This window comes from Mixophyes fleayi, chromosome 1 (genome assembly GCF_038048845.1).
Source record: "Mixophyes fleayi isolate aMixFle1 chromosome 1, aMixFle1.hap1, whole genome shotgun sequence".
Classification (NCBI taxonomy): Eukaryota; Metazoa; Chordata; class Amphibia; order Anura; family Limnodynastidae; genus Mixophyes; species Mixophyes fleayi.
In genome coordinates, this window is record NC_134402.1 from 101,066,285 (window position 1) to 101,202,840 (window position 136,556).

The 136,556-nt window shown below is 40.4% G+C and overlaps 1 protein-coding gene and 1 long non-coding RNA gene across 5 annotated transcripts; one reads left to right on the forward strand and one right to left on the reverse strand.

The window, feature by feature from the left end:
* Positions 1-5,318: 5,318 nt before the first annotated feature.
* LOC142140709 (uncharacterized) lies at positions 5,319-18,304 on the forward strand. Of its 2 annotated transcripts, XR_012688557.1 has the most exons (4): positions 5,319-5,573; positions 14,778-14,890; positions 15,794-15,866; positions 16,938-18,304. It is a non-coding gene; the product is annotated as an uncharacterized LOC142140709 (long non-coding RNA). The 2 variants fall into 2 exon arrangements; XR_012688556.1 differs by lacking the exon at positions 16,938-18,304 and having other exon boundaries at positions 15,794-15,868.
* A 1,700-nt stretch (positions 18,305-20,004) lies between these two features.
* On the reverse strand, positions 20,005-116,244 carry TMEM131L (transmembrane 131 like). 3 transcript variants are annotated; one of them, XM_075198542.1, is made up of 35 exons: positions 116,034-116,244; positions 115,356-115,426; positions 104,303-104,346; positions 78,521-78,583; positions 75,971-76,094; positions 71,022-71,138; positions 70,193-70,303; positions 67,188-67,265; positions 66,943-67,093; positions 66,764-66,819; positions 59,037-59,142; positions 58,683-58,785; positions 57,429-57,579; positions 56,235-56,405; positions 54,945-55,014; positions 54,212-54,332; positions 53,998-54,133; positions 53,691-53,800; positions 53,472-53,544; positions 52,705-52,829; positions 52,277-52,419; positions 50,918-51,104; positions 50,311-50,496; positions 49,890-50,039; positions 39,512-40,143; positions 37,910-38,025; positions 35,374-35,498; positions 34,304-34,461; positions 31,925-32,107; positions 31,411-31,489; positions 26,319-26,401; positions 25,891-26,011; positions 25,399-25,487; positions 22,234-22,403; positions 20,005-20,950 (listed from the first exon to the last, which is right to left on the reverse strand). In XM_075198542.1, exons 1-35 carry the CDS (start codon positions 116,149-116,151, stop codon positions 20,678-20,680), a joined length of 4,794 nt encoding a protein of 1,597 aa, XP_075054643.1. In that variant the 5' UTR covers positions 116,152-116,244; the 3' UTR covers positions 20,005-20,677. The 3 variants fall into 3 exon arrangements, with proteins under 3 accessions (XP_075054643.1, XP_075054633.1, XP_075054652.1); XM_075198532.1 differs by having other exon boundaries at positions 52,705-52,832; positions 116,034-116,243; XM_075198551.1 differs by lacking the exon at positions 116,034-116,244 and adding an exon at positions 115,876-115,994 and having other exon boundaries at positions 52,705-52,832.
* Between the last annotated feature and the right edge of the window lie 20,312 nt (positions 116,245-136,556).

Below are 136,556 nucleotides of genomic sequence, written 5' to 3' on the forward strand. Positions count from 1 at the left end.
CCTGAGTATCGAATATCAGACCCAGAAACCGTATTCGTTGAGCAGGGATTAATGAAGATTTCGGAATGTTTAACACCCAGCCTTGGCTCTGAAGAAACTTCATAGCTATCTCAATGTGTTGAGAGAGGATCGCTGCTGACGAGGCCTTCAAGAGAAGGTCATCCAGATAGGGAATTATTGTTATCCCCTTCTGACGCAAAAGACCCGCCATGATGGCCATCACCTTGGTAAAAACACTGGGTGCAGTAGCTAGACCGAAAGGGAGAGCTCTGAACTGAAAATGATCCTCTCCTACTGCAAAATGTAACAGGGACTGGTGTCCCTCCCATATCGGGACATGCAGGTAAGCATCCTTGATGTCTATGGAAGCCAGAAATTCCCCCTTTTCTATCCCTGCAATCACTGAGCGCAGGTGCTCCATACAGAGTTTCCGAATCCTCAGTTTGTTTAACAACTGAAGATTCAGAATGGGCCTGAATGAGGTGTCTGGCTTCAGAAAAAGGAAAAGGTTTGAATAAAAACCTCGCCCCCTTTCTCGGGGAGGTACCCATACAATAACCTGAGCTCCCAGAAGTCTTTGTATGGACTCCTTCAGCGCTTTGCGCCTGAGAGGACAGAGAGGAAAAGGGGAAACAAAAAATCTGTGAGAGGGAGGGATGAGCTAGGTCTATGACATAGCCTCGGGAGGCAACTCCTCGAATCCAGAGATCTGTTGTGGATGCCCACCATTGATCCCTGAACTGAAGACGACGTGCTCCCACCTGAATTTCCCCCCGAGGAGAATAGTCAAGTGGCCAATTTGTCCGCAGGGCGCGCACCTCGCTTAGTTGCACCACTACCCCCTCGTCCCCTGCTGGACGTTCCTCTAGAAGCCATGTATTGGCCCCTTGACGGGGTACCCCCACCTCGGGCAAAGCTCCGAAATCTGCCCTGTCGGGGTTTGTTGCCTACTGTAGTTAGAGCAGTGCTCTTTCCCCCCGTGGTCTCACGAATAACCCTTTCAAGCTCAGCTCCAAACAGGGTTATTCCATCAAAGGGTAGATTTTCTAACCCTCTCTTAGAGGTCAGCATCCACAGACCATGATCTTAACCAGAGACTTTGACAGAAACAGCATCCATGGCTGCATTTGCTACATACTCCGGTGTCTCTAGCACATGATCTGCTAAAGTCACAAGTTCTGAGCGAGGAGAACTATCCTCTAAACCCCTAATCAGCTGCTCGATCCAAAGCTGCACGGCCTTGTTAGCCCAGGCCACAGCCATATTTGGTCTGAACAGACTACCAATAGCTATGTATGCTGACCGGAGAGCTAATTCACACTTCTTATCCATCTGATCCTTAAGAGCTATACGCTCTTGACTAAGAATGGCCGAAGATGATGCTAGACGTGCCACAGGAGTGTCCACCCTAGGCAATGACTCCCATCTAACAGCATCCTCAGGAGGCAGGGGGTAAAGGGATTTAAATTTCCCTGGCATCATAAATTGTCTATTCGGTTACTGCTAAGCTTCAGAAACTATCTCTAACATCTCAGGAGAATGGGGAAAAGTCGTAAACTGCGCCTTGGTCCTTTTAAACAGGGAAACCCCTGTGGAAGCCGTGGGCTCAGGATCAGCAAACCCCAAGGTATGCCTGATGCCTAAAATGAGACTATCCACACTCTGAGAATAGGATAAATCAGAGTTATGGTGACCTTCTCCCTCTAGGCCTAAAACTAACTCTCCTTCCTCCGCCGAGGAAGGGTCAGATTCCATATCATTATCCTGAACCGAATCAGGGGTAATTATTTTACCCCTGTGAGGAATAGCTAATCTATTCTTCCTAGCTGACTCATTTGAGTGTGAGGCTGTTTTCTCGTCAGACTGACTGTTTGTAAGCGTGAGTGGGGTAGATTTTTCACCTACCTCTGCAACCCGTAGCATGACACTAGTTAGCCTCTCCACAGCCATTGAGAAGGATCGAAGCCAAGGTGGTTCTTCCACTGCTGCGGACGCCTCCTGGGCTGAAGTGTTCCACACCTGAGCGTCAGCAGTACAAGCTGCGCAAAGGGCGTCCCGGGCCGTCTGTCCCACAGAAAGTTTTGTCTTACATTTAGCACAGGTAAAATACGTCACAGAAGTTAGTGTTACCCTTGCTTTTTGACCCCTTCTCAGTCATTGTCTCTCTCAAACCATACAAGCTAATAAAACCTTGTATTTTAAGAAAAAAAATAGACAAGTGGTGTAAAATATAGACAACAGGAACTACCAAGCCCCTTGTAGTCTTATACACTGAAAGCACCTCTTCCAAGTACCAAATACAGCGCTGTCTGTGAAAAAATATAATGTCATATAAATCACTTTCATACATAAGCAACCCCCTTCAATAGGCAAATAAACTTATAACAAGCCTGCATAATTTGCTTTTTCCTTTTTAGCCGGCATCTTTGGTTCCCAGGAGAGGAGAGGCAGAGCGGAAGAGCAGAGCAGCGCTGTCACAGAGTCTCCACGTGTCTTTCAGCGCCAGTAAGTGCTTGGTAGGAAAGAAACACTTGGAACTCCTCCCCCTTCCTGTAGAGATGCCCGCCTCCTAGGTCTAAAGTAGAGATGGTCACTGACCCCCGTGTTTTGGTTTTGGATTCGGTTTTGGATCTGGATTACCGTTGTGTTTTGGTTTTGGTTTTGCAAAACCGCCATTGCGTGTTTTGGTTTTGGTTTTGTTTGGTTTTGTTTTGCAATTTGTTATAAAAATTACATTTATTGGTGCTAAAATAACATAATTTAGATATTATTTTGTAGCTACATTATTATTAACCTCAGTAACACTAATTTCCAGTCATTTTTTATTCAGTTTTGAACACCTCCTATGTCACAATATGATTTTCATACACTTGAAAAGAAAAATTGCTGCAGTTCTTGCCAGTGATAACAAAAAGGCCATTGTCATGCCTGGGCATAAGACCAAAAATCCACCTCTTAAGTGTGGAATTATTTTTACACGAATCCTGGCAAGAGTTGTCTATCCATTTGTAGCATTTTGAAAGCCACACTCAGTAGAGGTAGGGACCTTAACCATCTGGGATCCTCATCCATGTTTCGTCATTTTTCAGCGAGTTATTGGAAAACTGTTGGGAAAATCAGAAACTTCGGTTAAAAAAAAAATAACAACAAGCATTCCAGCATAATCTACCTCCCTTTTCTCATCTACATCCCAGCACCTGCAATCTTCCCCCCCAACAATTGGCAGTTAAACAATCCTCTGCAAAAGGAAGCAAGAATGAAACCTGTCACCCAGTCGCAAAGCGGATCACAGACGCCCTGGGTACTATGCTAGTGTTAGATCTGCGTCCAATGTCCACTATTAATACAGTTGGTTTAAGACATTTAATTGAGGTGTTCTGTCCCTGTTAGCAAATGTCATCACTATACCATTTTACTAGAAAAGCTTATTCTGTCCTGTACCGGAAAGTTCCTAAAAATGTCATTATTGGGTGACAAAATGGTATTCTACCCACTGTACACTTAACCACAGATATGTGTACAAGCGTAACTGGGCAAACAAAAGATTATATGACTGTGAAAGCCCACTGGGTTGGTCTTTCGCCTTCCCCAGCATGGACAGCAGCAGCATGTACCCAGGTACATCACATTTTTGAGAAGTAGGCTACTCTGTGTATCAGCAGGTTCACTAAGAGGCATACAGCTGACAAACTGTTCCAAAAACTAAGGGATGTCATTGAAAGATGGCTAATATTGCTTGGAGTCTCCTGAGGATATGTAATTTCTGATTACGACCCCAATATTGGTCCAGCATTACAGCGGGGTTGAATGCCATCACATTTCCTGTTTTGCACACACTATCAACTTGGTGTTACAGAACTTTTGAAAAATGACATGCAGGAGATGCTGTTTGTGTCCATAAACATTTAGGGTCAATTTGTGGTTTCTTCAACAGCATGTAGGAGAATGCAGCAGCTGCAAGAAGACTAGCATTTGAGGGGAATATACTTTAGTCCAGCGAAGTAGTTACCTGTGAAGAAAGTGCAGACACGGTTAGCTTGAGTCAAGTGATTACCTTAATAATACATTTTGAAAAGGTGCTACAGAAAATTATAGTGTGCAATAAAACAAAGTAAATGTGCTAACTATATTTTAATTGTAGATTAAATACTTTATTTTCTTTGCAAGGATCCCAGACTTATCAACATCTTGTTGGGAAGTCTTCTCCTTCAGTTTCTCTGGCAACTGCTTGTTGTAAAAGAAATTGCTTTCCCAAGACACCCAGTGGTGATGCAGATGAGTCCGCTCAACATTTTGATATTTACTGTGCTGTAAAAGAATTGCCCAAAAATCGTGACAGCTCTGCCCTAAAATCAACTAGTCATTCCCTTTGGAAGGCCATTATCAGCAATTACATCATACTACACAGACTTCTATGATATTGGGATGAATTAGTATTGTTGGAGGAAGATTATCACTAAACCCTGCCACCTCTCCAGTTTTGCAGTGAGCTATGGTACAATAAAATGTAACTGCAGATTTAGACCAAGACTGTCAGCCCTATTATTTCTATTTCAGCAATTACAATTAGCAATGGAGCAATGGAGCTCTTCTCTTTGGGTGTTACCTATATAACGCAGCACAATTTGCCTGCAAATTCTACAGACAAGCCTGCTTGTCTTCCTCTCCATCAATGACTCTTAGCAATTGAGCACTCGTCTTTGGGTGTATATTACACCCAAACATTATTAGTGAAAATTATGAAAAATACAGTTTAATCCCTGATAGGCCCTCCACCATCCTTTGCATGACAGATATGACTTTTGACAGCCAGAAATATTAATGCACAATTAGGGAGGACACCCCAAAAGCACTGAGGAGTGCTAAAAATTATTTAGTAGATACTGCTGACAGATATGACTTTTGACAGCCAGAAATATTTATGCACAATTATGGGGGACACCCCAAAAGCGCTGGGGAGTGCCAAATATTAAGAAAAAATAATAAACCTCTATCCTCCTCTCTGCACTAGCGATTTTGGTTAGAGCAATTGCAAGAACAATATTGTATTCTCTGTCCCTGCTCTAATTAGCCTATGACTACACCCTGCTCTCTCCCTCTGTCAAATGGCGATGGATTGCTGTGGAGGCGTGTATTTATAAAGTTGAAGTATCGCGAGAACCGAGCCCCGAGATCCGACGACGTCACGATGACGTTCGGCCTCGATTTGGATTCGGAACGGGCGGGAGAGTACCGAGCTGCTCAGCTCGGTACTCGGATACCCAAAGTTCGGGTGGGTTCGGTTCTCGGAGAACCGGACCCGCCCATCTCTAGTCTAAACAGACCACTATGTATTGCCGGCGCACGCTGAATTTAATGTGCCCAGAACGTGCGCCAGTCTCCGCAGATCCACTCACCTCCAAATAGTGTGAGCGCTGCTAATGTCCCCCTACTATGCTCGTTGTCAGGGGTTGCGCGAGCGGGGACCTGCCGGCAAGAGTGTCAGCAAGGAAGGAGAGGCTGAAGTAGCTTCACTCCCCCACCGCGAAAGGAGCTGAGGCTGCAGTGTCCGCGGACCTCTGATCCAAAACCAGGTACCCGGGTCACTGTTTCACTTAATTATTCCTTCAGCTTTTCTCCTTTTTTTTAATACTATTTTAAAGTAGGGCTGCCGGCAGAGGTGCCAAATAAGTGAGCCGGGCTTCACCTACCTTGTGCGGGACCCAGAGTAAGCAGAGCTAAGTCTTACTCACTCCCCTGGGTCTTAGTTCGAGCCCCGCATGCACCATAAAAGGAATAAAAATAAAAACATGAAATTAATCTAAACTAACTGAGTGAAGGCAGGAGCCTTTACTCTAGTGACCATTGCTCCCAGTCACTAAGATAAAACTAAGTTCACAGGAGAGGAGGGGTTAAGTAGGGAAGGAGCGTAGTGATCTACTAGCAGTTAAAGTGACAAGACTCCTAGACCCACTACTACACCCCGATGTCTAGCAGTGTCCCCCAATGGCAGAAAAGAGAAATATGGATTTGTTGTATAGTAATGTTACAAATTCAGATTACCATATATTATAGAAGTCATTTGTTTTAACACTTTACTGTTGCCTATTACGCATTAATAATGGCAACAATTACTTATCTTAACGGGGTCTGCTTTTTTTAGTTACATCACATTGTCCTGGGTATAGACATATAGGCCAATATATCGGTCATATCACTTATATATATCAGATATAATCCTAATCTGCTTTAAGGTTAGATTGCAAGCAGGGCTGCCAAGAGGAATTCAGGGCCCTGGCACAACAAATTCATGGGGCCCCCCTTATAGTCAAGCATGCAAAAAAAAAATTGCGACGCCTCCCGGCGGCGCAAAATTTTCAAGGGGTGTGGTCATGCATTTGGGGGCGTGGCAAAGGCGCCATTGGGGCGTGGCTAACATCAAAATCCCTAGGCTCTCAATTCGATGGATCGTCACATATAACCAAACACTCCTGACTTTCAGGACATCTAGCACCACAAGTGTAGTATAGAAAGAATGCAGTGTGTACACAGAGAGTTCAGTCTTGGCCTGCACCTTACATTGGGCACAACACTCACCAAAAATTTACATTGTCCCTACTAGAATCACAACATTTCACACACTGTGCTGCTCTCTCCTACCTGTTCTTCTCACTTTCTCCACCTGTGGCTTTCTCCACCTGTGGCTGCTGGTTTCTCTAGTTGCGGCTTGTCCGGATCCTGGAATGTTGGAGGACCTATTTGGAAAACAAAATGGCTACATTTAGAAAATTACAGCCAGCCCCGGTGGTAAATCAATAGCACCCACGATAAATAATTAAGCCTTCCTCCAGCCCCAACATTAAAATAATAGTATTCACATTTAATAAATAAACCTATTCCCTTCCTGCAAACAGCAATACCTATTTCCCACAATAATCACTGCCATTTAATAACTCAGTCACATTTAATAAATAGACCTCATTCTCCCTAAACTCACCCCCATATTCAATAGCCCCCAAACCACCCCATCTTAAATTAATAGTCCCCACTATTAAATTGCCCCACCATCACCCTACAAACAAAATAGCGCCCATTAGCCACCACCTACCTCACACACACTACATTGCAACAAGCCCCCTGTGCCATGACACACACACAATACTGTGCCCCTTCATCACAACTACACTGCGCCCTCCATGCTGCTTTCCCCCCTTCTTTTTCACTCTGTGCCTTTTTTTTTTTTAATTAGTGCTTCTCTCCTTTTTTTTTTCTTAATTAGTGCTTCTCTCCCCTTTTTTCCTTAATTAGTGCTTCTCTCCCCCTTTTTTTTTTTAATTAGTGCTTCTCTCCATTTTTTTTTTTTTAATTAGTGCTTCTCTCCCCTTTTTTTTTCACTCTCAGCCTCTCTCCGGTTTTTTTTATTCCCTCTTCTTTATAGTACTGTCCCTTTCTGTTTCCCTCCCCATGCCTCTCCGTTTCTTTACTTACCTTTTCTTAGCTTCTTTCTTTTCTTCTCTTCTGTCTTGGTCTTGTCTGGCACTCCTCACTGACTGTCAGGTGTGACTTGATGACGTCACGCCCGGCAGTCAAGGTGAATGGAGCAGAGAATAGAGGAGGGACGCGGCGCCTATCACGTGAGTATGATTCTTTTTTTCTTTTTTTTTTGCCCAAGCTCCCCCCACCGACAGACCGAATGCCCCCCCCCCCCCCCTCGGAAAAAAATAAATCAAAAATAAATAATCACAAAATAGAAAGGAGAAAAAAAAAAAGCAAGCCCGAGCCTGGGTAAAATGTACCCCCGCCCCCCTCTCAGCAGCCCTGATTGCAAGTAATCATTGTAATGACAAGTGATTAACATGCCGTTCATATAATTTGTATAGTGGTATAATTAACTTGGTAGTTTACCAGCTACATTTGTTTTTTGATAGCGGATAACAGTGTAAAAACAGGCTCTACCACTACAACTGATGAGGCTTGTCATTTTCCCATCAATATTAATTGGGATTAAAGAATGTTAATTGCAGTTACATAAGGACATCCAATTATATAATTAATCAATTTGGTTTCCATTTACTAACATTCCCTTAGACCAGTTTTTGGTATATCATATGGATTGCAATGAATGTTTCTACTGTTTTGTTTTAATTTTTTTCATAAATTAGTAATGAATCCTTCATTGTATTATTTGTTTTAATTGTCTGTGGCCTACTTATATAGATACTGCTAGTAACTGGCACTTGTCAATGCTCTTCGGAGCTGACTAGTAATAATTAAATGTATCCTTTATAAGGGAAGCCATGGGGCCTTGTTTACTCAAGTTTTTTGCCTGAGGAAAAGTTTTGTGACTTTGAAGCGCTTCACAGAATGCATGTTGGCTCAGGTTCTGTATTTCTGCTCAGTTCAGGGCTGCCAAAATTCCCAATGTAATTTATTTTCTGCTAGATGGTATTAGCAACCAGAAATTCCTGATACTACGGATGCAATGATCTGGTCTATTGATGTTTTTCTATCACCCTTTTTGAGATAAAACTGTTACTTTGACCCAACACATGTGGCAATATTAGTGCAATGTTTGTTTAAAACAACCAAACCTAATTACTCCATGTGTGGAGAAGTTCAACGTTTCAGTATTAAATAATGGGATACATAGGAGACTGTACCATTCTTACAATAGAAATAGGGAGACATTCAAAACTGGATGGAGCGTGTTCTGTTGAGAAGATGGAGCATTAATCATTCCGTTCTCACTCAACCTTCCCTGATACAAGTCCACCACACGTCAGTGGTTGCCAGCATAGGCCTATTCACAGCACATTCCATTAGGGTGTACACCCAGCAAAATCTAGAGAGCAAAAGGGTTATACTTATCATGCCACACAGTAGTGCCTCCAGTTCATATTATGCTACACAGTAATACCACCAATTTATTTTATGCTACACAGTACTGCTACCAATTTCATAAATACAAGCATTATTAATAAACACATATTAATAAATCATACGTATGCAGCTCTATTTTCCTATATGTGACTCACCTCTGGTATCTGCACTCCGAGTTAAGACTTCTTCAGTTCTGCAAAGGAACACAGGAGGATGTCCTGCAGCTGGGCATACATAGCAGCTCCATTTTGGTCATCTAGTATGGTTTAGCGGTGTTTTGACAAAAGTGCTGTAGTAAAAAGACTGTGTATGTGCCCCCACTTTTATGCGGCTGTGCATTAGGGTGGTCCTGGGTACACCCAGCACGCCTATGGTTGCCAGATTCCCTGATTTGTCAGAGAAAACTGTGCTCCCGTTTGTAGCGTGGTAAGGGAATTAGGCATTCTAACATTTTCCATGACAATTCGTCCAGTAGGTACATTATTCCATTAACGCTAATATTTAATCATGCTCGACATATGCCCATTTGTTACATGACAAGTGAAACAAGAATATGAAAGCAAAGCCTTATGTAATAATAACATCAGATCATTATTATCATTTAGTAAGTGCTCTTTTTAAATGAGAATTCACATTTGTCACTCCTAACAACTGTTTCAATAATCTCAGCTAATTTACAGTGTTTGGAGAAACAATGTTCCTTATTTGTATACAGGGCGTTGTTTCTTACCACTTTTAAACCAGTACACAGAAAGATGGGTTGGTTTCCTGTACATCTGCTCTTTTCAGATATTTCAACTGTGAAATGATTTTGCAAAATTCAATTTGTAATTCACAATTGTAAACGTTGTATTGTACTGTTGTACTGCTATAGAACACAACTCATAAATCACAGTTTTATGCTACAGTGTAAGTGTAATTTGCATTGCGTACTTTACTTAGTAGTCAACTGCAGGCAAATTGTGTACATTTTCATTATGTATGCTTTAAGCATGTCATATACAATGGAATAAGAACTCCAATGATATTACATATTGATCAGTAGTGGATTTCTTATGAAGTCCTTTCTAAATTTACCTTATTGACAGAAATAATTTCATAGGGAACCAAGTTCTCCCATGGTACATTTTGGGTAATTTCTGAACATGCAAAATGTTGCCATTTTGTTACATTATAGGTCTACTTGCATGTGAAGGACATGGATCTATAATCCAAGATAGTGGGGCTAACAGTTGATGCAACTTCTGATCGGGTCCCTAAGTAAATGTAAGCTGGGCACACTCATACAGCGTGTATTACCTCTACATAGGGATGAGAGATTTAAAGTAGTCATAGATAATTAAGGCAGGTGTAGGGTCACATTTACTGGTGAATTCACTGGTTAGGTTGTGGCTACAGATTCTCTTTTCGCCATGAGGAAGACTAGTTTTTTATGGCTGCTTAAGACGTTTGGGTAATCGAAAGTCACTCTATACTTTAAATGGGACTATTCTGGTCCCAACCAGACACATACGTGATGCACAAATACCCATGTAACAAACACATACTAACACGAAGTGGCACATGTAATAAAGACTCATCTCCCCTAATACTTGTGATTCATTTAAAACATAATTGAGTCTGGAATTAGTTTTCTTTAGAAAATGTATGAAAATTTTGAGTTAATGAAAACTGATCTTAAAGTGATTGTACGCAGAATTTTTTTCAGCCATGTGTATTTCCAGCTATACTCACAATCCCACAACAATAGATACAAAAGTTATTAAGTAACTAACTATATTTTACTACAGCTTCTACAATTTTCTCATGGTCTTTTTTTATGGGAGATGTCTTTTCAGTGTTTGCGATGGTTGTCATAATATAATCCTGTCCATCACACAGATTCAGTTCCTATTGGAGGTATGAATTCTCGTTGCGGGTGCAAGGACACATGACCTCAGAAAGGAGGAAACGCAAACAGTGAGAGTTGGTCTGATCCGTGTCTGGACTCATGTAATGTTTTTTGCAGGCTGAGCCCTGAAAAGGAAGATCACTATGTATGACCTTAAGATATTGTTCTCAAGCCCTGGTTCCAGGTTTATAATGTCTTCCAACAGTCTTGTTCCTGTATTTATAGGGGTATGGTAAATTTTCAGAAAGTTAACCTAACTAAAGTTCCAACTATGGAGCATTTACATGTTCAAAGGACACAGGGCACATTTTCACAATCGTGATCACTGACATATTAGTCCTAAACTCATCAACTGTGGTGTTTAAATACTTCCAGGGGCAAAACGCAATAATCTCTCACAACTCCCTCCCCTCCAGTGTGCCATATAGAGTAGACAAAGACTACAGACATGTAGTCACCACAAATCAAACAATAGCTTCCGTGACATGACAATATAGCCATTACAGTTCAGCACACATTTATGGTGGTGTTGATGTTATGTTGTGCCGAGGAGGGTTAAGGAGACGTTCAGCTATCTAATATATAAATGCTTAGTGGCATCTGTCTGTCTGTGTGTGTGGAAAAAAAAACAACAAGTTGCAGCGCCACCTGCTGGGCAGAGTTATACACTGACCTACTAAATTCTTCGTGTGTGTGGGAAAAAAAATTCAAAAAGGGCTGAAATTTGGTAGGGCTCAAACTCATTTTCGTGAGGTAATTTTACCTCATAAACACACATGTGTAGAGGCGTGCGTTAGTGTGTGTGTGGAAAAAACTATTTTCTCAGAAAGGGCTCATCCAATTGACCTGAAATTTGGTATACTGACATTATTTGGCAAAAAAATTAGAATAGTCAAGTCAGTTAACTTCCATCATCCACCCTTCCCCCCGTGGGAGAGGTAGTAAAGGCTAAATTTACGAGTTGAGGGGTCAAACTCATTTTCGTGAGGTAATTTTACCTCATGAACACACATTAAAAAGGGCGCTTGCGTCGGGAAGTAACGATCTTCCCCTGAGGAGGCCTGGGCTAGGCCCAAATGCATGACAAGAACCTTTGTAACACCTTAAGTAGCTTGATTTGACTAGAATGCATGAGTATCATGCACGGGTTAACTTGTATTTAATACATATCTTACAATTGATATGATTTCAAAGTCACTGTATTACAGTGTTTTATACCAGTTAAAAAACAGCACTTAACGTTAACAGACTCTTAGGATCAATGGGTTGAAAAAGACAAACGCACATCAAGTGCAAGCTTATTTTTATATGGACTAGCTGTATTGATTCAATGGAAAGCAAAACAAAATCCCACCTGTTTATCCTCGTTGTGGGGAACAATTGCTTTGTGTCCTGTCAGTGGCATATGGATTATTCCCCAAACTGATACCGCAGAAATAAATTACATTAATCTTAATTGGAAATATCATTTTGTGCAAGAAAGGCATGCAATCCATTTTGGAATCCAGGTCAGAAAGATAAAGGAAGGTATCAACCCTAGTAGAACAAGTCAGACACAGGATCAACTAGACATAGCCATACGAAAACGGAAATCATCAGGCCATAGGCTAAAGCAAGCACTGAGATTAATCAGAGCTGGACATCGGGACAGAAACCTACAGGGTATGAAAATGTATTATATACCCCCAGAGGATGCTGGGAAGTCATTGTAACTACACTAATAAGGCCAGAGAAGACAGTCACAGGATGGAGACAATACACACAAGAGAATGGCTAGCTATACCTCTGCACCTGCTCCGAAAGCCTAAGGAAGGAATTCCCAATTCATCCTCAAATAGCCCCAAACAGCTCATGTTGTGTGAGGTCTTTCTGTGAGAACAGGGGCTATAATTGCCTGTGCAAGTAGATTCTCACCTGTGTATGATTAAAGAAAGCCTTGAGTCTCACATAGAACCTTCCAAGTGTATTTGGTATGCCAACTCTGTTTAGCATTAGATAAGCACAGATATCAATTTTTGTTTAGTAAAAGCATTTAAGCTATTGCTAGAACCCAGTGTTACTGACTGAACATTATTTTTTAAATAATCTTATGTCGATTGTGACTTTTATTTGCCTGCCAGAGCTTTTAAAGTGATTGGTGGATTAAGCCAAACTTAATTCTACAGCACAATTTTCTGTGTATAGATCTAAGGCGGTTGAGTGACATAATGATTGCTTGGAAAAGACTGTCTCCAATGGAAAACTTATTTATTTTTGCTTTGTATCTTGTCAATGCTTTGTTACCATTAAATAAGTTGTATTACCAATGTTTATAAAGACTCTGGTAAATATTTGGTAACTAGAACAATTTGGAATGATTCTTCACAAATACGGGTTTCCTTTAGCTGGTAAATTTTCACTATCACTGCATTGACTTGCAGAGATTTTATAATTCTGATTTTAACCGGGGATTCATAAACCTATTTACTTTCAAGCGTCAATTTGAAAACCGTACCTCATGAGGCCCCATCATATTGCACTGCATCAGTATCAACAGTAACACTATTGTTATTTATTTTCAACTACCTAAGTAAATTTTATATTGTTTTTTTCATCAATACATATAGGGCCTGAGTCATTAAGGAGAGCAAAGCATAAAAAAGGAGTATCATTTGCACCTGGGCAAAACCATGTTGCATTGGAGGGGGAGGTAAATTTAAAATGTGGGTACAGATTTATAGTTGGAGTAGGGCATGTCCTAGATCAACATTAAATTTCAGTGTAATAATAAAGTTAAGCATTTGTGTGTTAGATGAAAAAACAGCCAGTATTTAACTTATCCGCAAAATAATAAACTAATTTGCACCCCTTGCATTGAAACATGGTTTGTCCCAGAGAACATTTACTCCTTTTTTGCCTTAATGACTCAGGCCCATAGGGACTACTTTTGTACCAAGTATCTTAAAAACAAAGGCAATTAAACAGGGAATAAAAGGTGGAACACTTAAAACATTTTTTTCTTTTGTAATTCTTTCCTTAGCTACTTTCACACAAGTAATTAAAAAAATGAAAAGTAAAGCCATAGGTAGGCGATCCATTTCCTTTGTGACATTTGAATGTTGTATAAAGGTGATAATGGAGGAACCCTTCTAACCACAGGGCTGTGTGCAGAGCATTATTTGAAGACCGAAGAACGGACTGCAGGACTCTTCTTACAATTACTGCAAATTAATCTTCAACGTAGAGAAAAAAAAAAAGTAAAACAAAATAAATCAACCAATTGGTGATCTCTCCTTTCATGGTACTCAGGCGGAAGGAACATCAGTGGAAGAGAACACAATATATATTAACTTTTCTCGACAGACCCAAAGAGTTCATAAAACATGGTCATTGCATGTAGAAAGCAATTCCAGATGGCTGCAATTTAGATGAGCTCTGTCTCCCACATAATCATCTGCTCACACACATAAAATCAGTTAAGGTTTTGTGAAGGCAGTAATAACATTACAACATGGCACAGAGTAGTGTCATTACACCAAGGACCAGATTGTTTAGAAGATCTAATACTATCTCAGCTGCTAGACCCAGAGGAGCAGATTAAATTAGCTTTCCCGTCTGTGATTACACGCGGCTGCATGATACCGCAACATCGTAGATTTCTGTGCACACACCATAGGGTTGCAAACGGAAATCTGCGATGTTGTGGTACCATAATGTCACAATACACGTGCAGCCGCATGTAATCACGGACAAGCTAATTGAATATTGAATTCACCTGCCATTGTTATGAACGGGCATTGCCATCTTGGTTCCATCGTTGGTGATCTCTACATCAAGGGTACACAAGTCCTCTGTTTCCAGCAGCAAGCAGGATACTAAAGTGAGGCACCAGGCTAGTCACAGATCTGCCAGGTTGGCAGTTAATCACAAGAGTGCCTAGGCAGCACAAAAGTCTTCTCCACAAGCACAAGAGGATGGAGGATCAGTTATGATAAATGAAAGCAGCTGACTAGTTTAAGGTTTCTACAGTGATTGGTTCTTGTTTCAGGTCTCCACCTTCCGCTGTATCTCCTCTTTTCAGCCAAGACCCACCACGCGGTGCCGCACAGAAATGACCTTCATCAAGGACTGCTTTAATAATGGTGCCTGATAATGCTGCCGGTGAGGAACAGAACTTTTTGTTAGAATGCACACGATATACTTCTATGATTAGTATGCACATCGGATTGAAAGCAAGGGGAATACTGAGACTTGTCAGCAGGGTAAGAGTGGATAACATCCAGGAAGTATGAATATGCTGTTATGTAAGAATCTGACAATCTCAATTAGTTTTTCCCTTTCATTGGACCAGTCTTAAAGATTAGTGGCCACTTCAACTATGTACTGAGTTACCTCCTGTACTGACAATCGCTCTTCTTTTGCTACTGGGACTTAACAGGTAACAGTCTGAAACAAGATGTCAAATTTGTTTCAATTTTGTAATAAATTTACTTTTATGAATGAATAACAAAGTATTTTATAATAAAAAAAGAAGAAAAAAAAAGATCTTGAGTGGAGCTGGGAGATCTTAAGTAAATAATAGGCGATTGGGTGGTGTACTATTTTCTTGCGCCAAGGTTACGTGTATATTCTACAAGGATAATAAGACATATAGGGTAGGTCACCCTTTCTCGAGCAGGCACCAGATAAGAGAATACCCAATATTGTACAAAGGCGATAAAGTGTTTTACTTGGCGTGATTGGTAATGCACATGAAGGGTGTATTATGTATAATACACTATGTCTCTTTACTGCAAAACTGGAACAATGCTTAGAATAAATGTTTATCTTTTTTGAAGGTCAGAATTTACTATATAATACCCCCTTCTATGGAGAGAGCCAAACTATAGCCAGATTCTGACTATATGTAGGTGGCATGACTGCCATATGCAGAACATGGATCCTTACCAAAGTATTACTATTGGTAAGATGCATTTTTAAAGTGGACAACCCCTTTAAAACAAACAGAATTACTTTTTACATCAAGACTTAATTAGTTAATAGAGTCCTACTTTTATTTTACAGGTAGGACTGTTTTTTTGAAGAAAAAAAAAAAGAAGCAAAAACCAAGGGATCATAATGAAGTTGCATATTAATTGTGAGAACAAATCAGAATATTTTATTTTAATGTCTGTATTAAAGACAGTAGTAGTTCAAGAAGTATATTAAGAAAATGGTCAACTGGGTAAATGTAGTAGATTTCATAATTTTGTCCTAAGCTATACTGAAAAGCACAAATTTAACTACATATCTAACAAAGTATTATAGGCATACCGAGTAGGGATGTGCACTGGCCACTTTTCGCCTTTTGGGTTCTGATTACCTTCAGGTTTTGGGTTCTAATGGGTTTTGTCAAAACACCCCCCTCAAGTTTTGGGTTCTGATTTTTTTTTTTAAAAAAAGCATAAAAACTGCTAAAATCCAGATTTTTGGGTTTTTTCACTCCTACGCTATTATTAACCTCAATAACATTAATTTCCACTCATTTCCAGTCTATTCTGAACACCTCACAATATTGTTTTTAGGCAAAAAGGTTGCACCGAGGTAGCTGGATGACTAAGCTAAGCGACACAAGTGGGCGGCACAAACACGTGGCCCATCTAGGAGTGGCACTGCAGTGGCAGACAGGATGGCAGTTTGAAAAACTAGGCCCCATAGAGCACATAATGCCAAAAAAAGAGGTGCAAGATGGAATTGTCCTTGGGCCCTCCCACCCATCCTTATGTTGGGGAAATAGGACATGCACACTTTAACAAACCAATCATTTCAGCGACAGGGCCTACCAAACTACTGTGCCTGAAATGATTGGTTCGTTTGGGCCCCCACACAAAAAAAGCAATTCATCTCTCCCTGTACAAATTAGTGGCACTATATAAATAGCTGCTGCTGCTGATGATGATGAAGTGTATTATAGAAGAAACAACTAACCATACACATACTAAAGGTCTCAGGGGTAAATGCTTTTCTCCATCTGCTCCCAGCAACAAAGCAGGGGCTGAGGTGCCAATGTATTTTGTGCAAATTTAACCTCTCTGAAATTCAATAAGAGAGCACCTTTATCTTGTCATACCATGATCTCTTATGAAATACGTTTAGTTGTCCTGTATTGCAAGTGAGGTTTAGTTGTGTTTACGTTCCGATTATTTCTGGTATTTGTGATGTACAATAGTTAACTAACGCTCTGGAATATCCTTGTGTGGAAGAGGTAGAAAAATACAGAGAGAGACAGACATACAGAGGCGGGGTCGAAACGCGTCAGCTAACACAGATCCGCCCACTTGACAAGCGGTGTTACACGAGCCGGAGGAGAGTGATCGAGCTAGCGGTGTTTGCCCGGGATGTTTACTAACTACACGCTGACTTCTCACTTATGTCCGGTACGAGTCCATCGATTGTTTTAAGCTGGGATTTTGTATGAAGGAAATGTTTTTATGTTGTAATTTTATATGTTGTGGAATAAATCCTGAGGATAATACGCCAGGTTCTCGTTCTGCTTTTCTCCCTTTTTATATGTTATGATCGGGAAATCATTGGAGAGAATAGCTTGGTGTGATACTTATATCGATATCTACAAGTTAACTCATTTCCCATTACGTAAGAGCTCCAGTTCTGTTTACCTAACACGTGTGGTGGTGATTAGAGTAATCAATAGTCTACACACGGTGTATTTTGGTAGTTCTGGACATAGGAGTTCAATAAATAGTTGATTTGAAGTTTAATTATTGACCAACTTTATCTATCTTTTCAATTTTCCATCTATCTACTGATGTGGATATACCGCAAAAGACAGGAAGGTCTCGCTACACGATATCTGTTTTGACGAACTCCATTTGAGAATATTTGACTATTGGACATATGAGAAGTGTCTTTGTCTGAGGACAATCGTGGACTATATCTATGCTGGACTTGCTGTATGCGCCTTATGTACCTTTATTTGTATAAACTGTTTGATTGAATGTGGTGGCATTCCTTGAGGTAATTAGGCAGCTGAAGCCGGGAGCGCTGGTTTGGATCACTGTTTTTGAATACAGTGTGTTCTGCAAACACATTAACTTGAAGGCAGAAGCAAATGGTCCTTTCTCACTAGGGCCAGATGGAATTGGGAAGGTTGAGCATTTATCCACCTCTTTCTTTGCCAAGTAGAACATTGTGTTTTAGAACATTGTGTTTCTAGACACATGCTTTGTGGTCAGCTCTGCCAGTACAACATTCTTCTGCAACACCAGCCAGTACATGAGTGCAAGGGTCCATCTGCCACTACTGAAAGAGTTAGGAAAAATAGCCTCCCCCACCCGCCGGCAGCAGCCTCTTCTGTATTTTAGACTATTTTCAGATACTGATGCCTTCTGCCCTTGACATATGCCACTGGCCTTCCGAACCCTTCCCAACATGATGCCAGTGTGCAGACTTTTCAAAGTGTTGAATACTTTTAACACTTCATTTTCCACAAAGCCCTTCTGATACCAAATAATATTCTGTATTTCTAAAATATAATACGCTATGTATTTATTACATCTGTATGAAATAATAACATAAAATGACTGCTTGCTATTTTAATTTTGCACTAAAATGTCTTATTAAACAAGCCTGCTATTTTTTTCCCACTGCAAAAACTTAGAAAATAAGAGAAACAAAGTAATATATTAATATTGGCTTCAGTTAATGCAAAATATTCATTTTAATGTTTTTTACTTTATCATTATGTTTTTTTTGTTTTTTTTAGTGAATTTAAGATGATCGAGGGAGTACTTATATGTATTTTTTTTTCCTAGACACCTTCTTCATTCCAATATATAATAGCGTAATTATTCTATAGAAATCAAAATTGCCCCATATTTTGTTAAGCAGAGGAAGCTAGCATGTTATTGGTTGTTGCTTCCCACTGTGTGACTCAGGAATGTACCCCAAAAGACAACAGGGGGTGACAGATACAAATAGGACAGACATGCTTCAGTATGCTAGCATTTGAGTTCTTACCTCTCCAATGCCCGAGTGAATAATATGAATCCGGACCTCGCGAGATCCGACGGCGGGATGATGACATTTTGCCTCGTTCTGAGTTTTGCGTCGGGCGGGAATCCCCGAACAGTGCTCGGATCGGCACTGTTCGGATTTCGGAAATCCAAGCCCGCTCATCCCTTATACCAAGTACTGCAAATCCCAGATTTTCAATGTACTATTCTGCAGACTCCAGCACATGGGTAGGGACAAACGAGGTAAAATATTACAGAGAGGGCTCAGATTTATTCATTGGCCAAATTTAGCCACAAAGGCCTGCATCTCGATGGCATTTTCTACAGTACAAGCAGAAATCTTGCTACAAGTATACTTTTTTGTATGTGCTTCTGGCAAGAACATTTTAATGGAAATATATTGAAAAAAAGTGTAACCATCATTTATAAAGCCTATAATATGGTTCTGTAACCCATAACAAATAATCCGATATTTTCTTTAATTGTGAAAACTGTACCACAAAATCTGATTGGCGACAATGTATTTATTACAGCACATCTACCAGATAAAAATGCCCCTGTATGAGTGACAGTACATTTCATGCACTGTCATTTAGACAGAATGTCATTTTGTAGACCACCTTACAATCCTAACTAGGATTTGCTGCAACAGTGAGAATGACAGTCAAGATCTGAAAATGTCCTATACAGTGTTGTCCCACAATTCATTACCGTCTATGGGGAGAATTCAATTCTAATGAAAAATCCACGCGAAATGCCTCCACGAGACACCTCGCACAGATTTTTTTTTTTTTTTTTTCCCAGAAATAAAACTTATTTTGGTTTGTGATCCAAGCGGTGCAAGCAAAAATGAGTGCTATTTTAGTAGCCATAAAAAGGCACAGTCGCAATGTTCAGAGGAACATCGCGGCCAACTGAATCTGCCGCTATGCGTTTCAAATATGGCATCAAATAATTTACACACTTTGTCAAGTCTGACTTTTTTTTTACTACTTATCTTATTGCAATGGTGCGATTTTCATATATTATATAATTTAATTTTGTAAACCAAACAAATCTAGTAACGCCATTAGATTATTTAATAAAAGAATTGTGCAGAAACCTCTTTAGTGTTTCCATATCAGATTTTGTTTTGCCGATATAGCAGTAGGACGTATTGGAAGAAATATTCCACATACACTCGGAGAACTTGAGAGATATAAAATTGTGACTGTATATCAAGACCAGATTCACTTTTGATAATAGGAATTATTACAGAAAGAATCAGGAGTGTAATAAAAACTTTAACATAACTCCAATACACAATACAAAACAATTGAGTGCATATACAATATAGTTGTAGAGGTATTAAAAAATTGTCCCAATCAGGCAGCTGATGCTGCAAACCCAGAACCATAAGGCAGCAGTTGTTTCTTTGACAGCAATTCCTCTTCGAGAGCTGTAATCTCCAGGGATAGGACGACAAAGGAGAAAGTTTAGGGGCATAGGCTGGCATGTGTGTGCCACTGCAGGTGGCGCACAGGCTGGCATGTGCGCACACATGCTGGTGTGGCACAGGCTGTGTGTATGAGCATGCTGAGGGGGGCATAGGCTGTGTGATGTAGAATATTTGGGGTAATTACATGATAGCCATTGTATGATGCTGTGTTACCTGTAACATGCATCACTACCATCCCTAAAAAATTCTGAGTGATTCACAAATTCATTATAAAATAGCTGCTCCTCACATTTGGAGAAACTGATCTGCACACATGTAAATGACAACCAGGAAACAGTCCAAAGTCAGATAAAAGAGAAAAAAAAAAAAAAAGAGAATATTTATTATCCATATAAAAAGTGCCAAAATATTCACCAACATCGTATTCTATTCCAACTTGCTCATTCCTGGACAATAAACCGCAATAACTAACCACATTGTCTTGCACGAGTATACTGTTCATATGTTTCCACAATATCCAGAGTCCCTTGAAACTGGAAAAGTGGGATTCCTGTTAGCAGTTGTCCAAATGTCCAGATTCATGTACGTATGGAAAGGATTGAACCTTGAAGAGTATTCCTGCTTGCACATCATGGAGGGACTTCCAATGTGATCGGAATGGGGAGTAGATCCGCTGACAGGACAGTAACCAAACACATCATTCTGCGGTGCCCAGATAGAACCAAACAGTCCTGACATGGGGGATAAACTTCTAGTACTGGAGAGGTAAGGCTGCAATGAACACAATCACCACATAAATGACAGAAAACATTGACATCCAATACTCGCAGCTCTAGAAAGAGGAGCATTGGAAGGCTGGTGCTGGCTTTGTAAACTAGTCAATAAAAACATCTCTACAGTACAACTCTTACTTATAACAACATTTGGATACTGATTTATGGCCATTGTTAACACAAGATTGAGTAATAGCTCTTGAAGTATCAAATTAAAAACAAAGGAAATAATAAAGAACTTGTGCAGTTCACAGGGGCCTGTGAGCTGATTAGTACTCAAAGTTCCCAGGTGACACTGGAGATTAATTTGGGTCATGCCAACGGTGTTTATTGAAAGCTGCTACTACTGGTTTTTATCATGGTGAATCGTGGCTTATACTAACAAATTACAGATATTGCCTAGTAGAGACTTTTGTACTAGAATCCTCATGGACCCCCTTCTAGCGAGCCTTCCCGTCTAGCGAGCCCTTCCCCCCCCCTCTAGCGAGCCCTTCCTGTCTGCCCTGAAGCCACTTGAAGGTCACAATTCATGGAAAAATAGACTAACTGACACACATGCTCCCTGTGGACACCAGTTTAATAAATGTTCCTCATACATTTGAGCAATACCTACATTTCTTTTGCACTGTAGTTTCTTATAGTAGCAATCCCATAAAAAAAAATATTAGTTTTGTGTTTGTTTTAAACATAAATCACTGTAGTGGGCAGTAGTACATTAGTAAATACCAACATTCTTCTATTTTTTTTTTCTCTTCAGGCTGCTATTAATGATTTCAGATCCTGGCCTGTCATTGCAACCACAGTCACATGGTAGATGATGGTATATTGAGCAGAGGGGTTTTGGATGGCCCCTCCTAGTTCTGTCTGCACTGTACCATCCTCCCTCTCTCCCCTGATCACATGACATCCTGAGCGCTGTAAGCCTCTGTAGCAGGCTGTCTGCCATTTTTGTTTGCACTTCAGAGAGATTTTGAAAAGGAGATAATGATTTGTAGGACAGCTAAGAAAATTTACTATCTGAAGCATGCTTAAAAAGGTACTTAAATTGCTATTAAAAATAACTTTTTTTGGGGATTGCTGCGTTATCCTACGAATAAAATCTATTTGTTAGCAATATAAGTAACAAATTTATTTTGTAATTTTCCCTTCATATGTTATTCTTCTACATGCCTGGATTTTATATTATACACATATATATAAATTTAAGAAATTTCACTGTGAAAAACAATTTATATGCTCAATTTATCTTACTCTTCTTCAATATTCAAAACATTTACTCACAGAATTACTGACATAACCAGCTGGTTCCCAGGAACTTGGCATGGTAGGAGCTGGCGGAGGGGGTGGTGGTGGTGCTGGAGGGTTCATCTCCCAAGTAGACTGACATTGGTCAACGAAAGGCGGATTTTGTACTTCAGAACATGAGAAACCATTGTGGAAGTTCATGTTTTCTGCAATAAAGGAGAACATGAGTGTTTCTACAGATACATTTTTTTTTTCCCATTTTCAATCACTGACTATTCAATGTAAACACTGAGCTCTAGTCATTGGTTAGCTTAGGAGTTAATTAAAGGTCAGTAGACACTTCACATCTACAGACCCAGCACCCATAAGGCCTCTGCTGCAGCACACAGACTCCTTCTCAAACTGTAGATGTGACGGTGGGGAGGTGAGCATACGCTTTGTGGAACCCACTGCGGAACAGGAGCAACTTCAGCCAGCGGTGCAAATGCATGCATTCCCATAGGGACTTTCACAATGTTGAGGGGTAATTTTAGCAGCATTTTTAGCACTACTTAAAGTTGCAATCCCATTAAAAAAGAGTGCAATTTTTATTTTATTTTTTTAAAACATAAATCACTCTTTTACCTGAAAGACAACACTTTGTGCTGTTCCATTTTTCCATGTTTTTTCCTTAAAGCAGTTATTAGTGATTTACAGTTTGCTAGGGGTCGTACAATTACAATGGCACATGACATTTCACTGGTGAGGCTTTGGAATACCTCCTCTTCTAAGGATGTATATTCATAGCACAATCCCTCCACCCTTCATCTGCCATTATGTAACCACTGACTCAGAAACTAAACTATACTCTCCTGGTGAATGAGCTGGAGAGCTAAGAATCAAAGGAGATCCAGATGATACTTTGTCTTGCAATCCTATACATGTCCACCATAAAGTGATTTAGCAAAGGGAAGACTGAGTAATAGGAGGAATTCATGGAAAATGAATCATGTTACAAAACATACAACCCTCGCAGTTTAGCATATAAGCAACAAAGGCGGCATACATGCCATACATCCCACATGTGGGACTAGACCTATAGGCAGCTAAGGACACTTAAAACACAGTAAAAAATTAAATAAAATTGGTTTACAGCAGAGTCACATGAAACATGCTGCTGTCCAGTGCTTTAAATGTTTGATAGGAAACGTTTTCAGCTGTCCCTAAGAGGCATTATTTAGACTGCTTTTTTTTGTAAAAGGTTGGGCATATAATGCATTTTGTTTGAGTGTATCACTTTAGGCTATAAAGAGCTTTGGCGGTGCTTCCACACTGCATTTTAAATGCTGCCTTAAATATACACATGGCACCTCCCATAACAGTACAAGAAAAAGTGTGTCTTGAATAGTAAAGTTGTTAAAGTCAAAAAGACAAAATAATCAAAGTTCAGTAATGGAGAACTCTGGAAAATAACGCGTTTAGGGCACTAAGACAATAAAAATGATTTTGAGTCATAATAGGCTATTAAAAGTATAATAAAAGTATAAAACGATAACAAGCAATGAAGAATTGCATGATAAAGCAATAAAATTAAACTAAACTAAGACTAGATAATCTCCATACAAAGATTATATTGTAGTACAGCATCAGATGTGCAGTTACAAGGATAATAAAGACTTTTATGACATGGATCTATGGGCCAATCATCTTTTGAAAGTGGGACACACCAGAAGTAAGGCATACTGAAATTTTTTCTGTGACGGAGGTGATATTTGCTCATTTTATGGCCCTCAAAAATGAAAACAAATTGAAGTGTCACTCAAGACATAATGGCGGCTAGGGAATTGGGGCATTATGATTCAGGTCTGTCATGTTTGTTTGCAGGTCACAAGTGTATACACTATTTATACTACAAACAGGACTAAGAAATCTAAGAAAAACTATCACAATATAGAATACATTAATGTACTAAAGATTCAATTCTTTATGATACATACTACAATCTTACGGCAATGTATTGCTGACCGTCATCGGTGTGATAGGGAAGAAGGACAGCAAGGTTTATATTTTATCAAACATGTCAACATCAGATGAATAAGAGGTTTGATAGACTTCCTTAACCATTAATTCTTAACGTAAACTATTAACGAGAGTAGTATGAAGTAGAGTAGTGTAGTGATTCTCTACAAATGGATGTTATTGTCTAGTACCTTTAATAAAAAAAAACAAAAAAGGACCCCATCTACAGTAGTCCTTAAGTAATGCCATGGATATCACGCCTCACTAAAAAGCTTGGTCATTTTATTTTCAGCCAGCGCAGGGTACTAATGAGTGACAAGATTGACAAGCAATTAAGAGGCATCCCATTGGTATACGCTCATGAGGTAAAGGAAGAATACAGGAGGAGCATCACTGCTGGGTGCGATTTAAGAATAAAACATTACTTAAAATTAGATCGCACTTTTTACAGCTTAAAAGCTGTGATTTACAGAAAAGTGGAAGCAGAAAGATATAAACCTGCAATTACTCCCCTTCTGCATTTCTGCATATGGAGGCTAATTCAGATTTCAGCAAATGGTTATGTAAAACACCAACCAAGCCAATCCCAGACAAAACTAAGAACCTGTTTTACAACAGATTATCGCCTTACTTTTACTTTGTTACAACATAACCAACATGCTCTCAAACAAAGTCTCAGGATCCGACGGCAGAATAAAACTAAACCACATGAAAGACATCTGGCAAATCGCTGTAGTGGAATATATTCTGCAAGCTTAGTTCTGCTTCTTAAATGAGGAAGACGTCAGTTTCATTTCTCTATTCCAGCACTTCTTAAATGACACTTGTTGTTATTAATAAACTGTTTTTTTGTTGTGCTATTAGCTGGTCTGTATGATACAGAGCTTATACACACCCTTATATACTATAGTTTTCTAGGGCAAGATTGCACAGAAGCTAACAGTTTGCTTTTCTATCTTAATCAGAATGGATGTACTTTTTTTTATTTATTTTTATATTTTTTATTTTTACACAAGGCATTTATTGCAATGCAATTACTAAGATTAAAATGTGTATGGAAATATATACATTTGCATGTGTTGTTTTGCATATATTAACACTAAACGCACTTTAAAAAAAAAATAGCAAGCAATACATTTACACTTGTAATCATTAACACCCTGCAATCTATTCCAGTATACTCCATGACCTTATCGTTTTTACCTTCAGTATAAGAGTTAAAGTCATTTAACTCCAGTGAACCATACATGCCAGAGAACTGCCCGTCACATGTTGAATTCCAATTGATGTAGCTGGAACAAAAAACACAATAGAAACATCCTTTACATACAAAGCCACTTGTACACTATCTACATTCAAAAACATAAACCACAACACATCTATCTGGTATTTTTATACTGCTGTTTGGAGTGTGAGTATATATGAAACCTTTCTTTTTTTTTAAAACTTTTCCATAGTACTTGTCCTTAAAGTTATAACGCAACACAGATTTGATGCCTAAAGCCACAATTTCAGTGTATGTGCAACGTTGGGTGTGGGGTATCCTCAGCGGTTTACAAACAAATACATATTTCACAAGGTACCTCTTTCTTTGGCCTTCGATGCTTATCTGTATTACATTGATTCAAAAGTTCCAACTGCGTAAAGACGACTATTGTCGGGAGTGAACTGGACAAGAGTGAACACAACACATACCTATTCTGCACAGGTGGGGGATCCTGCGTTACACAGGTCACTGTGTTCTCAAGATTATAGTTGAGATCATTTGTTAAACACACAGGCTGGGCCGGCCATACATCTTCCTGTGGATATAGACCTAAAGAAACATTGTTAATTAACAGTCAGTGTCAGCGCAACATGACAAGCCAGGAATCAGTAATAAGCTTACAACACTTTGCAGTATATCATATATAGGCCTGCTTTATTTCCATATGAATTAGCACTATTATGCAAGTAATAGGCATGTCTGACAATTTCCCATACCAAAGTAAAATATAAATTCCAGTGATTTTGATATCTGGTTCAAAATGATTAGAATATTCTGAACTTTATACAAATAAAACAAGGTATCTTACGTTTTTAATTACATTTGCACGGCTACTTGTACAGCTCAGCAGTTTTACCTTTGTTTTTTTCAGCATCTGATATCTCTGAAAAAGGTGAAGAAAAGATGTCTGGGTAATGGCAGATGGAGTTTGTATCTGAACTGCAATGAGAAACATATTAAACTGGCAGGCAGCCCTTCAGTACATGTGCTTTTTAGGTCCAAAGAAACGGACACAAGACGTTTGTGATCTTCATTTAAAATGGACAACTAAAATACAGATGGTTTTCCAATTCAAAAGGTTCAGAAAAAGCTGTAAATATTAGGGGATAATCTTCCCCACGCACAATAGAGGTCTATAAGGAAACTGCAGGGAAACACCCAGATGCAGTTGGATGTGTTTTCATTAGTCACTATGTAAATCACAGCCAAACCTATAATATTTAAATGCTGCATTGTTACTGAACATAACGCTGCACAGCCTTTGGAGTAGAGTTCAAAAACTAGTAAATTAAAGGGGATGTGCCCCCAAGAAAGGCTCCAAAACCATTGACACCCATGCACAATTCTTTAATTAGCAAAGACTTATGCGAGGTACAATAAAATGGCACTTTGACATATACCCCAGCAAGACAGAGTAGACCCCAGCAACACCTAGTTCAAGGCTATATATAAAAGGGATGACTCCACTCAAAAATACTTAAAGTACACTGACATCTCCATTTTGCTATTCTTAAAATAATTCTGTTTCTAAGCAGAATCTAACAAGACCCAAATCAAGGCAATATATAAGGGATAATACTTCATTCAAAATGCACTGTCTCACTTTAGTCTCAACAGCAAATAATACTGTGACTCTTACCATTATCTATATGGTGCCTTGATGTCAATTCGCTGCTGTGTTTATATCAAGGTAATGAACTATTTAGTTAAATAGGGATCAAGCAGTAACTGTGGAGCATCTGGGGAAAAAATTGCACACTTCTTTCCAGAAGTTCTGAATAAAAAGAGAGTTCTGTATAAAAGGGAAGTCCCAGTAAATGTGTTCAAATGTTCCTCTTTGGCCACATTTTCATTAATACAGCATCACGTTTCCAATGGGGAGAGGACTGGGAAATCTGATTTGGATTGTAATGAAAATGTTCCAGCTGAATGAAGCAGAATCTCAGGAATGTTATACCGAGCGCAAATCTCCTCGAAACTATGACTCATTTAATAGGTTTGGTGTTGTATACGATACACCCTTTAGATGTTCTGGCACAAAATAAATGATAAGACTTGGTGGAAATAGACAATGGGGTCATAGAAGATGGAGAACAAGATAGATCATGAAAGATATACCTTTAAGATTTCTGAATTCAAAGGGTGTTTTTCTATACTCGCTTCTTTCAGCTCAGCCTTTCAGTGTTTACTCAGTGTCTGGGGGAGAGTGCCAATATGTGGCATCGTTACATTGGGCCAGAATATTAGCATCTTAGAATATTTATCTACTGGTGACCTAACTAACAAAACACACACTGCCAAAGACTGGGTAATGATGGTTTGGTTAGTGTGTGTTTTGTTAGTTTTCTAATCAAAGCTAAAAATCTGAATTTTAATTGTGACATTTTAAATTAGTGAAATAAAAAGTGCGTGAAAAAGGTATAACATTATGGGTAAACATACATTTTTGCAGCTGCAATTCAGCCTAATATAACTTCCTTTTTTTCTACACTTTTAACTCAGCAAAGGTTGCTAAGCTCTTTATTATTTTGGAAGTCAAAGGAGGTCAGGGGGGATAGGCCATAGATCTTACTGGATGGTTTTCTGGTAGGTTTCATATGCAAGGACTTGGGTCAGCATTTCTGTTGCCTTAGGAATGCAGCTTGTGGCCATTTATAAAGGCAGCACAGCCTCAAGCTGTACACCTGTGCATTCCTGAACCAGCATCTGCTTGCCCTCTAATCTCTTCCTACCCCTGGGCTTCCTGCATTGTATGGACCCAATAACTGGGCATAGCACAGTCCTGGCAGAATGCAAGTAGCTTCCTCTGAAATTGCCCTGACACGGTACACAGTAATATACCCGAGGAGCAGAGGAAGGGCACAGAGGTCCCTTCTGAATGACGCATATATGCAGCCAGTGCCTGCTCCAGGTCAGTGCTCCCACCTACCTTGGGCTTTCCCTATCCTAACTCCATTTTTCCCTCCAGATTGGTGTCACCATCTGTTTGTGTCTACAACTGTCTGCCCACCAGTGTGGCCGTCTGTTTCTCTTTCTGTATGTCTACACCTCTCTCTGTCCCCTTATATGCTTCAGGGCACGGAAACATATTGGGAGACATTGGTACACATACAGAATTAAAGAGACAGACTGAAAAACAGCGTGGTGCAAATTAACTGTGGTTTCCAAGTTCACTACTAAGTACTCCCCGTCGCCTCTGCCCCTGGAGTTTTAATAGGAGGATTATTGGATGCTATTTACACACTGCAACTTGCCATCTATTACTCTGCTTATCATTTCTGGAATTAAAAAATAAAGGGCCTTGTATCAGATTGCTCATAGTACTATTGGATGATTATTGTTGATATACATTTACATTTCATCAAAACTATGCAATTGTGACCCACATATATAACAGAAAACAGCTTTTTTTTTGCAGAACATTTATAAAAGCTACATAGCTTTCATTGTTTCTTGCAGCTATTTTATATATATATATTTATATAAAATCATGTCCGATATGTGTTTTTGTTAAATAAATTACATGTCATATTAGCATTGTGTTGGTTTTTATATGTATTCTTTGACCAATTACAGCACTGCATTTTGTCTAGTTTAGTTTACAAAGACTGAGAAAGAAAGGCACAGACACACAATAGAGACAGATGCACAAACACGAGAAAGGGGGGCACATTCATTTTTGAGGGGGGGGGGGGGGCTTGACACCCTGGACTGATCGGGCCATCTCTTGCCTAAAAGAGGCAGCCCAGCAGTGAAGAGGCAACGACAGGCAGCCTGACAGCCACTCGTAATCAGTCCGATGCATTCAAATTTGCTCCACACGGTCTCTGTGTAACGGCCGGGAGCACTTAATGAGGAAACACTCATCTCACTCCACTTTCTCAGGAGTAGGGGGAATGCTGAACTATGGGTAACGGATACAGAGAAGCATCAATATAAGAGGTAGGCATGATACAGCATTAATTCACAGCATAATATGGGTGAAGTTAATACAGGGGCCATATGGTCAAGAAAATATGTTTGCATCTGTCCCTCTCCTGCCCTGGATGGCGCTCACTTGTATGTTCTCTTTTTTGTATGGTAGTTATAATACTCCACCCACTGGTGTGCAACTACTACTTGCATTAGCTCCACCTGCCGTTGTTGTGTTTCCACCTACGACTGGATATTGCATTTTCTCCACTTTCCACCAATGTAGTTAGGGCGTATGTGCTAACCCTGCCGCCTACTTTGTGTTGTACTGACCCCTCTTATGGTGGTCGCAAGGACGCTCCCTTTACTGCACAGTGGTCGCAAGGATGCTCCCTTTACTGCACAGTGGTCGGAAGGATGTATTCTGTATTGTATATCTATATTTTATTTTTAATTTTTTTATTTAGTAGCACATACCCACAAGCATAGCCCAGACTAATCCGAATCCAAAGACAATAAAAATTAAGGCAATACATAGGGGATGCAACAAATGTAGTTAATTAGCAAATAACTATTGTAGACTCTAAAATGCTGATTTGTATCACTTGGCAACATATACTCCAGCATAGCCCTGACCAAGGCAATGTATATAGTAGAACCCCAAGACCACCCAAATGCACGCTGACAATTCTTTGATTAAAAAATAATTTTACAGGACACACTAACAATGGTACTGTGTGTAACTTCATGAAATATGACATAATCCCCAGCACACCTATGACCAAGCAGAATCCAAATATATCCAAATCAAGACTGCTGAGCGCATCATATTATATTTAGTGCTAGTACAGTCTACAAGCTTGTTTTGCTTTTGACAATAAAAGTTGGAACCAGTATAATTTTTAATTCCAGTTGAAATAAAGGTATGAAATACTCAATAATATATCATTGCTCGTCTTCTCTCAGGCATGCTCCCGGGTAGATCTGAACATCTAGGTATTCATAGGGTGGAACGTCGGACCTCTATTTAGATTGGTAGCCTGCATGCTTATTTTACAGTAATTTCAAGGAGGATGAATTTTTGAAAAATCATTTCCAGGTAGTATAACCCTATTAATATTTCCTGTCTGAAAACGGAGTCTGTGGGTGAATCTGTATAACTCCACAGAGAGAGGACAGTAGACCATACCAAATTAGGGAGGTTGGCAGGATAAATATGTGCTGCACATGACAATATGTGGGAAAAGGGGATTACCATCAATTAATTAAGTTCCACTTCTAAAGTGTTCCATGAAGCTGGAGGAAAATTTCTACATCAAATCCCTCTACAGCTATCCTATAAAAAGTCTTCCCTAAGAGGCAGGAATGCTAGTGTCCGATAAACAGAAAATCACAGTAAATTTAACCATAAACAGGACAGGGGACGCCGACACAGTAACTTCCAGAACCCATCTGTTCCCGACTGCTGAACATGACGTCACTTGAAAACGCGACTGCAGTTAGAGCGCCAATGCACAGACCCGGCTTACTATAATTTCATGTACTACTTACATGACATTTACAAACATCTCATGTACTACTTACATGAGATGATAGTAAGCCGGGTCCGTGCATTGGCGCTTTATCGGCAGTTGCGTTTTCAAGTGACGTCATGTTCAGCATTCGGAAACAGATGGGGTCGGGAGGTCACTGTGTCAGTGTAGTGGTAAGTCGCTGTTTCTGTTCTGTCGGGGTGTCAGTGTTCGCATTTTAAATGCGGGTGTACTCAATGTCTGTGTACTCCGTATCGGAAAATCGTATCACACCCATGCTCTTTCTTCAATCATAACCACCTGCTTACTAGTCTAGTGGACATCACCTCTGACAGAAAAAGATTCTTGCACAAAGAAATAATAAAAAACACAAAAATAGGAAAGTCTGCAAAGATAAAACTTTGTTCTTACTTCCTAATAGGTGCAAGTAATTCTTTTGAAACAACTAGAGTAATCAATCACCACAGCTGCACTGCTGAATAGTTAGGTGAAAACCAGCCTTACCTTGTATTACAAATGCTGTGAGACAGATTTAAAGCAATTGGATTCTCCGCAGGGAAACTATTGTGCGACATATTTTCTCCTAAAAGAAAGAAAAGTATGTGTAGATTATGATCATTATTATTGAGCATATAGTCATTTACGACCACTATTTGCAATAATCCACAAACACCTGAACATGGCAGGAATACACTAAACTACTTATTAGCTCACCCTCAATCAACCAGACATAGCGGACTATGGACGGTGAGTATCACTATTAAGTCACTCAAACCTCTCCACAAGTTCAAATAGTCATTGAGGAAAGTCCATAGAGCATTGCTCAGCCAGATTACCAATATGTAATTTAACCATGAATGTAAAACTAATTCGGGCATAGTTGGTTAATCACTTGGCCTGCCGAATGGCCATATATGAAGGGCCCAGTATTGTTAAATACAGGCACAAAACATTGATCAAGTTTTGCTTACTTTTACCATCATCAATCCATTTCCACAAGATAGATCTGATTACTTACTAGGCAGATACTGAAGGCGGTTAGGATGCGCATTTTTCTTGTCTCCATCAGAACTGCTAGTGCTGCTCCAGCTCCCCCAGCTGCCACGACTAGCCCGCACACTACCACGGCAGCTTCCACACTCCGAACTGGAGTCAGAAGAAAACTTGTCCACAGATTTCTTTTTTACAATCTGATTGCATTCTGTAACAAGATAAATCATCAGATACTGAGGGGGAGCACAGGATACATTCTTCTATCACCATATTTCTAAGTATTTGTCCTTTTAGTACAGAGTCATTAAACTCACAAATCAGATCTTAGTTTGTTGGTTGGTGCCTATTAAATAACACAATCACCTTAATGCTACCTTTTAAATGTACTCCAAAATTACGGTGCACTTAATTCACAGACATATGTAGCAGTTTATGCTTTATGAAGGGTTTTCCCATTTATAAAACTTGGTGACAAGATTTGAGTACAAGTAGATTTAGAGTCTGGTTTAAGTTTGTAAGTGTTAAGATTAGGGTGAACAATAGATTTAGAAATCTATTAGAAAACATGTTACATAATCTTTTCTATAGCTTCTCCCAATGGGGCTCTATTGTAATAGTGGATCTAGGTAAAAGTCTCTAGCTCACTTATTAAAACTGCCCATCCTGGAAATAACAAGCATATCGTCAGTATATGTGGCACTGAAAGAACTTATTATAATTTATTTATATAGCACCAACATATTCCATAGCGCTTTACAATTGGGGACAAACACAGTAAACTAAAAAACAAACTGGGTAAAACAGACAAAGAGGTGAGAAGTCCCTGCTCGTAAGCTTAAAATTTATGGGACAATGGGAGTTTGATACATGAGGTTAAGTCTACATTTTGCATTTCGGCCCAGCCAGGCTGCAAAGTTAAAAGTGACTCATAAGCCAAATGATCCCGTCACACAACAATGTTGGTCAGGGGGTAGTGGTCTTGTGTGAAATTGTGTTAACAGATGGTAAGAGAGTAATGTAGTGAGGTTAAGAGGGTGGTTGAGGAATATTATAAGCTTGTCTGAAGAGGTGGGTTTTCAGAGAACGTTTGATAGTTTGTAGACCAGTGGAGAGTGTTATTGTGCGAGGGAGAGGATTCCATAGAGTGGGTGCAGCCCGAAAAAAGTCCTGTAACCGGGAATGGGAGGATGTAGTGAGGGTGGATGAGAGATGCAGATCTTGTGCAGAACGGAGTTGCCGAGTTGGGAGATATTTTGAGACAAGAGAGATGTATGTTGGTGCAGCTTTGTTGATGACCTTGTAGGTTAGTAAAAGTATTTTAGATTGGATTCTGTAGAAAAAAGGGCAACCGGTGTAGAGACATATAGAGTGGTTCAACAGAGGAATAATGGTTTGCCGCTGCGTGCAAAATAGATTGTAGGGGTTTGAGTCTGTTTTGGGGAAGACCAGTAAGGAGGGAATTGCAATAGTCAACTTACTGTCACAGGATCACCAGGGGGATTGGGGTGATCTTAATACCATAATCCTGTCATGCTAGAAACATATATTTCTAATATTTGTATGGAATTCAGTATTGTTATGCATTCAATTTTCACATGTTAAAGCAGAGTATATTGTTGGACTGAAACTCCAAAGGAAGTGACCTAAACATATGGTTGCAGCGACTATTTGCAGACACATGAGTTGTACAAGGTGGTAAAACCAAGGCGAAAAACAAAGCCATTAGCTGTATCCTTATGAAAAATGATAGGCTCCATTACAAATGTACAAGTCACAAATACTGCTCAGCATGTTCTAACAGCTGGATAATTCAGCATAATTTATAAACGATGCAACCCACAGGATGAGCTTCACCAGGTAATCAGGAATATACTACTCAGTGCTACAAAACTTCAATCAGCTCTATTTAAAAGACAACTATGGGAGTTACTAGGGAACTAAAGAACCATAACTTAGCATACCTTAAAAACATACTTGCCAACTTCAGCAAGTTGGCTTCCGGGAGCCTGCCGGTGGAGGTGGGCGTGACGGGGTGGGGCTTCAAAAGTTGCATCATTTTGGTCCCACCTTGTGACGTAATGCCGCAAACGGCATTTGACAGTAGGGGACGGGGCCAAACGCCGGTGAATCGCGGTGTTTTGGACCTAATTCTGGCCACTTCACTAGGAAGTGGGCAGAATTCTACCAGATGCGGGAGATTGCCACACTCTCCCGGGAGTCCGTGAGACTCTCGCAAAATGTGGGAGTCTCCCGGACATTCCGTGAGAGTTGGCAAGTATGCTTAAAAATTTAAATATTTGAATTAAGGGTGGACATACTTCAGCTTTGCTACAAGAACCATTTTCTCTATTACATTTCATGTGCAGCAAAAGATGTAAAACAACCACATTAACATATAAAATACCTCTATCCCCACGTGGCGGTATTCTCACGGTTTTCTGTTCCCCTCTACAAACATCCCCATTTGTTAAAGGATTCCAGAGTTTTCCCCTGTTTGGAGCTCTTAATGTCGGTCTGTCCCCATCCGGGTAATTATGTTTCAAGGCATTTTGTTCTGTAACTCTGTATAGAATTAGAGATAAAAACAACATTTGAATGATACTAACCTTATAGAAGAGATATATATGTTTATTTCTGCCTTCTTAAATTTGAAACACACATTTTCATTGCAGGGAGGAAAGACGATATTTAACCGAGGGTGCTGAATCATACCAACTAAAACTGCTGCATCTTGCAGTTTGCTTTGTACATAACATGGATCAAGTGAAGATTATGTCCCCCTGCCAGAGCTCAGAGAAAGATTAGATTTGTGTCAAGTGGAGATTATGTCCCAGGGGAACATAATCTTCACTTGATCCAATAAAGTAATGACAAAACACTTAAGATATGGTGTGACTACACTACATGGCCAAACGTATGGGTACACCCCTTCTAATTAGTGCGTTTGTCCATTTCAGCCATTGCCAACAGGTGCATAAACGGATGCATACAGCTATGCATCTCCATAGACACACATTTGTAGTACAAGAGCTCAGTGACTTTCAATGTGGCACATGTCTAACAAATGGCAAATCACAATGAATAGGAGAGCAGTATATGTAGAAAACCATCTAAAATTAAGTTTGTTACCCAAATTAGGTTTGAGGCAGGTAGAGCACAGTACAAATTTATACTGAAGTCAGACTGTTCTTTTCAATTTTACAATAACTGTTACAGCTACAGTTTGGCAGTTTAACATGTTTGTGCAACAAATTAAAAAAAAACAAAAGAAAAACGAAAATCTGCCCAGAAATATTCCAATAATATCAATCACAAACAAAATCACTGTAGAAAATAAACTAAGTACACTATTTCTAAGGACACACATTAAGTTGCACATGAGATTATTTAAGGATCATAAAATATATAATTATTCAGCGTGCACTTCAGCTTATGATCTGAGCGAGTATCTACGGGAAGTGACAAGATGGGCACCTCGCAGGAAAGACGCTGTTCTTCTTATTTTTCCTGACGCAACCTCTATTTTTACTCCAATTTAAATTTGGGAAAATTCCATCTCTCTTCTCTACTGGGCTCTTTCTCCGAAACAGCTCGTCGCGCTAGAAGACACAAATAAATAAATAATGGTCCAATCAATTATTCATCAGTAAATCAGTACAACAGAAACAGTTTAATTACAGCAAGATGGAAATTGTGGAAAGAGGGGATACGAAAATATAAATCACATTCATACACCTAATGATTTCAATGTTTAAATCTATTGGTTTTTAAATACAGATACCGCTGAAACTTTTATTACAGGGAGAAAAAAAACACTCTGTACTATAGAGGGCAGTAGTAGAGAACATTACTTTCATAGCTTGTTATCGCAATTACTTATATTTTAGACAATATACATTTTACAGATCACTGTTTCATTAAACATGTGCACTCTACATTTCATACTACCTCATGAAAACGTGACCTATGTCAACACTATTCTACTTCAATCTATAAGTGTCATTACTTTGTATGCCGGCTCCTTATTTCTCAACCATGCCGTTTAATTACAGAGAAATACACCCGGGAGCTAGTGTACAGATCAGTGGCGGGGAAAGTGGAAAGAATACATTGTGCTTTAGAGACAATGGGATGTCTGGAGGAAGTAGGATGCTGATGAGGATTCAGGGATTTGCATGTGTCTTTAATTGAATGGATGTATGAATGTTAAAAAGATGAAAGGGCTCAGTTGACAATATATAAAGGTGCAAAATTTGCACTCAACCACAGCACAGAGTGTGCATAACTGTAAGACAGACAAGCGTGGGTGTATAAATATTTCAGTTAGCACAGGTGAATGAAGCACTGTAAAAACATTTGCTGATGCATGTCACACACAAGAAATGTCTTGACGAACCCCATCATACTAATCCCCATCTTGACAAGTTTACTGAACTTTTAAATATTACTCTTCAGTACTACTTATTACTCTTACTGCATAAAGTTAATAATTTAGAAAACTATCTCAAGCAATTCAGGTTCTGATAACATTTAAATCTGTATCGCTAAAATGTTATTGTCCATTAATTTTATGTAGCCTCTTGCATGTAAGAGCTCAGTGGATCCTAAATGGTAAAATGCAAACGTAAAAAAAAAAATATACTGCTAACATCTGTACTTAGACTGCCATCTGCAGGTCAAATGTGGGCACAGCATTCTTCAAAAGTCCAACCTGACAACATTAATAGTCAAGAAATACACATTGTATCTCCTTCAGAACAAGGGAGGCAGACTTTAAAATTTCCATTATGAAGTAACATTTCCACAGTGAATTTACAAAGTACTGTTAAACGATACTTACAGATTTTTCTAAAATAAAAATACTTTAGAATAATAATGAATTATCCACTAAATTTATCGAATATATATTTTGTAGCTTTCCAGTGCCTGACTATCTGCTATCAAATTATCCTATTTTATAATAATTCCAAAACCTCTTATCCCTACACACAAACACACAGGGCTTTTGACAGCAAAATGTTTGTTTTTGACTATATATTTCCTAGACCTCTTTATCTGGGGCTGGTAAATGCTGTCACACATGTACATTCCTGTACAGTCACATCTAAAGTTCCACTTTGAAGTCCAATTTGCCAATGTGCTGCCCAAGTGTGTGGCCAAGTCATACACAAAGCCATCTGCCTGTGTATAGACAACTGTAATGTAACTCTTCCTTATGCTGCTGATATTTGCTGTATACCACCAGGACACAGCAACCAGACTTTATAGCAGTTTAAAAAACCCAACATCTACATTTTTGGTTACAGCACAAAAATATAAATGCTACAGTTTAATTCTGTTTTGAATATAGTAACTAGTCAACTATCTGATGTGTTGAAAACACCAGTGTAATTTTATATGACGAAGGAAGATCCACTTTAAAGAGAAATCAGAGTTTCTAAACTTTATTCCATATATTGTGTTTGGAAACACTATGAAAAGAGCCATAAATGATTACTCTGTGCTGTGTTGAACATTAAATGTTGGGAAGGGCTACGTGCTGGCCTAGCCCACTCCACCTCAAGCCTGCCCATGCCAGATTTCATTATGCAGAAATACACTCTAATGCTCCAACTGGCTACAGTCTATTCTAGCCCTGTCCACATTGTTTCTTGTCCATCCACGCCTGCACAGTTTTAAAGAATTAATGCAATAAGTGTTCTAATCTTAGCCAAACAAGCCGAAAAAGAAAATGAAATAAATATTACTTCTATATTAGGTATGTTTTACAATAGAAACCTCACATAAATATCCTTCAATTAAGAATTAAATTATGTTTAATTTAAATCAGTACAGAACAAGACTGTGTCCACATACTATCAAATTTGTAGTTTCGTTAAACGTTCTTGAAATAAAAGCGCAGTGAGACCTTGCAGTACAGGTTCTAACCTGTAAGAAAGAAATTATGTACAGCAAATCACAAATGTTCTATGCAAAGCATTTTTGAAGATAAATCCAGTGGACCACTGACCTTCTCTCTGGTGGAGTGTTGAACAGTCTTCTCTGCAGGAACAGCTCTGTTCGCTGCCTTTTTGGAAGTTTCTAAACTTTCTTTGTGTGCTGTTTGGGAAACCTGATGCCTATTCCCTGGAAATAGTCAAAACAGGGGTTAATGTCACAAACATACAGAAACAGAAGCAAAAGGTGACTAATACTGAAAAGATTTAATTTTTGTTTAAGCTTTAGAAATAAGTTAAGCCATTTTACCATGTGTACAGTTGTAAAACAAACCCTACTAGTGGAAGAACTTGCAATATTCTGAAGTGATGCAATACAATAATATAAACACGGAGGTAATTAATGGCCATCTGATTTCACTGCAGATCCTCAGTAACTTCATTATCCACAACAATCTACAACACACTTTTTGTAAATGCCAGTGCATTGTAATCACCAATGCTTTTGACCATGACATTATGAAAAAATAAAACTATATTAAGAATCACTTTTAATCAGATATACTTATGCTTAAGGGAAAGATTATCTGGATGTAACATAGTGCTCCGGTGTCCTCCAACACTCCAAAAACATACTAGTAGGTTAATTGGCTGCTATCAAATTGACTCTAGTCTGTGTGTATGTTAGGGAATTTAGACTGTAAGCCCCAATGGGGCAGGGACTGATGTGAATGAGCTCTCTGTACAGCGCTGCGGAATCAATGGCGCTATATAAATAAATGGTGATGATGACTGCTACGTACCAGTAACTGTTCCCTCCCCCCTTATACCCCATTCATACTGCACCAAAATCCCGGGTTTTTGCCGGGGCGAGGTCAAACGACCCGGGTCTTGGTGCAGTATGAATGGTACAAGTCAAAAATCACGGTCTAAAAACCCGGGTCTTCAACCCGGGATTTATCGAGGGATAATTCCCGGGTTGCCTGCACTATGAATGGTTCAACCCAGGTTGCACAGAAAACAAGCTGATTGGCTGTCTGCCTGTCTCTGGAGGATGATGTCATCGGTGGGAGCCCATGATGAAAAGTAATGTGGTAAACAATCACCACCCACTTTTGCATCATCTTTATGCGTCAAAAAACCAGTCACCTTTCAACGACATCACCATTTTTCAGCCAATGAAAACTGCTCTGGTGATGACTCCCACAAATTGCCAGGGCACAGACTTGTGCAGTATGAATGGGATCAACCCAGGAAATTCCCGGGTCCGAGGTGCAGTATGAATGGTGTTTCTGAGCTGGGACGCTCCGAGCCCCGGCAAAAACCCGGCTTGAAAATCCCGGGATATTGCCGGGGCGGCAGTATGAAAGCGGTATTACTCTCTGGCTAATAATGCAAAGTAGGTTGTTAGCAGACGAGTGAAGCATCCCTCCCTCCCCCCGTTTTACCATAGGGCAGGTTCGTACATTCCCCTGTATAATAATCCAGGAACTGCCCAAGGGCAGCATGGTCTCTTGACACTGCATATAACAACATGTCCAATAAAGTGCCTACAGCATTCCACAGGATCATTATCAAGCATCATGGGCCTTATGGGGCCACACATGCAGTATATCACTGAGTATGAGGCTAGAGTAATTGTGTTTTCTACTTTGAAGCAAAGAAAATCTCTTTACCCTCCATCTTTCTGAAACCAGTCTGTGATTCAGTCTGCAGCTGAAGCAGACTCCTGGACATGTGATCTTCAGGTACTTTAGTGGGCGTAGACAAACCACAAAAGTTCTGCTGCTTGGACTCAGATATGTTTCCTGAGGAAGTTTTAAAATTCGTTTCCATAGGAAACATACAAATTATTGGCTCCTCCGCCAAAGTGCTTTCACTTGCAGTCCTTTGTGGGAGAAGTAATGTTTGCAGTGCAGATTCCTCTTTAGCCTGAGCATTGTCTGGCCTTGTTAAGTGCTTTTGGTTACCCCCTTCTGTGTTGTCTATTGAATTAAAGTCTGTCCACTTTTCGGCCAGAATTTCACTACAAGCAGAGTCCTTTGGCAATGGCGGCTGCATGTCAGAGCTGAGCGGTTGGCTTGAGTCACAGGCTGACACACTGCTGGCTGCTGATGCATTGCTGGCCTTCTGTTTTATGCTGTAGTACACAGAGCACTTGTGCTTCTTCTGAGAGTGGCTGTAGGTGGCTGGGGCCCTCTTGGATGCATTCTGACTGCGGACGGGTGCAGCAGCAACAGCCAGGTAGCCCTTTCCTTTCCCCCTATCTGGCGGACTGCAAGAGTCTGTAAAACTTTTACAGCTGCCCCTGCAATGTGAAAATACGAACGTCAATGTCCATTTAGAAAGGCAGAAAATAGGAAGCAATTAACAAAAATAAGCCAGTTATGCTTACTTACCTAATTTGTAGAACTTAAAAAACAAACCTATGTAACTATGTTACAAGCAAACTACCTTTTTTTTTTTTTTTTTAAAGAATTTTATGTACATTTTCAAATACAGTACAAAAAGTGAAACAATTTTCAAAGACCAATATAATAGGCAATGTGCAGAACAAAGCAGAACAAACAGAAGACACAAAGCGAGACTCGACAGTGTAAACAATGCAACAAAGTAAACATCCATCACTTAAAATATCCACCAATGGTAAAATCATACAAAGCATACATAACTGAATAGAAGGAAAAAGAAGGGCACAACAATGTATGTTTGGAGGGGGGTGGCGAGAGGGGAGAAAGGAAAGGAAGAAAATTGGGGAGAGGGTAATTGAGATCAAATGCGGCTAACACGGGAAAAAAAATATAGTTATAGCAACAACAACAATCGGATAAGTGGCTAAGACAAAAGGAAGAGATCTGAATGGTCTGGAGAAGGGTCGCTTGAGGTAGGGCTGTTATATATGAATTAGTAACAGCAAATTTGGAATTCAAGTATGCAGAAATTTACTCCATAGACGCCAAATATCATATCTTATTAAGAAGCTGTTGCCTGGAGGGAGAACACTTTCACTGTATAGTGACCAAGCACATGGCTGCATTGAGAATTTGCATGGAGAGTGTTTATCCAGCCCCTCCAGTGGAGAGCCAAGAAGGGAAGGATCATGGGCATTTAAAAGTCATGGCTTTAGTAAGGTTGGTAATAAGGTTGGTCACATCACCCCAGAACGGAGTCAACTTTGGGCAGAACCATCAAGTGTGGAGAAAAAGAGGATTTATGTACTTACGTTAAATCCGTTTCTCTGATTCCGTCTGGGGGACACTGCTTTACCATGGGTTGTGGAGGGGAGCTGGGAGTTGGCACCTAACTAGTTAACTTTAGTGCTGCTGATAGACCCCTCCCCTCTACAATCCCCCTGCCTCTTCCTGTACAATCCAGTTAATTTTAAAAAGCCCCAGGAGAAAAAAGGGCAGTCAAACAAGAGCACACAGAAGAATAACAGAAGGGAGGGATCGCAGTGTCCCCCAGACGGAATCAGAGAAACGGATTTAACGTAAGTACATAAATCCTCTTTTCTCTTTCATCCAGTCTGGGGGACACTGCTTTACCATGGGGATGTTCTAAAGCAGCCCCTAAAGGGTGGGACAACTCTGAAAATCCCGCTCGTAAAGCATTACGAGCGAAATTTGCATCGGCTGATGCAAAGACATTAAATTGATAAAATTTTGTAAACGTATGGACAGAGGACCAAGTGGCTGCCCTGCAAAGCTGGTCCGCAGAAGCACCATTCCTTGCTGCCCACGACGCCCCTACCGATCTGGTGGAATGGGCTGTGATTCTCTCCGGCACAGGACGGCTAGCCTTTATATAAGCCTGTCTGATGGTAGACGTAATCCATCTTGCAATGGACTGTTTTGAGGCTGGCCAGCCTCTTTTATTAGCGTCATAAAGGACAAATAGAGAGTCAGTCCGTCTAATCTGGGAAGTTCTCTTAACATAAATGCGGAGAGCCCTAACCACATCTAACTTTTCCATCGATAGCTGATCTGCATGGAAAGAAGATGAGAAAACCGGAACTACAATTTCCTGGTTGAGGTGAAAAGCCGACACTACTTTTGGTACGAAAGGAGGGAGAGTTCTTAACACCGCTCTGTCCTCGTGGAAAACCAAATATGGTTCCCTACAGGACAGAGCTCCTAATTCGGAAACTCTACGAGCCGAAGAGATAGCCAAAAGAAAGAGGACCTTCCAGGTCAACCACTTTAAGTCTGCCTTGCTCAAAGGTTCAAAGGGGGGGGCTTTGAGCATATCCAGCACCATGTTGGGATCCCATGGAGCTGTAGGAGGGACATAGGGAGGTTGGATATGTAAAACTCCCTGGAAAAAAGTCCTTATGTCTGGCAATTCGGCTAATTTCTTATGAAAAAATACCGAAAGTGACGAAACCTGGACCATTAGGGAACCTAACCTAAGGCCTGCTTCCAGGCCATTTTGAAGGAAGGCTAATAGACGGGAAAGCTGAAAGGAGGACGAGTGTCACGTCCTATTTTCGCACCATCTAATGTAGGCCTTCCAAATCCGGTGATAGATACGAGAAGAAACTGGTTTCCTGGCTCGCATCAGGGTCTGAATTACACTGGGTGAAAAACCTCTAGCCTTCCAGAGGCTGGCTTCAACAGCCATGCCGTTAAATTGAGCTGAGGTACATTCTGGAAATGGAATGGACCTTGCAGAAGCAGGTCGTTTCGATACGGAAGGCGGAACCCCGGCCCTTCCGCCATAGATATGATGTCTGCGTACCACACTTGGCGCGGCCAAGAGGGAGCGACTAAAATTACTGGCAGAAGGCCCTGCCGAACTCGTCTGAGTACTCGAGGAAGCATGGGAATTGGGGGAAACAGGTATCCCAACCTGAACTCCCATGACATCGTCAAAACATCCACTGCCGCCGCTAAGGGATCCCTTCCCCTTGCGCAAAACCTGTGGACCTTCCTGTTGTGTCTGGAGGCCATGAGGTCTATGTCCGGAAGACCCCACCTGAGAACCAGAGACTGGAAGACTTCTGGGTGTAGAGACCACTCCCCCGGCATCATCTGGTTTCGACTTAGATAGTCCGCCTCCCAGTTTTCTATTCCTGGAATGAAAACCGCCGATATTGCTGGGACATATTGCTCTGCCCAAACAAATATCTGGGCTGCAATCTCCATAGCCGCTGCACTCCTGGTTCCTCCTTGTCTGTTGACATATGCCACGGCCGTGGCATTGTCGGACTGAAGAAAAGACTGGGCTCCCCGGAGAGCCAAGAGAATGGCCTTCAATTCCAAAACATTTATCGCTAGAGTTGATTCTTGAGGCGACCAAATTCCTTGGAGGCGGAGGTGAAAGATTACCGCCCCCCAACCCTTCAGGCTGGCGTCTGTCGTGGCTATGATCCATGACCATTGTGCGAAGGACTTTCCCACGCTCAAGTTGTTCAGACACATCCACCACTGAAGAGATTCTCTCGCTTCCTGGGATAGAGAGATCTTTTGACTTTTCAGGAGTAGGTGTGATCCTGACCACTTCGATAGCAGATCCCATTGGAAACATCGAGAATGGGCTCGACCGAAGGGAATGGTTTCGAAGGAGGCCACCATCTTTCTGAGTAGCCTCATGCACAAGTGCATTGAGGGGCTGGGGGAAGATAAGACCTGGGAGGTAACCGACTGAATAGAGGAGATTTTCTCTACTGGAAGAAACACTCTTTGCTTTCTTGTGTCCATGATGAGTCCCAGGAATACCATGCGCTGACACGGGATCAACTGGGATTTTTTTTTTAATTTATCAGCCAACCGTGGCCCTCTAGAACTGCCTGGGTGAGGGACAGGTGATAACTCAGGCAAGCTTCTGAGGAAGCCTTGATGAGTAGGTCGTCCAAATAAGGAACGACCTGAACTCCCTGCAGGTGAAGACATGCTGCCATAACTGACATAATCTTCGGGAAGACCCTTGGCGCAGTTGAGAGGTCAAAGGGGAGGGCCCGAAACTGATAACGAACAGACCCTACCGAGAATCTGAGAAGAGACTGGTGGTGGATCCAGATGGGAATGTGGAGATAAGCGTCCTTTATATCTATGGATGCCATGAACTGATCTACCTGTAGGTTATTATTGACCTCAGAGATTCCATCCGAAATTTGTCCACCCTTAAGTGAACATTGAGGCCCTTTAAGTTTAGGATGGGCCGAAAGGAGCCGTCCGGCTTCTTGACTAGGAACAGGTTTGAATAAAAACCCCTTCCTTTCTATCCATCTGGCACTCTGCAGATGACCTGCTGGAGTAAAAGGGAAGCGACACAATCCTGTATAGCTTGTCTTTTTAAAGGATCCTGAGGTAGCGGGGTTTGGAAGAAACGCTGTGGAGCCGGGCCAAATAGGTCTATTCTGTACCCCTCTGAAATGATTTTCCGAATCCAAGGATCTTGGGAAGACGCTGTCCACTGTTTTTGAAACAGGGACAGACGTCCTCCCACTGGCGGCCCCTGTAGTATAGGTTGGTCGTCAGGACGCAGGCTTTTCCTGGGTCTTAGCGGCCTGGCGCTTAGAAGCAAACGAGGATCTTCCTCTGGAGGAGGAGCCTCGGGAATTAGATTGCCTTCCTCTGAAGGACTGACCCCTCTGGAAGGAGGTCCCACGAAAGGGCTGCCGGAAGGAGCTATTTCTCTGAGCGCGGCTTCTGTTAGCATATACTGGCAAAGAACTGCTTTTGCCCCCCGTAGCCTGGGAAATGAGGGTATCCAATTCCGGGCCGAATAAGCCCGCTGCAGAAAAGGGGATGGTTTCAACGGACTGCTTTGACTCCGCATCACCTTCCCAGGATTTCAGCCATAGTGTTCTCCTTGCTGAAATGGAGGCCGCCTGAATGGCAGAGGAAACAGCCGCTGAATTCTGGGCCGCCTCATAGATATACCCCGAAGCTTCCTTTAAATGCAAAGCAAGGGGAAGGAGCTCGGAGTCCTGTAAAGCTTCTGCCAGCTGGTCTGCCCATGCTTCCATGGCTTTTGCTACCCAGGCTGAAGCAAATGTGGGTCTCAAGCCAGAACCCGCAGCCGCAAATATTGATTTGAGCTGGGATTCTACCTTACGGTCATTGGCGTCTGGAAGAGACGCAGAACCCGGGGCTGGGAGTAGAGTATGTTTAGCCAGGCGAGCAATAGGAATGTCTACCCTGGGAATACTCTCCCAGCGAGTCGCCTCTTCCTCCTGAAGAGGATACAGAGAGGCAAACCTTTTGGGAATGAAAAAACTTTTCTCAGGTTGTTTCCAAGCCCCTTCAGCAATTTCTCTGAGTTCTGCAGAAGGAGGGAAACGGTTGGTTTTTCTTTTGGCCTTTTTGAACAGACTTCTGTCCCTGGGGGAAACCTCCTCCGGCTCTGGGAAGTCCAGCGCCTGTCTAACCGCTAAAACCAAATCAGTAACAAATTGGTTTCTAGGGTACACTTCCTGCTCTGAGGAATGACTATGGTCAGCATCCGAATAGATTTCCCCCTCTTCCTCAGACTCTTCCTCCGAATCTGAAAGGACCACAAGGGGATTTACAGCTCTAAGCCTCCTTCTCTTAGCAGGCGGGGTATTAGAGGAATCTAGCAACAGGTTAAGCTTGTTTATTCCTTTCAAAAAGGCTGTAGACCAAGCCGGGTCTATATTAGCAGGGGCTGGTTCAGCCTGTAATGTGGAAGGTCCCGGCAAACTCGATCCGCTGGCATCAGAGGAAGCCTGGGGGTCTGACTGCGTATTAGTATTGCTAGCCACCGAAGTTGCCACAGTTGATAGCAACTGATTTGATTGAAAAACCATTTGGGCTAGGGAGGTAACCGACTGTGTTAGGGAGGTTACCCAGGCCGGTTCCTCAGATGAAGGGGCTGTAACCTGCTGGCTCTGCACAGAGGGAGCCCCTGCTTCACATGCAGCGCAGAGCGCCAAAGGGTCCTTCTGCCCACACGGTAATTTTACATGACATTTAGAACATGTGAAATATTTTGCCATAGTGCCCTTTGCCTTATCTGTCATTTTATATAAAGGAAGGCACACCAATCACACAAAATCAATCTAGCTGAATATACAGATAGAGATAATGGAAGAGAGAGAGAGAGAGAGAAAATAAATTTAAAGGAACAGAGTAAATCACAAGTAATCAACTAATGACTTTGAAAAGTTGTACTTGAATATTTTAAACAGCATAAATATCTTTTGGCTAGCAGGAGACTATAATGTAAACCTGCTAAGCCAGAAATAAACAACAAATATGTGTTTAAATAAGCTTGTACTTAGCCCAAGGGCCACCGAAAAAGGGAGAAGTCCAACAGCAGTCTGTGCTCTCCCTCAGCTCTGTTCCTCTTCCCGGGCTTCTGCTTTGGCGCCAGAACCTTGGGAAAGACCATCTCTCTTTCTCTGTAAGGAGGGGGGGAACTCTATGTTTTAGCTCCCCCCTCTTCCCTGATGCCGCTGTTCCTGCTTGATATTCCATAGGAAAAAATGGCTTTTGGTGGCAGATTTGTGGAGACCTCTATTCGATCCTCTTCCCAGGACAGAGGTCTCCGCAGCGGTACTTTTCCGACGCCCCCCCTCCTATGTATGAGGGGGGAATCTTGGTATCGCCTCCTCCTCCTTCTCCTCAGCGCTTTAGACCACTTTCCTCAATTCCAAAATGGCCGCCGGCGTCATCGTTATCCGATAACCGCTCTATGCCTGTAATGGCAGCGCCGGTTATCGGGGAGGCTGTAGGAGTGCAGCGGTCTCTGAGACCGCTTGTCACTCCTAAATCAGGCACCTGTAACCATCTCCTCTAGTGCCTGCGCTGCTCTGCTGTGAGTGTGTTCTCTATATTAGAACACACTCCAGCGCTGCCACCTGTGTAAAAAAAAAAGAAAACATAAAAGAACAAATAAAATGTATTAAAATTACACTAAGCACTAAAAAACTTGCCCAAACTCCAGGGCACCTAAAAAAAACTGGATTGTACAGGAAGAGGCAGGGGTATTGTAGAGGGGAGGGGTCTATCAGCAGCACTAAAGTTAACTAGTTAGGTGCCAACTCCCAGCTCCCCTCCACAACCCATGGTAAAGCAGTGTCCCCCAGACTGGATGAAAGAGAAAGATTCCACCCCCTGCAACCTCCCCAGCATTGCTCAGAGCTTGTACCATAAATCTGTTTCAACCATATTGGAACAGGTACCACCTAAAGTATACTTTATAGGAATTCTCATTTATAGGGAAGAGATTGAGGCTTTAGAACCTTTCCTTCACTATAGTCCAGGTGTCCTCTTTTGATGGTCTGCCCAGATCGATTTCTCAATTATGTTCCTGTTTATTGGTATCAGGTTGTTTAGCAATAACAAGTAGGCTGTAAAGAATGGATATAATGCCTTATGGAAGAGAATTATGCACTTAGGAAGATTCGAGCAGAACCAAAAATCTAGTAATATCAGGTTTAGGGAGAGAGACAACAAAGTTTTTAACTTGTAGGTATGCAAATGGGATGATAGATGATGTGACTGGATGGGCTTATTTGCGAGACATTGACCTGGGGAACAGGGACGTAAAGGGGGAAGGAGCTGAGGTGATCTTGAAATAAAACATACCTGTTACATAGGGGATTATTGTAAAAGGTAGTGGCCGGGTGAGACTTCACCAGGAAAGGACTACCATCAGCTGAAGTACCCAGTGCAGACACCAAAGAGGGCACTTTACAGAAGGGGGATTCCAGGCCTACCCCCCTCAGACCACTGCTGTCTGCAAGCCAGGCACAGTTCTGGCTCAGGTGAGTTGCAAGATAGTAGAGATAGCTGTCTGGAAAACCACTTACACCATCTAAGGTGGCCCTACTCAAAGTACAAAAACTAGGTATGCGGGGGCTGATTTATCTACACAAATTGGGAGAACCGGTGGTGTAATTGTGTCAGAATCAATCTGGGAACCTTAACTGGAGGGGGTCTGGGGAGGTAGAGCAGACAAGGTAGGACATTTATCTGGAGTGTTACAATTCTACCCAACCATGAAATAATTACTTTTTGCAATCTGACCAGAATATTGTCTATATAAACAGTTTCATATGTCAACTTGATCTAAATCCGCAGGTATCTGATTTTGGAACGCTGCCAGGAAAAATTATAATTGTTTTTTCAAGAGTGCTAAAGCAGGAGGTGATATGTGAATAGCAAGGGATTCTGTCTTAGCCATATCAGGCAATAAAGTTAAACTTTTCTATGTGGTAAGAAATAGATTTGGGAGGGATGTATGGGGGGGGGGGGGAGAGACAATTTGAGAAGTATGTTGTCGGCGAATAAACTCACCCTATATACCTCAATCTCAACTATAACACTTTTGATGTCTGACAAAATGCTTATTCTCGCTACCAAGGAGTCAATAACTAGAGTAAATATTAGCGGTGACAAGGGACACCCCTGCTGCGTGCCATTAGTGATGAGAAGAGAGAGTGACAATATCCCCCTTTACAGATACCCCTGGCAACAGCCGTGAATACAAAGTCTGAATCCCCTGAAGAAAGTCCCCACCATGCAGGGTTTCTACCATAATCAACCAGCTAATCTGGTGGAATGCTTTCTCTGTGTCCAGAGAAAGCACCAGGACCAGGGCCTTTCTAGAATTTATACAATGGATGAGGCAAGACTACCAGAAATAAAGCCTATCTGATCCAAGCAGAGTGTACTCTTAAGAAGAACCAGTTATGATATAAAACACTGGCACTAAAGAGATATGTAAATTGAAGTTAGAATTGGAGAACACATCAAGGATATTAAAACTACAAATCGTGCTTTCAATCCAGGACGCAGAGCATTTTGATAAATTCATAAATAAAATTAAAAAAAAATAGTACGACATATAAAGTTAGAGGGATCTATGGGCTGTCAAAAACAGAAGTGGATGAACATCTATTTTAAACTTTTACAAATAGGCTGTAAAGAATGGAAAGAATTCCATTTGTGAGAGGATTATGCACGATGGTAAACTCGATCAGGGTCAGAGATCCAGTCATATTTAATACACTAGATCCACATAATAAAGTTAAACATATGTTTGTTGTACATCCACAGGAAATTCATTCCTTCCCTTTTTGTTTGCCCTATACAAAGATACATTGTGTGAAAGGTAAGGCATGGTTAACTTATACCCAAGTCTAAAAATGCTGAGATTTCTATACCGCCCTCTAAGTAAATAATATTTTTATCTTCTGCAAAAAATGATTAGAAAAGGGCAAAATTATTGAGGAAAAAATAATGTGCACTATAACCACGTATGGATATTATATCCAATATGCAGAGAGTCTTGGGTCAATAATCTGTGTAGTATTTATTCATCCAGGTATGTGTGGAAACCAGAGTGTTGAGTGAAGGGTGTAAGATGGGAGATAAAATTGAGACGCAGTTGTGTACCCCTGGTAATGAGCTCGATATGCTGCAGCCCGTGGATAGATACAAACAAAAGTGCAGCCATTTACCAAACGTGTAAGAGAATTATGTCTCTAATAAACAGGTGAGGAGAATTGAGCAGTACAAGGAGAGGAGTGCTAAGGCTCTTCAGGTTTGGGGTATATTACCCAGGAAAACAAAAGACTGATAATATATTATTTGCCTAGAACTAGGCTTGTATGCATAAATGATTAATAACGTAGCAATTGCTATACTAACGGCTCTTAACACAGTGGGCTCATTATGTATCTTGATATTACATTTGGGGACTTATTTTATAGCAGTGGTGGATTTGTTTTTCGAGTTTATTCTTCATCATGAAAGAAAGTTTATATTTCTCATTAATAAAACATTTGTTGATTAATGTGTATTAATACAGAAAGAGAATGCAGCCAAACATGTTAGCTTTTTGTACAGTAGAATATTAACCACACATTTATAATCCGAACAGTGCCATGTTGACATTAGCTGAACAGAAATAATTAAAAAAGATATTTCTTGTACTTGACAATGGCCTTGTTCAGGAATGTAACACACGTAGAAGAGAGCAAAGACTAGCGTTTAAATAAAGAAAAACATTGTGTACCAGAGACAGGAAAGTTCTACTAGGTGAGGTCAGTCTCTGAGTACAAAGAATTTGTTTCACACATACCTGTAGGACTCAGAGGTGATCGTGTCCACTGGATTAGAGATTTGCTGGGAGGATGAACTAGTGCTGTTTCTATGTCTCAACTTTAAAAAATCTGTAAGAATATACTGGGCTTGCTGGATGGCTATTAAAACGACACCAACAAGAGACAAACTGCAAAACAGAAACAAATAATCACTTACAATACAATAATGCTTACAGTAGTAATGCACCACAAGTTATGTTATGTTAGCATGGGGGCATGTTATGAATAATAGTGCACAGAAGAAAGTTGTAATTTGCGCTAAGATACAGTATAATGAGCCAAATGCATGGTCTGATTAATAAGTTGTTGCTGTAAATGCCTCAACATTTTTTAAGCTATATATTTTCTATAATTATAGTCCTATAAAAGAATGGGGATTTAACAATATTTGCATCTAACCTCACAAACAGTACAGTAAGTTTCCAGAATGACTCTTCCCAGCTGGGGCCTGGGACTCCATCCGCACACAAAGGTAACAAGTGGTGAGGAAGAGTCACGTTAAGGGTGAAACGGAACTCCAGATTGGAAGCACTCACGAGAGACAGCTCACGTATTACCCAGGATGACGTGAAGTCTGGAATGAACCTGTGCAGTAAGAGAAGCACACAGGGACATAAGTACTCTCCACCAGTAACTAATCAGGCATTTTATTCTTTGCATTTGCCTGTACATCTATTGCTATGAGGGACACCTGCTATGCCAAGTCAACTAGTATTATTTTACTGTATTAATTAACGCTAGATAATAAAGCTAGAAAATGTATCAAGAAAATAGAACAATGACAACTGTATTCTACATTAGTGGAATCATTAACAATACTAATGGCATTTGATAAATCGGAGTGGTTACTTGGCAGCTCAGAGCATTGTACTTTACTGGTACTTGGCATCTCATGTTTATGTAACTGCAGCAGAATTCCCACCCTCTGCGTCTTCCAGAGCTTATCACTTTCTGATGCAGGTTTACACATCTAACAATGCTGAATAAGGTCATGGTTAATACTTACACAATACTGATTTCCCTTGAAGTATTCTGGCTTAGAGAAAACGTATCACATTCTAGGACTTCAAACCCAAAACCTTGGCAATTGTATCCATTGATTTTCATAGACACGATTGTTACGGGCAGAGAACCAATATTTTCAACTTTAAAGACTTTGGTGATGGACAGGACTTGTTTGCTTTCCTTTAGCTCTGTACAGAAACAAAACAAGAAACAGGGCCATCAAATAACTTAATAGTAAATACAAATGTAGGCTGCATGCAAAAGGCAATTAAAGTATTCAAAAAACAAGTCGTATGTATGTACATGAATGTTGAAAGGTGCATTTGACACTAGGATCTACTAACATCAATTTGACAGAAGTCTCACATCAATACTCTGTGCTGTTGGGAGACGCTGCTCCTTCCACTATATAATTCAGTATGTTACGTCCTGTTCGCCGCTATACCCCTCCTCACATAATGATTCTCCTCTGCCGTATATGCTGCCCTCACTAACAGACAAATGAGTGAAGAAGTCACCGACTCCCTCCCACAAGATTAACTAGATCAACACTGGCTGCTGATAATCCATTCGGCTAGATCTTATTCTGGCTCCCTCACCCCACATTAAAAACAGAACACATTTGGATGAACAATAGATTATTTATCATACATTTTATTTATTAAAAATGTGCTGTAACCTACAGCAACTAATCAGATTGTAGGTGACATTTCTTGAATGCAGTTTAGAAAATAAAAACCAAATGGTATGATTTACTATTATGCACATTTGTGCACAGTCCCATTGTCTGGCTATTACTGGACCCGTTCCTTCAATATTGTTACCACCATGATCAAACCACTACCTCATGTATCTTAAACTTTCACAAACACATTTATGAACATCATTTGTAATTTTTAGACATAACAGTCATTTAGGTTTAATGGTCCTTTTTCCATGCAAAGCATACTATAATTTTTTTTATAAAACAAAAAAGTTGTGTATCTTTATAGAGATCAAGTAATGACAAAAAAAACCTAAAATATTTAAATCTTCAATACAAGGAGTTGATCATTCATCAAAATACAAACAGTGGAGACAACCATTTTGATAAAGATATTCCCATACTATTGTTTGAGAAATAACTTTTTTCTTAAGTTCACAAAAATGGCGTACTAATTACAATGTAGAATGAGAATAATGTAATGCAAATACCATATCAGTTGCAGGGAACATAATTCCAAAGATGTATACCAGTGTCACTTAAATATGGTCAACAAACAGCCATTTCTTATTGAAGCTATGCAAATGCCAGATGACTTTCAGATGAAGTGTCAAATATTGTGTCCAAGACTCAAACAAATTCAACAGCATCACTCACGCTGTCTACAGTCCATCAGGGTGGACTCTGGAACTTTGAACCTCAAAGATCCCCCAATTCCAGGCAGCCTCCCTCCGACGCGCAACATTTCTCTGGCTCCAAGACCCTCCACCGTGATCATGTCTAGAACAGTCAAATTATTCCTGTCAAGAAAGTTATGTTTATTAAAGAGGCGAGGCGAGAGGAAAGCAATAAATGATATTATGTATCAATAATAAAACACGTCAAAGCGCGTTTCTATACTCAGTCAGACAAACATGAAATCCCTTCCACATACAACAAATCTGTATGTTTCACGTATGTCCAATCGGCTGCGTTGCATCACCTTGCAGAAATTCCCAATGTTTCCCTGACATATACTGTACAATCTTCAGTCTATATAAAGCTCTCACTTGTTCTTTTTAGAGTGTTTATAATTGTTTACTTACCTGATTATTATAAGTGAGCTAACTTTTCTGTAATCTAGAGGCGTAAAGATTACACCAACTTGGTGACATTCCCAAGGCTGTAACTGCAATTCAAGCACTTCACGGCTGCATTCGTCATCTTCGTCCTGCTGCAAATACACAAAAGAGCACAATCTATTATATAAAACCTCTAGTAACAGGGATTCTAGTAACAGGAAAAGAGGTTTTAAGAAAGTTTCTGCTCAGAGAAACCAGCTTTCTTTCAGAAAAGAAAATGGACATTAATTGGGTAACATTCATGAAGATATAAACATGTAAAAGAGGTGAGGTTTCCATAGTAACGATTAAAGACTTGGAGCCAAATGTTTAGTACACATTTTGCCATTACATAACAGTACCCTGGGTTTTGATTAAGTGTGACATTCAGAATATGTAAATGGCCATTCCATATTACTTTGACTGCTGACAGCCATTGTACAGTCGGAGCCAAGACTAAACAGAAGATTGTGCCTACTGAAAAGGAGCCAGAAGGAAACACATGTAATTTCAGCTATCTTAAAAAAAAAAATATATGAAATTTTATTTAATGAAAACATTTGGTGGAAAGGCTGCTTGTCCCACATCTGACATTACTTAACAATAAATAGCAAGGACTTCGATGGCTGGTGGCATATCACATTACATGGCTTTGAATTGTGTAACATTGACGGTACAAAACAACATGTGTGGCATGCAACATCAAAAAGCTCAATGTCTATCAATCAACTTTACAAAAGGTGATAACTTACCCCTGTGTCACATTCCCTTTGGAGTCTGAACTCAACAGTTGTGAAGTCAACCCCCTGCTCATTTAAACCGTACCTAAACGCCAACAAAAAGTTATTTCAACGACGTAACACGACAATTAAAGTTTTATAATGCTACGATGCCAAACTAGGTGCTACAGTGAAAGCTAATTGCTTTAGCATGCCATTGTTACGAGTGGTCAGAATATAGAGCACTCCTACCATTTGCTGAGAAGGCTCAGAGCAGCTTGTGGATTAGGATAATGAGAGAGAGGAAGGAGTTGCACCATCACAGGAAAGGGAGAGGGGTTCTTCAGTGTAACATATTTCACCTGAAACAAAAACAAAGGATAAGGACCATACTGTTGTAATGCCTTTACGACAGACAGTCTACTTTTAAAATCTGAAGCTCACATCTCAGCTGCACAGTACACTATTCAAATTCTTCCAAGTGAAAACGGAGATCAACAAACTGGACCTAGTCCAGCAGTAGATGATGGAAAGAAATATCAAAGTACAGTCTAATTACCGAGCTTTTACTTAGTGCAGTTGCAGTGAAGTTCACCACAAGATCAGGCTCAGCAATTAGCTGGGGCAGGAAGACAAGACGTCGGTCCACATCCCTCTTCTGTTGTGTAGTGCTGGCGTTCTCAGAACTCTTCCTCCTGGAGAAACACTTTGGTACTTAAACACGTAATCATGTACGATGTGAACTTACACAGAGCACAGCATCAGACACCTACCTACAAGTTTCCCCATCCTGCATCTTCTGGTACTTCTCATAGAGATCAGTTCCTAACACGTAGTCTATACTCCAAGCCGACATCCCCAAAGACAGGCTATGCTGCCAGCGCATACTTTCTTCTAGGGAAACAAGTCACAATGTGGAGGTCGATTTAGGATTTGCTTCCAGCTATTTTTTTTTTCATCAGTTTCAAATCACTCTTTATTCATTTCTGTGAGCTACACATAGTGAGTATAGCAGACTTGTTAATTTATCAAACTACAAGGATTTGGGACCCTCCATCATTTGTTGACCTACCTGCCAACAATTACCATAATGTGTTAGTTTAAACGTATTTACCCATTTCCAAGACTACCTGCAGGGAGTGGTATTCTGAAAGTACACGAGACTCAGTAACTGTGATACTAACATGCATAGCTCCAAACAGGAAATGCTGGCAGATAAGCTTAAATATAAAAACCTAATACCACATTGCCTACCTGGCTGTCTGGTCAGGCCAGGCTGCTCCTCTAGACACAAACAACCTACACCCCTCTTTACCCTAATACGTTTTGGATCAAAAATAAATAAATCTATAAGTAATTTACACAGTTATACTCATGAAAGTTTGCTGGATGCAACTAAAAAAATAACTTGAGAAACCTTTAAAACATTCAAATGGTACATTTACACTGGATATACTGACAAGTTAGTTTAGTTCACTGGCTAAGAAACATAACAAAGATATTTACCATAGGACAAGCGCCTGATGATGGGGTGAATTCCACAATGTGCATAAGTCTTAATTTGTTGGCTCCCAGACTGAAATTGACGATTAAAGATAACCCATTAAAAAACATTTTAAACCGCACAAAGAACTTGAACATTAATTTTAGGCAAGACAAATGTTAACCCAAATATAATTCAAAACTATTTCATCGTATGAACGTTAATACAATACCATGGTGGTATATGCCACCAGCACACCTGAGAGTTCTCCGCAGTACCCATTTGATGATTCTGTTCCTATTTGTTGCGGCCATACTCCTGAGTACAGGCTCAGCATGCACCGATTCTGTCCCCTGTTCCTCCCACTTCTCATGCTACTTCCCTCAAGTTATAGCACCTCATTGCTGGTTTGGCTGCTGGCAGCGGTGTATTGTTCTGTTTTGCCTATATTGTATTGTCCTGTTAGATCATGTACTATTTTACTGTATGCTCTCTATATGGCACCGCAGGCCCTTTGTAGCACCTTATACATAAAAGGTAATAAAAATAATATCTGAAATTAATGTTTATTACTCTCCTTTATACTATTTGCAGATATAGTGAACAGTCTTGACATCAGCAAGGCTGCAACACAATCCAACAGGGACACAAAATAGGCAAATGAACTTTCCTGTACTCTAGAACAGCATTCTCTGCATCACTTCTCCGCAATCTGTTCACGATTATGGTTATCAATAAACGTCAAGTTATTAGATATAAGAGCCAGCAGAGGCTATTCATACACTACTGCAGAAGATATCCTCCCACTGCCATGTATTATTCCTTCAGATCGAGATTTAAAAGCTCCTCTTCAGTTTATGCCATGACGCACTTACAGACTGAGGAACGGCCCCAAATATCAAGTCTTATTACTGACTTATGGCTCAGAACTGATCCCACAAGGGAGGAAGATGGGGTTAAATAAATTTACAGGAAGGGCTTTATTTAAATGGTAGAAACTACACAATTAATTTTAAGTTTACAGGGGTATAAAAATAAGTTCCTCCACAGCATTAGATATTGGATTTCCATAAAATAAAACAGAAGTTCACATCCTATCTATAAGTCAATAGTCCAAAAATCAGTGTAGGATCGTAATATACAGCCATGCTGACAAGAACTGAGCAGCGGATATTTAATAAACTGAGCTGACTGCCCTCTACGGTATATTAAAGAAAATAAAAACATTTCTGAAGAAACCTCTGTTGTACGTTTATTCAAATAAAGGCAGTCGTTAAGTAACAGTACATAATGACAAAGATCAGAAAGCGCACCTTAGGGTCGGCGTAGCGGATGAGCACCGGAATTTCAAATGTAACACCTAGAGACGTGCTTATTATTACGTTGGTCAAGAAATTCAACGGCGAGTCTTTGGCTTGGATTTCCAATGTAAATATATCCCAGCAGCCTGGAGGCAAGGCCAGTACGTGCGTAAAATTAAATATCTGCACAAAGAAAAAAAAAAGTTATAAAGTAGCAATAATATTACGATCCAGTGATATCTGGGGAATAAAGAATGGCTGCCCGGGCTGCATCTCTGAAGAGACAAAGGTGAAAGGGGAATCATATCAAACATAGTTCCAACTGAATCTGCTGCTAGGAAGACTAAAATAGATAAAAATAATAGGCTTCTTTAAAAACAAAGCTTAAATGCGTGTTCTTCCCATTCCTGTGGCTCACAACTAAATGACCAACAGATGTCACTGTAACAGTACTGATTAATAGATCTACAAAGTGTCAATTTCAGGGCAATAATCTGCCACATGCAATACTTGTGTGACAAATCCTGGAAAGGAGATTCAACAAACGTACTCCAATTAGTCTAAGAAAGGGATCCTGTTACAAAAGAAAAGTATAAGATCTTGATTATTATGAGAAAAAGCTGAAGAAAGGCTACGTGTGCTGTTCAAGGAGGATATGATGTATGTGGGAATACACAAGACCTCAATTTCTCAGAAACGCACAATTCTGGATGGGAACGAGAGAAAAGCATCCGAGATCCAGATGTTACTCCCACCAAGGTGCTAAACTGAACACAGTAAATTCCCAGTATACAAAAGAAAGCCTCACTCTAGAATACATCATTGTATTTTGTACCTATTTAGTATATTGGTGAATCTGCCTTTTATAATATTACTGCTGACAATGCACTAGTTTATTTTGAGGTAAACCGCTTTCCAAAGATAGTGCAGTTAAGAGTAGAATCAGAACACCACAACATTCTAGAAGCTGCATGTTTCATGTGTAGCTTTCAAAATAATAAACTGGAGACATCTGAGAAAGACCAGATCTCAGACTGATTGGTTGCTGAGAAGCAACCAATCAGATTCTAGTTATTTTGTAGAATGTGCTAAATAAATTATGACAACTAGAATCTGATTGGCTGCAATAGGCAACAACTCCACTTTCTTAAGCACACAGTTTAGCAACTATACCCCCAGGAATAAGTCATACATTCCCCAAAATACCTTGAAAAATCCCCGGACTTCGTCTGGTACAAACACATCAGTGATTACAATTTGAAAATTTAGATTGTTTTCCAGCCACAATGACCATAATCCAAAAGGGTCCAACAGTTGTATGTAAAATAATATTTTTGAAGTGTCAAAGTTAAGATACCTGAGAAAACAATTAAATTGCATATTAAGAAAATAATATTGTACACCAATATGTTTGCATGTATTTCAGCACCTGCTATGTGCCTATAAATTGATTGAGCAACTTCCACTTCTGTATTGCATGTATTTTAGATCCGTACATTACAGAAGCTATATGAAGAAACAGAATGGGCACACACAAAAAAAAACCCAAAAACATTCAAATGCATATTTATCTTTTAATCAAATGTGGAAATTTGATTAGAACAACTACCAAGTAGAATTTCATTGTAAGGTGTTTATTACATTGCAGTGATTACATCTTTTGGATCCAGCTTATCAGATGGTCTTTAAGTGACTACTAAAATTACATGACGAGTACAATTTCTGACATAAAAATGTCAAGAATGGCTGATTTGAATTATAGTGCCAAGTCTCAGAACACATACTGCATAAATATATCAACAAATAATTAAACCAACACAAACACATGGGCAGCACGGTGGCCTAGTGGTTAGCATTTCTGCCTTACAGCGCTGGGGTCATGAGTTCAAATCCCGACCATGGCCTTATCTGTGTGGAGTTTGTATGTTCTCTCCGTGTTTGCGTGGGTTTCCTCCGGGTACTCCGGTTTCCTCCCACACTCCAAAAAAAAAAAACAAACATACTGGTAGGTTAATTGGCTGCTTTAAAAAAAAAAAAAAAAAAGAAAAAAAAATTGACCCGTGTGTGTGTGTGTGTGTGTGTGTGTGTGTGTGTATTTAGACTGTAAGCTCCAATGGGGCAGGGACTGATGTGAATGCGTTCTCTGTACAGCGCTGCGGAATCAGTGGCGCTATATAAATGATGATGATGAAACACATGAGAAATCCTATTCTCCTTTTCACCCTTGATCACACATTTCTATAAGTATAGACTTGCATGAACCATACATATCTCCCATTGTGCTCATCATTAGCACACATAGATGATGAGCTCTAATAACGCTATACTACACAGAAACCAAGCTTATACTGAAGCCAAGCATTGAAGTGAAGCTTAGTGTTGTGAGCAAGCAGTAACCCTGACTAACATGACTCACAATGCATACACAAATAGATGACATGTAAAGAGATAGACACATACCCCTCTGTTATGTTGTGAGAAACACATGGGAGTGGAGGGGAAGCAGCTTCTAAAACACTCAGCCTTTTTCCTTCAGAGCAGACAAGCTCAGGCTCCCGCGGGGCTGCGGCGAAGAGGAGACAAATTAAGAAAAGCAAACTAATTACAAACTTTTTGCTAATTGTCAAATATCATGCTTACTGGCCTACCGAAGACCAGGTACAGGCATTTTGATTTTCCACTTTAAGTCTACATACATATTAATTATACATGTGCTAACAGTACACAAATGGTAGAAATCAGATTGTAAAACTTATCTGTGTAAGATCGTGATCAGGGAAAAATTCCCTAGACAGTATATGCAGGGTGGCTTACCTGAGCAAACAATGGTTGCCGCCTTAGTGAAGTTTACGGAAGAACTCAAGAGCATCACAGGCTCAAAATGAACAAATAAATTGTCGCCTAGGAAATGATGAATATCCTGCAGACAAACAGAGTAGTGCAGACTTTATACATATCATCATCAACATTTATTTATATAGCGCCAGCAAATTACGTAATTCTTACAGTTCGTTAACATTTCATGGCATTTAAGTAGCCTCCTCTGGAAATTGTTTCCAAGTATTCAATGCATTGCAAATATACGTTTTTATACTAGTATGACATTAAATGGAAAGGAAATTTTCTCTTTCATCCGGTCTGGGGGACACTGCTTACCATGGGTTGTGGAGGGGAGCTTGGGAGTTGGCACCTAACTAGTTAACTTTAGTACTGCTGACAATCCCCCTGCCTCTTCCTGTCCAGTTTTTTTTAGGTGCCCTGGAGTTTGGGCAGCATTTTGCCTGATTGAAAGGAGTGACAAGCGGTCTCAAGGACCGCTGCACTCCTCCAGCCTCCCCGTTAACCGGCGCTGCCATTACAGGCATAGAGCGCCGGTTATCGGATAGTATAAACGGCGGCGCCCATCTTGGATGTCGGCAGCAGCGCTGAAGGAGAGGGGGCTATACCAAGATTCCCCCCTCATACATAGGAGGGAGGCGTCGGATATCTCCGCCGCGGAGACCTCTGTCCTAGAGGTCTCCACTACTCTGCCACGTTTGGACAAGTTTTTTGTTTTTTTTTAAAAAAAATAGCGGCAAAACGGAAGGAGGGGGGGCTAAAACATAGAGTTCCCCCCCTCTCTACAGAGAGAGAGATGGTCTTTCCCAAGTCTTCTGGCGCCAGCAGAAGCCCGGGAAGAGGAACAGAGCTGAGGAGAAAGCACAGGACTGCTGTCGGACTTCTCCCCTTGGTGGCCCTTGGGCTAAGTATCACCTTAAATTACACACATACCTGATGTTGTAATACTGGGCTAGCAGGTTTACACTATAGTCTCCTACTAGCCATAGATATTTATGGTGTTTACAATTTTTAAGTACAACTTTTAAAAATATATCAGTTGATTACTTGGTATTTTCTCTGTTCATTACATACTTTACTCCCCCTCTCTCTCTCTCTGCTATCTATCTGTATTTTCAGCTAGATTTTTATTTAGTCTGTGTGCTCGGTGTGCCTTCCTTTATAAATATGACAGATAAGGGAAAGGGCCCTATGGCAAAATATTTCACATGTTCTAAATGTAATGTAAAATTACCGTGCACTCAGAGGGACCCGTTGGCGCTCTGCACGGCATGCGAAGCAGAGGCTTCCACTGCACAGACCCAGCAGGTTTCAGTCCCACCGTCGGTGGAACCGGCCTGGGTTACCTCCCTGACACAGTCGGTTAGCTCTTTAGCTCAGATGGTGTTTCAATCTAACCAGTTGCTGACTACTGTGGCGACTTCTGTGGCTAGTAATGCTAGTACGCAGTCAGACCTCCCGGCTTCCTCAGGTTCTAGTGCTTTGAGTTTGCCGGGACCTTCATCATTACAGACTGACCCAGCCCCGGTTCCTACCGATCCGGCATGGTCTACAGCTATTGTAAGAGGTTTGGACAAGCTTAACCAGTTGCTTGACTCCTCTAACACCCCGCCTGCTAAAAGAAAGAGACCTAGATCTGTTAATCCCCTCTTGGTCCTCTCAGACTCTGAGGAGGAGTCTGAGGAAGAAGAGGAAATTTATTCGGATACTGACCAGGGTCATTCCTCAGACAAGGGAGAAATTTCTAAAAGGCCAATTTGTTAACGATTTGGTTTTAGCGGTCAGACAGGCGTTGGATCTCCCAGAGCCGGAAGATATTACTCCCAGAGACAGAAGTCTCTTTAAAAAGGCCAAGAGGAAGGCCAGCCGTTTTCCCCCTTCCGCAGAACTTAGAGATATTGCTGAAGGGGCTTGGAAACAACCCGATAAAAGATTTTCTATTCCCAAGAGGTTCTCTTCCCTGTATCCCTTACAGGAAGAAGAAGTGGTTCGCTGGGAAAGTATTCCCAAGGTGGATATCCCTATTGCTCGCTTGGCAAAACATACTTTACTTCCAGGCCCTGGTTCAGCGTCCCTTCCGGACGCCAATGACCGCAAGGTTGAATCCCAGCTCAAATCCATATTTGCGGCTGCGGGTTCCGCCTTCAGACCCACATTTACCTCAGCCTGGGTGGCTAGAGCCATGGAGGCATGGGCAGACCAGCTGGCAGAGGCCTTACAGGACTCTGAATTCCTTCCCCTAGCCTTGCACTTAAAGGAGGCTTCGGGGTATCTTTGTGAGGCGGCCCAGAACTCGGCAGCGGTTTTCTCTTCCATTCAGGCGGCCTCCATTTCAGCTAGGAGGACGCTTTGGCTGAAATCCTGGGAAGGTGATGCGGAATCAAAAAGGTCCGTTGAAACGATTCCTTTTTCGGCAGCAGGTTTGTTCGGCCCGGAATTAGATACCCTTATTTCTCAGGCAACGGGGGGCAAAAGCACTTCCTTGCCAGTATATGCTAACAGGAGCCGCGCCCCGAGGGGCAGCTCTTTTCGTCAGCCCTTTCGTGGGGCCTCTTCCCATAGGGGACAGTCCTTTAGAGGCAGGCAATCCTATTCCCGAGGCTCCACTACCAGGGGGAGGTCCTCGTTTGCATCTAAGCGCCAGGCCCCTAAGACCCAGGAGAAGCCTGCGTCCTGACGACCACCCTGTATTGCAGGGGGCGCCAGTGGGGGGACGTCTGTCTCTGTTTTACGAACAGTGGGCAGCGTCTTCCCAAGACCCTTGGATTCGGGGGATTATTTCAGAAGGGTACAAAATAGACCTTCTGGGACCGGCTCCACGCCGTTACTTCCAGACTCCCATTCCCCGAGATCCATTAAGAAGACAGGCTATACAGGATTGTGTAGCTTCTCTTCTGGTTCAGAAGGTCATCTGCAGGGTTCCAGATTGCCAGAAGGGAAGAGGTTTTTATTCCAACCTGTTCCTAGTCTCGAAGCCGGACGGCTCCTTTCGTCCCATCCTCAACCTAAAGGGCCTCAACGTTCACTTAAGGGCGGACAAATTTCGGATGGAATCTCTATGGTCTGTAATAAATGGCCTAGAGAAAGATCAGTTCATAGCGTCCATAGATATAAAGGACGCATATCTCCACATTCCCATTTGGATCCACCATCAATCCCTTCTCAGATTTTCGGTGGGATCAGGTCATTATCAGTTTCGGGACCTCCCCTTTGGCCTCTCAACAGCGCCAAGGGTTTTCACAAAGATTATGTCGGTAATGGCAGCATGTCTTCACCTGCAGGGTGTTCAGGTCGTTCCTTATTTGGACGACCTACTCATCAAGGCTTCCACAGAGAGTTGCTTAGGCTATCACCTATCCCTCACCCAGGCAGTCCTAAGGGGCCATGGATGGCTGATAAATTCAAGGAAATCCCAGTTGGTTCCGTGTCAGCGCATGGTGTTCCTGGGACTCATTATGGACACCAGCAAGCAAAGGATATTTCTCCCAGTAGAGAAGGTCACCTCTATTCAAAAGGTAACTACTCAGGTTCTGTCTTCCCCCAAACCCTCAATGCACTTGTGCATGAGGCTACTCGGAAAGATGGTGGCCTCCTTCGAGACCATTCCCTTCGGTCGAGCCCATTCTCGATGTTTCCAGTGGGACCTATTGTCGAAGTGGTCAGGATCACACCTACACCTGGAACTTCAAAAGATCTCTCCATCTCAAAGGGCGAGAATATCTCTTCAGTGGTGGCTGTGCCAGGATCACTTGAATGTGGGCAGATCTTTCGCACCATGGTCGTGGATTATAGCCACGACAGATGCCAGCTTGAAAGGTTGGGGGGCGATAATCCTGCACCTCCGGCTCCAGGGACGGTGGTCGGTTCAGGAGTCTGCTCTCCCAATAAATGTATTGGAATTGAAGGCCATTCTTTTGGCTCTCCGGGGAGCACAGTCCCTTCTTCAGGGCCACCCGGTCAGAATCCAGTCCGACAATGCCACGGCCGTGGCATATGTCAACAGACAAGGAGGAACCAGGAGCGCAGCAGCGATGGATATCGCAGCCCAAATATTGGTTTGGGCAGAGCTATATGTTCCGGCAATATCAGCAGTTTTCATTCCAGGAATAGAAAACTGGGAGGCGGACTATCTAAGTCGAAACCAAATGATGCCGGGGGAGTGGTCACTACACCCGGAAGTCTTCCAATCTCTGGTCCACAAGTGGGGTCTTCCAGACATAGACCTCATGGCCTCCAGACACAACAGGAAGGTTCACAGGTTCTGCGCAAGGGTAAGAGATCCTGTAGCGGTGGCAGTGGACGTCATGGGAATTCAGGATGGGATACCTGTTTCCTCCGATCCCCATGCTTCCTCGCGTCCTCAGACGAGTACGGCAGGGCTCTCTGCCAGTAATTCTAGTAGCTCCCTTCTGGCCACGGCGTGTGGTTCGCAGAAATAATATCTATGGCGGAAGGTCCGGGATTCCGCCTTCCGTATCGAGACGACCTTCTTCTTCAAGGTCCATTCCATCACCAGAATTTACCTCAGCTCAATTTAATGGCATGGCTGTTGAAGCCAGCCTCTGGAGGGCTAGAGGTTTTTCTTCCAGTGTAATACAAACAATGATGCGAGCTAGGAAACCAGCTTCATCTCGCATCTATCACCGGATTTGGAAGGCCTACATTAGCTGGTGCGAAAATAGGACATGCCACTCGTCCTCCTTTCGTCTCCCTCGCTTGTTAGCTTTCCATCAGGATGGCCTAGAAGCAGGCCTTAGATTAGGCTCCCTAAAGGTTCAGGTTTCAGCTCTTTCAGTATTTTTTCATAAAAAATTCGCTGATTTGCCAGATATTAGGACTTTTTTCCAGGGAGTTCTGCATATTCAGCCTCCTTATGTCCCTCCTACGGCTCCATGGGATCTCAACTTGGTTCTGGACATGCTCAAGGGGCCTCCCTTCGCGCCATTGAGCAGGGCAGATTTAAAGTGGTTGACCTGGAAGGTCCTCTTTCTTTTGGCTATCGCTTCTGCTCGTAGAGTTTCTGAATTAGGAGCCCTGTCCTGTCAGGAACCTTATTTTTTGGTTTTCCACGAGGAAAGAGCGGTGTTAAGAACCCTTCCTTCCTTTGTTCCAAAGGTAGTTTCGGCTTTTCATCTAAACCAGGAAATAGTAGTTCCGGTTTTCTCATCCACTTCTCATGCGCATCAGCAATCGATGGAAAAGTTAGATGTGGTTAGGGCTCTCCGCATTTATGTTAAAAGAACTTCCCAGATTAGACGGACTGACTCTCTGTTTGTCCTTTATGACGCTAATAAGAGAGGCTGGCCAGCCTCAAAACAATCCATCGCTAGATGGATTACGTCTACCATCAGGCAAGCTTATATAAAGGCTAGCCGTCCTGTGCCGGAGAGACTTACAGCCCATTCCACCAGATCGGTAGGGGCTTCGTGGGCAGCAAGGAATGGAGCTTCTGCAGACCAGCTTTGCAGGGCAGCCACCTGGTCTTCTGTCCACACCTTTACAAAATGTTATCAGTTTAATGTCTTTGCATCAGCTGATGCAGATTTCGCTCGTAGTGCCTACAGTTATGTGATGACGGATACAAACACCCGTTATCCAGACAGCTTCAATACCAGAAGGATAAAACTAAATAAATCTCGGAAGGGCTTCCATCACATAGACATGATCTGAGACTTTCCGTCTATAGTCACTGTGGAGAGCACTGCTAAACAATTGAATAAAGACGGCTAAGAACAATGTGCTGAAAGCCAGGAGTCATTTACTAATGCAATTTAGTATATTTTAGGCACGGTGCCCCAAACTACGAAGACAAAAACCTTAAACAACAAAACCCTACGACAGCCCTATATGCGCGTCTTCCCTTCTACACACAGTTCACTAGAAATGGCTGAGGACAATGGCTGATTATTCCCATTACTAAGTTTTAATTGCTCTAGACATATATGCAAATGCAGCCACCCACATAAAAGTGCTAACCCTGCACTGCCTATTAGGAAGCATTACATTGCAACACTGACTCCTGAACAAAACGCAGTTAATCATTTTTTTAAAAAACAATAAAAAAATCTCTACAACCCGCACTGCCAGGCCTCATATTCATGTGTTGTAAACAACTTTTTACAGTTTGTAAACTGCATGTAAAAATATCTAACACTGTAAATGATTGTACCTAGCGTTACTATACCCGTATGGTGCCCTTATGGCAATCAGTTGTGACAGCGTTTTAGAAATGCTGCTTGATCATTTACGGGAATTTGACTCATTTAAACCTATTGGACATCCTACAATGATGCCAAAACGTAGTAAAGGTTTAAAAAATGGTTAATAGAAAACAAGAACACAGTGGAGCTGTGGGTGTACTACACTAATAATTACAGTGATAATAGGAGGGGGTTCTACAAATGCAGGTTTTCTTTTGAATTCAGCAGTGCCTCTGTGGGTGGACCTTCAGCAATGTTATAGGAAAGAAAAAAGAAGTGTGGCCAACTCCATCTTTTGAAATCATATTCCCAAGAATGTAACTTGCTGTCTCTGTACCCGCAGCAGCAGGTTCAGTATACCATATGTAGATGAAAATGCATGGTGTGACATTTGACACTTTTTATGAACAATATAATTCACACAATTTAAACTACATTTTAGAAGCTGTAAAATATCACAGTTCTTTCATGACTGTTCTTTAGGAACAAGCAAATGACAGAATATTAAACTGAAAGCAGGAAACAGTTGTAAATCAATTCACAGAATAGTTACAGGTGACATTTTAAGAACTGATCATTTTTTTTTCTTACAAATGCAGCAGAACAGACAGACAATCTGTTCATTCTCCTCCATAAGATACATACTTACACTATTTTGTCGGCTATTTGTAACCTATTTACACCCTTATATATAAAGGGGCCACTAAACATAAAGGATAAATCCACTCAAAAATGAGAAACTAATGTACCTCTGCTCCGCTGATCATATGTAATGGCTATAATGGTTATTCATCCAGATGGGATGAATGATGAGAAGTTAACACTGCTAGGAGAATGACCTGGAGCTAGAGTGGAGATGTTGCCTATAGCAACCAATCAGATTCTAGCTGTCATTTTGTACAAGGTACTAAATAAATGAAAGCTAGAATCTGATTGGTTGCTATAGGCAACATCCCCACTTTTTCAAACCCGCAGCTTAGCAAATCTAGCCCCTGGTCTGACCCATTCTAGGGAAATGGATTGGAGGAAAGTACATTTTTGCAGCTTCCCCAATATCAAACACAATATTGTTTTGGGTGGAGACATCCCCTTAGGACACAAGTTACATGATAAAGAGAGCTACTAATAAAGTTTCCCAGATCTGCAAAAGTTCCCATAACTTAACAGAACTTGCGACACTATTTGAACATGCTAAGGAGTACACTGTAAGCTATATTTCTGTTATCAGCCATTTCCTAAAAAGGAGAGAGAGAGGCTGGCTGCAGTGTTAATCAAATATATAACAGACAGGAAATCTGCTGTGTGAAGGGGAAAAAGTCTCCCCTCCAGATCACTGCGAGCTCTCCAATGACTTCTATTTGAATGACCTACTGAAACTTGTGCAAACATATTTGTACAGGTAGTCTGTGCTATGTATAATATAAGATGGCTTATATAAATGACCTACTAATACTCACAAACTAAAAAAACAGCAAGAACCATAACACAACAGAAAGCAGTTACCTGCATGTGAACCAGGCCATTCCCAGAATTCAATACGTATATAACCATTGAATCATCTGTGCAAAAGAAGGGGAAACAATGTAAATGCACATATATCAGATGACCATCTTGCTTCCTAAACTGTACTGGGTCTGTCACCCCGTTCACAGATGATCCATACAATAATCACTTTGCCTTACCCATGTCTACTTTTCGCTCAGTTGTTACAAAGATCATAAAAATATTCTCCAGTATGTATTTCCTGAGTGTCTCCAGGTCATGTTGGCCACCGTCCAGCCTGACAGCAAAGTAGACCTGCAACAGCAGCGAGTTCCCAGACAGGAAGCAGCTCTGTAAGTAATGGGAGTGAAAGACCATATGTTAGAAGACCAGCGTAGCCTGGACACTACAGAATGTTACCCTCTCCCAAGCAGATGGAACTTACCCTGCACTGTTGCTGCAGCTTGAAAGAAACGCTGCATTTCAGATGAACCTGCCACACACTGGAGTTTATGGCTTCTGCCTGCAGAAAGAACAGGCAAAACATTGTAATCAGCAGTCTACTGAGTAACTTAATAGGCAGGTGATAAAACAGAATGAACTCACTAGATGACACCGCACAGAATACTTCACCACAGCGATGTGAAACGAATACATCAATGAAACACATGCCTGCTGCATATTCTAAAAGAAACACCCTGGATTCCAGAGGGAACATACATGACTAGCAAACTGTACAGCGTGCCGAGAACAAACATGAATACAGTGCAGTACATAAAATGTACCTAAAAGGTGCAACTTCTCAGACTAAGTTCTTAACTAAAACCAAAATCCCAATGTCTCACATAACATGTCCAGCACGGTGGCTCAGTGGTTAGTACTTCTGCCGTACAGCACTGGGGTCATGAGTTCAATTCCCGACCATGGCCTTATCTGTGTGGAGTTTATATGTTCTCCCCGTGTTTGCGTGGGTTTCCTCCGAGTGCTCCGGTTTCCTCCCACACTCCAAAAACTTACTGGTAGGTTAATTGGCTGCTAACAAAATTGACCCTAGTCTGTGTGTCAGGGAATTTAGACTGTAAGCCCCAATGGGGCAGGGACTGATGTGAATGAGTTCTCTGTACAGCGCTGCGGAATTAGTGGCGCTATATAAATAAATGGTGATGATGATGATGTTTCACTCCTAGAACCACAAGTGTGTTAAATATAGCCTTATCATCAGCATGGATACAGCTGCATGTATTCCAGTCCCTTTTTTTCACCCCAAATTTTTAATTTACGATGCTTATTTTCCCAGAATTCAGATTCCTGAGGAACCCAAATTAACTGGCTAATCGGGAATAGGTTCCTTTAACAGTTCTACCTTATTTGGCACTTAAAAGTAAGTGGTAGATTTTGTGACTTGAACAAGCTTAAAGTATTGTTTTTTCATTTCAGAATTACAGGATCCCTTAAGCATGGTCACATATATCCACTAAAACAGCACATTTATACAGGGGCTAATCCACCATCCTTTTACCCTGGTGGACATGTGGCTTAAAAGGAGTCCAAACATTCAGTAGTGCCCCTGCAGAGTTAGGGCCACTGCATATGGTAAGATTTCTCTCTCTTAAATAAACATACCGAAAAGAGCAGATACTAATATGCTATGGTGAAAGCAAAAACAAAAGTATAGACAGAGCCTGATTCATGTTGGGATGTATGTCCACTGGCGTAGTGTATTTTGCGTGAAATACATGCTCAGAAATGGACCTTATGCCAATGGCCGAAAGTGCATGCAATTCATGTTCTAATGCAAATGACACTTATGACGAGGGGACGAAATGGGGGCGGGAGGGGTTGGACTAATGTAGGCAGTGTACAGTAAGTGCATTCTGACGCAGATGTGGCCCATTCAAGGCCTGAGTTTCTCATAACTAGGCTTAGTGTCAATAGTATCATGTGCACCAGCTACAGGGCAGGTGTAAGTGCTGACTGATACAGTTTAGTCTGCTTTATAAACCACACGTATGCATGCCACTAGCTAGCACAGAACATGTGGGTGCAAGTAAGATTAGGAGAATAAAAATGCCTTTATGTACAGTATGTATAGAAAGTATCTTGATTTAAGTATTCCATGTAACAAAAAAAATGAATCTTAGAAAATCCATATTTATATTAATTATACTGTTATTAGTTCATTTAGTTTAGAATATAAAATTCTTGTATGCGTACTGATGTCACCTTACATTGCACATATGTATATCCTGCAGATTGCTGTCTGCCTTCACGGAATTTTCCTTACATAGACAGAGTGTACTTACACCAAAGGGTATATTCACTAAACTGTGGGTTTAAAAATATGGATGTGTTGCCTATAGCAACCAAATTCTAATTATCATTTATTTAGTATATTCTACAAAATGACAGGAAATCTTAATGCATCTTGAAATTAGCTGATATTTGAATAAGGTCTTAATCATGCACAAGTTCTGTGCTCTTTTTTCACATGCAACTTACATGCAGGTCGCGTTCAGACATTTATCAGGCCCAGAATGTTTTATTGTCTTTATTTTTAAGGATAGTGGGTGCGTTTGCTTTTTGGTTATTTTTTTGTCAATGTAAGCAAACATTCAGGGCTGCTGTAACATGTATTCATTTAAAAAATGATTCTCACAAAAAAAGAAATACTGTATACACTAAATTTCCCAATGTCATGCTATATAAGTATAAAAAAATTCAACAATGCATATAGTCTGCATAACAGCCTTACTCTAATGTGCAGTTATTAAAATTCAACAATTAAGAAACTTTTCTTGTTTTGTGTTTAAATAAAGAAATACATCTGCTATGCTTTATATAATGTGGGCTGATGGTCCTGTGACACTAATCTAGTGCAATCATTTTGAGCAAATGTGCTTGAAGGTGGCAGACTTCCAAAAGTTTAATAGCGTTGTAGTGAGTGTGTTCCTGCCAATACATGGGATGCTCACAAGCTCATTAATCTAGTGCAATCATATGCATTAGATATGCAAGGAATATCTATACCTATTCAGAAGATGGATAAGTCCATGCAGACAAGTATAATGTGTACTTAAAGGAAACTCTCACTACATGTAATGCCAGTTATTTATATATTTTCTTATCAAATATCTGTTTAGTGAGTATAACTGTGTGTATATGTCAGGTCTACTTTCCTGTACATCAGTTGCTTCACACCAATTCTACCCAGCTGTTACCTCCCAGCTATCCCGATAAGGAGTCCATCATATCCCATGAAATATCTTGCTGCTGTTGTCAGATCATAACGTCTACTATAAAAGGTTATTGAAAACAGGCTATTATGTCCCTGTTCTTAGAAAAGTGCCTCATTATTGGTACTTCCTAATAAAATACCTTTAATACATTAAGTACTAAAAAACACTGAGTCCTAAAATCAACTAAAAGCACAACATGAACAAACAGGCATACCTGTGATTGTGAAAGGTGGATATTTGCAATCCGAGGAAACATTACATCTGTGTTGTGAAGGGAGTTCTTAGTATCCTCAGGAGCAGCAGAAAAAGTTCCCAGACCAAAAACCTGAAACATACATAGAATGCTGAAAGGACAACGCATTGTGACCCTGCTATGATTGTATTTGTTTATTTTTTTTTGTTTTGTTGGGTTGTTTTTTTTTTAGAAGCAATAGTGATGTATATGTGCAGGTGACATTCACTTCATTGTTTCCCAGAATGCCTTTCTTGATGCACTCACCCTCCTCTAAAAGATATATTAAAACCAGATTATTTAAAGGAAATTCAGCTAAAGGGACGGAATAAGTGCAGGAGGATGAGGCTCCAGGTGCTTAAACCAACACTATGATTTATATATAGAGCAGTAACTGAGAGGCTACTTTTTAACAATCGTATTCCCTGCAGAATGAAAATATATATCTACATCTATCACCTACGTACATCTGTGTTAAATATAGCATTATGCTTCTTCCTTACACGCGATTCTTGAATGCACGCAAGGCAGAGAAATCTCTGTGAAAAATGCTACTCTGCAGTGAGCATAATGCAATATACAGCCCGACTGGCTATTGACATACTGTGCATTGTAAGCTGTGTACTCCACACAATGAGGGTGTAAAGGGTTTTCATGATCTTACTTTTACTCATAAATGGATGGTAAAAAGGGAATACTACAAGAGAGAAACATGCAAGTGTTTAATCTGCCTCAAACAAAACACATTATATATAAAACATGGGGGTTCCTTTTGGTATTAAGGATGGTAATTGCAGTGCACTCTACTTACCTGATAGGACAGAATCCCATGTGAAGTAGTATTTATAAATAAAGAGCTTTCAAAACTTCCTTCTGCATCTGGCAGGAAAACAACTGTGAATGTAGCTTTCCCTCCAGCCGGAATTACCTGGTTACCAAAAAAAAAAACACACACAAAATATATATCTATTCATATAGGCAAGTTACTTCTGATATATGACTCAGGCTAGGGCTTCATGAGCAATTTACCATGTAGTTGTATTAAACATGACCCGCATGCCAATATTACAGAACTGTCAGACCTACAAGTCCTGCAGCAGGGGAGTCTGCCTATTAGACTATGGCAGGGTTTCCCAAACCCAGTCCTCAGGGCTCCCCAACAGTGCAGGTTTTCTGGATCACATGTGACATAATTAGGACCACCTGTGGATCTGTTACAATGTGTCAGTCAGTAATGAATACACCTGTGCTCCAGCAAGGAGATATGGAAAACCTGCACTGTTAGGGAGCCCTGAGGACTGGGTTTGGGAAACCCTGGACTATGGCATCTAAAAATTGTGGAATGCACCATTTCTGCCTAATTGCCGGATGATGGGCCCACACTTGGCACCTCAGTGCTGCCACACAGGCTATCAGACACTATAGCCATCAGATCTAACTGCACCATAATATCACGCCAGACTTGTGAACAAAACTCCGCTATAGACCCTTCTGCCTGTGTACATGTAGTTGCCTAGGGAAATGGAGACGGTTTCCTAAGCTATACACCTTAGAACTGCACAGTGGAAAGCGTTTTCTTTGTTTGTTTTATTTAAAATAGTGAGTAAATGGCCTACCCAAAATAATAACACAAATGCATTATCTATTACCAATTTCAGCAGAATTTAATAACGTGAGTGTGGGGAGCAAATGTCCATATCCTGACAGTTTGTGGTGTAAATTGTGAGAACAATTAAGCAATTTCTTAAGCATTGCAAGTAAATGCCGCTGCTGGATAGGAAGCTTTGCAGACAATTGAACAAAATTGTAAGAACAGGGGACTGACCACATTTTTTCTCATTTACAACATCACAAAGAAATAATGTTATCACATTATATTTACTGCCGATCAGGTTTAGGAATGGAATTCAATCGTTCCTAGTTAGGGGCCCAATGTAACCTCGGCAATAACTGACAGATCCAAGATTCCTGTACTCAGTGTTCCATAACTATCATTTTATTCACCACAGAGAAGAAAAATGGAACAGAAAAAAGTAACTGCACAGAAAACAGAGTGTAACATAACACAAAGCAGCAGTTTTTGTGTTGTTGTTTTGTGGTACAAAATGTTATGCATGCAGCGAAAAATAGAGCGTCCTGAATGTGCTATGTAACAGATCTTCATTTTTAACAGGAATGGAGCCTGGTGAGCCTGGTAAGCAATAAACCCCATCACCAGCACTTACTAACACCGGCTGCTCGGTTTCACTACTCCATGTTATATTTCATTCGGTTATTTTAAGCTACACAACACTTCCAATTTTTAAGACTGTTTTGCAAGAGGGGAAGAAAAAAAAAAAAAAAAAAGAAGCTTCCTCCGTGTTCTAACCCCATGATGTGTTCATATGAATACTATTCTACAAATTTTGACAGCTATGCTATGATTTACTCTGGAAATATGCATACATCAAACGGTTCATTCAAGCTTCCAAGTTATCATATGCCTATAAACACACATGTTGTGCATTAGAGCATACAAAACAAGGGATGGACTGCTAGCACATGGAATAAATATGTGGAAAGCTGACCTCATATGCCATGCTAGACACTGGCATTTGCTGAATATAACAGATTGAATAAAAATAAAACTGGCAAATTGAAACGTTTGGGCACACTGTCAAACATAATTTGTTCGCACTCAAATTCCAAATTTCTTGTAGCCAGATAAGGCTCTGTCTGGTCTCTTCTCTGTAACCTCTTCTAGCTCACAATACTCTTCGGTATTCTTACAAGCACTGCCTATTTGAGATCACCCCACAGACTTTGATTATTATTCACTTTTGGGAACTTTGAAAGTAATTTCAAGACCTTAGTCTTTAGCTCCTGTAAGTACTTAATGGTTAATTTTAAGATAATGTTTTAGACTGAACTAAAAAGAGTTTTTGTATTCCAGCAAATTGACAATGTCTTCACTGACTCTGGAACATTAAATTCTAGATTTGTTGATGTTTAGTTGAATCCATTCTTCCTTCTACTCAGACCGTATTTCCTGTGCTACACAACCCCAAAGCATAATAGAGCCACCGCATTGCTTAACAGTTGGCAAGGCGTTTTGTTATTCAAAAGCTTTACCTATATTTATCTAAATGAATCTTGTGATCTTCGTTTCATCAGTCCACATGAAAAAGAATGTATGGCTTATACAAGTTGGTTTTTTTTACATAATTCAGATGTTGACCTTTATGATTAAGTTGTGGAAAGAAAACTTTTTCCAATAATCCTTCCACGCAGATAATTTTATATAATCAATGCTGTACTGTGGATCCACTATTTTGGGGTCAGCTAAACCTGGACAGCATGGTGGCCCAGTGGTAAGCACTTCTGCCCTACAGCACTGAGGTCATGCGTTCAATTCCCGACCATGGCCTTATCTGTGAAGAGTTTGTATGTTCTCCCCATGTTTGCGTGGGTTTCCTCCGGGTGCTCCGGTTTTCTCCCACACTCCAAAAACATACTGGTAGGTTAATTGGCTGCTTACAAATTTACCCTAGTCTATGTGTGTGTCTGTATGTGTTAAGGAATTTAGACCGTAAGCCCCACTGGGGCAGGGACCGATGTGAGCGAGTTCTCTGTACAGCGATGCGTAATTAGCGGCTCTATATAAATAAATGGCATGGCCCGAGAGAGAGCAACATGGAATGCTAGTAACATGGGAATTGTTTCTGAATCTGAGATACATATGCACATATGTTAAGCTCGGGGGTCTGGTGTGAAAGAACTTGCCTGACCAGCAAAACAGGAAAGGACCTTCCCCAAACTGTTGTCAAAGTTGGAAGCATACAATTTTCTAGGATGTCATTGTATGCTGTAGCATTAAGACATCCCTTCACTGAAACCAAAGAGCCCAGGCCAATCCATGAAAAACTTGCCAATGTAAACCCAACCCATGAAATGCAAGAAGAACACTTTTTGTGCTAACAACTCCCTAAGTCCTACCCCAAGCACACTGTGTGAATGGACTGTGACTGTCCCAGCTCTATTCATGGACTATAAAATTCTGCACAACGCGAATTTACAAATACAGTGTGAAATGGCATCTCAAGAAATGAAGAAGCAAAAGTGGAACGTGAAAAGATTCAATTACCAGAATGTCAGAGCTCTTTCAATAGCCTATTCTGCTGTGAAACTATTTACGCTTAATTTCACACCTCTATTGCAATAATGAATCAACTGGAGGAGAGATGAAACCTCTGCTCTCACCACATTCACAATTTATTTTTATTTTTTTTCAATCTGTTAAACTCCAAAAAGAAATAATTCACAAAGGAGCAGCAATAGTGCTGGTAATTATAAGTCTTCATCCCATCTTCAATTCCTTTCCCCCTTTTTTTCTGTACCACCATCATGTTGAGAATTTAGAATTCTATAGTCAGTTACACTCCATTTAAAATGTTGTCACCTTCAGTTTCTCTCTCTGGCCCACTATAAAACATCACTGTTAATACAGAGACAATCTTTTATATGACTGCTCCACTCTGATTGTAACCGAGTAAAAACAAGCAATTAGAAATCCCATAAAGAAAGCAGGTACACAACAAGTTCTCTAAACATAGACAATTTCAAGATGTCCAGGCATCGCCCGTTAGTAAACTGTACTATCAGGCAGCAGGCTGGCATATAAATATCAGTAATCATTTACAATACACCCTATATCTCCTCTCAGAGCCCTCCTGTCAATCTTTATATGCGCTAATCTCTCCTCACAATACAATAGATTAGGAGCGTGCCCTAGTGGCAACAACAGGTATGACATCCCTGGAAGCGGAGTATGATGCGTGTATGGCTATGGTCCAGATGTCCAAACATATGGCAATGAGCAGACAAAGATACAGCAGACATGTACTCAAGCTTGCTTACAGCCTGAACAGAGGAATAATATATAAGTAGGTTGAGCATATTCATTCCCTTTAAACTGCACAATTTAGCAAGGAAAAAAGTTTAGGGATAGAATGCCTTTAAGTCTAAATTCTTTCCTGCTACAACGTTCCGATAAAGATCTAAAGACAAGCAGATGTATTAATACTTTATCCAATTACACAATGCAGAAATCTACTTGGCACAAAAAAAATGGACCAAGAGAGCCTTAAATTACATTTAATGTAAATGTTCTTCAAACAGCTGCTGACAAGCAAAGAACTCAGACAGCTGCCATTCTGTCTATATGCGTGTGCCATATACATTACAACTATCAGAAACGTGAAGCACCCCTGTGCAGTAATAGCCTGCGCATAAAAATATGTGTCAGACAGTGATCATAAATGACAATTTCTTTCTGCTGGTAACACCCATTCATGCATGTGTAATGTTTTTCTATGTACTTCTATGAGTCCAATATACTTTACAGCTTCTATCCTTAACCTGTGTACCTTGCCTGTGCTATTACAGCTCGAGAGCAAAACCTCCTTCAGACACATCATATTGTTTTCAGAACACACAGCAGCGTCCCTTCAACATGCTGGAAGCATTAAGATCGTATAGCACTGAAGAAGTTGCAAGAGGAATAGAAACACTGATAACAATCACCAAAATATCTTTATTATACAATTATCCAAAAAGCCTGAGCTACTCTGGTTACACAACTAAAAGAAAACAACGCACTCTTTAAAAGAGAAATGTGGTACTGCATGCTGGAAGCTGTTACATAGAACAAATGTGCCAAGAAAAGCTAAACATTTTGGCTCTTATCCAGTACATAGTTTCCAAAAGCACATCAACACTCACCCTGTTATGTACGGGAGACACATGGAAATGTCTACCATTTGTAAACACTGAATTCACTTCAATATCTGTGTCCCTACTAGGGTTGAAAGCACAGAACGATTGGGCTTTGGGAAGCCCCACTGACCTGAAACAGAAGGGAATTAAATCCATCAGTTGCTTTTACATTAAAATAACATTAAAACGTTTGGAGTAATCATTTGTTAGTTTGAATATACAGATAGATTCTTTGACACAATAAATTATTTGAAATCTAAAGACCATAAATTAACGCACGGTTCCAATCCCACACGAATGCCATCTACCATTTAATTCTGAGCACTAGTACTCCAAAGGGATACTAATTTATAATAAGTAGTATGTATGATCAGTGACGCTGAATCTACGCAATATGACAACAGGTTGCATGCTTTAATATGTAAAACGTGTCATTAAAAGAGACTGCGTGATCTTGGAATGAAAAAAATGCGGAAAAAGTATAGAAATTGTAGACCAGCAAAATATGTAGGTGTGAAATTGAATATTTAAACAGAGCACAACGCTAATACGATCATGCATTAACAATGTTTAGCAATAAAATGGGCATCTGTTCTAATAATGTATTTCCCAAGATAACTCATTTAAGTGAATCTCAAAGACAGTTCAAATAAGGAAGAAAAAAAATTTATGAGTTTTGTGATCTAACTTTTGAGAATTTCTCCACCAAGCTGTGGCACGGAAATCACCAAAATACTTCTAGACTATTTACATTTCACAACCTAGGGTATGTGAGCCCCTGGGGGTATGTTCTAAACTTGCTCTCACAGAACTGCTTTCATATGCCTCAGCTTGTTTATGTGCAAAACCAGTTTCTATTTTGTGCTCAGAAAGGTTTGAGAAAGCGCTTGATTGTGGGAAACGCTTCTGGACGTTCATCCAGGTTTCCCCAAGTTTTTTATTTAGTTCAGTTTTAATGTAAATCCTTTTATATTCTTGAGAACAGTCAAGATACAGTCAGTGAGCGTAACATTAAAAAGCTATTAATAGCATTTACAAATATGTATAAAACGCAAACATTTATTTCATCTTAAACACCATATTAAATTGTAAATGCTTTCACTAACTCCAGGAGAGCACTCAAAAGGTCATGTGACACCGATGGATGAAGAAATGATCATAAATTTATACACCACATGCACTTTATTTAAAGGAGAGAGAAAAAAAACTTGCACATTACTAGTTCCAAAACTGGAATGTTAGAGGCCTACTTCGCAAGCTGCAGTCCTGTCACAGGAATTTTTCATTGTCTGGTGGATGAGAGCTAGCAAAACTGGGATGTCCCTTGCTGAGGGCAGATAAAATGCTCCTATTAATACACTTCAAAGCTGCCAGATTTCATTGTCCAGGCTATTATTTAAAGGAGATTCAAGGTGTTGAAAGCCCATTGTCCCCAGAGAATTGCCAACACAGCAAAGACTTAATTTTTCTTCTTTAATACATGAACTATAAAGCTTTCTATACATCCATACTTACATTTATATATCAAAGTGTGTTTATGAGAGAACTTTCAAATGTGAAGTTACCATACATGCACTCACTGCACTCCGAGATTTCCAAGATTTAGTACATTCAACCATAGCGCGGGACATATGCAAGATATCACCAGGCAGACTGCAAGATGGTGGCCATTCAGAAGCCCAAGGACGATAAAAAAATATATATATAACCCCTTAGACATGTGAGTACATGTCCTACTAAACAAAATCCATTCTATGTTGAAGACACAACATGGACTATGTTATTTCCATTGTATTTATTCCATTCAATTCCCCTACCAGGCTCATCTTGAAGAGGCAACATCTTGGCTTCCTCTACCACATTCTTCTTTATCCCCAACTCAACTAAAAGTCCCTCCCACCCAAACCATCCTCCATAGAGTGCTTCTTTCTCCACCCTTTTTTCTTTCCCCTCAATAGTCTGTACTGTGGCAATATTTGGAAGATGTAAGTTGCCGCAACATAAACATAAGCAGCTCAAACATAAAGAGATAAAACCAACATCTATCCTTAGGAGGTTTCCAGAATATTCCCAATTTTAAATGGGCAAAGGCTCACAGACTAGCTAGGTTTATTTCCAACGTCTTCTTATGCCCACGTGTAATTGACCCATCACTCAGCAAACACTGCCTAATCTACTAAATTCATTAGAAGAACCTAAACTACATATAAAAGGGGTTTTCAACATTAGGACAAACCTCTTTAATTAACTATCCCGCCAGTGTACCAGTTTGGAGAGGTCTATAGACTGGGAACCACACCATTTGGTGTACAGTCTCTGCTCATCCTCCCAAAGTGGTATATTTCTCAGCGTGTGGGAGAGTGGAATGGTGGGAAAGCAAAAGAAACATTGTAAGACAAACCTCTCGCCTTATTCAAATTGCTGGTTCTCATAAGCAGGGTCCTCTCTATCAACTGTTTATGTCTGTCAGTATGCTGTAAGTCGGTACACATTTACAGCATATGCCACGTATTAAAGACATACATTAGAAATATAGTGTCCCCAACTCATACTTACTGGGGTCCGAAATCCAGAACAGAAGGCTGCAGATGTAAGGCCCTCCCACTAGGCCTCGCAATGCTAAAAGAAAAGAACAAATCACGTTTACAAGAAAAAAATTAAATAAATGTCACATTTTATAGAGTACTTTAGACCTATGGCGATTTTTCAGACAAAAGTGAGCGAGTTTACTAACAATAGACAAGCGCAAGACGTCAGACCTGGCAGATACCTTAAACACCTGGCCCAGTTAATTTTTTTAAGAACAGCTTTTACTTAAATGACCAATGCTGTTTTGTTAGGAATATCCAAAACATGTAACTATATAGAAATAGGCAGCAATTGGATCTTTTCTGTTGTCCCATTTTCCTTTGCACAGAATTTAAAAACTCTTAAATTCAGTCTTTGGTGTCATATGAGGCATTAATATAAACACATAACAGTAGAAAAATGCCTAGGAATATCTGCAGACATCTAGGAAATGTTAAAGCATTAAACCATTCCTCTTCAACATTACTGGTCTTTATGATATAAAGCAGAGAATCTGACTGAACGTGATAGGAGCAGCCGGATTTTACATCACAGGTTCTCTACACAGCGCATCTAATCAGAGGAGGAGGGAGTGCAGTCTGCACCACATGGTCTTCCTCCTTCCTTTGAGGGCTCCAATCTGAATGACAAGGGAAGTGGGAGGTCTGAGTGGCATATTAGAGCTTTTAGCGGCAAGTGGGTGATCTTTGAACAATTTTGGAGCAAGTGGGGGCATTTTAGGATGAGAGATATGGGGGTGTAGAGTAATTTTGGGGCATTTTATTTTTCAATACAAAGATTAACGTGTGGTCCATTCAAAGGTCTGGGGGCTGCACTTGTGATATGATTCAATACTCCTCTTTGGTTAGATACTCCAAAAAAGAAGTGCGACCACTGCATTTAATACAGTGACGCCTGATAGCATTTATGTTAAAATTAATGCCCACTTGACTTCAGGTGGTTCTATGTTCATAATGTATATTCTACATTGTACATTATATTATGCATCTTGTAGAAGTCCCCAAACATCAGAGTGTGTGTGTCATACATTTGAAATCTATTACAGGCTCCAGAGAAGATAAGCTAAATAGGGTGATCATCAGGACTGGTCCATGTGTGGTCAGGATTAGTCGCAGATACTGTTGCTAATAATTGATTTCCCTACCGGCTAATTAATCATAACATGTATAGAACTTAACATACAAAAAAATATATATATAATTTTAGATATGTTGCCATTCAGGATACACTATAAATGTCTAATCTTTCTTTAAAAAGGTCAGAAAATCCCTGATTAATTTAGAAGCTGCTCATTGTGCAATAACATTTCCATGTTAGTAACTGAATTCTATCCCACATCTAAGTCACTGACTTGACTAAACCAACCATTAGAATTAAAGTATGCTAGAACTCGACCCCAACATGATTATTTTCATTTATTTTTTAACATATTTTAGCACTTTACAGATATTTAAAAAGAAACATAGAATTTCAGACACATTGCATATCAATCATCATAATGTGTCCTATTGTTGTTGCTTGTAGCTAGAATTGACTGACTGGGGGCAGATTCACTAGGCAGTGAGGTGCTGCCGGACATCGCCACAATGACCGGCTGTGCACATTGCCAGCTAATACAGTACAGAAATCTCAGCTCATTTTCCCTCATATATTTATGGAACGCAAGAGAAAATGAGCGGACATTTTAGTAACAACTTTGACACAGTGTCTCCAGAACAATCCCAGACACATCACGTCACCTCGCGCCAACTTGCATCTGCCCCTCAGAGGAGAATGTTACAAATAACCATAGATGTCAAACTGTTTCAGCCTATAAATTCCTAGAGATCATGCTGTGATTAGCTGATCACAGATCTATCACAAATGTACCTTATATGGTTGTTCTTAACCAGCGGGTCATCTGTTTTCAAAAATTTACGTTTCATAGGAGGAGGGGCATATGGATATTAAAAGCAATTGGTCTCTATGAGACCATGGATTTTTAAAGAAACTGTCCTACAACTAGTTCAAAGCAAAATCCAAATGTTTTCGTTCTTCGCTGAATTGAATACACAGTGTCCATGAGCCACTCCCGCTAACATATCAAGCCCAGTATGAGAGCTAGGTTAAATAAAGAAAACAGTTCATACACTCAAAACCACAAGGTCTACAATCCTCTATGAATGTCACTTATGTTCTGAAATGTTCTACATGGGTATTTTGTGCATATTTGCAGCTTGCCCACATCAAATTAGTTTTCATTCATTTATATACTGCCACCATGTTATGCAGCACTGTACAGAGAATATGTAATCATTCACATCTGACCTTTCCTCTTAGAAGCTTACAGACCCATTCCCCCCCCAGCCCTCTCACACACACTTGTCCATTTCTTCACAAGCCAATTAACCTACCATTATGTTTTTGGAGTGTGGGAGGAAAGCAAGGCTCAATGTTTGTGGCGTTGCTTCGGTGAGAAACAAACCCACAACCACAGCTTTCTCAAATATTGTGTCACGCAAAGCAAAACCCCATTTTTGCATGTGGGTGCAACACAGAACTTAACTAGGAGTATACTCTGATCCATCAAAGTCCTCCCATCACAAGACACAAACTTTTACACCAGACAGAAGCTGTGATCTTAACATCTCACAGATATCGGACCTATACAATTCCCACAAAATGATCAAGTTGGCACAAAAATAAGCAAGTGACATTGCAATATGAAGTATGCGATACTGGGGCAAATTTTTGCAAGAGCTAAATTGCGCCGTGTCAATATCAACTTGTATATCAAACCTGTGGCTTCTACTAATTTACAGCACTTCAGCTCAGACATAAAGCTCACTGCCGTCAGACTGCTACAAGCAATTGTCTGTATCCACCCACATGAAGTCCCTGGTAAAGAAATCTCAGCAACTGGAGAACGGTATAATATGAGACATTCTCTTCAATTGTCAGTGAGTTCAGCTTACAGAGCCCAGTGATGAAACTGCTTGTAATACACGTCTCCCAGCCTCAGCTTACACACAGTAACATGCAGCACCAGACTGCTCGGACATGGAATGAAACCACTTGAGAAGGTATTTTGCATTGGCTTAGGCTTATTTCAGCTGGACTTTCAAGTGTGAGTGACTCACTCTTCTGGGACCTCAAGAAAGGCAGCTTTATAGTATAGTTGTGTATATCTGACAATCAGGGGGACACCAAACACAAATTCTGCAGACACACACTTGTGTCCTAATGCACAGGTTTGTTCTACTGTGGATTAAGGTAAAACCAAAGAAAATAAATTACACTAAATAATAGGTGATAAAGGATTTCAATAAATCTTCTGTAATTATAGAAAAGGAGTAACAGAACTGCGTGCATGCATGTAGGGAAAGGAAGATAATCTGACGGAAAAAGGTGATCAATTAGTTGATGTGGCTCTTTCATGTGGAAGTTACTGAACAGACAATGGACATAGATTAGTTTGACTACTGATGCCATATCATAAGACAACAATGGCGATTTTCATACCTGGTTCTATAATACTCCTTTAATCTGTAATTATATCTATTTGGTAGATTTTATAAAAAAGTGACTTACGTATAGAACATCCTTCCAAATTTATGAAACATGTAGTGCACCATTACAAAGCACACATTCACAGGTCTAATGCTGGTCATACACTTGTGTTGTCACCAACAAAGTTAATAAACCAGTCTGAGTTCCATGCGCGTTTGGACCGAAAACTTGCAAATTTTAAAAGATTATTCTCAAACATACTTGTAAAAGGGGTCAGAACAACAACCACTAAAGCCTGTGTCTGTGGTAGTCTTATGGCTACACTAACTGGCCTCCCATCATCACCACCATTTATTTATATAGCACCACTAATTCTGCAGCGCTGTACAGAGAACTCGCTCACATCAGTTCCTGCCCCCATTGAGGCTTACAGTCTTAATTTCCTAACACACACACAGAGACTAGGGTCAATTTAATAGCAGTCACTTATCAACATTTATTTATATAGCGCCAGCAAATTCCGTAGCGCTTTACAATTGGGAACACACATTGATAAAACAATACTGGGTAATACATACAGACAGAGAGGTAAGAGATGAACCTATTATGTTTTTTGGAGTGTGGGAGGAAACCGGAGTACCCGGAGGAAACCCACGCAAACACGGGGAGTACATACAACTCCTCACAGATAAGGCCATGGTCTGGAATTGAGCTCATTATCCCAGTGCTGTAAGGCAGAAGTGCTAGCCACTAAGCCACCATGCTGCCCACTGCTTGAGCAGAGCACCAAACGGTGGGATCAGTCTAGTTTTCCCACCCATGCGAGTAGCCACATAAGCTATCCTGTCGCTTAATTCTTAATGTGGCCAGATTTTTCACACCTCAAATACCCCAAAGCAGTTAGTGGTAATAATCACATCACAACTAAAATATGTAATTATTATTTGGGACACCGAAGTAAACCACAGAGGTTGCAACCAGTTTTGATAGTGCTGCACACCTGAATGAAGTTCCTGTTGTAAGCATTACTTAGAGGCAGAAATACTCCACTTACACACAGTTCTAACACTCAAACAGGAGATTTTCAGGTACAAAAAGCAAGCAGGGACACATTGCTGCATGTAACAGAGCTTCCATAGACATATTGGCAGCACTGGACTGAAATAATTAAAAATACACACAAGAGCAACAGAATATAATAAATAAAACATGGCTTCTTAAAAACAGAAAAGAGATCTCTTATATTCCCGCCATTATGAACTTAAACCAAAGATTCTGTCAGACAGTCTGTCGCCCGGTTAATAAAATACCATTACTGTGCAATTAGCACTTTGAAGTTCTTTGCATGTTCATAGATTAGACCAGTGAGTGTATACTAATTGCAGGGATGGTATTTGCTGGTCTAAAACTAGCAGCCACATGAGAACAAATGGTGTGTAAGGAACAAGTTGTACTGTATATTGTGTTATACAGATGTAAACAAAATTGCAAGGATAGGTATAATAGTACACAAAACATTTTATCTTTATTAAAGTAGAGATCTGATGAATGTATAGGATACAGGCTGTCACATTCGCTCTACAAGTTCCCATGCTGTAATATGGGAATGCCAGAAACTGAACATAGGCAGCAGTTTCATGTACTCAAGTGCATATATTGCTTCACTACTACCATATATAAACAGTCATTCAACAACATTAATTTTTACAGCACAAAACATATTTACACAGTACTATATTTATACTTTCTTTTTTACACAAAATCTAAATGAATCTCATTCTGTCAGACAAAGCCTGTGTTTTATGTTCAAGATATACAATAGATTCCAGAAAAGAATACAACAGAGTCCCAGGAAACATCGCAATGTAAGCAGCAAGTTTGGGGACACCGACACCAGAATCGCATTCCTAAACCATGCAACATTTAGCAAATGAAGTGGTTAAAACCACACATTTGAGTGGATGTTTCCCAATAAAAATATAATTTTCTATTTTCAGCACTCAACACAAAAGGGCAGGAAATAAGACATTTTAAAAAGATCAAAACATCACAATGAAAAGCTCAGGCTGCGTGCCATACGGTTTATATTTTCTTTAGGGATCAATAACTCAATACGTCAGATTTGAGTCTGCATGTTTTCACATTGCTTTTAAAAGGAAATTAGAACTGCAGCTTCCAGTGTTCAGAATGATACAGAAAGATTATAACAAAGGATGTCCCCTGCTTTATATAGCTCATTTGGCACTCCAGGAATTCCATAGACTCATTCTCATTTTAGTTACAATATTGCACAACAGATGAGATCTATTTTGTATTATGTACACAGAACGCACATGCAAGGCTTGCAAAATCTCTTAGCCAGGCTTTGACTAAATGGCCTAACCCACAGTGGATCCCTTCTGGCATGCCCGACACACTAAATTTTTATTCAAGTTTTCCCACAGACACCAGTTTTGCGCTGTGCGCTATGGTGTATTAGTGCATAAAGCATGTTTGTAGACATAACATTTATTTTAAACCAGGATCAGGGTATTATTGTAACTGGATTATGCCCCATGCAGACACCTTTTCCTTCACCAGCTGGCAACTCTACACATGTGTCGTAGTTGTAATACTGGCACGATGAGAAGGACTCTACTGGAAAGGAGATAAGAGAATAGCTGGGTACACATCTATGCAATTATCGTGCAGATCGCACGATTCACGACCGTTTGTTCAGATATTGCAGGAGTGTGTACGCTCCCATGATCATGTTCAATTGTACCCAAAACACAATGCATCTGTTGATTCGGCTTTCCAAACTTCCTGAAAAGCACAATCAATAATGGAACGGTGTCGGGCAAATGTGAAAGTGTGTACATACTCACAACCAGAAGTGTAGGCAGATATCTGTAGAGTGTGTACAGAGTCACAATCTTTTCAGCAGATGGTTAGGAGATGAAGATTACAGATCTGAAGGTAAATCGTGTCGGTTTCAATACATGAATCAGCATGTTTGTCGGGACTTTCAATCATTGTTGAAATCGTTACAGACATTGCTTCTAAAGTAAGATTGTATAGGTGTGTACCCAGCTAAACACTTCATTAAAATGTAGATAACCAACCAGTTGTCACGCTACCGTTTTTTTTTCCTCTAGAGTAAAATTACTCCTCTTAATGTACAGATTACATTAGCATTATAAAAGGTTATTCAGAATATCTTTTTTATGATTTTCAAAACAAAACATACTAACAGAGCAGCATTATAACAAACATACATTTTATATTTGCAAAAGAACATTTGCTATATTATAGAATTGGCAATATATGAATCAGCAATTCTAAAACATAATTTTGTTTCAGCAACAATGACTACATTCATTTTAATAGACCCAATTAAAAACGCATTACTTGAGTAAAGTGCAACAGGTACTCCTGCTAAAATCTGCAAATTTAATGCATGATGCACGTTACACAACATTCAACAGAACCTCGAAAAAGGAAAAATAGATTGTATTCTGCTAGAATGCAGACGGCCCCTAACCAGACTTGACTTGCGTGACAGTGTTGTGTGTGAAAGTCCTTTCCCAAGAAATTACCTTTGACACTAGGTCACCAAAAAAGTCCTTAGCAACGCAGTGGATGCTGTGGCCTTCTATAGCAGTGATGGGCAACCTGATACATTTCAAGTTTCATCAAAAGGGCCACACATTATCCTTAATCGCAATAAAATACAGCCCTAAAAAAAACCCTCTTTATTCCCACATGCCCCCTTCTCAAAATGACACACAGACTTGCCACTTAGTCCAGAACCCACAGAGGAAGGAGGCATACCCATGTGGTGTATGCTGCACTCCTTCTAATTAGATGTAATGCAGGACATCCCTGCATCATGCTCATTTTTATTGACAGACGATCAGTCTCATGCATACAAAGATCTTGAGCTGCCAGGGTACTGCATGGCATGAGAGATGCCTGTACATGAGTTAATGTGATCTCAACAGTTATTTAGGATACATATGTGGCTATTTAAAAAAAAAAAAATCATCCTTTTGGCTTTTTCCTATTTTTTTTCCTTTATTAATGTTGCAATGGTAATTTAAAAAAAAAAAAAAAAAATTAAAAAAATCCTCTAAAGCTTGTAGTTACAAAACAATTATTGCATACCCCTTGTGCAAAAATGCACTTAAATAAACCCTAGTGCAAACCCACCTGTGCACAATTAAAGTGTTTAAGTGCTTCAACTGACTAAACAAACGTATCAAAAAAATACCAGTGGTAATCGCTTAGCCGATGACGATAACACAGACACAGAGCTCACCTACAAGAAAAAAACGATTTAATGAAAACACGACAGCAGGGGCGCACCCCCCCCAAAAAATAAAAAAAAATAAGTGAGAGCATGCACATCCGCAGCAGCTCCGTTTCGGCAGCACTGTACTATACAGCAGCCACGGCGCTGTCAAAGAAGCGTCCGCGACGGTGCTGTATACAATACAGCACCGCCGCAGCTGCTGTATAGTACAGTGCCGCTATGTAGGGCACTTTTTTAGCGGAGGGGAGGGGTTTCAGGAGACCCAGAAACCCCCCCTGCGTGAGCCTCTGGACAGTGCGCCCTTCATGGCTTTAAATTTACATATGCAATGTCGGACCCTGTTTAAACAGTGTCCCTGCGGGGTCCCGACATTGCCGTTTTAAATTTAAAGGCATGAAGGGTGCACTGACGTCACACAGTACTGCCGGCCAGTCGGAAGGAGGTGCTGTCATCCTTCTGCTGCCATCGGAGATCTGCACAGTGGTTTTCAAGGCAAGTCTGTCAATATACCTGTCGTTTTTTCATTAAATCATTTTTTTCTTGTAGGTGTGCTCTGTGTCGGCATTATCGTCATCGGCGACCCGTACCCCACCCAAATACACAAGATGGATGGAGAGCATCTACTTTTAAAGATGTTTTGTGAAAACTGATGTCATGATCAATATTAAGGTCTATGGTTGTTTAACCGTTGTAAGTGTTGATTTTGCATGTTACCCTAGCAACTATATATCTGTATTCATGAACGGATTTGTTTACGATAGGTGAATTATTTAAAATAAAAAAAAAAAAAAAAAAAAAAAAGGGCAAAGCATGTTGGACCACCCGTTCCAGTCAGGCAGTCAGTGAAGTACTATTTGATAGTGTGATTAGCTATTACAATATATTTTTTTCCCCACTTCATTCTGGCAGTGGATGACACTCTTGGGAAGAATGCTTCCACAAATAGCAACTTCCTTCTATTCCATACTGTGAAGGTGCTCTGTTGTTTGGTGTGCACCTGACCAAGTGTATGCTTTACTTTCACCGAGCAGAACCGCTGATACTTCTATTTGAAATAGGGAACATTTTCAAAATGTGTTGGTCAAATGGGATGTTTGTGGAAACTGGAGCATTACTGGTATAGTCTCACACTATAAATAATTTATAATAAGTGTGTGTGTGTGTGTGTGTGTGTGTGTGTGTGTGTGTGTGTGTGTGTGTGTGTGTGTGTGTGTGTGTGTGTGTATATATATATATATATATATATATATATATATATATATATATATATATATATATATATATATATATATATATATATACACATATATACACATATACATATACATATATACACACACATACATATACATATATATATATATATACACATATATACATACATATATATATATACATATACAGAGCCGTAACGACGGCGGTGCGACCGCCCCGGGCGCAAGCCCAAGGAGGCGCAGCCGCCCGATACGTGCCTTCATGCCCAGAGGAATCGCCGCTCTAATTCAGCTTTCCTACAAGCATCAATCCATTCCCGGCAATGCAGTGGAACGCATGTGAAAGCAGGAAGTTCGGCATTTGGAACGCATTTGCGTTCCAAATGCCGAACTTCCTGTTGTTGGAACGCACATGCGTTCCACTGCATTGCGGGGAATGGATTGTTGCTTGTAGGAAAGCTGAATTAGAGCGGCGATTCCTCTGGGCATGAAGGCACGTATCGGGCGGCTGCGCCTCCTTGGGCTAATCCTTGAAGTGAGATAGTGTCCCCCTCTAGCCCTACAGGGCTGAAAACAAGAGTTAGGTTTATTACATTTTAGTGTACATTTTGCTTTGTTAAGTATGTAGTATTTGGAGGGACCCTGGTCATAGTGTTTGTCCTGTGTAGTTACAATCTATAAAAATTACCTATTTCACCCTGAACATAAAGATCTGTCCCCTTCTTCCTACTCACTTTCTAATTGCAGAATACTGTAATCAGGACATAAGTTTTAAACATGTAAGAGAACCCTGGTGTGACTGATAATTGGGACATTATGGAAGATATAATATAGAGCAGACTCCAGACAAACAGCCAGAGGCAAACACATGTCAATACCGTCAGAGATATTAGTCAATTGGTCTAATACAAGCGCTATGCCCCCTTGGGCTAATCCTTGAAGTGAGATAGTGTCCCCCTCTAGCCCTACAGGGCTGTTACTGGCTGTCCCCAGGTGTTGCTGAGCTGTCACAGGAGCTGGCTGGCCGGTATGAGAAGAATCCTAGCTGCCCCTCACAGCTGTCCAGAGTTATTGTATGAGGGGGTCTCATAGCTGCACCCCCAACCCCCGTCCCATTACAAGAGCCAGTGACAGACAGCTCCCAATGGCAGCCACCTGGCCTCCATCACCCCCGCCCAGTTGGAAAGTGGGACTCTAGTAAACCACGTTATTCATAGAAAAACATCTACCAATTATTACTATATATATATATATATATATATATATATATATATATATATATATATATATATATATATATATATAATATACAAATTCTTTCAGTAAAGTGCTAGCCACACCCACATTAGGTTGGCCACACCCACTTGTCAAATGCCACTCCCACTTAGATGGGGGGCGCCGATGCCCAGTCTCGCCCAGGGCACCAAAATGTCTAGTTACGGCACTGTACATATATACACACACACACATACATATATATATATATATATATATATATATATATATATATATATATATATATATATATATATATATATATATATATATATATATATATATATATATATATACACACACACACACACACACACAAGTTAACCCGTGCATGATACTCATGCATTCTAGTCAAATCAAGCTGCTTAAGGTGTTACAAAGGTTCTTGTCATGCATTTGGGCCATAGCCCAAGCCTCCTCAGGGGAAGAGCGTTACTTCCCGATGCAAGCGCCCTTTTTTAACGTGGTTTTGTCCACATGTCACCACCTCATCATTTTTCTCCATCACCTCATCCTTCTTCTCCATCACCTCATCCTTCATCTTTATTGCCACATCTATCCAGATGTCTATCCAGACACAGGGATCTCTCTCAGTGGTCCTGAGTATCACACTCCTCTCGCTCTGTCACCCCCGCCAACCACCAACCACTCCCAACTGTCACTTCTCCTTCAAGAAATATATATATTTTTTTTTAAAATCTTTATAAAACACTTTTAACAATTAAATTAACAAATTAAAAACATCTTAGTATACTAAATTTCAGCCCTTTCTGAGTTTTTTTCCCCACACACACTAAAAATTTAGTAGGTCAGTGTATAACTTCGCCCAGCAGGTGGCGCTGCAGCTTGGGGGTTTTTTTTCCACACACAGACACACACCACTAGGCTTTTATATAGTAGATATACACACACACACACGTTTATTGCACACTCTCACACGTATGCATTGACCTCTGTGTCTTCAGTTTCCTTTCCCATATACCAGTGGTTCCCAAACTTTTGCAGTTCGCGGCACCCTTAGAGTCCCCAAAATTTTTCAAGGCACCCCTCCAAAATAATTATTGAGCAGTCCTGTTTTAGAAGTAGTTGGGTCAAAAAATTGTAATAAGTATTTAGGTCAGGACAGAAATACTTATTTAGTTGTATGCAAAAATGCCCCCTCTGCATCCAGACACTCTGCCCTCAGGCACTCTGTCCCCTCTGCATCCAGACACACTGCCCCCTCTGCATCCAGACACACAGCCCTCTCTCACACTGCCCCCTCTGCCCTCTGTCACGCTGTCCCCCTCCTCTGCCCTCTCTCACGATGTCCCCCCTCCTCTGCCCCTGTTACACTCCTCTGCCCCGTTGTGCCCCAGCTGTCACCCTCTCTTCCCCGCTGTCACCCTCTCTGCCCCAGCGGTCACCCTCTCTGCCCCAGCGGTCACCCTCTCTGCCCCAGCGGTCACCCTCTCTGCCCCAGCGGTCACCCTCTCTGCCCCAGCGGTCACCCTCTCTGCCCCAGCGGTCACCCTCTCTGCCCCAGCGGTCACCCTCTCTGCCCCAGCGGTCACCCTCTCTGCCCCAGCGGTCACCCTCTCTGCCCCAGCGGTCACCCTCTCTGCCCCAGCGGTCACGCTCCCTCTCTCCTCTGCCGTGCGCCAGCCATAGAAAAAAAAAGAAAGAACACATAAACTTGCCAATCCTCCGGGCGCCGGGACCCAGCAGCCTCCTCTCCCCGCAGCTTGTTACTGACGTCGATATTCAGTGACAGCTGCGGGAGAGAGGAGGCTGCTGGGTCCCGGCGCCCGGAGGATTGGTAAGTTTATGTGCTTTTTTCTTTCTTTCAATGCTTGGCCCGCGGCACCCCAGTGACAGCGCCGCGGCACCCCTGGGAGCCGCGGCGCACAGTTTGGGAACCGCCGCCATATACCTTTATATTTTAATCTCTCAATTTGAGAGTCACCCTTCTAAGATTAGAAGGCATAGTTCACCTTTACACTGCTTGTGTACATTTTTTTTTCTTCTGACATTATATTTTACATAACATAAGGTATACTTGCTAGTTATGTCCTAGAACTGAATTCCCATTGATGCTATGACACATACATTATTTATAAATGCATGTGGGTGGGATATTTCACACTAAAATGGCATTTTTATTCACATACTTATAACTTACATGCTGTTACAATCTACCATACATGGATGAGATAAATACAGCGTTCAATCATTAAACTACCACCTTAGTACAAAGGCTAAAATGCAATGGTATTATAAAACAGGTTTAGAATTAAGTTAACTTTTAATCCATATTTGTTTGGGAACATAACCGGCAGTAAAGCCCACTCTGCTACGACACATTCCTGCAAGGACTCATTACATTGGTTCCTAGTCGAGAGTTTAGAAAACAGCAGACTGCATGGGGTGGGACGGGCTCGCTCAGACATGTACATGCACCATTAGTTTATTAGCTCTGAAATCTACAAGCTATGCTTACTGTGTAAGTCGAAGCCTGGGAGGTGAGGAGTTTGCTCAAAAGTTTCCCATGGAGTTACTCTTCTATATGGTCTTGAAAAAATACATAAGCCAACTTAGGGATTCTCAACACTCTCCACGCAGGGCTTTGACCACTGTGAGGTTACATACATTCACTATGGTGTGTGCGCGCTTGTGTACCAAATATTGTTTGTGCTGTGCTTTTGCCTGCACCGATGTGTTCAGAGCCAGCCTGCTCTTCATGTGGTGGCCATAGGGAACCAGGATCTCTTTCATTTCAATCTATTACCCCAGAAAAAAAAATACCAGATGTAAAAGCTTAGAGGACCGTTCTGATACAAATACATTGCTGGCTGAGACTGGATATGGCACTGGATAACTTTCATAGGTCAACTGTAAACACAACAACATATTCTATGTACAGGTGGTATATTCTACAAACCACAGACAAACGCAGGATTTGTAGAGAGGGGTTTCCACACCATGCCGCCAGTGGGCGTGACCATCATGCATGGGGGCGTGGCTATAATTTTAGACAGTGCTTGGCTGCTCTCCAACTCTTCCTATCCCCATAATATACATGGGCAATGCTGCGTGCACTACTGTTAGGTGCACGCAGCTCTCCCTTTTCAAGCAGAGCTGTGTGAAGCGGGAGCAGGAACCAGCCACCTCAATTATAGAGTACCCCAGGCTTGTAGGGGCGGTTTCCAGACACTAGAAAAAAAAAACCTCGGTTTGCCTATGCAAACTACGGTCAGGGCGTGGCCTGGGGTAGGATGGTGTAGGACGTGAGCTACCTATTCTCCCACGACATCCGTGTAATTATCCTTATATACTCATACCAAACCATGCTGAGATTAAACAATATATGGGCACAAACTGTCTGTCTTTTGCTGGACCAGTTTTGGGTACCTTAAATATCTAGACAGTCAAGTATTATATCTCCGATATAAAGGGACTGAACTTGTCTGAAACCACCGATTTCCATCTTTATCCTGGAAACCCGGTGGATGTCACTTTAGGAGGATTAGCGGCTGCTCTGAATATCTGCGATATGGCGAGTTAAGTATTGATTCATCTGTCCCGGAGCGGACGTGGTATTTCTCTGCCCTAACTTCCTATACAGCGATCTGTATATACTTTATGTAAGAGGTAATGTGACGGGGGAGTAAACAAAAACCTGACACATCGGAGAGTCCTCTCACACCTTAATCTCAGCTTATTTTATCACACTTTAGGGCAATTTGTGCTTTATCTGCTCCAGAGGAAAGAGAGGAGATTCAAATTTCCGTGTCACTACAACAGCCATTTTGAGCTCTGGATGAGGAGGACATCTTCTTGAGCTCTAGGTGAATAAATCAATAAGATCCTGCATGAAATTTATCCAGCGGAGATCTGCATAATAAACAAGCTTGAGCCCTTGTTACATTTGGAAATCTAAGAAAGTCTCTTATCCATATAGGGCTTTACCTCTGGATTGTTATGCTGGACTGTTAAATGTTAAAATTTGAGTGAGAACCATACCCTCTCTTAATGAATATGTGCACATTTCAGTGCCGAAATAATCACTACCCTCAACTAATAATCTTTACGCATCTGTACGTTAACCTTCTATATATTGCTGGGGATATTGTGGGAATTGTAAGATTGGTTTGGGTTACTCTCTGTAAATATTGAGAACAGCACAACATCTACACTAGAGCACAGTAATTACGTTAAACTTGTCATATAATGGTTTTCAATATTATGGGAAAACACAATTATGCAACTGTTGCCACGGCCAAATTGGAGCGATATGCTCATCAGTCCACATCAGCTTATTGAAGAGAAGAGGCAACTGCCACTCGAACCCCAACTCCTCCACCATTGCCTGATCTGCAGCCTGCTGAGATTACCCCCTCTTTACAGCAAGTATTACTAGCTATAGCTACTAGTGAAAAGAAGGTTACTGACAGAATTGGTGAGCTGCAGTGCTCTCCCTTATTCGCCATGATCTCCAAAAAAATGTGTGAGCAGATGGACGTGACTGAGCACAGGATCTCCTCATTGGAAGATTCTACCGCTCTTGGTCAGGATCAGTTAACCGAATTGAATGCTCAGATTACACAATGTAAACAAAAAATGTTAGATTTTGAGGGACGGCTCCGGTGCCACAATTTAAGATTTGTTGGTCTCCCTGAGAAGACAGAGGGACTTAATCCTGAGGCGTTCCTGGAAAGCTGGTTAATGCAAGAATTTGGGAGAGAGGCATTCTCTTCACATTTTACAGATGAAAGGGCACACAGTCTTCTACCACGGGCACCTCCTCCTGGCGCCCCTTCACGCACCTTCATAGCTAAGATCCTCCACTTCAAAGACAGAGATGCGATCTTAAGACTGGCACGTCAACAAGGCTCCCTTAAATACAATAATCATGGTATCTCTGTTTTTCCTGACTTTGCTTTGGCAGCCCAAAAAAGTAGAGCTTTGTTCAACCAGGTTAAAAAGAGATTGCGTGATCTGCAGCTGCCTTGTTCCATGTTATATCCAGCCAGATTGCGGGTGTTGGCGGATGAAAAAAAACCCAACATTTCTTCATTTCACCCAGCGATGTTGTGGATTGGCTCGACAAGAGAGTGTACCTGCGAAAGTATCGAATTCTTGAAGGAGATATGCTTAAATTTCTTATTCAGACCTCATTACATGATCTCCGGATCCTGTGGTTAACTGTTGTTTATTAATACACAAGTTACTTATTGCGCCCCCTTAGTGTTGATGTTGATATCAATATTAATATTAACTCAAAATGTTAAGGGCAAAGTTGGTTAGGTAAATATATTTGGGAGTGTGCTAGCCTTTAAAAGCCAAGCGACACTCCCTGGCCTATTAGTTAATATAGTCTAGGGCAGGGTTTCCCAAACCCAGTCCTCAGGGCTCCCCAACAGTGCAGGTTTTCTGGATCACATGTGACATATTTAGGACCACCTGTGGATCTGTTACAATGGGTCAGTCAGTAATGAATACACCTGTGCTCCAGCAAGGAGATATGAAAAACCTGCACTGTTGGGGAGCCCTGAGGACTGGGTTTGGGAAACCATGGTCTAGGGGTAATTTTTCTTTTTGTTGTAGGGATCCAAACATACTCTAATTAGTTAATTTAATGGGTAAGTCGGGTGGGTTGGGAAGATTTATTGTTTTTCATATTTATGTACAATTTTTGGCCGTACAGCTTTTTGTTGTACATTATTATCTGATGTATTGGAGAATTCAACAGAACAGGTTCGCTTCACTGTTAAACTTTGGGTTTTTCAGATACATTTATAATGAGAAATCCACTAGATGCGTATTAGTAATTTACATATGGGTTATTTTTGTTCTCATAATACTAATGTTGTATTTTCTTTTAGTCAACAATGGAATAGTTTTAAGGAATAATATCCTCAAATAAGTATTTCTCAAACACTGTCTTATCCTATTGTCAACAATTTCCTCCTGAATCGTTATGGCAGTAAGTAATCCTGCTATGGGTGGGCTCCGCTTACTCACCTGGAATGTCAGGGGTCTGAATGATAAGGTCAAACGCTCCTTGGTACTGTCCCATCTCCGGAAATATTCTTCAGTTGTTATTTGTTTGGTGAAAACTTATCTACATGGTAGCAAAATTATGGCACTGAAGAGACCATGGGAGGGATGGGTCTATCACTCCGTACACTCCTAATTCAAGAGGAGTTTCTCTTCTCATTAAAAACATTAGATTACTTACAATTAGACCCTTATGGTATATTTGCATTTTTGCGTGCTGTGATCGAGTCCTCCCCAATTAATATAATTGCTGTCTACATCCCACCCCCATATAATGCTGAGGTGCTTGGAAAAGCAGCATCTATCATGGCTCAATCTCCTGACACACCAGTTGTATGTATGGGCGATTTTAATAATGTCCTCGATCCTCGACGGGTGGAGGGAGATTTTGGAGCAATTGCCATCAAAACATACGGCTATTTCTAGGCTCCTTAATGAGATGGGACTTGTAGATGCTTGGAGATTGCGTTACCCAGATAAACAGCAATTTTCCTGTCAATCAACTACTTGTAATTCTGTCTCTCAAATAGATTTCAACCTTTTTTCCTCTAGATTGTTGTGCTCAGTGTCCTCAATAGAATAATTGTCAGGAGGCATTTCTGACTATTCTTCTGTAATAGTTGACATTGCCACAGAAAAGGGTATACGTTTCTGGAAGCTACATCCGGCTTGGTTGCAGCCAATGGCGACTGGTTCAGATCTTATATCCTTGTGGAAGGGATATTTTGGGGACAATAATGTTGGCAAATCAACACTTATATGGGATGCCTTCAAGTTAGAATTGGAACAACAGAGCAAGTATCTTAAATCTAAATACTTCCTTTCCCATACAATTGAAGATAGAGTTGGATGGTTGAGCGTGCAAAGTGAGTGGTCAGATTTTTTATTCAACAAGGCAAAGAGGCGGCTATTACTTACTAGACATTCCCAATACACTGGAGCAGACATGGGTAATAGTTATATGGCTTGCCTGGCTCGGGAGGTGCAATTCAATACATATCTGCACTCCATCCATCTTCCTAGGCGGTCTAATGAGGCTGCTGCTCTCCTGGATGCCCCCCCCCCCACAGCAGAAGAGGTGGAGTTGGCAATCACCTCGCTTCCCAATCACAAGGCCCTGGGAGCAGATGGCATTACGATTTAACTATATAAAAAAATTAAGCTTTTTTTGTCCCTCAATTTCTAACTCTCTAATAGATTACTGAAATCTAATACCATTTCTTCTTCAATGTCTGAAGCATTAATTGTAGTCTTACCGAAACCTGGCAAGGACCTCCTATATCCTGTTTCCTATCGCCCTATCTCGTTGTCAGGGTCAGATGTTAAGATACTCGCTAAAATTCTGGCCATCTGGCTTAATAATGTCATAAGTCAGATCATTCATCCACATCAGACGGGTTTTATGTCGGGGAGATCCGCTACCACTAACCTGCGGCGCTTGTATATGCATTTGCAAATGGCTCACGTCTCTGAACCGGGGGCTGCGGTGGTATCTCTGGATGCTGTCAAGGATTTCGACTCGGTAGAATGATTTAATCTCTGGGAGGTGCTGAGGAGGTTTGGTTTTGGACCTACATTTATTCAATGGATCCGAATGCTGTATCTCAATCCGAAGGCGCAAGTGTGCGTAGGTGGATATACTTCGGCCCCGTTTAGTCTTGAAAGGGGTACCCGTCAAGGTTGCCCACTCTCTCCTGCATTATTCGCAATAGCAAGTGAACCGCTGGCCTGCTTGGTTTAAGCTCATCCTGGTATACATGGCCTTCCAATTGGTCAAGCCACGGATATCATTGCTTTATAAGCAAACGACATACTATTATTTCTGTCGGATACAAGTGAATGTCTGGATAATTTATTAACAGTTGTAGATAACTTTGGCCATTATTCTGGTTTAAAAATCCTGCATGTTCCCAGTTCATGGTGTCCTCCCATCTGTGTTTCCACCTGGGATCTCTCTTAAATGGACGCTGCGTTTCAAGTACCTCGGTATCTGGATTACCCCTAAGTCTAAAGATCATATTAAATTAAATACAGATACCATCACGAATCACTTTAAGCACTGGACTCCCGTTGACTGTGACAGGAAGAATCAATCTATTTAAAATGATTATGCGACCCAAATATCTTTATGCCTTACAACACTCACCAATATATATCGCAAATCGTATATATTTCAATTCACTAATTCTTTACTCTCCTAATTCATCTGCAGTGATAAGCGGCACAGAATTACATTGAATAAATACGCTTTGTAAATATAAAAGGGGAGGGTGGCCTGGCGTTACCCAATCTTACATTTAATTATATGGCAGCTCAATGATCACATTTACAAGACATGTTATGCCACAGAGGATAGCACTTTAGTTGGTTTTCTTGGTGAGCGAGCGGGGCCGTTACTTTCCCCACTCCAGGTGCTTCTGATAGATTTACCTATTAGGTCTGACCCTCACATTGTGTCTCAGGCAATTAGGGTATGGAATATGGCACACAGGTTAATGGGGGATGAGGGCCTGGATCCAGACACTACAATTTGCACTATACTATGTTACCGGAACTGAATAAACTAAGTGATAATATATTTTTAAGCAAATATGGGGTGTCTGCAATAAGTCATCTCTATGAATGTGGGGTATTTAAATCTTTTGCTCAAGTCAGACAAAACTTTGGTTTACACAGACTGCATTTTACTGTCACTTACAGCTCAGACATGCTTTTCAATCGCAATTTGCTGGCTCGTCTCAAACTTCAAATTTCACCCATTGGATCTTTGTTACAAAATATGGGTGGGCGTTATCTTCACCGTGTATACAGAACTAAATTATCATTACGCATCTGATAGTCTACTTAAAGCAAAATGGGAATTTAATGTAGGGGTGTTAGAGGAAGAAACGTCCCATATCCTAAAAAGTTTGAAAAAAGACACGTCATGTATTCACTATCAACAAATACATTTATACAGATTACAAAGGGTCTATCATACTCCATGTTCACTGGCTGAGATTGGGAGAAAACATGACTGAATGCCCAAAGTGTGGGTCAACGGATTGCAACTTCTGGCACTTACTATGGCAATGCCCAAAAGTAAATGATTTCTGGACCAAGGTATGGGCATGTGCTTGTAATACGATGCATGGGGTTCCTCCTCTTACACCAAAGATATATTTATTTGGTATTTCCTTGGATCATAGAAACCCTCACAACCCTAGCCAAGGTTATTATATCCCGTACGTGGATGGCAACGGATGTCCCCGATTCACAGAAATGGAAAGCGCTCGTGAATTACACATGAAAGGTATATGTATACGGAAAGACATGCAAGACACAAATATGAAAATATATGGTCTCCCTGGTATTCCTCAAAATACAAAGCTACACAGGTCTGAACTAGACTATTTAAACTCGATTTCTCCAAATTGTCATCCTTCTCTTTATCTGTGCGTTAATTACTGGATTTAAAAAAAAAAAAAAAGACTATGGTCAGAAGTGTTTTTATTTAAAAACATTAAAGCTCATTTTCCAAAGTGCAAACGCTGTTTTAAAGCTACTTTTGAAAAAATTCACCAGATTTTACAGGTAAGTATTTAGATTTGCAGGCCCATCACTGCAGGAATGTAAACATTTGCACCCATAAACGGCAAGGAGATGGAGACATTCACAGAAGAACACTGAGTAGGTGTACGAGCATGCTTACATTTGCACCCACATGCAAAAATGACATTTCATTTTGCAAGATAAAATTTAAATCGGATAAATGAGCGGACAAAGTACATTTAGGGGAGAGCTCTCCAATATGCTGTTTGGCACACATTTTTTTCATGCTTTATTTTAAGATCAGGTCTTCTCCAATTCTTTTACCATAAAAAAAAAAAAAAAGTATTGCAACACTTCACATGCAGTCTAAGGAAAATCTGCTCATGTTGTATAGCTACAAACTGCTTATAATCCCCAAGGAAAACTACTGGTCCTTTGTCATGAGTCATTTGAAGAGCTAAATAAAACTTGAAAGAGAACACAAATTGTACACATCATTAAACCTTCTTAGGCAAGATTATGATATTACTCACATTCAAGAGATCTGCAGTTTCCTGATCACTGCCTGCTATATTCAATGAGTAAACTGCAAATTAAATGCACTGAGCTCCTGAACGCAAGTAACAAAACCACCATGTCAATCACATATTAGTGACATTTTTTGTTGTTGTCTTTTTAGATCAAATGTTTTTACTCAAGGTATTTAAACAGTACACATAAAAAAAAAAAAAAAAAAAAAGACAGTTAGAGTTCTTTGGGGGAATTCAATTGGCCGAGTTACTGTTAAAAGTAACGCAGCATGCACATTATTACCGTTATTCCGGTAATGGTGCACGTAATTACCGTTATTACGGTAGTTTTAACGAGGTGGTACTTCGGAGGGAATTGAATCCCCCCCTTAGTGTTCTAAGCTATATTATGGTATCTACATTATGGTGCAACAAAGCACTAAGACAGTCCTAACCAATCCGCACTGAATCCCACAGTAGGCAGTGACCCCTAAGTATGACATCAGGATGTCCATTGTGATCAACAGTATAGGGTAAAGAGGGGAGCAATCCAGATCCCTAGCAGATCCCACTTGATTTTGCCCATCGAAACCAGACTTTAAAAGTATTTTGGCATAGTATTCCTAGACTGATAAGTAAATCGTTCATGCCCTACAGCTTCATTAACCAGGGCTACCCAGCCACCAAAGTTGTTTCTGTCTCTGGCCAGCCGTACTCTAGCAATAATGACCTTAGCCAGAGCAAGAAGATTAATAACATATCTGGTCACACTCCTACCAGCAGTAGGGCCACTCCCAGTTCAAACACAGATTTTGAGGAACAACAGTGGAATACCAATGCCCGTATCACCTCGACCAGAAGTCTCCACCCACAGGGCAGCTCCAGAGCAGATGCCAAAAGGTAGCAGGAGCAACCCCACATTTTGGACAGTTAGAGTCAGCTCTAGCACCCATCTGCAGCAGCCTGTGCGGGGAGTAATATACTCTACATATTATGTACAGCTGCACTAGTCTGTATCTGGTGCAGGAGGTGGCCTCTAGCATTATCAAGCTGAATATTGTTTTTTTTTAGTGTAAATCATTTGTCAGTAGAAACCCATAAAGTGGCATTATAACCTACCATTTCTGCTATTAATATATCATCCTATACAACCAAATAACTGGCTTTTCCTACTGTATGCTTACCTTCATATCATCTGCAGCTATGAGGGGGGGAGGGGATCTACACATATAATATGCAGTATAAGTATTACAAATTGTCCTGCCCCATAAAAATAAATAATACACAAACCACTGCAATAACAGCATATCACTGTGGAACTAATCAAAATGGATTCCCTGGGTTCAGACATATTTCTTCAAAATCAGAGAAATGGAGAGGAAGAGAAAAAAAAGTTAAATACTTTGGAGAACCTCAATTCACAGCCAGCACCCACTCACCAAATGCTCATTCAGAACTAGCTAATCTGGACTGGTTTCCACTATAACATGGAGGACATGAGCAGGAGATCCCTCTTCCACAGTAAAAACTATACCCCAGGCTGGGCTGCACAAGCCTGGTAAAATCAACTGCGGAAGGGTGTGGTGGTGTTTGCAAAACATAACACCATCCTCCGTCCAAGAGGATAAGAGTTGGCTGTGGGAGCTCTTCCCAACATCCATCCTGCACCCGCTTCTGGACTGTGCAGGCGAGGATATTGAACACGATCTCGAATAGCTCTCCCCCTTCCATTACATTAAAAAGATAAAAAAAAAAAAAAAACACACATACAATTTTTAAATAAACTTTAATTGAATAAAATACTTGACTCTTGTTCACAACTTAATATAAAACAAAATGTTCGTTCCAAACCTGTCATAATCCAAAGTGGTAAACCTGAAAAAAACTCTCCTAAAACAAATGCCCACCTGCACAATGGTGTTGACCACTGCTAAATGGTCAACAAGATTACCCCAGCCAATCACACGTGTTTTCCCACACTGGTCATTTGTGATTGGCTGGTGTGAAGTGGCCAGTGTGGCTCTGATCATTTCATAATTGTTTCCTTCTACCACTTCACCAAAGATCAATAAAGACGTACAAAAATCTATTGATGTGATAAAAAGCCAATAAATGCTGCAGGCACATGGGAAACATGCAGGATCATTTGCAATACACTAATCTCCACCTCAAGTCAGAGCATTCCAGATGGGCTTTCTACATATAGCGCACATGCTGAAAACACCATTGCACTTAATGAGCCATTGATTATTTTCGACAGTGGTGAAATCATATTTCCTTAAATACATCAAAAGTGAGACAAATTGCATGGCTGAAAGAAAATTCCTGTGTGACTGAATAGAGTTAGGCCAATTAATTCACCAGGGAGGGGGTGGCAATTTTTCGCGATTTTGATCAATTTAAAACAGTCAGGAAAAATTACCTTTAGTAGACCACCCTATAACGAAAAGGTCCCCTTCCCTCTGTTGTTGTTGACATAAAATAAAAAGTCACCATTTATTGCTTATTCTACTCTAGGATTTGTGTCTACCACATGGATTTTACATGTTGATATATTAAAATGACATTTCCCACTTCAGTCCATTCCTCCATTTTCTCTAAAACATCATACCTTTTACGCTGTTAAAGGTCGAATTCTATAGCAGCCTGCAGTATTGTATGAAATGATCTCTTAAGTGTTTAATGAAGAAAAAGCTCATATATTAAATGTGGAAGACACAATCAATATGTAGCAGATAAGAGCCCCGAGTTTGGTTTAATTGATAGTGCCAGCCCAGGATGCATCAGGTGATTTTTAGCAGGATTGGAGGTTTTAAATACCTGCTTCGATTCCTTGTATGGGGATGGTAATTGGGAGACATTATGAGTTAGACAGCGTTCCCCTCGAGTAGACTGTTCCAGTCCCCCTCAAGGACTGATATTCAGGACCAGAATTGAGTGTTGCATCAAAGTCTAAGCCATTTGAGACAGCCTTGACCTCACAAGGATAAAAAGCACTTTACTACAGTGACAGCAGGGGTAGTGAGCAGTTACAGTGAGTGCTGTGCAGGGCTTAGAGTACTAGCGGGCAGCTGTGAAATGCCTTGTCCACCTAAGCAGAGAGACCAGGTGACAGACAGAGACAGTGTAGAGGGAGAGAGACAAAGTGTAGTGAGAGAGACAGTGAGGCAATCCCCAAGGTGAGCAAGTGTCAGATCTGATGCACACATATGCACCACTGTCTATATTATGTTTTATCTGTAAAATAGCTGGAAGAGTAAATAAAGGAGTGTGATTACATAAAGAGAGGAGGGGAGGGGAGAGGGGGAGGGCTGAGGTAGCCCAAGAGGTACATGCATATGTGAGAAGCACCCCTATCACACCAGTATAAAAGAGGTTACATTAAGAAAGAAGAAAAGCTAGAGACATTTAAGATATGTTTTTCTGGAGAGTCTGATACTGTTGATAAAGTTGCAAACTTCAAATTATTATAGTACAGCATTTTTCTTTTGAATTTTGAGACCATTTCAGCTTCACAAACTAAACCATATGCAGAAATGTCATGGTTACAGGTGCAGCAGAACACACAACCAATCCCTATGAAGGACAAAGAGCAGCATCCAGCACTGTATTATAGTAATCAAACACGCTATATAAAGTATGCAGTTATATAATAAATGCAATAGGTGGGTGCCAGATTTACAGGATGAATCAGTTAACGATACAAACTGCAGGAACTTCAATATGACAAAATCGAAACAAAGAAACTTCATCTTTAACTAAACAGCTGAATGTTATGTTACAAAAGTAAATGAACGAACAGTAACAATAAGCCATTGTTTCTAGTCCCCATACCAACTTCCGCTGTTACAAGCATTGTGGTAGCATTCTTGGAACGCACCTTGCTCTATCCACATGGATTTTCCGCAGGTAAATACCTTGTAAAAGCTCCAAAAAAACATAACTCTACTGGATGCCCGACCTTACTCATTCACTAAAAACATCTGCAACAAAATCTCTCAAATACCTTTATAAAATACATGAATTGGCCTTTTGGCAGCAATGTGAAATATCACGATGGAGATAATGGTTTTCTACAACAAGCCAGACATCAAGGAAAACGCATTACAATCTGTTCGGTGAACTGATTGACCACATTTGAACAATCAAACGGTTAATGCTGGCCACACACAATTTAGTTGTTCTATATATCATTTTCAAAAACATCAAGACAGATAACAGAATGTGGGTAACAACATCCGGGCAAAAAAACGGTTCAGAAAAGTCACTGACAATGTGTATACTGTAATCAACTGGTTCAACCCAGTTCTACTGCGACTGCTCCATGAAACAAACAGCAAGTTACTTACGATCTCAAGTTCATTAAAATGAGAAATAACATGTTAGGGGCATTTATAGAAATATCAACTCAAGAAACAAAACATAATTTAAAACTCTATGTATAAAAGCCATCTACTCATAAATGTGATACGTATTATACAGGGACTTAAAATTGTATATCAAATGATCTGTTATTTTTGTAATAATATGAGAATGAAGAGGCAGAATATGAATATGAGGCAGAGAATGAAATTCTGCTACTGGATACAGCTTTACTAAAACAGTAGTCTACGTATTGATTGAAGTCACTAAGGATATTAAGCAACCCTTTTCAGAAATATGGCAGCATGTATTGAATAATTAAAGCAAAATATGCTCTGACAATAAGCAACATATAAAAATATTTGTTTTCAATTTAAATACCACCTTAATGAAAAAATAAAACAGACAATTACAGTAATGCAGAAATGTTATTTTTTTCATTGATTTTTGTCAGTGAAATATAAAAACAACAATTAAGGTTGTATTAGAACAGTGTATTAGAATATCTACCTCTAAAAATGGATAATGCATCAGATAGTAAAAGAAAACATATTATGCAACAATATGTAGAAATTGAAATACCAATTTCTATATATTGTATTGTGCTTAATATGTTTTCTTTTACTATCTGATCCATTATCCACTTTTAGAGGTAGATATTTAGTTAACAATGAGGTTATTTCCCATCAAAATATATAATGAAAAACATGTAGGTTCCATGTGTTGATTGTCTCATGTCCACGTGGCAGAGCTGTCACTTCTGACAATGTCATTTGCAAGTGACAGTTAGAATTTCATCATAAGAACTGCTACTTTCTTAACTGGTCTCAATAAATTTGTCCCATAATGTTCAGTCGGCAATATTATAAAAGAAAAATATGGCCAAAGTGCAAAAGACATAGGTATTACGAGTTTAGTTTATAGTTTACTTAACACCACAAAACAAGGAATTAACATACAAGGAACAGTTTATTGTACTATGCTGTCAGGTTTATTAGTTGCAGGCTGACATAAGAACATAAAAACACACACTTACTTTTGTTCCTGCAAATGTTCCTCTGTGTTCTGATCGGAATCAGTCTGTAAATAGAACACAAAAATGTAGACATTGCTTTATGTTATTACAAAATGTACACTTCAATGATATGCATTAAAAACGAAACAGAAGTGACAAAACAGCTTTATTTTAAACCCATAGTTATATGTCCCAAAACAAAAACACATTACAATAATTTAATTTGAGTTCAAGAAAACTTCCTACCCCTATAGAATTGTTAAATGTATAGCAGTATGATCTAGGTCAGGCCTGTCCAACCTGCGGCCCTCCAGATGTTGTGAAACTACAAGTCCCAGCATGCCCTTCCAGCTATCAGCAGGTTGTCTACTGGCAAAGCATGCTGGGGCTTGTAGTTTCACAACACCTGGAGGGCCGCAGGTTGGACAGGCCTGAACTAGGTAAACTAACTTCTCTACCTTTGTGTAACACTTTCTAGTTAGGCACACCCTTCTCCATGTGGGGTTTTGCAGAGCTCAAGGCTGCATTGCTGAGACCTGCAGGTAGGTGACTAATAAGACTAGGGTTGTAAAAAGTTAGAAAACACTTTTAATATAATTGTTTTAAAGCTATTCTTAGGCTGTAAAAATCCATTACATTGATTTGTATGTAAAACTGTAAATCGAACCAGGAATATAAACAACTAAAAACCCTTAAAATAGTGGCGAGATTTGCTTTCTGAATAATTAATCCGCATTAGAACCACAGCAGAGTTTTGTGCCCACCGACAAAAAAAAACAACTATATTGATGATTTCCATACAAAAGAAAGTACAACTTATCTGTATTTGGCCAAACAATTCATGTGCTGATCAGTGACCAATTCTATCAGGCATAATATAACCAGTGATCAGAGCCTTTGACCACAAAATCAATCACTCAACACATGGAAAAATGTGACGCTCCGACATTACGCCCCCCACCTCCTAATCTGGCTCACTTTTCTGAAACATCTGGTTTCACAGTTTTGAATTGTTTCTTATTGTCTTTAGACCAACCATGAATCTTTTATTTCTTAATTTGAAAACTATCAGATAAATAAATTATTGCATGCACAGCAGTTTTGTTTTTTTAGCAAGCACAGAAATCATTGTACTTTAATAATTATCATTCTGAAATCCCGAAACCATAAAAGACTTGTGTAATTTGTCAGGGCTGTGTTGCTGGGGACCGGCTGGGCTTGCCTTACCACTGTCCCCTATTCTTCATCCCAAATGTGCCAACTAATCGCAGTACGAGGGGCCTTTGCTGCTGCCGCCACTAGGCTCCTTCACAATCACTTAGGACCACCTCTTTCTGGGTAATTCTTGCTGCTAGTGTACCCCCTTGCTCGGCACCTGGGTTAGTAGACCTGACCTCTTGCCTTCAGATCAGTGTTACTGTGGATGGTTCCCCCTGGCCTATCACACTGACCAGAACTGAAGGTAGTGGGCAGAACGTTGGTACTGAATGCTGGGTCCCAACCTCAGAACAGCCGGATAACGGATTAGAATGGTCTAATCTGTAGGTCACAGAAATTACAGCACAGGCAAATAGTTGCCAAAGCAGAATCTTGAAGAAGTGATTAGCTCAGGAAGTCCTAAAAAGGAGGTACTGAGGTACTAGTGATATCCAGAAAATACAGATGGTTCAATGCTAATACATGGTCAAACAGTGCACTTTTTATACAGATTTACAGAGATACATTTGGCAGGAACTAATCCAACATACTGCCACTCTAACCAATCCAGGTGCTTCATGGCTTCAAGCAGCCTGCCCATAAATCAGTCTGGAGGAGTTTAAAACCTCTTTACATTGCGACTATGTCTGAGGTTTTCTATTGTACCATCAGGATGTAACATTTCTATAATCTTGTTTTGAATACAATTTAACTTGCAAAATTAACATTCATCTGTGATCACTTGCATAGGGAGTCTACCAGCAAGTATAATAACATGACATACTGTCTCAGAATACATTTACACACATACCCTTATAAAAAAAAATAGGTACATTTGCAATGATATACAGAGGTTCACTGCACTGCTAATTAAAATAAATATCTACAATAAGTTATTTCTACATGATCCAGCCACAGATTACATTGTATATATGCTGTAGTGTAGAGCATCATTGTAGGGTGTTAGAGTAGATACAGTTGCTGCTTCACAGCGTTGCGGCCATGCGTTCTCGTCTGACTGGGGCACTATCTAAGTTCCATTGGGGAAGTCTTGTGCTTCATTCAAAAGCAACATTGTAAACCTAAGCTATATCTCAATGTTTCTTTTGGAGAGAAGAGCTTTTTTCTGACTACCCCTCCATGGATGCCATACTTGTAGTCTTTGCTATTGGTAGAGTCATGACCTTTAACATTTACCATTTCGACAGAGGCCTGTAAAGCCTGCATGCAGCTTTAAGTGTTTTTAGGATTTCTCACAGCATCATACAGTTTTATCATTGGATTTGAGAGGCTCAATCCTGGGAAACTTGGCGACTGTCATCATTGTTCTCCATTTGTAGATAATCTCTCTTACACTAGTACTTGTAAAGGATGTATTATATAACCTGTTTGGAACTTAGGGTTTTCAAGTCATTTTGAGCACCGCGCCTAAATTACATTTAAAAATGACCCCTCTTACCCAACACTAATCCTGGTACTTCACTCCTTATTAAATTGTTAACCAGTGCCCCTTACAATTACTGTATGAAAAAAGGCTCAGTGATCATGTCAATGTGAATGTGAATGCCATAATACCAAACAGCAGATATAAATATTTACTTTTTTCCTTTGTGGATTTAAGAACTGTATTGATACAGAGTTTTCGATGTGTAGCTCATTGTAGTCTAATCACAAATAAAAAACTGAGGACTACAATTCCCAGCATGCTCCCTTATTCACTGCATGTTCATCTTAACGTTTGTTTTTTAGTTTTTAATCTGTAGCACTGTAATTCTTTGGGATATCCATCATTATCTTCTCACTGCTGTACTGCGTTGTCTGACAAGAAACAGACAATGCAGCTTTAACTGCTGGTCATTTAAATTGACCAAGACAGCAATGAGGAAGTGAACGCAGTACATGACAAGTTTCCATTGCTTTCTAATAGATTTCCAAATACACAATATACTGTTCTTCCAAGCCAAGTTGCTGGATGGTTCCAGTCACAGTATTACATAAATATATATATATCAGCCAAAGAGGAACAATGTAATAATTTTATTACAACAGTGTGTATACAGTTTTCATAGAGAACACGGACTTGTCCAAGAGGGGAAAAAAGAAGAAGCAGCAAAACAACTAAATTCAAATAGGAAACCAGCATTGCTTAGGGTTCCTTCATTTACAGGAAGTGGCTTCACATTTTTAACTAAGAATAAAGATAAGCTGTATGATAGACTTGACCGTAAAACTGTCCACATAGTCATTTGTATGATAAATGTGCATATGGAATGTGCGGACAGCTTTTAAATGTTAAAGCGACCTCAATCACCACAGGGCTTTTAAGCCTAACATGCACATTGGTTTTAATCTTTGGCGAAACTCATGTTTACTCTTATACAGTACAGAGGATGCCTGGCCATACAGTTCTCATGAGAAGCTCACAAACCTGCTCAATATACTCTAGAGCAGTGGATTCCAAACTTTTTCAGTTCGAGGCACCCTTAGGGTCTCCATAATTTTTTCAAGGCACCCCTAAGCCAAAATAATTACCAAGTAGTCCCCCCCCGCCTTGCTTACCACTGGCCCTAGCCGAGGCACCCTTGTGAGATCGCCGAGGCACCCCAGGGAGCCTAGGCACACAGTTTGAGAACCACTGCTCTAGAGTCTCTTTATTCTAGATAGCAAAGTCATGCAAACATTTTCAACACACCCAAACCCAAAAAATATATAGCAGCAGCACTATAAAGCAGACACATTTTAATAGAAACATTTATCTGCGCTGCGGAATTAGTAGCGCTATATAAATAGTTGATGATTATGAAATGTGGTGTGTGTGTGAGCAAATAGCGGAATCAGATGAGGGTCAAAAAGGAGAAACTGTAGTCATTAAGTAAGGAATAAATAAAAAATAAAGTTGTCTGAATGCAGAATAATCTGGTGTTCTATAAAGGACGATAACAATAATAATAGTGCAGAGTGTGCAACAAGATTAGTAAAATTGCTTTGCTTTTGCATTAACCTACATAGCAAGGGTATACCCATTAAGTAGTAAAATATGATTTTCTGCAGTGAAGTGTTTTATTCTACTTACATCAGAATTTCCCTGATCTATTTGGTGTTAACGAGATAGAAAATAAAATATGTTTTCTCTAGTGCCGTGTTTAAATGCTACTGAAAGCGATCAGAACAAATTACAGGCACAAAATCAGCAAATGCTCCTTCCTGCCTAAGATACAGGCGGACGATCAGCTATCCAGAGTGAAATTCCCGCTGCTCCCACTGCAGCAGCCAATCATAAGAGCTCGAGCGACATACGACTGGAGCTCCAAAAGGATCAGATGGTTTTAACTGACTGACATATCAGATAGAGAACAGCAGAGAGAGAGGAGCTGCACGCTGAGAGTCGACTGGTATAGATGATCTTTCACAAGCAGAGGCAGCAGGAGGACCGCAGAAAGCCATGGCCAGTGAGAAAGAAATAGGAGAGAAATCAGCTGACCAAGGAAGAGATTGAAAGAGGGAGAGAGGAGCCATGGAGAACAGTTACAGGGGAGTGAGTGAAGTAACTCACAGACATGATGCAAGTGGAACAGTAAAATGACACAGAAGTGTTTGTGAGAGGCTTATATAAAGAGGAGACAGAGATAAAAACACAAACGGGGCAAGTCAGTGGAGAAGTATGAAGATAAGGGACAAAGGGAGAAAAAGAAGGAGTTAGAGGTATGGTGGAATGACTACCAGAGGGACCGGACAAGAAGGGGAGATCACCAGAGGTACAGGACTCAGATATAAGACAGAGGAGGGATTTAAGGAGGAGAATGAGAGTCAGGTATAAATAAAGAGTGGATAGCAAGTAGGACAGGGAGAGTAAATAGGTGACAGAGACGGGGATAGAAAGATTAAAGTTATAAATATATATTACTCAGATGATCGACTAATAGAGAGGGCTAATTAGTTGGGTATTAACATTGGAGGGAGGGAAAGTTAAAAGGAAGTGTAGAGAACAATGTGGTCATAGGTACAAAGGATAGTGAGGATTGAGTAGAGAAGTGACAATGATACAGTGTCAACTACACTAACAACACTATGCAATAAAGTAACCATCCAGGAGTTCAGGAAAACACTTGGGAGAGGGACACCAGTATGAAAAGATAAAAGACCAGCAGGGCATCTCCAGCTGTCTGCCAGGAGCAGATATACCATACACGGACTATTGCATGCCAGCAAACTAAGTTCTGGCCAGGTGAACACAGGCAAGGTACAGAGGAGAACAAGGAAAGAAAAAAAACAAAACACTAATAGCAGTTACTATAGTGCACTAGTTACAGCTACTAATCTCTGCCCACTACAGCTCCGTCTGGACTACTATTGGGTCTAAGACCACTCCTCCCTATGTGATAAACTATCTCATGAAAGAGGAACGATATAGTTGCGTAATAGAAAAGGACAGAGTCCAATTGATTCATTTTGGTTTTAAGGTAATTTGAAATAATGATGTTATAACTAAGGTAACAATATATAAAACATATATGCTGTTCAGAGAATTTGTCTAGAGAACATTGAATAAGTGGATTACTCTGACGTAATTTATCAAGACCTTGAAGCTGTTGGAGTAATTTATACTGTACTTAATAAGCATTACATCATTTTTTTGTTATCAAATTTCCTTTAAATACCTATAAAAAAAAATAAATCTATTCTTTCCATTTTCATCCACGCCAATAACACCAATCCTCCGAAAGATAGAAAATCCAGCAGTGCTGATCGCAGTCTAACCTAAATTAATGTAAGATCTTCAACAAAAACAAATATATCTTTAATGCAAATAATTAGAGATTTCTTTTTATGAATTTTTGCATTGACAAAAGATCTTTAGGTTAGATTAAGATCAGTGCTGGTGGATCTCCTTTCTTTCTATGTCTTGTTTATTTGAGGCTTTGCAGTGCCTTAAACCTCCAGCTGCACACAATCTCAACATTTATTTTTTATTATTTTGATGTTTTATATATGTATTACTGTTTTTTGTGTCCCTTATATATATATTTAGCGCTATTTCATTACTATTTCTGTTAATCTTGTAAAAGTGTGAAGTTATTGGGGTCATGTCTCAGGCAGGGAACGATCAGACACCATCCAACACCAACTGACTATAGTATCATACTTCATCGTCATTTATTTATATAGTGCCACTAATTCCACAGCGCTGTACACAGAACTCACATCAGTCCCTGCCCCATTGGAGCTTACAGTCTAAATTCCCTAACATACACACAGACTAGAGTCAAGTCGATAGCAGAAAATTAAGTTTGGATTGTGGGAGGAAACCCACACAAACACGGGGAGAACATACAAACTCTACACAGATAAGGCCATGGTCAGGAATTGAACTTATGACCCCAGTGCTGTAAGACAGAAGTGCTAACCACTATGCCACCGTGCTGCCCATTTTTTCTCAACATTGCAGGATACACACAGGACAGTTACTGTTCAGAGTGTCAATAATAAACTACATCCAGTTGATTGTCCGGATCACTTCTGTCTCCATTGCAGCCCAGCATGGTCAGAAGATAAGCAGGGATTATCATCGGGAAAATCACGGCCACTTTCAACCCATATATATTGTGAAATCGTGCCAATTGGCTGGTTACAAACTGTGATATTGCAGTGTGTGGGTACCTTTAAATAAGACATTTACTAGCACATGGCCACTTTAGCACAAAGCAAAAACAATGGAACAGCAGCCACCTAAGGAAATGTTTTGTGAAATTATTGTTTATTTGCAACATTATGAGCAGTTAATGAATATAATTTTAGTACAGCTACTTGTTCTGCGGTTAGTAGTAAGATTTCATAACATACTATTAAATGCCATATCTAACACATGCAAGCGACGCTTCAAACCTTTTGTTCATGCTCTCTAGCAGCCATGTAGAAGAACAATGAACGCAGGCTTTACTCCTTGTGCTGGTATTTAGGGAGTACATCAAGGATTTAGCATCTGCTCTCGCCCCTCCTCTGGTAGCTGGAAGAGAAGTGCAGTAATCGTGCTGCTCCCTTTGTGTGACAGCTTGTTCACAATTACATAGAGACACCAATAATGGGGTTGTTAGCTCCTTAGCTACAACCATGGTGCACTCGCCATCTTCACTCTGGTAATCTGATCATGCAAACAGCTCATCACTACTGTAATGAACAGGACACAATGAACAAGCTAGATGAATGACTGTCTACTTTTACAATGGGCTGCACACCTCTAACAAGGGTCATGTTATGGTCAGGGAGTTACAGAAAGGTCATGGAATCCTCCTAGCAGAGACAACTAACCACAGAAGATGCCTGCAGACAACTATATTTCATCACTTAACATCTACTTATAAAGCACCAGCAAATTCCATAGCGCTTCACAATTGGGAACAAACACAGTAATACAACAATACGGGGCAATAAAGCCAGAGGCAAGCAGGCCCTGCTCCCAAGCTTACAATCTATATTTCGCTCAGACTTCAATAGTCTGCATATCCGTTCCTAACGAGAGTTATTTCAGCTTACAGCAATTAAAAATGTATTAGCACAAAGGGTAGCTAATTGGGATTAATACAAAATAAAACTAATAAATCTAGGATTATCATCCACAATGTTTAGCAAATATAAATGCTAATCTTTTATTTCCTTTTAAACAGTCCAGAACCCTGCTGTATTATTATTGGCCATTCGACACAAAAGTGTATTTGTTTCAGTCTATGGCGAGTAATCTGAAATTACATCAGACACCTTTTCCAAAGCAATGACAAAAACTTGGAAAGTGACGATTTGGTCAAGATAGCTCAACCTTCCTCGCACAGACAAAAGTCGCCAAGGCACTAAATTGCAATGAAGAAACAGACCCCTTTCAGTGCCAATGGAAAGAACAAAGTTCTTTAACAGTGCACACAATAAAAGTAAATGCACAAAAGGACATCTGCTTTGGGGAAAAAAAAACTCTAGTGGAGAAATTGAATACCTGAAACACTACTTAAGTCCTCACAATTACACATTGTGTTTATGAATGCATACAACGTGTTTGCTATACATTTAGACGGTATTGCAAATGCATTTAACCTTTTATTTTTTAAATATGCGTCTGTGGCAAAACAGGAAATTGTTGTTGAAGGCTAAAGCATATATACATGTTTCTTAACTGCGTCTCACTGCGTTTCCAATTTGCAACTTTTCAGCTGTGTTCGCCTGCTTCTAATACACTGTACTAGAACAATATACATTAAAAAAAATGCATCGTAACAACTTTAAGGCACAAAGGTAAATAACTCTGTATGGTCTCATTTGATACAATGATTTTTTATTTCCAGAGTCTTTTAATTGTGCTAAACTTATGTCACAATTCTGCGTTTTAAGATGCATTGGTAACACCAGTGTGTACATAGTGGCTATCGGATGTCTAAGACTAAGTAAAACAAGTCTATCCCCACCCTGCCATAATCTTATCTGGCAGAATGTGGGTGCTGTAGGCTGGCTGGGCTGGGCTGGGCTGCACTTACTCTGTTCCACTCCCAAACTAGGTGAAACGAAGGTGTTATGCCAATATGTGTTTTCCACAGGGTACTGTAAATTTGTATCCCTGGTCTGCTGGGGAAAGCGGAGACATTCATATTTTTCTCAATCCTTGCAGAGGATGCAAGAATACAACACATCATAGAATAGATTTTCATTCTAAATCAACTGTATATATTTTATAGCTCTACAGGTGGAATTCGATTGCAGGTGATGTGGAGCGTGGACATCACAGCGATGTCTGGCTGCGCACACTGGCAGCCATTATAGTAGGAATCTCCACGCATATTTCTGCATACGTCTATGGGGTGCGAGAAAAAATGTACAGAGATTCCTACCATAAAATCAGAGCAATGGGTCTCTGTGGATGTTCTGGACACACACACACACACACACACACACACACACACAGCGCTGAATTGCACCTTCCCCCACAAGTAGGCTGCAGAAAACTTTAACGACCACGGTCATACTACAAAAAAGGAACTGGGGAAAGTACATCAACAGTCCACACATAACCTTTAAACAGGCCATTCAGAATGTCTGGTTAACAGGCGGCCAGCACTTGCTTATTGCAGCCTTGTTGTCACTAGACCTGTACAATAACTGTACCTGTACTATATTATTTATATGCACAATTCACCAGACACAGTGCTACAACAATATTTCATTCTTTGGATACAGTCCAGCTAGAACATAACTGGTTGCTGGCAAACCTATGCACTCCAGTAGCAAGTCTGCACCTTGTCAAATAAACAGTTACTGGACTATTCTCACAGCACTGCCAGGATTACATGGTCACAACTGGACAAATACCAGGAAACAGGTAGCCCATATACTTTTCTAGTCAACAAATGGAAGAATGCATCATTGCACATATGTCACTCAACTCTTAAAACCCATTGTATGACGTAGCATGGAATTCACACCAACTCTTTATGTTTGTTTCTAAAAGTATTATGGAGGGCAGCACAGACATCCAAAGGGCAATCTTAAAATATAATACTGTACTGTTACAGATATACCAATTTAAAGGGACCTCAACGTGGAACAATGTAGGATGTGCAAGATGCAGTACCACTGTTTTGAGCATTTAACTGGATCTGTTGACATTTCCATGCATGAAAGTTTTTGTGCATAATTCTAACATAAAAATCAGCAGAGGTCATTATACATCACGGATGCTCCTCAATAGTCCCAATCTCAAGATGCACACCCCCTTTTCACACATTAAAATTGTACTTTAATGGACAGAGGTGGAAAAGATCTTAAGAGGTGCACCGTGCAATTGTAAACTCCACAACAAACTGTTTACCCCATTACTACAACCAATTTAAAAAAAAAAAAAAAATTAACTCCTAAAATAATGCTCCATTTATCCCCATATATGCCTTATAATGAGACGACAGTGGGTATATATGGATATTGTCTTTATCACTGGTAGCAATTTGGGATGTAGGGCGTTTTATTACGTTGCTTTGTGCTGCAAAAGAGGGCAATTTCAATGCATCCAACTCCTCCCATCTACAAATGTGCGCATTTTCCTCCGCAAACCTATGAGCCCCACCGTAAAGTTAGGCACACTTATGCAAACCCAGACACATGGCAAGAGCAAAGGGACTCTTATCTTTAAGTGGCCTGCAATAGCTACTTATTTATAAACACAACAAAGGGGAAGAAATGGTTCTGTACTTACATATCACTACATAGAATATGTAAAACAAATTTTATGCGAACATGAGGAACACTGATTCTTTAATGAAAGCTATGTCATCTATTTTTAATTTTGTGTCCCTTTAAATGTTAAAAATGCATCTCCTGTGCGAACAGGATGACTCATGGGCCAGCTTAATTCAATTCTGGCAATAAGACCTCACTTGTTTTTATAAAAAGAAGCATACAGCCATTATTATTTTACAGTCTCTGTGTATAGCTTCCCTTTGCAGATCTCTTAGGTGATCCAAGCACAGTTGGCAAAGAAAATTGTAAAATTCTTAAAAAAGCAAACAAAGAAAAACACAATTTCATAGTGACGCTGACAGCAAATCCTACACATTCCAAGACAAGAGGCTGCTTCACACGTAGACCTTATTGTTTTCCAGCGAGGATACCCCCTTTTGTTTACAGAGGAAGCATCCTGGAAGTATATTATCACGTGAAATGCATGGTATTACTGTATTACAGATACAATTACACACAGTTTAAACCAAAAACCATTACTATAGCCAAACTGTCACATCTCAATAAACTTATTTTCAGTGCACTGCCCATAAAACAAAAATGCAAAAAAAATACATATATGCCAAATTGTAATTATTTGGAGCAGATAGTAAACACTGTTTCTCACCTGAGTAGGAAGCATAAGCTCAGCATCTTCGGCTTGCCACAGCTCCACCATGCTGGGGACAGGCTCGATCACTAGAGGTTGCACAAAACAAAAGAGCTCATTTTATTTCTATCATTAGGACAAGAGAAATACACCAACAAGGCCTATGTCCATGCACACATTGATAGCAAATACCATAATCTCTACCTAGCATGTTTGCATGGGTCAATAAGGAAACCCTGTACAAAACATGTGCCAAGAGAGTGATGTATACAAATGGTTACTAGGTGCTGAAACAATATCCAGGAGTTGGGATGGCAGAAGATATGACCACAACCTTCTTTTTGTTTATACCTGGTGGTATCCCAACCCCTGGAAACATAGCTTCCCTCATGTGGAGGTGCCCAAGCGCCCAGATATGCCAGCTCCTGAACCACTGACATGCACACGCTGCACATGAACAAAGCAAAACAAATGGGGTGCACGAGTTTGCAGCCAACACAGCCTGGTCTCTTTATCTGCCCAAAACATATCCAAGAACCTAAAAAGAGGCCCATTTCCTCTTCTCCACAGCGCGATCCGACTCCTCCTTCACCCCATGAAGCAGCAGGGCCCCTCCAGCAGAGGACAGGCACTAGAAGAGGTGCACCCACATTCTCTATTGTGCATCTATTCCGTGGCAGTATCGCTGCCCCTCACCTTGCCCCCCTCCCTGCCGAAAGCAGGGCAACAGAACGTGGAAGACCCCCAGCATTATATTGACGGCTGTGGCAGCACAGCAGTGACTGCCCCTGTGAGGGAGAAGCAGCCCCGCCATCCTGCTGCTGTTTCTCGGGCTCTGTGCTTTGCTCGGGTGTCAGCAGCAGCAGCAGAGCGGGCGGCCCCCCCGTGCACACGTGGGGCGGTGTGTGTGTGAACGCGCCCCTGGGAGTGTGTGCGCTGGAGCTGTCACTGCCTGCGTACACCGCTGGGCGGTGCTGGCCATCCCTAACAAAGACCCAAAGGCTTGTGCCTGGTGCCAGCCCCAGACAATGTCAGTCAGCTAGTGCGAGATCCCCAGTCACATATAATTACTAGAGAGCAGCCTTACTCATACGGCTAAATAAGCTTATAAATATAGCTGTAATGTATAATTGGGAAATCGTCTATTGTCAAGTGAGGCATGCAGCCGCCAAGGGAGCACAGGGGACAATTGGAATAATGTTTCCTTGGAAACGTTACCATGTGCCAAGGGCGCAATTGCCATGCTTTAGGGTATTTCTCATTGAGCTGACAATGATTTCACTTGCATTGACATTGGAAATATAACAGTAAAACAGATGTATCAGGCTAACCCCAATACTCAGTAGTAAAATAAAGGTAAATAATTATACATGCAACCATTAGTCATGATCTAATAATGTGGTATTAGGGGAAGTATCGCTATTTTGAATATCTCATAATTGAAGTTGAAAAAGGAGACGCCCACATGATATGAAATTTTCTCATGGATCTGGAAAAGGCTACAAATCACACTCCTGCAAAGTGGCTGGGGGGCATTTCATCATCACCATTTATTTATATAGCGCCACCAGTTCTACAGCGCTGTACAGAGAATATTTGTCATTCACATCAGTCCCTGCCTCATTGGAGCTTACAGTGTATTATTATTATTATTATTATTATCTTTTATTTGTTAGGCGCCACAAGGTATCCGTAGCGCCGTACACAGTACAAACAGTGGACTATACAGGGTGAAACAGTACAGAACAATAAACAAAAATACCAATACTTCAGAAGCTCCACACAGGCTGATACAATAAGCATGGAGTAGAAGAACAGGTGAGGAGACAGGAGGGAAGACGGCCCTGCTCATGTGAGCTTACATCCTAAGGGAGGTTAGACAGAACAGGCACAAGGGGAGCCAGAAGAGAGACGGGAGAGCGAGTGGAGGAGGAGAGGTGGTTAAGTGGATGGTTGGTAGGCTTTACGGAAGAGGTGAGTTTTCAGTGCACGTTTGCCTTTACAAGCCAGCGCCGCTTTAAATTTTAGCTGTAAACTCGCCGATTTCCAGCGAGTTGAAAAAATCAGAGTATAATACATTTACCCCCTGGTGGTGAATGTATCAAGCTTAGTTTTCTGGCAGGTTTGAAAAAACAATCAGATTCTAGCTATCATTTATTTAGTACATTCTACAAAATAATAGCTAAAATCTAATTGGTTGCTATAGGCAACATCTCCACTTTTCAAACCCGTCGGAAAGCTCTCAGCTTGATACATTAACCCCTTGGTGTCTAAGGAGTGGGAGATTACATGATCTTACCTGTTTTACCCCCTTGTACTTATAGGTGTTTGATTTCCAGATTAGGGTTTGTTTGTTTTTCACTCTGAGTTTTTGTCATGTGAATAGAGGTGAGATGGATTTTCACATAAAGTTCATTGGCCTTTATGGAGAGACATAGATATATTACATGTGTCCAACTTATTAAAGCAAATGACAGAACAGAGATGTGCAAAGATCTCTATGTAACTGTTCTCTTCCATTCATCTTCCAATAATGGGATGAAGGAGGGACAGGTTAAAAGATGCCTGTGTGTAAACCTCAACGAAATCCAGGTTAGGAAGCTATTCCAGCTTTCCCAGTTACTTCAGGGTCTGACTTTCAGGATCATCCTACTTACATAACTAATAGATGCATAAATCCCAGAAGTTTGGCCAAAAGGAGTTTGTCAATTGTAATCTAGCTAGTCTGCATTTTTTTTTTTCAAACTCTATTATAAAGTATAAATAATGTATTAGTAAAATGTTTGGTTGTCCGTCAATTTTCCTAAAATTATTAGTAAAACATATTTTCAAGGGCTGGCAACAATGGGCTGTTCTGAAGAGACTACAATACATGGGAGCTCTATTATGACTGTTTTGACTCTACTTGCGGATGTCAAATGAGGGCTGACTGTCACCACTGAAATGGTACCACCAGCACTCCAAACATTCTCCATGCAGAGCTTACTGGAGATTTCATAAGTTTGTTAGATACTTCACATGTATAGGACGAATCCCACACTTCTGTGAGTCAGGGGGGAGATGATACCAATATAGAGAAAATAGTCATTGTGCCCATGTACACAGTGGTGTACAAGGCTCCAGGTTTGTCAGCTCTTGTGTCTCTTTTGTTATCAAGCTTTGGCTTCAGTTCGGTAGTGGAACCTATAGAGTCTCCTCATCCTTTCACTGGGCTACTCCAGAAACTCCATAAAACATCCATTTAATAAGCATAGTAATATGCTCCTAAGAGTGGACACCTGACCGCTGTCAGGAGCTACAGTAGTGTTTTTCATTATCAATTAAGGATCTGCCTAACTGGCAATGTGTTAATAAACAGAAGGAGTATTCTGATTACTTTTCTATAATTGATATATCAGAGTTTTTTTTTGTTTTTTTTAAATGACAGGATTACAGTGCTTGTTATTTACACCAAGAAGCTGACTAAACTGTATTTCTAGAAAGAACTGGAACAGAAAAGCATGAATATATTTTAATATACAGTTGTTAAAAGATAGGAGAGTTCTGAAATGTAATAAATAGGAATGGACACCCAGTGTCACAGACTGTAAGCTCCAATGGGGCAGGGACTGATGTGAATGAGTTCTCTGTACAGTGCTGCGGAATTAGTGGCGGTATATAAATTGATGATGATGATGATGTCACATTTATAGAGAGTGACAAGTAAAAGTATTGATAAAAAAAACCCAGAAAGGTTAAAAAGTTGTACTAATTTTGACACTTTGATGGAGATGCAAGAAACTTCCATTCAAAATTGTATTTTTACTGTACAATGCAGATTGTATACTAGGGCAGAATTTATAGCTGCCATATGGTACTTGGTAGATGTGTAAATATGATATGTGTGCATAGAAATAATGTGGCATGGTATTTGCAAAATAAATGGTGAAATGGTACCAAGAAAGATCCTCTTGATGTGATAATTCCCACTGATAAAGCAGCATTGTGAAATACATAATGGGACGACATGAAATGCTGGTGTACAGATTGTTTCCACATTTTGCCACTGGACTCCACAATATACCAGCACAAATGCTGTGTTTTACTTTACCATTGTGAGTACATTTAATTTAAACAAAACCTATATGTATGGAAGAGTGTACAAGGGGATGGAGCTTTATGTACTAGAAATGTAATTGTTGAAAGTACTAGCTAGCATCAGGGCCGCTACTACCGCTAGGCGGACAGCATATCGCTCATTCAATGTTTTTATTTACCCTCTGGTACCCTACGCTGAGTGCTGGCATAGAGAGGCAGAGAAGCTGACTCCTCCATCTGAGTAATACGCTGGGACTGTGACAGTGAAGTTATTGCTGAGTGTCACACAGACAGAAGAGAAGATGCCACCCTGTCCCTGCTCCACACGAAGTATGAGGACTGTGCCCAAGGGAGAGTAGACAGAAGAGAGGGGAGCTGCATAGATCACCCAGGGTGTCTACACTGGCCCTGGCTAGTATATCTCCACAGCCTCTGCTAAACTATACACCCAGGACCCCACTGGTGTGGTTAGGAAACTCTTTTCCCATCTGTAAATCGTAATTGTTTGGACTTGTAAGATTAGTCCATTTGAGCAGGAACGAAGTGCACACTCAGAAGGAAGCAGCAGAAGAAGTAGACACTCCCACTAACAAATATAGTACTGCAATAGTCATCATAAACAGGAGCTGTACTGGACTCGGATCCAGACTATGGAGAATTGGTAATCCATTACACATACAATAATTCCAATCAGTGATGCAAATGAATGTAATCTTTACCTCCACCCTCGTTCTTCCACTCACTGGTAACAAAGCCTGGGTGCCTAGTCTACCATCTATTTCAGGCCTGTCCAACCTGCGGCCCTCCAGGTGTTGTGAAACTACAGGCCCCAGCATGCTTTGCCAATAGACAACCTGTTGATAGCTGGAAGGGCATGCTGGGACTTGTAGTTTCACAACATCTGGAGGGCCGCAGGTTGGACAGGCCTGATCTATTTCTTTCCAAGAAAAGAACACCACTATTAAGGCTGTATAGATGATGACACAGATATGATTGCTCATACAGACTTTACTTATTATTTTGTAACACTAAACTTAAGGGAAATAACTATTTACAAAGTTGGCACCTCTAAATTGATACCCAGAGATGATGACTTCCGTCTGTACACAGTTTCATAGTTGTGGGAAGGGCTGCATTTAGCATTGAGCACAATAGTCCTGTGCTATAAGGCAGGACTCGTCCGCACTACTTTTGACATATTTGTAAGTGACCAAGAGAAGCCATCCATGGCTTGATCTACAACACAGTGCTCAAACTTAATGAGAGCTGAGCACACAAGGCTGACCATTGTTTTGTTAGCTCTCACTGAGGCTGGGAAAAGACAGGACCAAGGGAATCCCTTCCAAATCCCAGTGCGTGTAAAACACTTTTGAAATAAAAAAATAAAATGAATAAAAGGACATACCTTTGTCACGAGCCGCGGCGGTGCCCCGAGTCGCCGTGACTCTCTGCCCACTCTGCAGCTACGTCCTGACCATCACCATGACGACTGGGATGTCATTTCTTCTGTTAATAGCGCCGCATTCCGGCGTGATCTAGCAACCGAGCACATGCATAAGTTACTATATACTGTTATTATTTATATATTTATACATGTTCCTGGGTTATGTTATTACCTATGCCAGTTCTAACTAGTAATTAATTAGCATCCTCCTGAGGCTGATTGTCAGCTCTGTGCCTCCTCCTTTCTGATTGACCCATCAAAGTATTTAAGGCAGGGAGGGCTTAGCCTCCCTGCTGGTTATATCTTCCTGTGTGCTAACCTGCTTTTGCTCCTGTAGATATTAGATATCTGTGACCTGAATCCCTGTTGTGACCTCAGCCTGTTTTCTGGATCCTGCTTGAACTCCTGTGCCCCTTGATCTCTGCCTGTTTTTGGATATTCTTGTATGCTGCCTGCCCAGACCTTTTGCCTGTCCCTTGGTTATCCTGCTTCCAAGTCTCCCACGAACCTGGCCTGTTCCTGACATCCCCCTTCAGCATTTCGCTTACCTCCTGTGCTGTGGTTATTTGGATAAGCTTTTACTACCTCTGAGCTTAAGTCCTGGGGGCATCCGAGTACCTCCGAACAAGTATAGTTCTACGGGAAAGGCAACTGCTAAAGGTGAAGACCTCTGTTAGCCTGGTTCTAAAAGCTTATCTAGTAACCGCAGTCCTAACAACCTTCAATAGATTCTTGACCAAGGCCTTATCTGTGAGGAGTTTGTATGTTCTCCCTGTGTGTGCGCGTGGGTTTCCTCCCGGTGCTTCAGTTCCCTCCCACACTCCAAAAACATACTAGTAGGCTGTTATCAAATTGGCTGCTATCAAATTGACCCCAGTCTCTCTGTCTCTCTCTGTCTGTGTGTATGTATGTTAGGGAATTTAGATTGTAAACTCCAATGGGGGAGGGACTGGTGAGTGAGGTTTCTGTACAACGCTGCGAAGCTAGCTATATAAATAACTGATGATGATGATGGTATAAAATAATTGCAAGCTTACAAGGCACTAAGGCCTCTTTTTCTGGCAAACTACAGAACCGATATTTCTATTCCAATAAGAAAAAAATTAGAAAAAACATAATGGTTCTGCTACTTAAGAAAGATCCTCACAGCCTCCATTTCAATTATGCAATTTTTATACAAGTGATTATCTGAATAGACAGTAAATGTAATTAAAATACTGCTTCGATGTAATAAACATGTACATCCAATAGAGGGTTGTCAGAATACTTAAGACAATTGGCCTGATATTGCAGCATGTGTGTGCTCAAAACAATAGTAATACCAGATAATGGTTCTGTGAACATTGTTAGGATCCGTATTGGTCCTGACAAGCATGTAGTTAGAAGCTGACTGCTATCAGCCAGTGAACATCTGGAATTAAGATGGTCGTTCGATTGACAAATGACTGATCCTGATTGATGAGCTTGTCACTCATCTCTAGGCTTGAGTCACAGGTTTGAATCTCTGTACAACAACAAAACAGCATGAAGTCTATATCTCAAAGCACAGTACAGTTTAGCTTAATTTGTTACTCTATATTTTTTTTAAAACTTGAATCAAATACTAGCAATTTTCTTAAATATGGGACTTGTATAGTGTTTTTCAATAAAAAGAGGATTTAAAGTTTGACAAAGGCTCTCTCTACCATCATGTCATCCATTTCAATTGATCAAAGCAAATTAGCGAACAACTGGTTCAAACTTCTTCTTATCCACTCAGAAAGTCAGAGCAAAGAAGCCGCACTGTACAATTCCATAGTTCACCCCAGTTGTCGAATGGCTGGTTCTGTAAGGAAGATGGCCACAGTTATTGGTTGCAAATATTACACTGGGCCAATTGTTCAGTCTCCAGAGGAATCAGCTGTATTGAACTGTGCATCTGTGCGCTCTGCACTTCTCCTCATTTCAAGGTCAGCCGATGACTTTGAATATGCATTGATGGAGTTCATACTGTGACACAATTTTCCACCCTGACAGATCAATGCCGAACTGACTTAGAATATTACATTCTTTATTTACCACATACATAAACCAAAGACCAAAAACAGTTTTTGCAAATATAAATGAAAAAAAAAAATCATAATTCAATTTTGCGGCAAAACATTTGGGATGGAGAAGAGGGGAATACATGGATAAGAACATAGGTTTCAAAAGTAGGAGACAGGAGGGGGGGGGGTGTTAATGAAGAAGCACAGGTACAATGAAATTCGATCTGAACATGGATTTGACTGTGATTTTGAGTCCCAAAGGGCTGTCCTAGAGAAAATGCCAATTCACAAAGGCAGGAGCCTAACCTACATTCATGGGAAGATGGGGAGGGGGGGGGGGCACATTTTTAAGGACTTCTGAATAGCAGCATGACCCCTTTATAATCAGCTAACCCAAATCGCAAAAAACTGGATCAGATTTGGATGTGGGGATGGTGCAAAAAATGCAATAGGCAAAAATGAATATGGGTAGCTAGCTAAGGCTGCACAGAATATTTAAACTTCTTGCTTCATCTATGACAAATGTCATTTTCTGGTATGCTTTACTTCCACTTTATTATTCTGCAAAGGCTTAGAAAAATTATGGACACACTCTCTTCTGCCCAGACAGCATTATTTCTCTGTATATTTGTACTTATTAGCATGAGATGAATTTACATAGTTAAATTAAATATCATCCATGGATCAGTGACTCCAGCAGCATTATTTAGTGCCCCTTTCAATCTTTGATACACTCACTCTGTTATACAAATATAAATAATTCTGAAAGGTAACAGGTTATTTAAAGTAATATTTTAGCAGTTTTTATATTCATATAACAGATAGAAGTATATAAACTCTTATGCAGAAAACCTTTATACAACAGAACCCAAAAGATTTTTTTTTTTAAGTTTTAAATAGTTTTTTGGGATAATGTCATACACACAGACATGATCAGTGAGAGTTTTCTCCTATAGTCACTTTGAGGAGCACTGCTAAAATATTTAATAAGAAAAAAAAATGCCAGGGGCAGTGAGGGGCATGACCAGAGCCGCAACTTAGAATTCTATCGCCTGGGGCGAGAAAGACAACTGCCGTTCCCCTAGCCCTCAATTTTAACCAAATGTACCTAAAATATTCCTAAATTGCGCCCCCCTTCAGCGTTGCACCCTGGGCGGTCGCCCCTGTCGCACAGCCCTAGTTACGGCCCTGGGCCTGACTATGGGACCGGCCTATGGCTGGGTCACTGGGCCATCTGTTTTTTTTTCTTTTAAAATATATCTAATAGGCTCCTAAATCGAGTCTTGCCCCTGACTGTGCTATGGTTATTTATGTCCTCCTATTCCCAGGCATATGTAACAATTAACATACCCTATCATTTTTATGGCAGACAGGATATATAAGCATGGTTTTATAATAAGAAGTAAATGCAAAATTCCATTAGGAATACAGTAGCAGAAGCTCCACAATCAGTCTCTGCAGAGTTCCCTAAATCCCATTCAGCTTCAGTCTCCCTGTGACTATTACACAGCTCAGTGCACCTGGAGGTGTGTCTGAAGAACAAAAGCTCTTAGCACCAAATAAACCTGGGTAATTACCTCCAGTCAAATTCTCCATGGATAACAAAAGCAAACAAACAAATGTCTGACTGTCTCAACCTACTACTGTTACAATTACTGAAAGGAAAAGTCAATAATTAAACACAAACAACCACTGACACCTCTGCTCATACAGAGGTATAATACTTTGAAACTCAGATCATCACAATTAGATATACTGTTAGGGATTTCAATATAATTTGAAAATATTAAGTTCTTGTGGATAATATGAAATGAACAATTTGTCCAATTTGAAGGGATGTCAAGTAACTGTACTTCATCCATTAGTATTTATGTGGACTGAACATAGTTTAAGGTAGGAGCCAACCCAAAGATATATGTACCCTCTTTTCTAACCTGCTAGTCCAATGACTATTACGACTGTATAAGAAACTGGGGGCTGGAGATCTCATAATAATCTACACTCGAATTTGGCTGTTTAAAGGGAGCTGTGGATGGGGACCTAAGACAGGGAAGGGACTCACACTTACCCTATGCACCGCGCTAGTCTTTGGTCATCTTCGGGAGGGTCTCCCCTCTCCTTTGGCAGCATCTGTGTGGAAGAAAAGAGGGGGGTGGCCAAGTACCCAAACATAACAGGGGAGGGAGGCTCTTGTCTCGTATGCCGGGCACTCGTTTTGCTGTAAGTGGGTGGGGAGAGATATGGGGAGGACAGTTCCGCAAGGTGAGCGCACCACTGGGAACAGCCCTCGCCATATTAAACTTACGTAAGCTGGTCCACCACAGAGAGTACTTCTGTCCCTGCTACTCCAGCGGGTTCTCACTCGCTGGGGTCTTCTGATGTCCTAGTCTGCCGACCAATGCCTGTAAACAGTCCCCCTACCTAAGCACCCTAACTACAGCTATGCTTCTATACTCGTTCGCGCACCAACCCTGACAACTATCTCCTGCGCGCTACCCACGAATGAGAGATGCACAACACAGCAGTGATACAACAAAGGGGACAGGGGGTACAGTACACAGTCACAATACAGCATACAAACACTAGGCAATCCAATAAGACACACTCTCGCTATGGGCGTTAGGCTAGGGTTGGCCTACTCACGTGTTCCTGGGGTAGGTGGTGCAGGCCGGGGACCTAGTGAGGTCTAAGGGCCTGGGGCTGGCTGTGGTCTAGGCGGGGCCTAGACCACAGGGCCTCGGGCTGGCTGAGTGGCTGGGGCCTAGGAGCTTCATCCTGGCTGAGGCCTGGTGCTGAATTTAAGGGAGAGCAGACTAGGGATGGCCATCCTAAGGGTTATAAGGCTAGGGATGAGGGCTAGGGGTAAAGGCCTGGAACTATGCTGGGGCACACACACAAAGAGCACTTACCTGTCCCTTCCAGGTCGCTGAGTGTCCTGCCGCTGCTGCTCTCCCACTTTGACCGGCTGTGCAGTCTTCTCCTAATGCTGGCAGTGGACTTCTCTGCTGCTCACATCTTCTTTTCCCTCTCCTGGCAACTTCTTTTACAACTCCTTCAAAAGCCCACCCGGATCGACGGTCCTTATTGCCAGATCCAGTGGACGGAGCTGTTCTCGGCAGTACGTGATTGGTGCGTACCTGATGACGTCAAACACGCGCCGCCCATTGGACCTGCAGGCAGCCAGGACCATAGTTGCAAATTCCGCTTATAACAAGTGGAATTGGGCTTGCTTTTTACTAAGTTGCAGGTTTTTGGGCTTTCAAAATACATGTGTGTTAGAACCTCCATTTTACTTCCTTCCCAGTTATTTCCTCCCTTCCACCTCGTCCTCCTTCCTAAAAGTACACTTTGTGTGTCAGTCACGCAAACACCCGTCTGACTCCTAATGGCTGAAAGTCATGTCAGAAGAGGTGGGGCTGGGCCGTATACTAAGGCGGATTTCGATTGGCTGCTGTGTTGTCGGTCAGCCTCTCACCAGGAAAAAGTTCCTTGCCTCCTTGTACCTTGCTCATAGTGGGATGAGGATTTTCAACAACCTGCTGAAATAAGCGGGGTATCTATACAATCGCTGCACTTATAGCAGATATCCTGGAATGACCACACCGCTATAAACCACCCCCTCTCCCATTCAGTAAGCTGCTCATGTCAGATGACTACTTTTCGGAGCCCTATCTTATACTGTCATATCATGGGGCTGTGTGGTATAGGCACACCAGTGTCCTTGCATACATTATACTCAGTCCATGTATGTCGTGGATCTAGCCTGTTTTGTTTACCGGGAGCGATGCTGTGGTGTAATTATGGTTAATAAGAAAATGTGTGTATTTGGGGATGATTATTGAACCTGCAGCCATGTCAGTCCCTCCATTTAAAAAGGGTAATTTACTGCATTTGCTTTTTCTTTTGCCATATGATTGTAGAAATGAGTCCTCATGTGTTTATAAAGGTTTTCTAAATGGAGATTCAGTGTAGAAATTAGTGGTATTGAGAAGGATATCGTTTTTTTGTGTAGTCTATGTATGCACAATACTGTGTTATTGTCAATCGAATATATTGAAGTCTCAACACAGAAATGGAAGTACTTAAACATAATAGAATATGAATCACTTTTATACATGTCTAATTGACAATAAAAATAAATACATGTGTAGCTGTTACTATGGGGTATATTTACTAAATTGCGGGTTTGAAAAAGTGGAGATGTTGCCTATAGCAACCAATCAGATTCTACTTGTCATTTATTTAGTATACTCTATAAAATGACATCTAGAATCTGATTGGTTGCTATAGGCAACATCTCCACTTTTTCAAACCCGCAGTTTAGTAAATATACTCCTATATCTCAAACTGAGCTGCATTTCCTAAGGCCAAATAAAATCCAGGATGGCAGAAACTCTATCCTCAGATTGTCTGTTGAACAATATGATTTATATATCTGCAGTGTCATTAAATATTATACATTATTGTGTAGAAAATAATTTATTGTATGGAAGTGGTTGTGGTCATGTGATTGGTGTTTTTTTAATTATCTGTAATGCTTAAAACTTTGGAGTTTTCCCTTAATTTTGACTGTGTGAAAATATATACAGTAGGTCATGTCCACCTCCAATTGAATGTGTCTTCAGGGGAACATGAGAGTAAAATCTTATATTTACACAACTGTTACACAGTATATGGCAGCGCATTCTCCCATTATCCCCACACAGTATTTGGCAGCTCAGCCATTGTTCAGTTATCCCCACAAAGTATATGGCAGCACAGTCATTCCCCCATTATCCCCACACAGTATATGGCAGGGCAGCCATTCTACCATTATCCCCACAGAGTATATGGCTGCACAGTCATTCTCCCATTATCCCACGGAGTATATGACAGCACAGCCATTCTCCCATTATCTCCACACAGTATATGTCAGTTCAGCCATTCTGCCCACACGGTATATGGCAGCACAGTCATTCTCCCATTATCCCAGAGTATATGTCAGTTCAGCCATTCTCCCCACACAGTATATGGCAGCACAGTCATTCTCCCATTATCCCACAGAGTGTATGGCAGCACAGTCATTCTCCCATTATCCCACAGAGTACCGGTATATGTCAGTTCAGCCATTCTCCCCACACAGTATATGGCAGCACAGTCATTCTCCCATTATCCCAGAGTATATGTCAGTTCAGCCATTCTCCCCACACAGTATATGGCAGCACAGTCATTCTCCCATTATCCCACAGAGTGTATGGCAGCACAGTCATTCTCCCATTATCCCACAGAGTGTATGGCAGCACAGTCATTCTCCCATTATCCCACAGAGTGTATGGCAGCACAGTCATTCTCCCATTATCCCACAGAGTATATGTCAGTTCAGCCATTCTCCCCACACAGTATATGGCAGCACAGTCATTCTCCCATTATCCCAGAGTATATGTCAGTTCAGCCATTCTCCCCACACAGTATATGGCAGCACAGTCATTCTCCCATTATCCCACAGAGTGTATGGCAGCACAGTCATTCTCCCATTATCCCACAGAGTGTATGGCAGCACAGTCATTCTCCCATTATCCCACAGAGTATATGTCAGTTCAGCCATTCTCCCCACACAGTATATGGCAGCACAGTCATTCTCCCATTATCCCACAGAGTGTATGGCAGCACAGTCATTCTCCTATTATCCCACACAGTATATGGCAGCACAGTCATGCTCTCATTATCTCACACAGTATAAGGCAGCACAGTCATTCTCCCATTTTTCCCACAATGTATATGGCAGTGCAGCCATACTCCCACCTTCATCATATATGCTTTTTTCATATCAGGCAAAATCATACAGAAATCATACATGCTGCATCATACAAAGGTTTACTGAGCAGGGTTAGTATGCAATTATGTTAATAACTATGATAATAAGACATGAGTGTAAGGAAGGAATTGCATGCCTGTGCGTTCCACTGTTAATCAGCAATACAAATGCATATCGCACTCAAATGTATGGCTGCTGGTGAGTGAGCTAGAGGGGCAAATAATAGCGCACTGCTATGTGCGCCAATTTTTCCATCACGTAAGTGACAATGCCGTATTCATCAAGGAAAGTTTCTTTACAGCCACTCCTTGTTGAATATGGACATGCGTATACAAAATTTACATTTTAAAGAACACACACATTACTATCACTTTGCATTCCTTAATGAATGAGGGCCAGAATATTTACTCATCTTTTGTTAAGTTTAAGAAGCCTTTAGAGTGTTTACAAATTTGACATCCACTGTTGCCAATATGTTAGTAACAATCCTTACCTAGAAAATAATGCTGCAAAATTTTCTTTACAGTAGTAGTTTAAATAAAGAAATGATGTTTACGAGTGTAAAATAGCATTGTACAGTAGAAGTCCCAGGTTTTCATATAGCAGAAGAATTTTCTGGTTCCATAATTATATTGAATATAAATCTCTAGCGGGTAAATGTATTAAGGTCCGATTTCTGCAAATCGGCGATATTCAGCTAATTTAAAATGACAATGTGTTTAAAGGCTAAATTAAAAGATGGTGTTTCCCTTAACAACCGTATTCTGTTATTTTTTTTAGTGCTGTTTATAAAGTCAAAACTATGGGTAACACCACCCTTTTACTTTGCACCAAGTTCCATAAATGTATCAAAATGAACCCTAGTTCCTCTAGGATCTGTTGACAATGTGGTTCTACTGTATAGTGACTCTTGCCATAAATTAAGCCCTTCATGGAGGCTATTCCCTTATTCTGTGGGACACATTTTCAGCTTAACATTCCAAGAGACCCAAACAAACTAAACAAATCTAAATTCCCTCTAAAGCTAAAAATACGTTGGTTCCACGTTCACTGAATGCAGCTAAGGCTGTACTTTCCTGACACTGGAAGAGTTTACACAGTCCAACACCAAAGAAATAGTTCACCAACATAGACATGGCCATGCAAATTAAGCATAGCTTTGCCACTGGAAACAACTGGAATACTACTGCTGGTATTTCTCCATAGTATGCCCTATTGTTTCAATATCCTGAGCAACGTCCGTCTACTTGTGCTGGCCACACATGTTGTAATATTTAGCAATTGGCCAGATATCACCATATGCATGGACCCCAAAGAACTGGAAATCATCCTATCAAAATCAATAAAGTCATTATTTGATGTCAGAAAATGTGATTGGAATATGATTTTTACCTGCAATGACGATCATCCAAATTGGTCTCCATGATTGTCAGGTTCGCAGTGTGTCTGACCAGCTTTACTCTGTGTAGATGTCTCTGAGGACATATATTTGTTTTATATTAAGACATATTAATATACTTGTATATTTTGAATATAATGTCAATAAAATAAAAACTGAGTCACTTGTTTTTAGTCTGTAAATATATACCTGTACCTTTTATTACGGTCATTCTTCTTTTTTCCCCTTTAAATCAGTGGTCAATATGGAAATTTAGTGGCGGTATGGAAAGTGTAAGTGCAGGAGGAGAAGTGGCCGTATGGCACACCACCGTATACCAGCTCACTTAGATCACTGCTCTAAATAGGATGTTCCTCTATCTTTTGTTGATACAGGCAATTGCAGGTCAATTCGACTGTGAAGGTTTTAATCATAGTAGGATAAGGTTTTTTTTTCTTAGAAAGTGATATATATATATAATTTGGCTATATATGTATACGATCAACCACTTTCCTATTCTAAAGTATAATAAAACATTTTTAAAAAGGTTAAAATATCTTAAAATAGGTGTAAGCTGTAAAATAACAGCTAAGGGCACAATTTGTACGGTTACAATGAAAGTACATATGATTAGACAGTGGTCATTGTGCTACCTCATTTTCCACCAATCCCAACAGTCACGTGAATGTTCCTGAGCCAATGATAATTGGGTTCTCCAGTCGTTTTTGTGCCCACACCCTGAGATCTGCGGACATATAGGCCTAAAAGGGTCTAATCGTCCATGGAAGTTTAGGTGTGTACGGCTTATTTTTGTTTGTATGGTAATTCTTTTTGTAATGTGAAGCATTAATTCATCACAATAAACTTCTCAGAAACTATTTCAAATTCCTGATAAGAGATATAGAGAATGTTGGTAACAGTGTTCTTAAAAATTAGAGCCGAGACTAGGTTAGTTAATGATTTTTCTTACCCCAAAGGAAATGAAAAATATAGGTTTATTTTAAATCTGCAGTACATTAATGTATTTCTATATAGAAAAAGAATTGTGTTATCAAAGACTACGATTAAGCCATATCAAGGAACAGAATCCCAGTTCAAGGATTTCCTAATTGAAAATTTGAGTGATGAAAATATTTTTAATTATTTAAAACATTATGTTTATGTTTTTTCTTATTATGTTTATCCAAATCCAATTTTCTTGCTAGTACGCCAACATGCAAGTCCACCATTATGAAACAAACACCAACCTATGGAAGAAGTAATCTAAAGAATGGAGTTAAAATACTTAAAAATTAGTTTATTCATGTAGCATTCAAAGCATCCTCTCATAGTAAGAAAAAAAAAAGAAACCTTTAAAAGTTACACTGCAAACCTCTTATTTTACAAAGAAAATACATTTTGACAAGTCCTTTCTGCATAAAACATGATTATCCCATGTCTGGAGATGTGCTTCTGTATAGTGATCAGCAAATATTTTAAATTTTTTTTTACTGAAAGTATAGATTTGACTATAGAAAAACATAGAGATAGAGAGGCTAAACTTATGATGAGGGTGCATTTTCCAATTAACAATGAGAGTTGCTGAGGAGTTTAATTCTGAGCGCGATGGCTTGTTTATTCTACAGGCCGAATGCTGTGGAGCTATTCAATTCTGGTATTCTCCTTTTATTCCTCAGCGTAGGTACACACTACATTGTTTTTAGCCGATTATCAGGTCAATTGGATGAAAACAACTGATTGGCCTGATATCACAGTAGTGTGTACCTTGGACTGATGAACGATTATCGCTCCAACGCACATGAAATAGTTGATTGACATTTTCAAACTGACTTGAAAATCTTGTTCAGCAATGGAACGACATCCTTCCAATCCTGCAGTATGTATGCACTCACGATCAGGATCTCCATAGAGTTTACAGAGTCATCATCTTTTCAGCCGATGGTTATGACAGATGAAGAGCACAGATCTGAAGAGAAATCTTTTAAATTGTGTATAGAGTGTACACATAAAACGGCATGCTAATCGGGACTTTTTCTTTATCAGTTGGTGGTAAAATCATTAAAGATAACGCATCAGGGAAAAATTTCTGTAGTGTGTACCTAGCCTAACTCAAGGGAGTATATTTACTAAACTGCAGGTTTGAAAAAGTGGAGATGTTGCCTATATCAACCAATCAGATTCTATTGTTAATTTATGTAGTACATTCTACAAAATGACAGCTAGAATCTGATTGGTTGCTATAGGCAACATCTCCAAAACCCGCAGTTTAGTAAATATACCTCAAGGTCTGTCCTATCCACTGTTATACGGTTGTCAACGACTGCAAAGAAAAGACAAAAAATGAAATAAAGCAAATACATACACTTTACAATTCTAATTTCGAGGAAAAATAAGTATCACAGCAATAACTACAATGTGCCCTCAGGAGTAAAAGTAAAAGTTATGATCACAGAATCTGTTTGTCCTTCTCTCAGTCACAGGGTGTGTATGAAAGGACTAAGCTTTATATATATACTGCACCAACATATTACTCAGTGCTATACAACAAGAATATCATGTTACAGTCAGACTGCATACAATGACACAATAAAGCAGAAGATTGAGGTGGCCCTGCCCAAGCAAGGTTGTATCATACAGTAGAGCGCCAACATTTTAGTGAGATCTGAAACAATATGTGCTTAGACATTACATACATGTACAAGTAAAGTGTATATACCACAGGACGACCTGAGAACTTACAATCTAAATGAGACGTGAAATTGGCTTTACAGCTTGGTAATGATTTTATTAAAGGCACTTGTTCTTTTTTTGTTCTATTACACTTTCTTTTGATAGAATGTTAGAATATATAGTTTTTGATCTTAAACTGATAAATACAATAACAAAAAATATCCATGATTATTCACAGTTACTTTCATGCAATTAATGTAACCGCATGTTTATTCCAACACTGTGAAGTTCTCCCCTTTACAGCAATAATTGCTGTATAATCTATGAGCGGTGACATAGGTGGTTAAGGAAGTGAAGTGTTTATGTTCGTTTTATGTTTTTGTTTTAAAATATGCAGTTTTTGCAATATTTTAGTTTGAAGATATGTTTGTGTGTGTGGGAGGGGGTTTGGGCTTTGTCAATTTAGGTTTTGTTGCAACTGTGATTTTGTGTGAGATTCACATATTTTTTGCATGAGTAGCACACAAAATGCATTATGTAATCTTATGCTGGAATCTCCCATGTACATGAACACAAGAGAACTAATATTACCGGCTTTAATAACAGCAGTAGAAGTTCTTGTGCTATGACAACTTGACTTTCTATTTATATTAGAAATGGAGCTTAGCTCAAGTTATTGTTCTATTTTAGTCAATTTAGATAAAGAGGCTGCTTGCAGTGTCAATATGATTACTAACAGGAAGTCTGGTATGCATAGGGAAAATATCTTCCCCCACAATAACCTCATGTCAAATATATTCATGTGGATGCTGAAAAATAGCCTTTCAGATATAACATTTCATAGATGCCAATCTGCTGTAAGGATCTGAATATGACAAAATCATGTCCATAGAGTATTATTCAGTCAGTCAAAAATGCAGTGTAGTGGAATTTTGTTGCATGTGTTTTTGTGACCTACACTGGGTCCTTGATACGAGTCGAGAAATGTTTGAAAGCCAAAGAATATCTGAAATGTTTGCAAATCATGTGCATCCCTTCATGGCAACAGTGTTTCCATCTGAGAAGGTGATATTTCAGTAAGATAATGTTCCACAACACAACATCTAAGAGCTCAGTAATGGTCCCAGAAAGATGACAGCAAACTCAGCAGAACACAGTAGTCTCAACAGGTATGTGGTCCAATCTAACATCTGTGGGATAAGATGTAACAAGCTATTCACCGTATAGATCCGCCAGGAGATATTTTACGGCTATGTGACTAATTGAAGTTCAGTAATGGACCAGCGCGCATGTTCGTACTATTGACACCATTTTTTTTTAAGTTCATGTCCCAAATAATTAATAATGTTCTCAGGGCAAATAGATGAACATCATTAATTTATGTTACTATTATTTTCTTACACTTTATTCACTTATATTGGTACTGTTTAGTTCATTGTCTTTTTAAAATGTAATATACATGTTTAAGTATGTGGTGTTCAGTTTATAGTTTGGAAATATAAACCGTAGGTAGTTGTCTTCCAGTACTGATTACAAATGACTAGTGCATAGTCCACACCAGGGCTCTGCACAGAATGATCAAGGGATTTATATATTATCTCAACTTTTTAACAGACAAAAACATTAGGGCCACTGACAAGGGAATTCTACATCAATGTCTGGCATAATTTCAGAGCTGGTGGACTGTGGATATCAAAACATACATTCACATTGAATAGTGCACATATGTGCAAACATTATTTGTTGCGGTAAGCGAGGATGGTGTTATAATAAAGTGTACACTGTACTATTGAATAAGGCCCATTCACACTGCTGTAAATGTGCCAGTTTCTACATTATAGCCACCTTAGAAATTTAGGTTAGTTGTAGGGATCATTGTTCCCTATGACTACAATAAAAACTATATGTTGCCAATTCATGCTTGAAAGTGAGCTAAACAAAAAATATGTTACAAGTACAAGGTGCAGGGTTAAGTGAGAACAGGCAGTGACGTCTTCTAATAGTGGCCATAGATTGTATTATTGTGTTTGTCCCCAATTGTAAAGCACTACGGAATCTGCTGGCACTACATACATAAATGTCGATGATGATGACATGGTCATAATGATCTATAATCCCTCTTGCAACCTGTATAAAACCATCCCAAATGGAAAACATAAATGAACAAGCACTCAGAAAATTTTACTTCATGCTGACAGGTTCAACGTAAAGCAGCAGTCTTACTTTTTAGCACCTGCTTCCTTTCTAAGGTCATGGAGACACACAGAAAGAAACTTGTTTTACAAGGAAAGCTGCTGTCTTCTTCCCACTCTCTGGCTATCTGTAATTTATATTCTGGGCGCTGATCTTCGCAAAACTACTTACACCTGATGAGCGTCAAACCTCCTGTGGGTATGTATGCCAAAGATAGCCACAGGCACTATAATTGGACTGGATTCTTTGGTTATTTTGAATCATATACCTGACCAACATTGAAGCAGAAACTCCAGATAGTTATTTAATGTATCCGCATGTCATGGATGGCTGACATCTAACTCCGCTGCAGAATGACCAGATCTGCAAAAGCTGATGAAGTGTGGTTAAATCGACCACATATCTATTCATACAATATTTAGGTCATATGAACACATTGTAGTGTGTGCAGCTTTAGTGTGGAGACTTGCTACAGATAGTGAACTGAATCATTAGAATGAAACACTAAAAGCAAAGCAACTTTATTAGGTGCACCTTTCCAAAACATGGCATGGATTCAACGAGGTGTTAGAAAGATTCCTTAGAAATTCTGCTCCATGACAGCCTCAAGTAGTTGCTGCAGATTTGTCATCTGCACGTTCATGCTGCGGGTCTCCTGTTCCACCACATACCAAAGGTGCTTTATTGGATTGAGCTCTGGTGACTATGGAGGACATTCAAGTACACATATCTCATTGTCACGTATGTGGAATTAGCTTCAGAGGATGTGTGCTTTGTGACATGGCGAGCTATCCTGCTGGAAGTAGCCATTAGAAGTTGAGTAGACTGTGGCCATAAAGGGATGCACATGGTCATTTAAACAATGCTTAATTTTTATTATGGGGTGTAATGTGTGCCAAGAAAACATTCTTCATACCATTACCTCCAGAACCAGCCTGCACCATTGATACAAGGCAGGATGGATCCATGAATTCATGTTATTTATTCCAAATTCTGATCCTATCAGATACATGTTGCAGCAGACATTGAGGTCCGTCAGTCCAGGCAACATTTTTCCAATCTTCAATTGTCAAGTTTTGGTGACCTGTGAATACTGAAGCCTCAATTACCTGCTCTTAGCTCTTAACTGACAGTTGTGGAACCCGCTGTGGTCTTTTACCGCTATAGCTGATCCACTTTAAGGTTCGACATGCTTGAACCAGTCTGGTCATTGTCCTCTGACCTCTCTGGTTGTCACCAACAGAACTGGAGCTCACTGGATGTTTTTAGTATTACGCAGCATTCTCTGTAAACTCTATAAACTGTTGGGCATAAAAATCCCAGGAGATCAGCATCTGGAGATCTGGCTCTAACAATGGCATCTGTGGCACTCAGCCAACGGTTCCCAGGAAAAGGACCTTTGTGACTGTGTTGTTTGGGGAAGAATATGGGATTCTCTAAAGAACATAAAACCTTCACATGTTAGTTTTCCTTTACCAGAAGGGCTACTTGACAACTGGGTTAACCAACTGCTTTCTGCTAATACAGAGGTGATGCTTTAAATAAGTGCCAATCAGTCTGGGAAATATGGTATGCAGCCTAGTGCATAAATAATCCAGTGAATCTAGTAATGGAAAATTGCACGGCGATAAGGCAT

What these genes read in the sequence shown, in the direction of transcription:
- TMEM131L (XM_075198532.1), bottom strand. Translation starts at nt 116,151, where the DNA reads ATGGCGGGGCTGCTTCTCCCTCACAGGGGCAGTCACTGCTGTGCTGCC. An exon ending in GGCAACCATTGTTTGCTCAG is followed by an intron (nt 58,786 to 59,036) that starts GTAAGCCACCCT and finishes TCTTCGCCGCAG; the next exon opens with CCCCGCGGGAGCCTGAGCTT. An exon ending in AACACTCCACCAGAGAGAAG is followed by an intron (nt 35,499 to 37,909) that starts GTCAGTGGTCCA and finishes TGTGTCTTCTAG; the next exon opens with CGCGACGAGCTGTTTCGGAG.